Genomic DNA, 125,398 nt, shown 5'->3' with positions numbered 1-125,398 from the left:
CTCCTGGCTTCTGCCTGGCTCAGGCCCAGCCGCAGCCATTGTGGCCATCTGGGGAGTGAACCAGCAGATCTGTGTCTCTCCCTCTCAGTAACTCTGCCTTCCAAATAACTAAAATAGATCTTTTTTAAAAAGAAAACCAAAAACTTTGCCCCAGCCACCAGAAGGGCTGTTCCCAGTGAGGCTGGAATCAGCCAGGGGGCCAGCAACCCACAAATCATGGAGGCCCACCGGGGGGGTGGGAGGGGACAAGGATGCGAAGACAGGGTGCTGTCCCCCATCCTGCTTGCCCCACAGCGAGGCAGAGGCGCAAGGAGCCATTCCTCGCCCAGACGCCCGGCTCACCTGCACGGCTCTTATAGCCCATTCACTCAGAGGCAGGGTTATTCACAGACCTTCCACCCACTGGGTCACTCCCCAAATGGCCTCAACAGCCAGGGCTGGGTCAGGACAAAGTCAGGAGCCAGGACCTCCATCCTGGTCCCCGACGTGGGCGGCAGGGACCCAAGCACTTGAGCCATCACCTGCCGCCTCCCAGGGTGCGCATTCGCAGGAAGCTCGACCTGAAGCAGAAAAACCTGGACTCAAGCCAGGAATTTCAGCGTGGGACAGGGGCATCCCCAGCAGTGTGGCCCGCTGTGCCACAACTGCTGCTCCACAATTCCAACAGTGTCCTCAGGGTTGTTTCCTTTCCTCTCCCCCTCGGGGAGACGCACCCCTGCCCGGGACGCACAGGTGCGGAGGTCAGCCCTCCTTGGATGCCGCCTCTCAGTGCCTTGGCTCCACAGAGAACTCTCCCTTCTGCCATGGCCCTGGCTGCGCTGGTCTCTCCCCCCACCGCAGGTTCTGATGGGCTTCTTCCCCTGGCTACATCTGAGCAGATGACCTCTGGCCATCACACCGGCACAGGTCACTCGACAGTGCCATCGACCCCGGCCACAGGCTGCCTTGGGTGTGCTGCGCCTCCCACAACCCTCTGCCTGGAACATGGGAAGTCTGTCTTTCCTGATGCCACGAAGCCATCAACATCCTGCATCGCTGACTGGAAGGCGAGGCCTGGGTGGTGCCCACCAGGGACCCCCAAGAAAAGCCGCCCTCATCTGCCCCTACCAGTTTAGCAAGGTGTGGCTATGATCTGATGTCCTCACAAATCTGTGAGGACATGGTCTAGACCTATTGGGAGCGACACTGTAAATCTCTGTAGGCATGTGTTAGGTTTCTGTGAAAAGTCTGCTTAAATGTAAACTTCATATCACACTGTCAGTTTTTGTCTTAATAAAACTATAAATCCGTCGGTTGAAACTGAATCAGGGCTGGCACTGTGGCGTAGTGGATAAAGCCACTGCCTGCAGTGCTGGCATCCCATGTGGGTGCTGGTTTGAGTCCCGGCTGCTCCACTTCCAATCCAGCTCTCTGCTGTGGCCTGGGAAAGCAGTAGAAGATGGCCCAAGTGCTTGGGCCCCTGCACCCATGTGAGAGATCTGGAAGAAGCTCCTGGCTTCGGATGGGCGCAGCTCTGGCCGTTGCAGCCATTTGGGGAGTGAACCAGCAGATGGAAGCTCTCTCTCTCTCTGCCTCTCCTCTCTCTCTGTAACTCTTTCAAATAAATAAATCTTAAAAAAAAAAAAAGAAAAAAAGAAAAAAAAGAAACTGAATCTCCAGTGTGACAGTTTTAAGAGGTAGGGTCTTCGAGGCGATTGGGATTAGTGACCTTATAAAAAGGCTGGCGGGGACAGGTTTGCCTCTTCTGTCCCCTCCACACACACACACACACACACACACACACACACACACACACACACAGGGCCCCTGACGCAGCAGCACCAAGGTGCCACCTTGGAAACAGACAGGGCCCTCAGTGGACTTCAGAGCTGCTGGCGCCTTGATCCTGGAGCCCCTGCCCTCTCGAACGGTAAGAAATGCATCTGCCGCTCGTGAATTACCCTGTCTGTGGTGCTGGACTGAGACGCCCACGCAAGGGGCGGACTTAGCTCTCCGGCTTCCGCAACAACCCTCCTGCCCCTGGCTGGCTGTGCCGGCTGTACACGGGTGCAACTCCATCTTTCCTGAGCAGCTCAGGAAATTTTTTTAAATATTTATTTTAAATAGTTACGGAAAGACAGAGAGAAATCTTAAATATCTTTCAGTTGCTGGTTCATTCCCCAAATGGCCACAACAGCAGGGGCCGGGCCAGGCAGAAGCCAGATCCTGTAACTCCATTTGGGTTTCACACACAGGTGGGAGAGGTCCAAACTCTTGGGCCACCTTCAGTGCTTCCCAGGAGCACTGGCAGGGAGCTGGATAGGAACTGGAGTGGCCAGGACTTGAACCGGCTCCTCTGGGATGCCGGCTTGACCTGCTGTGTCACAAGGCAGGCCCCAGGATCTGCCATTCTTGTTTGGCCAACGTGGCACGTCTCTGCTTTGGGATGAGGTGGTGGGCTCCTCCAGGAATGCCCTCCCTGTGTCCCAGTGCCTCGGGGCTCAGCAGATGCACTGGAAGCGATCCCCAGGCCAGTCCCCACTGCCCTGGCTTTGCAGACCCCACTGCCCATGCGCTGCTGTGACTGCCCGCCCCCTTCCTTCCAGGGCTGCCCGGGGGGAGGAGCACTTTGCTAGGACTTTTAGGCATCTACTTAAGACATCAGCTTTGCTTTGTGCACGCTGACAGGGTCTGGGCCCAGAGCCCAGCTTGTGGGGAACGCATTGACTTTCCCACAGCTGGGGGCTGGGGCAGAGAAGGCAGGAGAGCCAGCCTGGGGGGACCGTGCTTGGGAGTCAGAGGCCAGGGAGGGGGCACCACCCAGGTTGCAGAGGGCAGAAGAAACGGGCACACACTCTTCAGTCCTTCCATTGCCTTCTCAAGATCTGAAACGCTGCGGACTCAAAGCCTTCCACAGGGTGCCCCCATGTGGCCTGTGGGGGAATCACACCCATTCAACCGGTGGACAATTCTTGGCTGCTCCTGCTGAACCGCCCATCTTTGAGGCTGGTTCCAACACTGCCGTTTCACTTATAAAATTGAAGTGGGATGACTGAACCAGGTTTTGTTAGTTTTGAAATATTTACTTATTTAATTAAGAGTGACAGAGATCTTCCATCCGCTGGTTCACACCCCAAATGGCCATGACGATGAAGGCTGGGCCAGGCAAGTCAGGAACCAGCAGCTCCATCCAGGTCTCCCATGTGGGTTGCAGGGGCCCAAATACTTCAATCACCTGCTGCCTTCCCAGGCACATAAGCAGGAAGCTGGATCCAAGGCAGAGTAGCCAGGACTCAAAACAGGCACTGTGCTATGGGACATTCAGTCTCACAAGCACCTGCTTATCCACTGTGCCTCGTGGGTCTGCTCTGGGCCAAAGCTTGTGCCCATTTCGCTGACCTGTTACCTCTCTTCCAGACCCTGGCTGAATGCGCAGAACTGCGTCTCATGTGCAGACCAGCGGTCATCTCCCTCCCACATCAGCGATCAGCCTCTGCCTGACCACTCCAGCAGTGGCGAAGTCCCCACCTCACGCAGCCTGTCGCTGGCAGTGCTGTAGGACAAGGGGACAGTAATGGCCTTTGGGAACAGAAGGCAGACCTTGGCTAAGGGAGGAGAAAGGGCACAGAGAAGCAAGGCCCCAGCCACAGGCAGCAGGTCAGCCTCCCATCCAGCCTGGGCCCAAGGGTGCTCAAAGCCCACCTCTTCCCAGGAACTTCCTCAGCTCTCCAGGTGTGATGTCAGGCGAAGCCCTGGGCTGGGGAGCAGGCTCAGGCTCAAGGCAGCATCGGTGCCTCCTGCACCGGCCCCCTTCAGGAGGCCCCTGGCCTTCTGCACCAGACAAGCAGGACCTCTGGCAGGGAACGCTGTGTTCGGCCTGCCTGGGAAGGCCTGCCTGGCGCCTGGGAGCCAGGCACTGCTGGTGCTTATCACACACCACCTCCATCCTCACGATTCCGGCAGGCAGAGCAATGACATCTGTAGGCGAGGAAACCTGCCCGCAAGGTTGAGCAGAAAGCCCCTGGGCCCTGCGTCCTCACTCGGGCTTAGGAGGCCTTGGCCTCTGCTCCGGGATGTCTCCGCTGCAGGGGCCCCGAGACAACGACACGCCGCCAGTCTTCCCAGCAGGACGGAAGCAGCTGCTCCTGAAACCGCACTGTCCCCTGGCCGGGCAACTCCTCCCTTCCCACACTTCTAACTTCAATTTCCAAGCTCAGTTTCTAGCACAGCCATTTTTCTTTTTGTTGTTACTAACAAAAGGGCTAAGACAATTCTGTCCATTTTATTTGTTAAACTGCTAAAAAGTCATTGGGGAAAACATTAACAAAAAATGAAATCGACAGAGATTTAAATATCAATGAAATCCATTTTCATTCCTACACTGTTATGTGCCTAAAATGACTAGCTCAGGGTAAGCCGCCTGGCGGCCCTGAGTTGGATGGGAAACCTCACTCGCAGCACCGGCGTGGCCAGGGCACGATGGCTGTGCACCGGCATGAACCCTGGTTGGTGGGAGGGCAGCAGAGCCAAGAGTCGAAGTCTGCTCCCGCTGACGACAAGGACCGCGGTGGGAGGGGCCGCTAACCGCCACCTGCAGGACGCGCCTTCCGCGGTCCCCAGTCCACAGGCCGCACAGGTCTCCTCCTCCTCGGCCCTGGGTGTGTCCAGCCCCTCCCCACTGACCTGGGCACTGGAAGAGACCACAGATAATGCAAAGCAGAACACACCACCATGCCAGGATCACAAGGACAAGGACAGACAGACCGACCGAGAGAGTTACTTTCAGGGGAGGAACAGAGCGGAGCAGGCCAGGTGAAAGGAGAGGAAGCGTCCTTGACCCTGCTGGCTGGGGCTTTCTGCTCTCCAAAGCCGAGACTTCTGAAGCCGGTTTTGCTTCTTCCTCCTCGTCTTCTGTTCTTTCTTGGAGGGTAGAGAGCGCAGCACAGCTCTTAGGACAGTTCATGGAACACAGACGGAGGCGCCGGGAGAGTGCGCCGGGCAATTCTGAAGACATTGAAGCTCGTTCTGACACCTACACGTGGGCTGGGCGGGGCCGTGGAAGACAGGCGGAAGTGTGAACAAGAACAGGGAAGCCTCTGCAGCGTGACCGTGGGACGGGGGAGCAGGAAGCTCTGTCCAGGAGGGGAGGGCAGGAAGGGATGCGAATCCTCACACGGGGCCAACGAGGAGGTGGCCGGGGACATCGGTAGGACACAGGGGCTCTCAAGGCACACTTGCAGGAATGGAAGGGGTTAAAGCTTCAAGTAGAAACAAAAGGTATCTTAAATACTTAAATACTGATAAACATTTGCTGTAGGTGCTCCTGAGGGTTTAAAAACAACATTTTGTCTCATTCTTCTCAGCGAATTTTAAGACAAAACTGGTATGTCAGAAACAGAGTTGCGGCTGGCTCGGACACGAGGGAGCACCTCGTGGAACTGGAGTCCACTGCACCTGCAGCTTTGCGAAGGCCTGGGGTGACCATCACCAGGACCAAGTCCGGTTGCTTTGCCAAAGGGGGGCACAGCCACAGTGCCTGGGGCCACCAGGACCAACACCACCGGGTGCAGACAAGGCAGGCTTTCTCGGACGGTTTGGTTCTGGGCGGTATGGGTAACACTGGGACGCCAGAGCTCAGAGGAACTGCGGTACTTTCTATAAGGAGCACCTCCACTGCCTGCCCACGCAGGGGACGGAGAAGGGATCAACAGGTTAACAGCTGGCTCGGAAGGCCAGGGGACCAAGGGAAAGGTTACAAGGTTGACATTCTGATACTTTGTTTCTGTAGGAAACCAGCTTGGAGGCACCGTCCATGCACATCCGCCAGGTCAAACACAAGGTTCAGCAATAGCAACAATGCCTAAATTGCTAATCTTCCGGGCTTTTCCTTGTAGATCAGGACCCACATGATTGAACAGTTTTTTTGGCCAAAAACAGACTGGCAGCAGCCCAGAGCAGGGAGTCTGGAAAACCAAGCGCACAGCCGCAAGCAGGGGATGCCAGAGGAGGCAGGCACGTGGTCACTTCACGCACCAGGGCGTGGGGAGCCGCTTCTGGAGCACAGAACCCTCGTGAGCTGCCCTTTCCTGGGCTTTCCCACCAGACCATGTGTGAAAGCCAGTGGTGAGGGGAAGGATCCAGCATGATGTAACAGGCGGAAACACACGGATTGGGGACCAGACAGGCTGCTAAGCGTGGGCTCCAAGCCAGGAGCCTGGGCCAGCTGCAAGCAGGCAAGCCTGGGAAACGTTAGAAAGACAAAGGGGAAAGTGGGGGTGGGAAATGTGATGTTTGGAAATTTAAATCCTAAAGGCAAAACAGAAAATCCTCTCTCCACTGGTAAGAAATCACCAGTAATCCATGTTTAAACAGTGCCACTGGATATAAACTTAGTTGGATATCTCATATGTCTAGGCCACAGTTTTGAGTCTTAAGAACTTACAACCTTCTATATTGACCAAAGACATGGGGCGGGGTGGGGGGAGCCCTTGGTTGCACCTCGACTCAGAAAACAAATAAAGAAAGAACCCAAGCTCTGTTTGGGCGCCACGTGAACGAGACAAGCAGGAAAGGCGGAGCTGCCGCCGCGGTCAGCCCCGTGCAGCACGTGATCCGCAACCCACCCCCTGACATAGGGGAAAAGCATTTCTGGAAGGAAGTGTCAGGAATCCCCCCAGGACCGATCTCCACACCCAGCAGGCATGGGTGGGTGTGCCCAGGGCTCTGCACTGTCACAAGCAGCCCAGAAGGCAAAGCGCTGTCTTTCCATGCTGCAAGGACTGCTCGGACAGGGCAACCTGGGAATTCCCTACCGGCCCCCCAGGCACACGGGAAAGGTTCCAAGAAGATTTCTAAGAAACATCTGAGTTCTCTAGGCACCTGAGTTTGTAAAAGAAACAGAAAGTGAGAAAAGTTTTAGAGCTTTACAAAATCTACATATGCAAGGGAAAAATCAGCTTATAAACAGAACAGGCAGCTTCGGAAGACCAAATTCTAAAGGAAGGAAAACGAAAACAAGTCTAGTTTTTGGCAACTTGCAACCAAAAAAAAAAAAAAAAGGGTCAGAAAAATCCCACAATCAGACACGGAAATGTTTTCTGAGCCATGTAGGAAGCACTCAAAAGACCAATGGGCAGCAGCGGATCGATGCTGGCTGCACGGACATTATTCGTTCACAATGATCCTGGCACACACACACGGAACAAAGCCTCGTCGGGCGGCTGTCCCCAGTCACAAGAGCAGAAGGGGCCTGCGCGGGGCATTCCGCAGAGCCGTCACAGGCTCGGGCTGGAGCCCAGAGCGAAGAACAGTTTTCTCTGAGTCCCTCTTCCCCTGCCAGCACCCGAGGCTGGCGTCTGAAAGCCTCACCTTCGCATCTCACGCCTGCCCAGTCGTCTTCTGAGAAGGCCACGGAAGTCTACAAGGGGCTCTTCAGGTTCTTTTGGGAAGTTACTGCTAGTAGTGAGTTAGTCTGTTCCCGAACTTCTTGGTCTGGTTACCAGCAAAGTAGAAAAAGGCAGCAGAGCCTCTGCTAAAACACAGCAATAATTTTATCTGAATCAGGATGGAGAGCTCTCCCTTTTTGTAAACAGAGTTGGTTATATAATATATATATGTATATATTTATATATAATTTTTTCTTAATGGAGATTTGCTCCCAGCCCAGAGTGGGCTGGGTTGGGAACTGGAGTTTGGCTTATGGGAGTAATTTCATCGTTTTCCCAATTCTCAGTCCAATGCTTGCACGCTGGAAAACTCCACGCTGAAAGCCAGGGCGGGGGGGGGGGGGGGTGAGAGCGCATTATCTCTTTGCTCGCACGAAGTACAAGGCGTTTGTTTTTGGGTAGTACTTCACATTCTGCTTCTTGTCCATGAGTCCTCCAAAGATGATGAGCTCCCCCCTGCCCTGGACCACCGTGTGCAGGCTGGTTTCCGGAGGCCCGACCACGGAGGTGCTGTGGAACACTTTCCACTTCACCCGGCCCTTCTCCTTGGTGTCTTTGATGTCCAGCACGTACATCTGCATGGGCTTGCAGTTCATACTCTGGTACAGCGGTTTGCCGACATTCAGGGACTGGGGAGGGTGGTGGCCCAGACGGCGGGCAATGGGAGGTAGGGAATGTCCGTCTCCTTGCGCAGGCCCTGGGCGGGCAATGGGCACCACTTCACCACTGCTCAGGCTCTGGCTCCCAGGGGAGCCTGGAGAAGACCCCAGAGGAGGGCTTGGTGCCGCGGAGGCCGAGGAGCCTTTGGGTGACATTGCTTTGATGGCTTCCAGGCTCCGACGCAGGGTACCTGGAGAGACGGCCCCTGCGAGGGCGCTGGCCACGTGTGGCGGGGTGTGCACACCATTGGTCTGTTCCGGAGGGTGTCTCAGACCTCCCCCAGCTGTCCTGTTGTCCACACCATCCATGTGATTGCCACCAGAGGCAGGTTTCAGGTCCCAATTCAGATCGACTGATCCTAATCTCAGATCTTTCTGATCTGGTAGCGACCCTCGTCGGGGGGCCACAGAGAGTCCCATCTTTAGGTCATAGCCTTCAGCAGCAGATGGAGTGCTTGGAGACACGGCCTGAGTAGGGCTGTCCAGGGAAGAGCCACCGACAGCAGCTGTTCCTGGAGACAGACTCCCACCGTTGAGCACGGGAGAGCCGTCTCCTCGGGCGGGGGAAAGGCTCCCTTCACGGGAACCTGAGGGAGTCTGCCGTTGAGCCCTGGGCCTCAGGGTTCCCCAGCGGCCATTAACACAAGGTGCTTCGTCCATACTCCTTACTGGAGACTGGGAGCGGTACTCGCGAGTCTCTGGGACCAGGGCCGGAGGAGTGGCACTGATAGGTGAGGGGCGAGAATTCAAACTGGGGCTAAGTGGGGCTCTCCCACTAGGAGCCTGGCTGAAGACCACCACACACTGTCCCACCTGGAAGACAAAGGACCTGTGCTCAGATGCAGCTACCGTTCTGACTACTCATCCGACGATCAAACACTTCAGCACGAGCCTGGCATGTGTGCCAGGCACTTTTAGGTGGCTGAGCTACAAAGGTGAAAGCAGCAGTCTACTCTCTAGGGTAGGAGGGGAGACAACGCGGGAACAACTGCTGCTTTCGTGTGACACGTACCGTTATCACAGTTACGTCTGTGGAACAGGGGAGGAGGAGGAAGGGACCAGTTTTTGTTTGAGAGACTTTGGGCAGTTTCAAGACAAAAAGGCGTTTCAAGCAGGTTCTTAAAGGATGAGAGGAGAGTCCACATCTAGTGGTTTTCCAACTAGTGGCTCACATATGTGAGAAATGTCAGAGGAACTATGGTTCACATCTACCGCTTCTGAAACACCAAGGTGTTTCCTACTTCTGCACAAATTTCCTTTGGAATCTGGCACATTAATTTGGCTTTCCAGCCGAGGACGCCTGCTGCTGGCCTGTCGGCCCCTGCTTACCCGGCAAGCTGGGTGGCACCACAGTTCCGGAGCCCCGTGGTCTTCATTTTCCACCTTGAGTGGCTGCCAGGCCCAGGGACCCGAGTGCATGTGCAGCAACCAAGCATCCTTGAACAGCTGTAAGAGAAGGACCGACAGCGGGACTTGTGTGGGACACGTTACAGAACACAGAGTTGCAAGCTCGAGTTGTGCCTCGCGGGTTGGACAGTGTGTGGGCGTTTCAGAAATAAAACTCCACGATCTATCAGCTGGTCACTCAGCTATGCAGGTGTGCGTGCACTCACTCACGCCCTTGGTCACTCATGTATTACCACTGGCCTGCCTCATGGAGTTGTGCTTGTAACCCAAGAATCTTGTCCATGGTTTTGTGTCTGAGTTGTCCACACTAGGGGGAAGAGGAGAGGACAGATAAGACATATCCACAACCTTGTGAATCTGCTTTCTTATTTATTTGAGAAGCTGAGAGACAAAGAGAGATAAGGAGGGAGAGAGAGAGTGAGGAAAGAGGGAGAAAGAAGGAGAGAGAGAGAGAGGGAGGGAGAGGGAAGGAGGGAGAGACACCCCATCCACTGGTTCATTCCCCAAATGCTGCAATGGCTGAGGCCAAAGCTAGGAGCTGGGAACAAAATCCAGGTCTTCCACATGGGTGACAGGAATGTGACAACTTGAGCTTATCATCGCTGGGTCCATACTAGGGGGAAACTGAAGTTTGGAGTCAGGAATCAAGAACCAGAACCAGGAATTGAGCCCAGGCTCTCTGATGAGGGATGTGGGAAGCTGAACCAAACACCCACCAATGGACCTGCATTCTGTTTTTTTTTTTTTTTTTTTTTTTTTTTTAAGATTTTATTTATTTATTTGAGAGGTAGAGTTACAGAGATAGGGAGAGACAGAGAGAAAGGTCTTCCATTGGCTGGTTCACTCCCCAAATGGCCACAATGGCTGGAGCTGGGCCAATCTAAAGCCAGAAGCTTCTTCCGGGTCTCCCACATAGGTGGAGGGGCCCAAGGCCTTGGGTCATCTACTGCTTTCCCAGGCCATAGCAGAGAGCTGGATCGGAAGAGGAGCAGCTGGAATATGAACTGGCAGCCGTGTGTGACTAGCACTGCAGGCAGAGGTTTAGCTTACTATGCTACAGTGCAAGCCCCATTCTAAAATAAATTAGATGTGGCAATTATCAACTTGTTTTTCTGTCCCACTGCCACCTCTCCTTTGAAAACATGATAGCAGGAAGTCTTGTAGCCTTAAGAAGAAGGAATGGGAAGAATATAAATATTCAAGAGACAAATGTCTCTAATGGAAAGGTCACGGCGGGCGGGTGTTTAGCCTAGCAGTTAAGGCACAGTTGGGGCACCTGCATCCCACACTACAGTACCTGGACTTGAAACCCAGATCTGGCTCCTGACAGCAGCTTCCTGAGCACGCAGACCCTGGGAGGCAGTGGTGATGGGGTTTCTGCAACCCACACAGGAGACCTGGATTGCATTCCCAGCTCCACTGGCCCCAGCCCTGGCTGTTATGGGCTTTTGAGGAGTGGGCCAGTAGATGGAACACTCTTTGTTCTTCATAATAAAGCTTAAAGATGAAAAAAAAAAAAAAAAAAAAAAAAGGTGGGGAGGGGCGGCACTATGGAGCAGTGGGTTGAGCCACTTCTTGGTACACAAGCAGCCCATGTTGGAGTGCTGAACTGAGTTCCAGCTACTTTGCTTCTGATCCAGCTCCTTATGAATGGGCTTGGGAAGCAGCAGATAATGTTTCAAGTACTTGAGTTCTGTCACCCACATGGGAGACATGAATGGAATTTCTGTCTCCTGGCTTCAGCCTGACTCAGCCCTTTGGCCACTTGGGAAGTGAACCAGCAGATGGAAGATCTCTGTCTCTCTCCTCTAAATCTTTAAAGTAATATATATGGGGCCAGCGCTGTGGTGTAGTGGGTAAAGCCTCTGCCTGCAGCGCCATCTTCCCATATGGGTGGCAGTTCAAGTCCCAGCTGCTCCACTTCAGATCCAGCTCTCTGCTATGGTCTGGGAAAGCAGTAGAGGATGGTCCAAGTGCTTGGGCCCCTGCACCCACATGGGAGACCCAGAAGAAGCTCCTGGCTTCAGATCAGCCCAGTTCTAGCTGTTGTGGCCATTTGGGGAGTGAAACAGCAAATGGAAGACCTCTCTGCCTCTGCAACTCTGCCTTTCAAATAAATAAATAAATAAATCTTTAAATAAATAAATAAAAGAAAGAAAAAATGTCATGCAAATAGTCTATACTTTTACAGAATTAGATAGGGAAGCAAGGATTGCTTTTAAGTTTTTTTTTTTTTTAATTATTTATTTGAGAGATAGTTAGGGAGAGACAGAGAGAAAGGTATTTATTCTGCCAGTTCACTCCCCAGATGGCCACATAGGCCGGAGCTGCGCCGATCCAGAGCTGGGAGCCAGGAGCTTCTTCCAGGTCTCCCAGGTGGGTGCCCCAAGGGAAGCAAGTTGTGAACACTTAGCACCTGCTTGGAATGTCACATGTGCGATACTCACAGCATTGGGACCACCACACCCTCCAAGGATTAAGATAGTCGCATCATCTATGACAATCTGGGGAGGGAAGAAATGTAAAATAAACCTACAAGGACACACAAAGTCAGGTTTCTGACTTCACATGCCTCGGTGTTAGGTGCAAACAGCCACCCCCAGCTCCCAACCTAGAGTGTCCTGGGAACACAGGCTCTCCATTTTCCCCAAATGTCAGTTCTGACTGAACAAATGACAGTCATTCACCTGAATGCATATGTGCTTTGCTGATCATATATTAACGTGAGAGTGTCACCCACAGAAAATGCAGAGTTCTTTTGAAAAATGAAACAGCAAAGTAAATGCTTTGGGGAGAGGCATAATGTAAAGCCACTGTAAATAATGACCCATCAGAAGGTGAAAAATAAATAATAGCAGAAAAGAATAAGTTCTTGTTGGCTTGGCGCACACTGGCATCTTACCTGACTCCCTCCTCCCTCTCCCGCTCTAACTGAAAGATGCTACAGTGTCTGTGGAATAGTTATTTAATTCCTGAGCACCTGAGATTGGCCACCTCGAGGATGAGGACTGGGGCCCGAGATGTTCGGCTTGGACCACGCCCACTGTTCGAGGTCAAGGACCCAGACATCGCTGCTCCTGTGAGATAAGGACAGAAGGACAGGAAGTTGGGAGCTCCCAGGAACCGGCTAGGGGTGGAAGAGTTTCATCTGCACCTTCACAGCCCCGGGCAGAGGTTTCAGGGTTGGCCTGGGAGAACAGGGGCTGCAGAACCAGGCAGCCTTGTTGCAGCCAAGTCACTTAATTCTGACTCTGTCTTCCCTATCTGTAGAATGGAAATACTGCTACTCTAAAGGGCTGAAGTGAGCGACGTGTGACATTTATAAAAACACTCAGCAAAGCGCCATGCTGAGTTCACATTTAAGCTATATTCTTCTTCCTTTGTTTTCCCTGAACTCATTTCAAGACCTTGAAACCTGAGCTCTTTCCAAGCACTGACAGACCTCATTTGAGTTCTGTCAGTAGCCACACACTACTACCCAAAGTACAAGTTAACCGGTGACAGCAGGAAACAGCTACTGGTCAAATCTTTCAAAAGCAAAACCACAAGAAAGAGAAAGAGTGATCCAAAAGGCCACTCTAACATCGTCCATGAGTTAAAGGCTTCATTGATTCTGTGATTCCATGATGACTAACGAAAGCCAAGTTTTATCAAGGACAAACTGGCGTCTCCAGCCCTCAAGGTCCAGTTCACCAGGGACAGGCTCCTGGATGGTAGTCTCTATTTTACAGTCACTTCTTGAAGGTCATCACACATAAGCATCCAGGAATAATTGAGCCAATTCCTGAAACCCGAGGCCCTCTCACGTGGATGGCAGCTCCTACGGCCTCTCTCCACAAGTTCCATTTCAGAGCACAGGAGAAGTGCCCACTGCTGCCACTGCTGAGTCACATAAATGACAACACACAAGCACTGCGCTGGCTCTTGTCTCTGGCCTGCACTGGCCAGTTATGGCCAGAGGTAGAGCAAACAGTGGGTGCAGAAAAGAGCCTAAGAGAAGTGCGTAGCAGCTGACACTTTTCTCGCTTCTACCTGCTCCCCAAGCCATCCCATTTGGCGACTCCACAATTCCAAACCTGTCCTAACTGCCTCTCTCCTTCTCCAAAACTCCAAGGGGCACAAGCTGGGTGATAAAGTGGAGCAAGGAAAACCACTCTGCTTCTTGAAGGTGGCTTTCTGGAGGCCGGCTACCACAACAAGGTGGAGGCTCCATCGAAATCTGGTCCTACTATCATCAAACAAAAAGATTCCACACAATCTTAATTTTTTATATCAAGTTTTTCAACTGAATAGCCTGTGACTAGAAGAGCAAATGCTTGGGTAGGTAACTAGTTGGATTCATCAGAACTAAGCTCAGAAATACCGACCCTAAGTTAACTTTCTGATCTCCAAGTTAATATGCAGCAAGTGAAATATACTTACATTTGCCGGGACCCTAAAGAGCCACCAAAGACAATCATTTTATCATCAATCACACAGGAGGAGTGGCCAGCCATGGGAGGTGGTCCGTGGGTGGTCACAATGCAATTCCACCTAATGTAAAAAGAGGAAGCCAGGAAGTCAGCAGCATGCTCCTGATCCTAAAAGTATAGGGATCTGTTAGCAGGATCCTATAAGCACTCTAGAACTGCAGGCAAAATCTGTGTGTAAGCGTTAAAGAACATTTACATGTTAAGTGAAAACAGTAAATAGGTATCCATTTCAAATATCAACCCATCACCTTAAGCAGAGACAGGATAATAAATGCAGGATGGCCTAAGGTATTCATGCCTTTCCTTCAAACTTGTTCAAAGTCAATGAATGCACTTTCAAGTCCTTAGTCCTTGCAGGCAGAGGAAAGAGATAAGAAGACAATGACAAAGGATAAGATCTTTGTTGTCTGTGTCAGCCTGGTTTGTTGAAAGAGCACCACTAGGCTTTTTTTGTTTTTGTTTTTGTTTTTTTTTTTAATTTTTAAAAAAATTTTATGGTTCTGATCAGTAGCATCTGCCAAGAGCCATGTACTAAGCATTCCATTGCAAGGGACAGGATATTGGTGTCATTTTAAAAAATACACGTTTGAAAAGCTACTGGGAGCTGGTTTGGAGGACACAGCAGGGAATAACAAATTATCTGGATCTACAGCAGTCCTAGGGAATTAGCAGCCGGAGCTGAAAAACTCCCTGTTCTTCAACTGGCTTTTATTTATTTTGAAAAGGAATAAATCTCTTATACTTTAACTTTTTTCAATAGTTTTTTTAAAGGATTTATTTATTTATTTGAAAGAAAGAGTTCCAGAGTAGAGGGAGAAAATGAGAAATCTTCCATCTGCTGGTTCACTCCCTACATGGCCGCAACAGTCAGTGCTGCGCCAGGCTGAAGCAAGGAGCTAGGAGCTTCATCCATGGGTGGCAGGGACCCAAACATTTGTGCCATCTTATGTTGCTTTTCTCAGGCCATTAGCAAGGAGCTGGATTGGAAGTGGAGCAGCCAGGACAGGAACTGGCACCTGTGTGGGATGCTGGTATAGCACAAGAAGGCAGCTTACCCACCATATCACAATGCTGCCCTGGAATACAGGTTCTTCTTCTTCTTTTTTTTTTTTTTAAGTATTTTTTAAAGATTTATTTATTTACTTATTTGAAAGTTGGAGTTAGAGAGAGAGAGGAGAGAGAGAGAGAGAGAAAGAGAAGTAGGGAGAGAGAGAGAGAGAGTTAGTTCTTCCAACCTCTGGTTCACTCCCCAATTGGCCACAATGGCTGGAGCTGTGCCTATCCAAAGCCAGGAGCCAGGAGCTTCTTCCAGGTCTCCCACGCGGGTGCAGGGGCCCAAGGATTTGGGCCATCTTCTACTGCTTTCCCAGGCCATAGCAGAGAGCTGGATCGGAAGTAGAGCAGCCAAGATTTGAACTGGCGCCCATATGGGATGCCAGCACTGCAGGCGGAGGCTTTACCCACTACGCCACAGTGCCAGCCCCTGGAATAGGCATTCTTAACTTAGGGTTCTAAGAGAACTGGTCCTTGAGGTTCTAAGCACTCTGAAATTGCAGGCAAAATCTGGGTGTAAGTATGTTTTTTTCCTCCCTGGGAAAATTTTATCAAATTCTTAAAGGGGTTCTTTATCAAAAAAGATAATCAACAGATTTCTTCTAGGCTTAAAGGAGCTTATTTTTGTCACTTACCAGTTTTTAGAGGGAGAGTAAGTATGTATTTCATCAAAGAACCTCTCTGGTTGGTGCAGTGGGTAAGGGCTTGGCCGTGTCCAGCCACCAAACAGCACTAGCAAGTCCTTGTACACGACCAGAGTCGCTCCAGCTTTTGGGGAAGGATAGGACCCTAAAAGAAGTCAAGAACACCATGGTTAAGATTTAGGATCTCACAACAACCCAAAGGTAGGTTATCTACAGATCCTCTTTTTCAAGAAGAACGACAAGATGGGAAACAATAACACAAAGCATGGGGAAAAGGGTGATTCAAAAAAGGGTTCATCGGGCTGGTGTTCTGGTACAGTGGGTTAAGCCACGGCTCGAGACATCAACATTCAACATCTGAGTGCTGCTTCCAATCCAGCATTCCTGCTAACGTGCCTGGGAAGGCAATGGATAACGGCCAAGTGCTTGGGTTCCTGCCATCCATGTGGGAGAGCTGGATGCTGTTCCTGGCTTCTGGCTTCTACCTGGCTCAGCTCTGGCTGCTGCAGACATCTGGGGAGTGAACCAGCATATAAGATTTTTCTCTCTTTCCTTCTCTGTCATTCTTTCAGATAGATCAAGAAATCTTTTTTGGAAAAAAAAAAAAAAACAACTGGGTTTATAGATCTGAGAGAAAATCACTGATTTAAATATCTGTTACAATTAACAAAGAGAAACCTGAGTTAGAAGAAAGTTATTCAGCGTACTTCGGGTTTAATTTGCTCACCCGAAATTAGGAAAAATAGTACCTGTTTCATAAGGCTGTTACGAGTATAAGGCACTTAGGCTCAGGCTGGTTTGACTTTACAATGGTGCCAAAGCAGACAGTAGAAACTGTTACAATGTCTGATATTTTCCTGGGCTAGCAACGTGAGGTACAGTATTGTCTTGAGATGCTGGGCAGTTGCAATGAGCATTAGCTCCTAGTCTGCCACCAGACCCCAACAGTCAACAACCAGGACTCCACAATGTCCTCGGTGCCAGGTGATGCTGTTTGGCCGGTTCTGTGCAATAAATGCCATTTTCTTTTAAATTTTTAAAATTGTTTTTAAACTTTTATGTGACAGGCAGAGAGACAAAGAGAGGCAGAGACAAAGATCTTTCATTTGCTGGTTCACTTCTCATATACCATCAAGAGCCAGGCTGGAGCGAGGAACTTAGAACTCCATCAGAGTCTCCCGTGTGGGTGACAAAAACACTAACACTTAAGCCATCATCTTGCTGTCCCTTAGGGTGCTCATCAGCAGGAAGCTGGATCAGAAGTGGAGCAGCCAGGATTTGAACCAGGCACTCTGATACAGGGTATGGGCAGCCCAAGAGGCAACTTAACTGTTGTGCAAATGCATTTTCAACTTCTAATATGCTCATCAGAAAACCCCCTCACTGTGAGCTAAAGAGCATCTGCGATACAGTCAGAGCATCTAGCACAGTGCCTGGCCCACTGTGGATGCTAATAGATGCTGAAGCTCCTATCCTTTACCAAGCTTTTTATTTGTCTATTTACTTACTTATTTGAAAGGTAGACACACACACACACACACACACACACACACACAGATCGATCTTCCATCCACTGGTTTACTGGTTCACTTCCCAAATGGCCACGACGGCCGGGGCCAGGACTGGGCCAGGCTGAAGCCAGGAGCTTCTTCTGGGTCTCCTATGTGGGTACAGGGGCCCAAGTACTTGGGCCATCTTCCTTTGTTTTTCCCCAAGCACATTAGCAGGGAGATAGAGTAGAAGCAGAGCAGCCGGAACTCAAGGTGCCCATCCGGGACACCAGCACTGTGGACAGAGGCTTAAGCTTCTACGCCACAGCGGCTGCCCCCGCTTTACCAAGCTTAATAGAGGTCACGAAGGAAAGACCATAAGAAGCATGCATAGAGGCTAGACACCTGGATGCAACGGAGAGTTAACTGCCGCTGACAATCACAGGTTAAAAAAAAAAAACAAGGCAGGAACACAGTGCTTATTTGTCCTATGAGTAAACATTAACACAGAGACCTCTAGGCCTGCAGACTCACACAGCCAGACAGTCTCAGACTAACACAAACGGGGCAGACTTCCAGGCTTGCCTGATGCGATGGAGCACCAGTGAGACTGTCAGCCTCACCACAGTGGCTGCCAAGGCTTCCCGAGCCGGGCCCCTGGGCTATGCTGAGCCAATTTAGAAAAAATGGAAATTCAGTTTATGCTAGAAAACTTTAGGGACAAAAAATGTCACCCAACCCCTCATTCCACCTGTCATTTTTAGTTTATTCAAGACCGAAGTAATTTATCTCAATCTCCAGATGTCACTTTTATTATGATCACTATTTTTAATAAAGTGGCAGGCCCCATTTCTCAAGGAAGTCCTGAGTAGAAGGAGCCCCAACACTGTTACCAGTCTGACACTGTTATCGGCACTGAGGAGTTCCCATGTAGGTGGACAGATGGGCTTCCCCTTCAGGAGGGGCCATGGGAGCCTGTTCAGAGAGCCCTGCTCGGACTGCCCCCATGACGTCCCTTACGGAGCTTCAGGTGGAGACAGGACTATGCACCTCACACTCTCACCAGGCAACTTAATGTGACTGAAACAGGCACCAGTCCTCACAAGAGATGACTGAGAACAACATGGCCTCAGCTATTCCAGATAATTTCCTAATACAACACACACAAACCCAGACAGCAATGAGTCTTCTCCATGAACACACTGGTGTCAACTGACGTGACACGTGGGCTAAGGAGACGCTGAGTTACTCCTCTACCTCATATCCCACAGGAATCGTGCCTAAGCCGGCTACAGACCGAACTAACGGCTAAAACGCCACTGGTGGGCAGGTGTGGTGGTGCAGCACGTTAAGCTGCTGTGTGGAGCGCCTGCACCCCATATCAGAATGCCGGTTTGGATCTCAGTTTCTCCATTTCTGATCCAACTTCTTACTAACGCATCCTAAGAGGCACTGGATGATGACTTGGGTCCCTGCCACCCATGTGGGAGACAAGGATGGAGTTTTGGGCATTTGGGGAATGAATCAGTAGATGTAAGATCTGTTTCTGTGTGTCACCCAGTTTTTTAAGTAGATGAAAATAAACACTTTTTTTTTTTTTTTTTTTGGACAGGCAGAGTGGACTGTGAGAGAGAGAGACAGAGAGAAAGGTCTTCCTTTGCCGTTGGTTCACCCTCCAATGGCTGCCGCGGCTGGCGCACTGCGGCCGGCGCACTGCGCTGATCCCGTGGCAGGAGCCAGGTGCTTCTCCTGGTCTCCCATGGGGTGCAGGGCCCAAGCACTTGGGCCATCCTCCACTGCACTCCCAGGCCACAGCAGAGAGCTGGCCTGGAAGAGGGGCAACCGGGACAGAATCCGGCGCCCCGACTGGGACTAGAACCCGGTGTGCCGGCGACACAGACAGAGGATTAGCCTACTGAGCCACAGCGCTGGCCGCAGCACGCCAGCCGTGGTGGCCATTGGAGGGTGAACCAACGGCAAAAGGAAGACCTTTCTCTCTGTCTCTCTCTCTCACTATCCACTCTGCCTGTCCAAAAAAAAAAAAAAAAAAAAAAAAAAAACAAAAAAAAAACACCAAACAAACACCATCGGGGCAGTGCTGTGGCGTAGCAGGTAAAGCCACCGCCTGCAGTGCTGGCATCCCATATGGGTGCCAGTTCAAGTCCAGGCTGCTCTACTTCCAATCCAGCTCCCTGCTATGGCCTGGGAAAGCAGTAGAAGATGGCCCAAGTCCTTGGGCCCCTGCACCCCCATGGGAGACCCAGAAGAAGCTCTTGGCTTCAGATCAGCACAGCGCGCCAGCCGTAGCGGCCATCTGGGGGGTGAACCAATGGAAAGGAAGACCTTTCTTTCTGTCTTTCTCTCTCACTGTCTAACTCTGCCTGTCAAAAGAAAAAAAAAACTTTTAATTTTATTTTTTGCAACTCTTTTTTGAAGTCCCCTTATATGTGTTCTGACACATAAAACAAAGTCTAGAAGGTCAAAAAGTGGTTCCTGTGACTGAAGAAAAGCAAAGCTAGTTCAGTTTTTATTTTCTTACTTAAGAGGCAGAGAGACAGAGAAAGTTCTTATCTGCTGGTTCCAAAATGCCCACAACAGCTGAGGCTGGGCTGGGTTGAAACTAGGAACTCAATTCAGGTCTCCCACATGGGTGGCCAGGACCCAATTACTTGGGCATCATCTGCTGTCTCTCAGGTTCTGCTGCACTAGCAGGAAACTGGAATTGGAAGCTAGGGCCAGGAATTGAACCCAGGCACTCCAACATGGGATACAGGCATGCCAACCACTGTGCCAAACACTCACCTTGGCTAGCACTACATTAGACTAAAGATTTTAACTTTTTAAACAGTGTGCCTGTGTTTGGGGGTACCAGGAACGCAGCACAGACGGACTGGCGATTTGACCAACTTGAAGAGAAATTACAGCTACTGGAACCATAGCTACTACCACTATCACCACCACCACCACCACCACCACCACGATAGCAATTATGATATTCAGGATTTACTACATGCTGGGCAACTAAGTGCTTTGGGTATATTAACTAATATAATTCTTCCAAATATGATTTTGTTCCCATTTTGCAGATGAAAAACCAAGGCACAACTTATTTAAATAACTTGTCCAAGGTCACAGAATTGATAATTGGCAAAGCCAGGATTCCAATCCGTTTAGTCTGGCTTTGAAATCCAGTCTGACTGTTAGACCGTGCTGCTCTTCATGCACACACCCTTCTGAGGAGTTGCCACAAACAAGTCTGACACCTCAAAGGGTCCACGTGTTTCACGGCTGAAGAAGTGCTTTCCTAAGTCCTCATTAGGGAAGGCGAAGACCTAGCGCAGCCAGAGAGAAGGAAATGGAACAGGAGACTCCTCTTGGAACCTTTTTACACAAAGCTCTGGGGGCACAGTCGACCTCCAATATAGGACCTTTTGTTTGTTCTTTGGACTCCCCAAGGGAAAGTAAACTGATGCCAGTGACACAATAAAGCAATAAGAGATCCTTTAGGCTTATATTAAGTAAGGGCTTTCCAAAATGACATCTCAAGTACCTTGAACTTTCAGAAAGCCAAAATCTTTCCCTCTTATTTCTTAGTCCAGGGAATGGGAGAATGCCCCACTCAGCATTTTCAATACCTGTTTTATGTTACAGAGTTGATGCTTTAGTTTCAAATATTTGGAAGATTAAGAAGGGGCACACCAAAAATTGACTGTGCTTTCTCATCTGAAACTGTCGATATTGGGGGAATTACCACATAAGAACAAATTGGGGGGGGGGCACAGAATTCAACACATACCCTTTATACAGTTAGTTTCAGCAAGAAGAGGTCAAAGATACTGATTTGACCAATTTATGTGACCCAATTAAGCATTTAATGTACAGATTATTTGTTGCAAATTGGATATTTAAAAATTCTTGCTTATAATTTAAGAACCAATATTGTAAAGCTTTTGTAAAAGAGCCCTTTACTTTATCATTTCTTTTTTTTTTTTTTTTTTTTTTTTAAAGAAAAAGATTTGGGGCCGGCGCCGTGGCTCACTAGGCTAATCCTCTTCCTGCGGCGCCGGGACACCGGGTTCTATTCCCGGTCGGGGCGCCGGATTCTGTCCCGGTTGCCCCTCTTCCAGGCCAGCTCTCTGCTGTGGCCAGGGAGTGCAGTGGAGGATGGCCCAAGTACTTGGGCCCTGCACCCCATGGGAGACCAGGAGAAGCACCTGGCTCCTGCCTTCGGATCAGCGCGGTGCGCTGGCCGCGGCGGCCATTGGAGGGTGAACCAACGGCAAAGGAAGGAAGACCTTTCTCTCTGTCTCTCTCTCTCACTGTCCACTCTGCCTGTCAAAAAAAAAAAAATTTAAAGAAAAAGATTTGTTTTATTTATTTGAAATGCAAAGTTACAGAGAAAGAGAGAGAGAGAGAGACAGAGAGAGACAGGTCATCCATCTGTTGGTTCATTCCCCAAATGGCTACAGTGGTCAAGGCTGGGCCAGGCCAAAGCCAGGAGCTTGGAGCCTCTTTCCAGTGTCCCAGACGCGTGGCCAAATACTTGGGCCATCCTCCACTGCTTTCCTAGGTGCATTAGCAGGGAGCTGGACTGGAGGTGGGGCAGCAGGGACCTGAACCACTGCTCATATGAGATGCCAGAATAGTAAGTGGCAGCCTTATCCGCTACACCACAGCACCAGCCCCTAACTTTATAATTTCTAAATACCTATATATTTTGAATTTGCTTAAAGTGAGGGTCTTTACTTTCCTCCCAATTATCTTAATGCAAGGCCCACACATCAAATGGATTATTATTATTATTTTTTTGGACAGGCAGATTTAGACAGTGAGAGAGAGCCAGAGAGAAAGGTCTTCCTTTCCGTTGGTTCACCCCCCCCCCCAAATGGCCGCTACAGCTGGTGCGCTGCGGCGGCTGCACCAATCCGAAGCCAGGAGCCAGGAGCCAGGAGCCAGGAGCCAGGAGCCAGGTGCTTCCTCCTGGTCTCCCATGCGAGTGCAGAACCCAAGCACTTGGGCCATCCTGCACTGCCCTCCTGGCCCACAGCAGAGAGCAGGACTAGAAGAGGAGCGACCAGGACAGAATTTGGCTCCCCAACCGGGACTAGAACCTGAGGTGCCGGCACCGGATGTGGAGGATTAGCTAAATGAGCTGTGGCACCGGACTAAATGGATTAAATTTATGGTGAGATCAGAGACTAAAGGAATCTATGAACTATATAGCAATTTGGGATGTGGGACACAATCCTGAAAGATATAATCTTTTTTAAAAGAAAAAAGATTGGGGCCAGCACTGTGGTATAACAGGTAAAGCCACTGCCTGCAGTGCAGGCACCCTATATGGGCATCAGTTCCAGTCCTGGCTGCTCCACTTCCGATCCAGCTCTCTGCTGTGGCATGGGAAAGCAGTGCTTGGGCCCCTGCCCCCATTTGGGAGACCTGGAAGAAGCTCCTGGCTCCTGGCTTTGGACTGGCAGAGCCCCAGCCTCGGTGGCCAGTTGGGGAGTGAACTAGCAGATGGAAGACCTCTCTCTCTCCTTCTCTGTGTATCTCTTTCAAATAAATAAATCAATCTTTAAAAAAAGAGAGAGTGAGGGAGAGAGAGAGAGAGCTTACATTTGCTGGTTCATTCCCTACATGCCTACAACAGGCCAAACTGAAGCAAGAGGCCAAGAACTCCGCCAGATCTCCCACACGGATGGCAGAGACTCAAGTACTTGAACCATCATCGGCTGCCTTCCCAGGCACATTAGCAGAAGGGTAGATTGAAAGCTGAGTAGCTGGGACTCAAACCAAGCACTCTGATATGGTATGCTGAGGTGCCAGGTGGCCACTTAACCAAGCCATAATGCCCACCTGAGAAAAATATAGCTTTGAACGCCAAAATCCAAACTGTTAAAATTCCAACAGATCAGAATCCCTAAAGTTTAAAATCTCAAAAGATCAAAATTCCAAAAATATAATCCTGGAAAAAATAATTTAAAATTCTTTAAAAGACATTTACATTCTTAAAAGAGGATTTATTTGGGGAACATATAAAAACTTGAGAGAATGGTTTATAAGCCTCATTAAATAATAATAAGATAACACACATTATTTTTGCAAGTATAAATACTCAGGTGTAGTAATGACAGCTGCATAGTACAACATCTAGAAGCAGAAGAAACATATTCATAAAGTGATAGGTCAAAAATTAAAATGTTTAAGTGCCTGTCACTCCAGTTGGTAACTAGGTGCACACAGCTTCATAACCGTGGTCACATGAAACCTTGGGATGGATAAAAGTTTTGGGTGACAGCAAACCACATATACGGCTGCGCACAGGGCTGAGAAATGTCACCTCCACAACTGCAGCTGTACAAAAAAGGACCTTTTCACCCAGCTCTACAGTCCACACTGCACGCAGACAGGCGAACTCACCCAGCTCTACAGTCCACACTGCACGCAGACAGGCGAACTCACCCAGCTCTACAGTCCACACTGCACGCAGACAGGCAAACTCTGGGCCTGAGGCAGGGAGGGGCGGGGCGGGGAGCGCATCTGCCTACGTCCGATTCCAAAAGCCAGTGACCTTGGAGATCTCGAGTCAGGCAGCAACAGAAAACTCCATCCCAGCTCTGAGAGAGAGGCCAATTCATCTTCTGTATCTGTTCCCACCAGACTCAGCCAGCTGGGCAGTGCCCGCCCCCACCTAGTCCGCTGAGACTCACATACTAATTTCTTCTGAAACACCCTCACAGATACATGTAAAATAATGCTGTACCAGGGTTCAAGAGTTTTGTTCTGCTTAACATGATGCATTTATCCTGTGTAGTACCCAAAACTCACTAATCCTCTGTTCAGAAATCAGCTTTTTACGTCTCTTATGTAACTTTAAAAAAATATTTGCTTATATTTTATTGTAAAGGTAGGGACACAAAGAGAGATCTTCCATCAGGTGGTTTACTCCCCAAATGCCCATAACAGATAGGCTAAGCCAGAAACCAGGAACTCAGTCCGGATCTCCCATGTGGATGGCAGGAACCGAAGTGTCTGAACCATCATCTGCTGCCTCCAGGATATGCCACTGCAGGAAGCTGGAGTGAAGTAGAGAAGCCAGGACTCAAACCAGGAACTGATATGGGAAGTAGGTGTCCCTGCATCAAACACCTGCCCCACAAACAGCTTTTAAAAATATGAATTGTGGGGGCTGGTGCTGTGGCACAGTGGGTTAAAGCCCTGGCCTGAAGCACCGCCATCTCATATGGGCGCTGGTTCTAGTCCCGGCTGCTCCTCTTCCAATCCAGCTCTCTGCTGTGGCCTGGGACAGCAGCAGAAGATGGCCCATGCACTTAGGTCCTGTACCCCCGTGGGAGACCCAGAAGAAGCTCCTGGCTCCTGGCTTCGGATCGGCGCAGCTCCAGCTGTTGCAGCCATCTAGGGAGTGAACCAGCGGATGGAAGACCTTCCTCTCTGTCTCTACCTTTCTATGTAACTCTATCTTTCAAATAAATAAAATAATATGAATTGCGGTTTTCAGGATTTCAACACTTTGGGACTTAAAAACATACTATTTTATTTTTACGTATTTGAAAGGCAGAGACAAAAATGTCTTCATCTGCTGGTCCACTTTCCAAATGCCTGCAACAGCCAGGGCTGGGCCAGGTGGAAGCCAGTAACCATGAAATCAGTGCAGTCTCCCACGTGGGTGCAGGAATCCAAGTATTTGGCTTATCACCACTGCCTCCCAGGGTGTGCATTAGCAGAATCTGGAATAGAAAACAGAGCTGGGATTTGAACACAGGCATTTCAATACAGGATACATCCAAAGGTTTATTTTCTTTTGTAAAAATATTTATTTATCTGAGAGGCAGAGTTACAGAGAGGCAGAGGCAGAGAGAGAGGTCTTCCATCCACTGGTTCACTCCCCAAATGGCTGCAATGGCTGGAGCCAGGCCAATACTAAGCCAGGAGCCTGGAACGTCTTCCAGTCTCCCATGTGGGTGCAGGGACCATCTTCTACTGCTATCCTAGGCCCTGGCAGAGAGCTGAATTAGAACTGGAGCAGTCGGGACTAGAACTGGCACCCAAATGGGACCACAGCGCCAGCCCATCTTTTTTTTTTTTTTAATATGTATTTATTTGAAAGGGAGAGTCAGAGAAAGAGATACGAACAGAGATTTCTCCCACATGCTGGTTCATTTCCCAAATGGCCACAACAGCCAGGGCTGGACCAGGATGAACCCAGGAGCCAGGAGAATCTTCTGGGTCTCCCACCTGGGTGCAAGGGTCCAAGGACTTGGGACCATCCTGTGTACCAAGTGCCTTTCCCAGGTGCCTTAGCAGGGAGCTGGATCAGAAGTGAAGTAAGCCACCACCGCGGCTCACTAGGCTAATCCTCCGCCTTGCGGTGCTGGCACACCAGGTTCTAGTCCCGGTCGGGGCGCCGGGTTGCCCCTTTTCCAGGCCAGCTCTCTGCTGTGGCCAGGGAGTGCAGTGGAGGATGGCCCAAGTGCTCAGGCCCTGCACCCCATGGGAGACCAGGATAAGTACCTGGCTCCTGCCATCAGATCAGCGTGGTGCGCCGGTCGCGGTGGCCATTGGAGGGTAAACCAATCGCAAAAGAAAGACCTTTCTCTCTGTCTCTCTCACTGTCCACTCTGCCTGTCAAAAAAAAAAAAAAAAAAAAAAGTGAAGTAGCCAGGACTCAAGCTGGCGCCCAAACGGGAGGCCAGCACTGCAGGCCATGGCTTTAACCTGCTGTACCATAGCACCGGTCCTGATCCAAAGGCTTCTTAATTGCTGTGCCAAAATGCCCACTCCAACATTTTGGGTTTTGGTCTTTTGGGATGATGATTAGTACCAAATATAAACACCCTTCCCCTAAGAAAACATAAAATGAAGGTTTTATACTCATTAGGACCTTTCTTGGCCTGTCTTCAAAATACTGAGGCCAGTGGGTTCTACATGTAGTACAAGTGTCACTATTGAGGCAGGAGGGTGTCACTCCCATTGGACAACTCATGAAGCAGCACAGGATCGTAGGCGCCCTGGCTGAAAGGACAGACGTGGAATCCGAGCCTGCTCCCCTGGAACCTACGGCCATTCTCAGAAGGCATCATTTCCCAAACACTCCACAGGTTGCCTCATCAGAGGGCAGATGTGATCAATAGAGCAAATTTCAAAACAAGGCACAAGACCAAAAAACAGCTGTGGGAAACTGGGCAGATGAGCACCCTGTATGACAGAAATAACATTCTCTGACATTGCTAATTGGTTCAGATGTTTCCCAAGGTTCCTATGAAACCAGAAGAAAATTTTATATGTGAAAGACAGTGGTAGAGGGGCCAGCACTGTGGTGCAGTGGGTTAAAGCCCTGGCCTGAAGCGCCAGCACCCCAAATTGGCTCCAGTTCTAGTCCCGGATTCTGCTCTTCCCATCTAGCTCTCTGCTATAGCCTGGGAAAGCAGTAGAAGATGGCCCAAGTCGTTGGGCCCCTGCACCCACGTGGGAGACCCGGAAGAAGCTCCTGGCTCCTGGTTTCGGATCGGAGCAGCTCTAGCTGTTGCAGCCATCTGGGGAGTGAACCAGAGGAGGGAAGACCTATTTCTCTGTCTTTACCTCTCTCTACAACTCTTTCAAATAAAATAAATAGTAAAAAAAAAAAAAAACAAAAAACAAAAAAAACCAGACAGACAGTGGTAGAATTACATGGCATTTTTGTTTAGTTTTGCAAAGAAGCTGGTAAAAAGTGAAGCATTTCAAATTCTAGTTTGGTTTCTATGCCACTTTTCCATAATCACAGTTTCTATTCTCACAGAACCCAGGGCCAGAACAGCTTAACTGATGACAAGGTAAAACATCTGTGTTAAATGGGGAATGCCTGTAAAACTATTTTTACATCTCCACACTATGGTCATTATTTGTTAATACTGTTGATTTATTAAGGAGATATAAATGATACTTCCTATTTGACTACTTATCAAGTACTATTAAGAGTTAAGCATTTTATATGTCTTACTTCATTTAGTCATTATAACCTTACAATGTAGTTTTTTTTTTGGTTTGTTTGTTTTTAATGTTTACTTATTTTAATTTACTTGAAAGGCAGGGCAAGAGCAATTGTCTGCTGGGTTCACTTCCCAAATGCTCCCAATAGCCAGGGCTGGGTTAGGCTGAAGTTAGAACTCCATCCAGGTTTCCCACATGGGTGGCATGGGCTCAAGTACTTGAGCCATCCTCCCATGCTTCCCAGGACACATTAGCAGGAAGCTGGACCAGAAGTGGAGTAGCCAGAACTTGAACCAGCACTCTGATACGGGATGTGGACGTCCCAAGCTGTGGCATAGCCCCCCGCACCACAATGCCAGCCCACGATGTGTGTGTTATTACTTGCCCCACCTAACAGATGCATAACAGCAACAGGAAAAGCTAACGCATAATGCTTACTAGGGACAAGATACTGTTCCACGTGCCTCCAGAAACCAAAAAAGAAAAAATAAAGGGTGTAGTAACCGCAGGATCAATTAGTGCAAGGTTTAGGTCAGAGTCTCCACAAGAAAAGATGTTTCACCTAGCGGCGCCGGCACACCAGGTTCTAGTCCCGGTTGGGGCGCCGGATTCTTTCCCGGTTGCCCCTCTTCCAGGCCAGCTCTCTGCTGTGGCCCGGGAAGGCAGTGGAGGATGGCCCAAGTGCTTGGGCCCTGCACCCCATGGGAGACCAGGAGAAGCACCTGGCTCCTGCCTTCAGATCAGTGCGGTACGCTGGTCGTAGCGTGCCAGCTGTGGTGGCCGTTGGAGGGTGAACCAACGGCAAAAGGAAGACCTTTCTCTCTCTCTCTCACTGTCCACTCTGCCTGTCAAAAAAAAAGAGAAGAGAAGAGAAGAGAGGAGAGGAGAGGAGAGGAGAGGAGAGGAGAGGAGAGGAGAGGAGAGGAGAGGAGAGGAGAGGAGAGGAGAGGGGAGGAGAGGGGAGGAGGGAGGAGGGAGGAGGGAGGAGGGAGGAGGGAGGAGGGAGGAGGGAGGAGGGAGGAGGGAGGAGAGAAGATGTTTCAGGGCCTCCAGGAAGAACTCTGAGGCTCACAGTGCCTCTTCTCCCTCCCATTCTCTGACCCACACGGGTGGCTCTGAGTGCCGGAGGTCAGGGCACCAACAGCCAAACGTCACCCGATGAGAAGCAAATTCACAATGCTATCACTTTCGTGGTAACATGTATGGTCTCAACAAATAGGAGCTGCAAATTCAATCTAGGTCTCCCATAACGTGAGTGGCAGGAACCCAACCACTTGAACCAACCCTGCTGCCTCCCAGGGTGAACATTAGCAGGAAGCTGGAGTCATGAGCTGGAGCTATGCACTGAACCCAGCTACTTTAAAATGGGACACGGTTATTGTAACTGCTAAGCTAAACGCCCTCCCCAGCACCTTCTTTTCTGCAGGCATTACAGGAATTTGCATTTTACAGACAAAAATATACAATTAACATGCAACTTTAGATTGTACATTTGGCACGTGGTTAAGTCACTGCTGCCTGGGGCACTCGCATCTGGTACTGGAGTGCCTGGGTTTGGGTCCTAGCTTGATTTCAGTTTCTTGCTAATGTGTACCCTGGGAGGCAGCAGTTGATGACAAGTATCTGTGTCCCTGCCAACCATGTGGAAGAGCCAGACTGGGTTCCAGGCTCCTGCCTCTGGACCGACCCAGACCTGTGGCAAGTATCTGAGAAGTGGACCAGCAGATGGAAGATTTGTCTTGTCTCTCTCTCTCTGCGTTTCAAAATCTTAACAATGTGCAACGTCATAAAAAGGCTCGGCCCGAAATATTATAAACAGTAAAGCACTCCTCTAGAGTAGTAGTTGTCAAACTTCAGCTGCTTGAGAAACAACTAGGGGATTTATGGAAGCACAGACTCCTGGGCCCACTTGACTTGCCGAGTTAGGAGATCTGGGAGGGACCTGAAAAGCCGCATTTCTGACAGGTTTCGAGGAGACACTGATGGCCTGGGGACTGGACTTTGAGAACCATGCTCTGAGAGTTTAATAAACCTAAAATAAGCCTATTAGACTATGCCCCAGGATCACGTTAAAAGGGCACGTGGTCATCCTTTTACCTCATTTCCAAATGCGGATGTTTTCTCCTAACACTGGCTGTCTCACCATGAACCCCCTCATTTTGGTAGAGTCAAGGACACAAGGGTCAAAATGGATTTTACTTGACAAATGCTATAAAGGGGGCTGAAAGGTACTACTTTAACATTTTCAATATACAAACACTTCCCTTGAGGCATAAGGAACAATAAATGTGAATATCTGTGTACCCATCAGACAGCTTAAGAAACAGACTAACACCTACATTTTACAAGTCCCCTGTGTGCCCTCATATTCTCCAGTAATTATTACTCTGGATTTTGTTGGTCATTCTTTTGCTAGTTGTTATAGTTTCACAATATACATATCCCTAAATGCAACGTTAATTTTTGTATGTTTTTGAATTTTATATAAGTGGCTTAATGTATTTTTAAAAATTCCCCTGGTCATCATCATTTATGGGTCCTTGAACATAGATTGCAAAATAAATAAAAGGAAAAATGGTTCAAACTACTGGTTTTTGGGGCTGGCACTGTGTTGTGGTGTGGTGTGTTAAGGGGCTCTGTGTGATGCCAGCATCCCATAAGAGAATGCTAGTTCAAGTCCTGGCTGCTCTGCTTCCAATCCAGCTCCCTGCTAATGTGCCTGGGAAAGCAGGAGAAGATGGCCCAAGTACTTGGGCTCTGCCAGGCACCTAGCTTTGGCCTGGTCCAGCCCTGACCACTGTGATCATTTGGGGAGTTAATCAGCAGATGGAAGATTTATTTTTTTGTCTCTCTTTCTCTGTCACTATGCCTTACAAATAATTAAAACTTAAAAAAAAAAAAAACTACTGTTTTTCAAGCAAATTGCTTCTAAGACTTAATTCTAAAAGCATAACTAATTTGCTAATAATAGTTCTCTATGACTCTGAAAACAGAAAGATCCACAATCAGGAATTAGGGACTTAAAAGAGATAAAGTTTGAAGACAAAAATTATGAGTATGAAAAATTTAACCTTAGGGTCGGTGCTGTGGCTAAGCAGGTTAAAGCCGTGGTCTGCAGCACCAGCATCCCATATGGGTGCTGGTTGGAGTCCTGGCTGCTCCATTTCTGGTCCAGCTCCCTGCTGGTGTGCCTGGGGAGCAGTGGAGAATGGTCAAAATCCTTGGTGCATTAGCTTTCCCAGGTGCATCAGCAGGCAACTGGACTGGAAGTGGAGCAGCCAGGACTTGAACCAGTGCTCTGATGGGAAGCCAGAATCACCACAATGTCGCCCCATGATTTGCTTTTTAAAGGAGGCATGGTCTAACTTTTGTTTATTTTTATTTGCTTGGGAGAAAACAAGGATTGCTTGATTATTTTCCATCTGCTGGTTCACTCCCCAAATGCCACAACAAGGGCTGAGCCAGGCAGCAGCCAGGAGCCAATAACTCAATCAAGGTCTCCCACATGGGGCCCAGCACTAAGGCCATCATCTGCTGCCTCCCAGGATGCATCTGCAGGAGCTGGACTAGAAGTTGGACAGTCGAGACTTCAAATGGCACTCTGATAAGGGATGTGAGTATTCCAAGCAATTGCTAAACCCTCTGTGCCACAAGGCCCAACCCAAGTCTAAACTGCTTTGAACTGGCAGTCAAAAAAGCTATTCTTGAATGCTTTCAAGTTATTTTATTTTGTAGTTATGATGTAAAAGGGTCAGTAAAGAATGAATAATGAATGGTACTGAGGTTTGGGTCACATTTCCTATCTCATCTTAGAACATTTGCACGGCTGGCGCCGCAGCTCACTAGGCTAATTCTCCACCTGTGGCGCTGGCACACTGGGTTCTAGTCCTGGTTGGGGCGCCGGATTCTGTCCCGGTTGCTCCTCTTCCAGTCTAGCTCTCTGCTGTGGCCCAGGAAGGCAGTGAAGGATGGGCCAGGTCCTTGGGACCTGAACCCGCATGGAAGACCAAGAGGAAGCACCTGGTTCCTGGCTTCGGATCGGCGGCGCAGTGTGCCTGCCATAGCGGCCACTTGTGGGGTAAACAAATGGAAAAAGGAAGACCTTTCTCTCTGTCTCTCTCTAACTCTGCCTGTCAAAACAAACAAACAAACAAAACCTTTGCAAACATACTTTCTCAGGGTAGGACCAATGAAAGACATTTATTTGCAGCTCTGTATGCAGTACTGAGGGCAAATAAAACCAGAGGACCAGATTAACCAACACCCTACCTCAAGAATTCTTTTATGTGGGTACTTGATTGTGGTGAGAGGAGCCTCAAATTGGTGTGTGTATGGGAGTGGGAGAGATGAAGAAAGTCAAAGCTGGGTTTTTTAGAGAACTCTGATGAAGCTTTGGACTTGGTTAGAGATAGAATCACGGCAGCGTGTAAAGTAACTGACAGGGATGGCAAGGGTGCAGAGGCCAGGAGGAGGGCTAACGTGGAGAGGCATTTCCCACAGCAACACGCAAGCATCAGACTCAGAAAACCTAGAGAGCACAGAGCACAGGCTGGCTCTTACAATGTAGGAGGCAACAGACTCCTTTAAAAAAGAAAACTCCTAGAGCTACAATTTAGCTGCTTTTTGCAAACTGCCTTTTTTTTTTATAATGCTGCTCTGAACATCCATGTACAAGTATTTTGTGCAGACAAGTTTGTTTTTTATTTTTTTTTTAAAGATTTTTATTTATTTGAGAGGTAGAGTTATAGACAGAGAGAGAGGTCTTCCATCCCCAGTTCACTCCCAAAATGGCCGCAACAGCCAGAGCTGAGCTGATCTGAAGCCAAGAGCCAGAACCAGCACCTATATGGGATGCCAGAGCCACAGGCGGACAATTAATCTGTGCAACAGCGTTGGCCCAACTGCCTTTTTTTTTTTTTTTTTTTTTGTAAAAACACTGTTTTAATGTTATATGTAATACTTTGTAACAGGAATAAAAAAAAAGCTTTAAAATTTGTGAGTATAAATTCTGTTTCGACAATAAACACCTTAAAGACCAGTAAGTATTCAGAATCATTTCCAAAGTAGACAGCTCAAAGACCACAGGCTTCTGTCTCAAACAGAATCCATTTCTCCTGGTAAAAAAATGTTTCCAAGATGACATCAGCATGGCAAAGAATAATAAATAAACCTTCGCATCTATACAGCTGCTCACAGAAGATACAAAAATATAATGCCTTAATGAAGAAAGAAGACGGCAAATACAAAGTTGCAGAACGCCTAACTAAACTCCTATTTTCCAAGGCTTGGTTATACCCAAGAATGCTCTTTAATTCAATCTGGGATTTAAGTTAGCCACCAAAGGCATGGTGCTGGATACAAAAAAAGTTATAACCCTCTGCATGGCCTTTGGGAACTCTGCCAGTAAACCCCTTCCTGTGCGGTCTAAAGGCTCTTCTGGGAGACAAAAGTAGGTGGCGAGGAAGCATCCTGAATCTATCTTAATCCTAGCATTTGGCAGGTTGTACTGAAATTATCCATTAAGAGTTTCCCAGTAGAAGGCAAGGATTATTTTTTTATGAAAATGTTTGCTGAATTGAACCCAATCATGGAAGTCGAATAGTTTTAGCTCTGTCTGAAGATGAGATCAGAACTGGCTCCAACTAATGAAAACACATCTTGGAGTTGCACGGTTAAATCTAAGCATTTCTTTGGCGGTCCTCCTCTCTTCACCCCAAATTCTTCTTCCTTTTTATCTTTTCATATTTTATTGCTCAGTTGCACGGAACTCCATCTAGGTCTCCCACATGGGTGGCAGGGGCCCAAAGCACCTGGGTCATCTTCTACTACTTTCCCAGGGACATTATGAGGGAGCTGGATCAGAGGTGATGTAGGGCTGGTGCTGTGGCGTAGTGGGTAAAGCCACTGCCTGCAGTGCTGGCATCTCCTATGGGCACCAGTTCAGGTCCTGGATGCTTCACTTCCAATCCAGCTCTCTGCTGTGGCCTGGGAAAGCAGAAGATGCCCCAAGTCCTTGGGCCCCTGCACCCATGTGGGAGACCCAGAGGAAGCTCCTGGCTCCTGGCTTCAGATCTGCCCAGTTGCAGCCACTGCAGCCAGTTGGGGAGCGAACCAGCTGATGGAAGACACCTCTCTCTGTGGAACTCTTTCAAATAAATAAATAAATCTTAAAAAAAAAAAAAAAGTGATGTAGCTGGGATTCGAACTGTTGCTCTATGATATGGGATGCCAACATAAGGCACCAATTTAACCCACTGTACTATAATGCTGGCCACATCAAGTACTTGATTAATATAAAAACTTACTGATAGCCAGCGCTGCGGCTCAATAGGCTAACCCTCCACCTAGCGGCGCTGGCACACCGGGTTCTAGTCCCGGTCGGGGCGCCGGATTCTGTCCTGCTTGCCCCTCTTCCAGGCCAGCTCTCTGCTGTGGCCCGGGAAGGCAGTGGAGGATGGCCCAAGTGCTTCGGCCCTGCACCCCATGGGAGACCAGGATAAGCACCTGGCTCCTGCCTTCGGATCAGCACGGTGCGCCAGCCGCGGCGCGCCGGCCGCGGCGGCCATTGGAGGGTGAACCAACGGCAAAAGGAAGACCTTTCTCTCTCTCTCTATCCACTCTGTCCAAAAAACCAAACCAACAAACAAACAAAAAAAACACCTTACTGATAATATACAGAGCTTATCTGGATCTCAGGCTCTAAGGTATACATTTTTATTATTATAATTATATCCACACACCTTTATAAAATATTACAGGGGTGTAATGTTGTGGTGTAGTGGGTTAAGCTGTTGCCTGCAACACGGGCATCCCATATGGGTGCTGGCTGGAGTCTGATCCAGCTCTCAGCTAATACACCTAGGAAAGCAGTGGAGAATGGTTCAAGTGCTTGGGTCTCTGCATCAACACAAGAGATCTGAATGAAAATTACTGGCTCCTGGCTCCTGGCTCCATCCTGGCCTGGCCCAACCCCAGCAGTTGTGGCCATTTGGGGAATGAGCCAATGGATGGAAGATCAATCTCCAATCTCTCCCTCCCTCCCCCTTTTCCTCCCTCCCTGTTGTTCTGCCTTTCAAACCAATAAATCTTTACATAGTTTTAAAAAAATCACTCCCTGAATCATCTGCTCAAAATATCCAAACAAGAGGAATTTTTGTAATGGGCATGAGAAATGTTTGTATCCTATAAAACTATATATACCACAGGCATGAGCAGTAAGTAATTCTCTCTTGGCATTGCTTTCAGTGGCAATAAACAAACCCACATCAAAAACCACTTGAGGAATAGGGCAGCACTTATCACTAACCCTTCACAGGAAAGCCAGTAATAGTTCCTTGTTGCCATTTCAAGAGGTCTTTTGATGCCACTTCTGAGGAGGAGAGGAGGTCTAGAGCCTCAGTTTAACCTGATAACTTGTTAATTGTGGTCTTAATCAGGGAGGCCTCTTTCAAGTGGCTCCACTTAGAAGTGAAAACAATGTTGCTAGTCACAAAATTCCTGGCTTGGTGTCAAAACAGGAAAATCCCAGTAAGCAGGGGGTGAGAGCCAAACTGGAATATAGTACAGTCTTATTTATTCTCTCCTCTAGAGAACCTAAGGTTACCCAGATCTGGGCTATGCAAACTTTCCCACTCTTCTCTCCAGCAGGAGAGAATGTGTACCCACCTTAGAAAAACACATATTCTGGAAAAATCCCAGGATTTGGACTTTATAAAAAACAGGAAGGATTTCTTCCTTTGCTAGGGGAACCCACTGGCTCTGCTCTCATTCAGTGTCCCAAGACCACCACAGGTCCAGGCAGCTGCAGGACTGCACAGGGCTAGAGGAAACAAGGAAAAATCACTACCTCAGAGAGATCACATAGGAATTGATTCAGCAGAGAGCTCTAAGGAACTTAAATACACCCTACGTCTTTTTTTAAAACAGAGATTACCTCATAAAGGTGGTGTCTAGACTTCGAGTGCTTCCCTTCTATGAAAACAGAAAAACGTAGATGGATATCCAAATATTCTGCAGTCATTTTAATCAAAAGCACATCATCTTAATAAGAACAAATAATAGTTAAATAGGCCTTAAAAACAGTGAACAGAATTTTAACTCAATAGTTTGCTACCTTTTCCCCACATATGTTAGATTTCTTTTAAAAATCTATCCCTCCAGGGTGGGTGTTAGGCAGTTAAGTTACCTCTTGGGATGTCTGCATCCCATACTGGAGTGCCTGGTTTGAACCCCAGCTTTTGTTTCTGGTCCAGCTTCCTGCTAAAGTGCATTCTGGGAGGCAGCAGAGGATGGCCCAGTGCTTGGGTTCCTGCCACTCACAGGGAGACCTGGATACAGTTCCTGGCTCCTGGCTCTAGCCTGGCACAGCCCTGTCTGTCACAGACATTTGGAAAGTGAACCAGCAGATGGAAGATCTCTCTCTGCCTTTCAAATAAAATGAAAAAAAAATTTTAATTACAAATTTAAGTCCTGGCTCTAAAATATTTTTTTTAAAATTTTTTATTATTATTATTTTTTGACAGGCAGAGTGGACAGTGAGAGAGAGAGAGAGAGACAGAGAGAAAGGTCTTCCTTTTTTTTTTTTTTTTTTTGCCGTTGGTTCACCCTCCAATGGCCGCCGCGGCCGGCGCGCTGCGGCCAGCGCGCTGCGGCCAGCGCACCGCACTGATCCGATGGCAGGAACCAGGTGCTTACCCTGGTCTCCCATGGGGTGCAGGGCCCAAGCACTTGGGCCATCCTCCACTGCACTCCTGGCCACAGCAGAGAGCTGGCCTGGAAGAGGGGCAAGCAGGACAGAATCCGGCGCCCCGACCGGGACTAGAACCCAGTGTGCCGGCGCCACAAGGCGGAGGATTAGCCTAGTGAGCCGTGGCGCCGGCCGGCTCTAAAATATTTTACAACTTATTTTAAATATCTCCATCTACTCTCTCAAATCACCTAGTTATTTTCTTCTTATTTATATTTTCTTTGCATTGATCTGTTTATTGTATTTTCTGGGGTAGACTCTGTTTCTTGTTCACACTGTATCTGTAATACCTAAAATAGTTTGGACATATATAAACAATAGCTAAAGGAATGAAAATAAACAAAGGAATTACACAGTTACTTTTCAAACTCTGGGGAACTCAAGGCTCCTCAAGGCTCCTCTCATGAGAAGATTTCATTACTAATACTAATTTCCAATGAATCGAGTTAGCAACACACGTACATGCTGCTGTGAAATTAAGCTGCCTACAGTTGGCAGTGGTAGGCTGAATTTCTCCTCATGCCCACCTTCCCAAAAAGACCAACTTTTTTCCCAGCCTCCTGCCACTCATTTCAGTTAATCTCTGAGAATCCTCTGCAGAGTTCCGGCACCATGAGTGACAGGGAAGCCTGCACATACTGACTCTCCTGGGATCATTAATGCTAAGGCAGCTAGGTAGATATTAGCCTATGTACATAAGAGGGGCCAAAGAAAATTAGAAGTTTTAAAGAAAACAAATTTATGTGCAATAGAACGAGGAAACAAGTCTTGAAAGCAGGACCCAGCTTCTTGTCTGTCTCCCCACGCCTGTCCTTTATCAAAAGGAATTCACTGACTTGAGGGAGTGAGACAGCTGATCCAACAAAGTCAGAATCACTGGCCTGAAGGGCTCATTTGCTTGTCCAATAGATAGAAGCTTGGTGGCCAGTACTGTCCAGAGGGGTTTGTTTGGGGGATTCTACATCTGGAACCCCCCACCCCTACTTTCCCAGAAGAGGGAGGAGAGAAGAACTAGAGGACCCAGACTCACATCCATAAAGAATCCAGTCTGAATGCAGAGTGTGCTCTCAGTCCCTCAATGAGACGCCTGCCTGGTCTACCAGGCCTGGAGGAATTTCTGTCTCTTTACTGTTTTCAATAAAATTCTTTGCTAATCGCCCTCTCCTCTTCTTTGCTCGTTCACGGGCCACACACTAAGTTGTCATCGATGGAACAAGTTGCCGGGCTTCAAATCAGCAGTAATGATTAAGGATTCTGCTGAACTAGGGAAGGAGTTTATCAAAATCATCAGTTCTTGTTATTCATGATCCTTAAATAAGTGAAGGGAAATGAACTTAAAAAACAAAACAAAACAAAACAAAACATGTATTTGAAAGGCAGGGTGACAGAGAGAGAGAAAAGAAAGAAGAGACAGAGATTCTATCTGCTGGTTCACTCCCCAAATGGCTGAAACAGCCAGGGCTGAACCAGGATGAAGCCAGGAGCCAGGAACCCATTTGGGTCTCCCACATGGGGTGCAGAGGCCAAAATACTTAGGGCATCATCTGCTGCTTTTCCAGACACATTAGCAGGGGGGCTGGATCAGAAGCAGGGCAGCCAGGACTTGAACTAGAAGGCTGTACCAGTTAGCTCCTGAATCTTCTTTTTCTATGACATCAAATGTGAGCATAAGAATGGACACATGGGGGCCGACGCTGTTGGTACGGTAGGTTAAGCATCTGTCTGCAGCACTGGCATCCCATATGGGCACTGGTCCGACCCTGGCTGTTTCACTTCCAATCCAGCTCTCTGCTGTTGCCTGGGAAAGCAGTGGAAGATGGCCCAAGTCCTTGGGCCCCTGCACCCACATGGGAGACCGGGAAGAAGCTCCTGGCTCCTGCACAATCCAGCTCCGGCCATTGCAGCTATTTAGGGAGTGAACTAACGGATGGAAGACCTCTCTTTGTAACTCTGCCTATCAAGTAAATAAATAAATTTTAAAAAAGAAAAGAATGGACACGAGCCAAGGGCATTTCAGATACTTGTGAATCAATGTGTTTGAACTATATGCCACCAGCAGCCTGCTGAAATACTAGCCTCACTGGCCTGTTTCAGTCAGAGTATCAAGAAAACCTTTTCTCATAGGTGAAAGGAAAAATAAATGCTAAAATCTTTTTAAATATTTATTTATTTATTTGCCAGATTTACAGAGAGGCAGAAGCAGAGAGAGAGAGGTCTTTCATCTGCTGGTTCACTCCCCAAATGGTCACAAAAGCTGAAGCTGGGCCTATCTGAAGCCAGGAGCCCTCCAGGTCTTCCACACAGGTGCAGGGGTCCAAGGACTTGGGCCATCTTCTACTGCTTTCCGAGGCCATAGCAGAGAGCTGGATCAGAAGTCTTGAATCACTGCCCCTATGGGATGCTGGCACTGCAGGTGGAGGCTTTACCCACTATGTCACAGTGCCAGCCCCAAAATCTTTTGTAAAAAAAAGATTTATTTACTTGAAAGAGAGAGGGAGACAGACTGACAGGCAAAGAGAAGGGGTCTTCCATTTACTGGTTCACTCCCCAAGTGGCTGCAACAGGGCTAAACCCAGGAGCCAGGAACTTCATCTAGGTCTCCCAAATGCGTGGTAAGGGCCTACGTGTTTGGGCCATCCTCTGCTGCCCTTCCCAGGCCACCAGCAAGAAGCTGGATTGGAAGTGGAACAGCTGGGACATGAACCAGTGCCCATATGGGATGCCAGAATTGCAAGTGGTAGGTATACTTGCTGTGCCAAACCCCAGCTCCCAAATGCTAAAATCTTAATGTCATATGACTACAGTGTGCAGTTATGTATGCTGGGGCTGTCTCAAGAGTGATAACATATCCATACATCTACTTAGAATGGATTCCCATTAGTAATGCCACTAAGCTACAACTTCAAAGTAAAAAAATAAATAATCCAGACACTGGCTGATGAAAACTGTGGAGAAGCCTCGTTTTAACTAGATTGAACTTTCCATTGATTACCTGCTCACACTTTCTCTGACTGTCCTGTTCTTGTACACAAACAGAGAGGAAAAAAAATACGAACTTGCTTTCTCCTCACCAAGGGCTCATCCCCCTATCAGTACCAGGAAGGACTGTCAGCAGCCAGCTCACACACAGGTACCTGACGCCAGGCTGGGCACGGACACTTTGTGGTGCCACTCTTTAGGAGACTGCCTGCCTCCCCGTGGGCAGGCTCCTCTGCAACCTGGACTTGGTCCCTGGACTGTAACAAAAGCTAGGTGGACATTCTGTCATGAGCCCCATATCCAGTTCAGGACCTCTGTTGGATGGAGTTGGGCAGCATTAAGTAGAAACAATAATTTGATGAGGCCCAAAATATCTTACTTAGCAAGATATAAAAATGGCACTCCATTTTTGACCACCGACTGTATGCCAGATACTAGGGTCAGCAGTAAATAGAATCAACAGAAATTCCTGATCCCAGGCAGCATACCTGCTGGGAGCAGGAGAGTATGTTAGGTCAAGGTAAGTGTCAAGGGGAAAATGACAGAAGGCAGTCAGGGCAGGCCTCACTGGGGGTGACAGATGAACAACCTGTCTAGCAGGTGCAGGACAGAGACATAATGACAAACAGGAAGATCATGTTTCAGGCAGAAGAAATACCAGGCACCCAGGCCCAGCACTGAGGCTGAAACTGAGAGAGATGGGGGAGGGGCCTGTGGGCCAAACTGAGTGATCCCTAACCACCTTTCCCGGACCACTCTCCCCACTCTCCCTCTGCATTAACGAAATGATCAGTGTGAAACATGCTATGAAGCCTGACTAGATGTCCACAAAGACTTACGAGCTGCAATTTTTCAGAAGTGGAGGGCCTGGCTGAGGGAGCAAGGATGTGAACGAGACCCTAGGTGGCAGCAAGCAATATGCTTCGGATAAAAGGATCTCAGTCATCAAAATCTGAGTGCAGAAAAATTTGTAGCTTTTCCTGATGTGATGGTACAACTTCCAGTTTTTACATGGCAACGTCTGGCATTTGATGAATTTTTATTGTGACAATTTCATCTCTCTCTCTTTTTTTTTTTTTTTTTTTTGACAGGCAGAGTGGACAGTGAGAGAGAGAGACAGGGAGAAAGGTCTTCCTTTACTGTTGGTTCACCCTCCAATGGCCGCTGCGGCCAGCGCACCGCACTGATCTGAAGGCAGGAGCCAGGTGCTTCTCCTGGTCTCCCATGGGGTGCAGGATCCAAGGACCTGGGCCATGGTCCACTGCCTTCCTGGGCCACAGCAGAGAGCTGGACTGGAAGAAGAGCAACTGGGACAGAATCCGGTGCCCTGACTGGGAATAGAACCAGGTGTGCCAGCGCCACAGGCGGAGGATTAGCCTAGTGAGCCACGGCGCCGGCAGACAATTTCATCTCATGAAAATTTCAACCAGCATTCCTAGAATGAACAATGGTAAAAGTATTCCTGCTGCATGGATATAAAGCTCCTAAACTGTTTTTTTTTTTTTTAGATTCCCTGGAGACAAAGTCATTCTGCCTGACCTCTCATCCAAAGAACTCTGGGAATTTATGACCATTTGCTACTCTTCATCTCTAATGCAGTCTAACTTTAGGAGTCTCCACTCCCTCTCTCCAGCTGAGTATTGTATTGTATGTGTTCTAAAGAAAACCTGAAAGGCAGGCATTACTATCTTTACCTTAAAGTTCAGGCAACTCAAATGTTAAATAACCTGCCTAAGGTCACCTGGTTAATGACAACTCAAATGCAGACCTGTGTCTGCATGGCACAAAAACTATGTTCTTCATGGTATTACCAGTAAGCCACCTTAAGAAGGTAAATCAAGCACTGGGTTCTAGTCCCGGTTGCCTCTCTTCCAGTCCAGCTCTCTGCTGTGGCCCGGGAGTGCAGTGGCAGACGGTCCAAGTCCTTGGGCACCTGCACTCGCATGGGAGACCAGGAGGAAACACCAGGCTCCTGGCTTCGGATTGGTGTAACTCCAGCCGTAGCAGCCATTTGGGGGGTGAACCAACGGAAGGAAGACCTTTCTCTCTCTCTCTCTAACTCTGTCAAATAAATTAAAAAAAAGAAAGAAGAAGAAGAAGAAGGCAAATCAAGGGACAGCAGTGTGAAGCTCTCAGACGACCACACCCCAGGATCAGAGTGCCTGGCTCTGGTCCTTGTTCTTCTGCTTTGGGCCCGGCTTCCTGCTGATGTGCACCCTGGGAGGCAGCAGATGACTGAAGAACCTGAGGCCCTGCCACCCACAAAGGAGACCTGAATGGAGTTCTGGGCTTCCTGCTCAGGCCTGGCCCAGCAGGCATTTGAAAACAGAACCAGAGGAAGAAAGATGGTTCCCTCAGTTTCTCTGCCTTTCAAATAAAATGAAAACAAATCAATAAAAATTTAAATTAAAAAATCCTTCAAGCTGTGAAAAAAAAAAATTAAGTGACATGCCACGCCCCCTGCTCACTATCCTCTCCTGACTGAGGATAAGCATAACAGCCAGGCAGCTTGGCCACTCCCCTAAAACTCAATGCAGGGTCAAGGACCAAGGGCAACTACAAACAAAGGACAGGGAAGGACAGGAAGCAGTGCTCTCAACCAGGTAATCCAGGCTCACAGCAGCGGTGGAAACCACACTGCCGGCACAGATACCCGATCTGGTGTGCTGGAATGGCACTTCACCTCCGGGTCTACCTCCCAAAACCTCAGGACTATCGTCCAACGGTAAGAAAGGCTAAACTGAAGGACAGTCTACAAAATACCTGACATGTACTCCTTCAAAATGGTCAAGATCATCACAGAACCGGGGTCTCAGAAACTATCACAGCCAAAAGAAGCCTAAGGAGACAGAAAGCCTAAATGTAACATATCAAAATGTAATACATCAAAGACGAGATTTTAGGCCAGAAAAACAAAATCAGGTTAAAAAAAAGCAGGATATCTGAATTAAGTACAGATGTAACTAAACAACAATGTATCAATATTGGTTTATTAATTGTCAGTGGGTACTACATTAATGAAAGATGTTAACAACAGGAAAAAGTGGGTATGGATGGTATATGAGAACTGTTCTGTTCTGACCAAAAAAAACTCTACTTAGAGGCCAGCGCTGTGGCATAGTGGGCTAAGCCTCTGCCTGCGGCTTTGGCATCCTATATGAATACCAGTTTGCATCTCGGCTACTCCTCTTTCAATCCAGCTCTCTGCTATGGCCTGGGAAAGCAGCAGAAGATGGTTCAAGTGCTTGGGCCCCTTCACCCTCATGAGAGACCGAGAGGAAGCTCCTGGCTCCTGGCTTCAGATCAGTCCAGCTCCAACCACTGTGGCCATTTGAGGAGTGAATCAGCAGATGAAGACCTCTCTCTCTGTCTCCCTCTTTGTCTGTGACTATGCCTCTCAAGTAAATAAATAAATATATATTTTTTTAAATCTATTTAAATGACTGGCGCTGTGGCACAGTAGGTTGAAGCCCCAGCCTGCAGCACCTGCATCCCATATGGGCGCCGTTTCGAGTCCCAGCTGCTCCTTTTACAGTCCAGCTCTCTGCTATGGACTGGGATAACAGCAGAAGATGGCCCAAGTCCTTGGGTCCCTGCACCCACGTGGGAGACCCAGAAGAAGCTCCTGGTTCCAGGCTTCAGGTCAGTTCAGCTCTGACTGTTGTGGTCATTTTGGGAGTGAACCAGTGGAATGGAAGACCTCTCTCTCTGGTTCTACCTTTCTTTGTAATTCTTTCAAATAAATAAAAAATAATTCTTAAAAAAAAGACTATTTAAATAGTTTTTTTTTTTTTTTTTTTTGACAGGCAGAGTGGACAGTGAGAGAGAGAGAGAGACAGAGAGAAAGGTCTTCCTTTTGCCGTTGGTTCACCCTCCAATGGCCGCCACAGCTGGTGTGCTACGACCAGCGTACCATGCTGATCCAAAGGCAGGAGCCAGGTACTTACCCTGGTCTCCCATGGGGTGCAGGGCCCTAGCACTTGGGCCATCCTCCACTGCACTCCGGGCCACAGCAGAGAGCTGGCCTGGAAGAGGGGCAACCAGGACAGAATCCGGCGCCCCGACCGGGACTAGAACCCGGTGTGCCGGCACCACTAGGTGGAGGATTAGCCTAGTGAGCCGCGGCGCCGGCCCTATTTAAATAGTTTTAAAAAATAACGTGAAATAAATTAAAGAAGACAATCTAGCTATTCACAGCATAGCATAGCAGAAAAAACACAGATTTCATAGAGACAATCTTGGATTGCTGTGTGTCCCATCACTTACTGCTGTAGGAGTTTAGGTCAACTTCCAAGTAATTCTGAGCTTCAGTGTCCTCACATGCACAATGGGGATAATTTGGTGCCTTCTAACTGGCTTAGAATGAAGGTTAGGTGGGATGCATGAACGATCTGGGACAGCGAACACGCCATGGTTAAAACCTCTTGAGGTCCACATACATCTCTACTTGCGACCAATTTAGGATAAAAGGCAGCCATTTCTACAAAGCAGCAGCTAAGGAGAGCAGAGTGACTAAGCTTCTTCCTTGATGATGCCAAGGAGACCAGCTTAGTACATTACCTAATGACCTAATCACTGGGTCAACACTGAGTGAGTCCCAGACTATACACAGAAAGCAAGGAGACACCACAGGGTGCCAAGATTTCCAAATCCAGCTATGTTTATAATCAACAGGGACATTTTTTCTCTCTTTCTCTTGCTGAAGATTTATTTATTTATTTGAAAGTCATAATCAGGCCGGTGCCGCAGCTCACTAGGCTAATCCTCCGCCTAGCGGCGCCGGCACACCGGGTTCTAGTCCCGGTTGGGGCGCCGGATTCTGTCCCGGTTGCCCCTCTTCCAGGCCAGCTCTCTGCTGTGGCCAGGGAGTGCAGTGGAGGATGGCCCAAGTGCTTGGGCCCTGCACCCCATGGGAGACCAGGATAAGTACCTGGCTCCTGCCATCGGATCAGCGCAGTGCGCTGGCCGCGGCGGCCATTGGAGGGTGAACCAACAGCAAAGGAAGACCTTTCTCTCTGTCTCTCTCTCTCACTGTCCACTCTGCCTGTCCAAAAAAAAAAAAAAAAAAAAGTCATAATCAGAGAGCGATATCAATCTTCCATCCGCTGGTTCACTCTCCAAATGGCTGCAATGGCTGGGGCTGAGCCAGTTCAAAGGCAAGAGCCAGGAGCTTCATCTGGGTTTCCCACATGGGTGCAGAGGCCCAAGGACTTGGGCCATCTTCCGCTGCTTTCTCAGCCACCTTAGCAGAGAGCTGGATTGCAACTGGAGCAGTTGGAACTTGAATCTATAGTTAAGAGTAAGCCTCCAAGTGATTTGGATAAAAAGGATAAGTTACATTGATTTTTAGGAAGACTGATCTTATCTCTTCCTCATTTTATAAAAAAGAAGGAAATTGAGACCCAGAGGATGATTCAAGTTTAGAGGCAGGTTGCTGAGGGGGCAAGGCCAAGAGTACAACAGGCATTCAAGTTGTATATGTCTGTTCTGAAGTGTGTTCTTTTAAAACAAAGAGCCTGGACACGCAAATTATCACTTAAGATTTTGTGTGGATGAAAAGTGGGAAGACAAAACCCTGGAGAAAGAAGATTCTAAAGGTAGAATGTATACAGCCACTCCAAAGCCAGGCCTGGGCCAAGCCAAAGCCAAGAGTCAGCAACTCTCTCTGGGTCCCCCACATGAGTAGTAGGGCCCAAGTACGTGTGCCATCTTCTGTTGCCTTCTCAAGCATATTAACAGGGAGAAGATCAAAAGCAGAGCAGCCGGGACTCGAACCAGCACTTGGAAATGGGATGCAAATGGCAGTTTAGCCCTCTGTGCCACAGTACTGACACCAAGCTCTAAATCTTGATCTAACATTTATGGACTCTTCTAACTATGGAAGCTTTGTTCTACACACTAACATTTGTTCTTTTGTAAATGAATGTGGGCTGATCTTTAAGAAGTTTTGAAAACCAAAACACCCTAATTTTAAATGTAAAACTGTTACTTGAAAATTGCTATTTTTTTTTTTAATACAAAGAGAGGAGGATAGACAGAGAGAGATCTTCCATCTGCTGGTTCACTCCTCACATGGCTGCAAAAGCCGGAGTTGGGCCAGGCTGAAACCAGTAGCCAGAAGCCTCCTCCAGGTCTCCCACGTGGGTGCAGGGCCATCCTCCACTGCTTTCCCAGGCACACTAGCAGGGAGCTGGATCGCAAGTGGAGCAGCTGGGACTTTAACCGCTGCCCATATGGGATCTCAGCACTGCAGGCAGAGGCCCAATCCTCTATGCCATAGTGCTGGCCCTTCTGTCTTGAATTAAGAGATCAAAAGGGAGCCAGCACCGTGGCATAGTGGGCTAAGCCTCTGTCTGTGATGCTGGCATCCTATGTGGGCGTCAGTTCTAGTCCTGGATGTTCCTCTTCTGATCCAGCTCTCTGTTGATGGCCTGAGAAAACAGTAGAAGATGGCTCAAATGTATGGGCCCCAGCACTCATGTGGGAGACCCGGAGGAAGCTCCTGGCTCCTGACTTCGGATTAGCTCAGCATTGGCTGTTGCAGTAATTTGGGGAGTGAACCAGCAGATGGAAGACCTTTCTCTCTGTATCTCCCTCTCTGTGTCTCTAACTCTACCCCTCAAATAAATAAATAAAATCTTAAAAAAGAAAAAGACCAATAAAAGTATGGTCACTGATTATATCTATTAAACAGATGCCAACATTAGTCTCAGTTTGAGTAAGAAGTAATTTATTTCAGAAACAGTGGTTCAACCATTAGTTTTTGAAAGTGCTTGTCCACAGAACTGCTCCTTTACTTTGGGAACAAACAAATCTAAGAATTAAGGTGTTAACTTCTTAGAATACTAGAAGGTGAAACATTCAACTTCCTGGAACCATTCTGGCAAAGACTACAATGTATCCAGCTGTGCATTCATAGTCACTGGCCAGGCTTCTAATGACCTAGGTTCTGTTCCTCCCTCAATTATTTTATCTGATAAAGCCATTAGGATAGAAGTGCCATGAGCTCCCACTCACCAGCATCTACAATATTATCTTCTTTCTTGTTCCTACATACCCAGCACCCTGTTAATGTGCTTTGGAAAGCACTGGAAGGTGGTCCACATCCCTGGGCCCCTGCACCCACGTGGGAGGCCCAGATGAAGTTCCAGGCTCTTGGCTTCAGCCTGGCCCAGCACCAGACATGTGGCCATTTGGGGAGTGAACCAGAAGAATCAACTCTCTATTTTACATTCTTTCATAATTTCTAACAATTTGCTTACTTGCTTTTTGTTTCTTCCCTATTTCAATATAAGCTCCATGAAGAGAGAAACCACAATAGCAGGTGTAAAAGGGAGGAGATACCTTAACTGGATATGCATAGGAAGTACCAGCTGTAGGTCTCTTTCGGCTGGGACGATGGAGCACTGCTATCATTCTGCAATCTGCAGCACAGGAAGAGACACTTCTTCAGAACCTGACTATCCTGAAGCCTGATTTCGGACTGCTGGCGTCCAGAACTGTGAGAAATACATGTCTGTTGTTTAAGCCACTCAGTCTACCATACTTTGGTATGGCAACCTGAGCTAAGACACCAAGTAAAATGAGAATGCTCCCACCTTGTTTGGAACTTAACCAAAAATGCACGTAAGACATATGAACCAAAAGTGCTCCACTGCTGCCTGATGCAGCTACTTCTCCAAAAGCTACACTTGTGAAGGCTGAACAGTTAAAGCCACCAGCACCAGAGCTGGTGTCGCGGTGTCACAACATCATACACGGGTGCCAGTTTGAATCCTGGCTACTCCACTTCCAGTGTAGCCCCCTGCAAAGCAGTCAAAGACGGCCAGACTCCCTGGGCCCCTGCACCCATGTGTGAGACCAGATGAAGTTCCTGGCTTGGGCCTGGCCAAGGCCGTCCTGGCCATTTGTGGATGAGAGATCTCTGTGTCTCTCCCACTCTCTTGACTCTGCCTTTCAAATAAATAAAACAAATATTAAAAAAAAAAAAAACACCAGCACCACATACACATACTTAAATGCTAGATGAACATCTCATAACTGGCATCAAAAAGAAATAGGTATCGTCCTCCTTCAGACACCCTCCACCCCACCTAGCTCAGTGCACAAGTCTGTGAGTCAGGCATGGCAAGACACAAACAGCGCTGTGTTGTTCAGAAAGACGCACTGCTGGTGCAGTGGAAAGTGATTCTGGTTGGGACTCACGACAGCATACAGAAACATTTCCTCAGGGAGTCTTCCCGTGGGATTTCTGCCTAAATGAGAATCTCACAGGACTCTATTAAATCACTGATTGTTTTTTGTTTTTTTAAAGTAGACAGTTCAGAAAGCTCAGTTTCTCCTCCCTCTAAAACTGGGCTCTAACTGCAGATCAGCAAGAGACAGCAACCAGCCTCCCTGAGACCTCTGTTAGAAATGAGGTCAAACATTTCAGGAGCTGTGTTGTAGAAAAGGGAACATTCTAAACACTGTATTTGAAAACATTAAGACTATAACTTACCAAGTCTGTCTTTCCTCCATTATGTTTGCATTGAGGATTTCCAAGCAGTCTTTAAACTTAGTGATTAAAAATTGCATGCGGGGTTGGGGGTGGGTGGGTGGGTATTAAATCCTGCAATGCCAGCATCCCACATGGGCACTGGTTCCAGTTTCGGCTGCTCTACTTCCAAACCAGCTCCTTGCTAATGGTGTGGGAAAAGCAGTGGAAGATGGCCCAAGTGCTTGGCCCCTGCCACCTATGTGGGAGACCTGGATAAAGCTCCTGGCTCTGACCTGACTCAGCCCTAGCCACTGTTGGCCACTTACGGAGTGAATCAGTGGATGGAAGATTTCTCTGTCTCTCCTCTGTCTTTCAAACAAATAAATAAATCTTAAATTTTTTTTTCTTACCCATCTTACAAGAAATAAGCAAAAAAGTTGGTAGCAGGCTATGGAGATCCCAAAGCCCAGGGCTCCACCTCTAGCAGAAGAGCAGCACCTATGCCGAATCAGCAAAGGCATCAGGTGTGGGGCACAGCAGAGAAAGGCAGCTTCAATACTTTGTGACTGGACTCACAGCTTCTCTGCAACGGGGCTGGGGCCGTCCAGTGGGGCTGGGGGTCTGTGGGCCCCTCAGACGTGGCAGAATGCCCTTCACAAGCAGGCTGCCAGCTGTGGCTGCGAAGCTTGTCTCCAGACCTGCCGGCATCTCCCCAACTAGAGCTTCTTGGGCTGCAGGTGTGACCTTGTGGTTTTAAATCACATCTTCAAGTTAGCTGCAATCTTCCACCCAGAGCTAGCAGAGGCTGTCTCCAAGAGACCCCCACTATCTCCATGAGCCCCAAGCCAATCAACATACAGTATGTGAGGACCCCCCCCCCAAACCAATGGGCACCCCTATAGAACAACCCAATGAAAAGATAGCAATGCCTTAAAAACTCTGCGCACTTCTAGAAAGCAGGTTCTGGTTCAGGCACTCTGCCTGGCCTCCTCTCAGACCAGACGCTTTTCTGTCATTAGCCAATCAAATAAAAGTTTCCACTTCTCAGCAAATTATTTCCTGGCTTTTTATTTCTATACTAAGCTGAGGGAAAGAACCCACAAAACTCACTCTAGCAAACGCTCTCCACTCCACAACAGGTAACAGGGGCCTTGACAAAGCGTCAACCACAGTGGTAATGGGCAATTGGTTTAAGCTAAAATGACTTTTACATTTAGAATCTGTGATGACAATTATTAATCAATAGTACCCTAAGTGCAATAGGGACAAGGGCTATAAAAGCCAACCCTTCAAACTACAAAATCCTGGGACCAGAGCTGTAGCACAGCAGAGGTAAAGGTGTAAAGGTGCCACCTACATATTGGCACTGGTTCCTGTCCCAGCTGATCCGCTTCCAATCCAGATCCCGGCTAATGGCCTGGGAAAAACAGTGGAAGAAGCCCACGTATTTGCACCCCTGCCACTCATGTGGGAGACCCAGATGAAATGCCTGGCTCCTGGCTTAGGCCTGTCCTACTGTGGTCACCTGGGGAGTGAACCAGATGTAAGATTATCTCTGTCCTCCTCTCTAATTCTTTCAAAAACATAAATCTTAAAAAAAAAAAGTATAAAATTCTGCAGGCCCCAAATAACCTTCCAAATTTTTTTATAAGTACCATTTCTTTATCTTTGCAATTATTTCACAGAAAGAATTGTGGCTGTCGCCGCGGCTCACTAGGCTAATCCTCCGCCTGTGGCGCCGGTACCCCGGGTTCTAGTCGCGGTCGGGGCGCTGGATTCTGTCCCAGTTGCCCCTCTTCCAGGCCAGCTCTCTGCTGTGGCCTGGGAGTGCAGTGGAGGATGGCCCAGGTCCTTGGGCCCTATATCCGTGTGGGAGACCAGGAGAAGCACCTGGTTCCTGGCTTCGCATCAGCTCAGTGCGCTGGCTGTGGCAGCCATTGGAGGGTGAACCAATGGCAAAGGAAGACCCTTCTCCCTGTCTCTCTCTCTCTCTCTCTCTCTCTCACTGTCTACTCTGCCAGGGAGGGAGGGAGAGGAGGGAGGGAAGGAGGGAAGGATTTATTTCTTGCAGGGAAAGGAAGAGGGGCCTGTAGCACTGGGGAAGCAGAAGGCAGCTTCTTCTCATGAGTAGATTTAAGTCACTGGCCTGCACATCTCAGCAATGGTTATATAATAAAAGCAAACAAAAGCTAGCCCTCCAGCCCATTCAAAAATAAAATAAAGTAGTCCCACTCCATATGCCTCCCAAAGAGGAATAGTAACTTGTTCATAGTTACGCAGAGAATTGGTGATTGTACCAGGAAATGAAATTCTCATTGCCTCACTCTTATAGTCTAATGCCCTTTCTGAAAGGCCATGTTGCCTCCCACCTAGTGGTCAAAGTGGTAAGGCAAGGCCTAAATAATTAAGGAACCTGTCCAAGGAAAACCCAAGTTTCCTTATTCCTGAGTTCCAGCCTTGAAAAGCCAAACGAAGAATGTTTTGGGAAAAGCTTGCCAACAAATCTAGCAAAATATTTAATACTCAATGCACTCTATTTCTCCCTCACACCAGTCCTTTCAATCTTAAAATTGTGCCTCTTTAGGCCGGCGCCGCTGCTCACTAGGCTAATCCTCCGCCTTGCGGCGCCGGCACACCGGGTTCTAGTCCTGGTCAGGGCGCCGGATTCTGTCCCGGTTGCCCCTCTTCCAGGCCAGCTCTCTGCTGTGGCCAGGGAGTGCAGTGGAGGATGGCCCAGGTGCTTGGGCCCTGCACCCCATGGGAGACCAGGAAAAGCACCTGGCTCCTGGCTCCTGCCATCGGATCAGCGCGGTGCGCTGGCCGCTGCGGCCATTGGAGGGTGAACCAACGGCAAAGGAAGACCTTTCTCTCTGTCTCTCTCCCTCACTGTCCACTCTGCCTGTCAAAAAAAAAAAAAAAAAAAAAAAAAAAAAAAAAAAAATTGTGCCTCTTTAAACTGTCTTGTCTCATGAGTACAGAAACAATTATATTTTTATTCCCCCCCACCCCGGAACGTTTGGGTCAAATAGAAGAAAATCTAGTTTCTTTTTCCCAGAAATCTGTCATAGTAGGACTGTGCATTAATGTACCTACTATGGAATCTTAACCACACCCCTGAGTTGTTGAGTAACTAGCACAGGCATGTTCCATACACTCCCCAAATATCTGAGCTGGAAACAACAAAAGATATTCAGAGACCTTAGTCCTGGGACAATAGCTTCTGTCAGTCAACCACAATTCTCACAAGTCCACGTTTCTGCTCTTCCTTCAACCTCACACCAAACAGCACACTACCCTGCACAAGTGCTTGAGAAGGTCATGTGAATGAATTCGCACATTAGCACAGCAATGTTGGCAGTACACCAATACTAACGGCAAAGTGTAATTAAAGAAAATCAAAGACTTAGAAAAGCATATTATTCTTAGCATTTACACAGCTTTGACAAAGACTTGAGGTTCCAGCAACTTATCCTTGAGACTAACACTAAAATGGGTCTGGCAGAGTTTCTATGCCAAGGGAATTATCTCGTAAGAAGGTAAAGGACGCCACTTCATCCCTTACCTGATGCCAAAGGTCGGATCCACTCTTTGCTATTTAGGTCGAGTCTCCAGAGGTCATTGAAAGCAGCATTGCAGCTACTCTGGGTGCAGCCTCCAAACACATACATAGACTGGTTAGCATCATAATAGCATGCACCTAGAAAGGAAACAGTAAGTGAACACCTGCTGTTTAATCCTCAGGCCCCTCCAACACTTAAACACACTCCATATTTCTCAAACCTCAATTATTTTACACATTTAGCAACTTTTTTTTAAATTTTATTTATTTTATTTGAAATTCAGAGTTACATAGAGAGAGAAGGAGAGGCAAAGAGAGAGAGAGAGGTCTTCCATCCACTGGTTCACTCCCTAGATGGCCACAACGGCTGGAGCTGAGCTGATCTGAAGTCAGGAGCCAGGGGCTTCTTCCAGGTCTCCCATGTGGGTGCAGGGGCCCAAGACTTAGACCATCTTCTGCTTCCCCAGGCCATAGCAGAGAGCTAGATAGAAAGAGGAGCAGCTGGGATTCAAACCAGTGCCCACATGGGATGCCAGCACTGCAGGTGGAGGCTTTACCCACTACACCACAGTATATGCCACAGTGCCAGCTCCCACATTCAGCAACTTTTATAACCAGCCTTTATTCTGGTTCACTCCCTAAATGCCTACAACAGCTGGAGCAGGGCAGGCTAAACCCAAAAGCCAGCAACTTAAATCTAAATTTCCCATTTGGGAGCCGGCGCCGTGGCTCAATAGGCTAATCCTCCACCTTGCGGCGCCAGCACACCGGGTTCTAGTCCCGGTCGGGGCGACGGATTCTGTCCCGGTTGCCCCTCTTCCAGGCCAGCTCTCTGCTATGGCCAGGGAGTGCAGTGGAGGATGGCCCAGGTGCTTGGGCCCTGCACCCCATGGGAGACCAGGAAAAGCACCTGGATCCTGGCTCCTGCCATCGGATCAGCACGGTGCGCCGGCTGCAGCGGCGGCCATTGGAGGATGAACCAACGGCAAAGGAAGACCTTTCTCTCTGTCTCTCTCTCTCACTGTCCACTCTGCCTGTCAAAAAATAAAAAAAATAAAAAAATAAATTTCCCATTTGGGTGGCAAGGACCCAAGAACTTGAGTTATCAACAACTGCCTCCCATCCCAGAGTGCTCATTCCAGAGAACTGGAATCTGAAGCAGAGCTGGGTCTGGAGCCCAGGCACTCCATATGGGATGAGGGTCTTAACCACTGTGCCAAACACCAGCCTCATCTATAATCAGACTCTTGTCTTTAAGTTGGTCAATATCACAGTAAAGCTAGGAAAATTGTATTTCAAAGTATGTGAAGCAAACCAATGATATTATTAAGTAAGATAGTATAATCCTAGCAAGGACACCAAAGAATTCAAATTAAAGGCTCAGTGAGTGGAATTCAGCACAGCCACGTAATTACTCTAGAGCTAGGCAGACAGAGTACCAACAGATGGATTTTGTCCCCTCTTCTCCTCCAGTCCGCCTCTTATTGTTTTTGTTTTCAAAAGAACCTGAAGCACAAATTCATAAACAAATCTTTATATCAAACACGATGGGAAAGAATTTTGTACTTTTTTAATTTTTATTTATTCATTTGTTTATTTGAAAGGGTTATAAAGAGAGAGGAGAGGGAGAGAGTTCTTTCATCTGATGGTTCACTTCCCAGATGGCCGCAACAGCCGGAACTGTGCTGATCTGAAGCCAGGAGCCAGGAGCTTCCTCCAGGTCTTCCACATGGGCACAGGGGCCCAAGGACTTGGGCCATCCTCTACTGCTTTCCCAGGCTACAGCAGAGAGCTGGATCGGAAGAGCGGCAGCCAGGACTAGAACCGGTGCCCATATTGGATGCCAGCGCTTCAGGCCAGGGCATTAACCCGCTGCGCCACAGTGTCGGCCCCTGTACTTTTTTTTAAATAAAAAATATTTATTTATTTGAAAGGCAGAGTTAGAGAGAGCAAGAGAGAGAGAGAGATGTCTTCATCTGCTGGTTCACTCCACAAATGACTGCAACAGCCAGAGCTGGTCCGATCCGAAGCCAGGAGCTGCTTCTGGGTCTCCACATGAGTGCAGGGGCACAAGGACTCCTGCTGCTTTCCCAGGCACATAAGCAGGGAGCGGATCAGAAGAAGAGCAGCTGGCACTCAAACCGGCACCCATATGGGATGCCGGCACTGCAAGTGGGCTTTAACCCACTGCACCACAGCGCCAGCACCAAGCATCTTAACAGGTAGGCCAAGTGGCCGCCTCAGAAGGGTCTTTTTGATTAGATGATTATATACACATCACCAGCACCATTCCCAAGAAAAAGGGCCAAGGTTTGCGAGAAGTGTTGTTCCCCCAAAACCACAGTCTATGTGAGAGACACGAGAGCTAAGGTCTGCTACCTTGCCTCTCACTGGAAGACTCAGTCTTTATCCTTTGAAAAAGGTGACCACACAGTCCTACATTTACCACCTTGGCCTTTTCTTTTATTTCCTTCCTTTTTTTTTTTTTTTTTAAGATTTTTGTTTATGTACTTGAAAGTCAGAAAGTTACACAGGAGAGAGGAGAGGGAGGAGAGAGAGGGAGGAGAGAGGAGGGGAGGGGAGGGGAGGGGAGGGGAGGGGAGGGGAGAGAGGGAGAGAGGGAGAGAGGGAGAGAGGGAGAGAGAGAGAGAGGGAGAGAGAGAGAGGTCTTCCATCCACTGGTTCACTCCCTAAATGACTGCAACGGTCAGAGTTGAGCTGATATGAAGCCAGGAGCCAGGAGCTTCTTCCAGGTCTCCCACACGGGTGCAGGGGCACTTGGGCCATCTTCCACTGCTTTCCCAGGCCATAGCAGTGAGCTGGATCAGAAATGGAGCGACCAGGACTTGAACCGGTGCCCATATGGGATGCCGGCACTGCAGGCGGCGGCTCTACCCACTACACCACCGCGCTGGCCCCTTTCCTTACTTTCTTGAATACGTTTCTTAGAGGTGGGTGTTGGGCAAGTGGTAAAGACACTGCTTTAAGATGCCTGCATCCGGCCAGCGCCGCAGCTCAGTAGGCTAGTCCTCTGCCTGTGGCACCGGCACACCGGGTTCTAGTCCCGGTCAGGGCACCGGATTCTGTCCTGGTTGCCCCTCTTCCAGGCCAGCTCTCTGCTGTGGCCTGGGAAGGCAGTGGAGGATGGCCCAAGTGCTTGGGCCCTGCACCCGCATAGGAGACCAGGAGAAGCACCTGGCTCCTGGCTTCGGATCAGCACAGTGCGCCAGCCGCAGCGCGCTGGCCACGGTGGCCATTGGAGGGTGAACCAACAGCAAAAGGAAGACCTTTCTCTCTGTCTCTCTCTCTCACTGTCCACTCTGCCTGTCAAAAAAAAAAAAAAAGATGCCTGCATCCCACATCAGAGTGTCAGGTCTGAGACCTGCTCCCAACACCAGATTCAAGCTAATGCAGACTGTGGGAGGCAGTAATGACAGCTAGAGTGGCTGAGTCCCTGTCATTCATGTGAGAGACCTACCTAGATTCAGTTATTGGCTCTTGGCTTCAGCTTCGCCCAAACTATATTCTTGCAGACAAGGAGAGCCAGTCAATTGATAGAGATATCTTTCTCTCTGTCTTTGCCTTTCAAATAAAAAATAAGTGAGACAGTTTTCCATTTTCGGACCTGCTTTGTGGCACAGTGGCTTAAGTTGCCACCTCTGACACCTGCAATCCCCTGAGTGCTGGTGAGACTCCCAGCTGCTCCATTTCCAAGTCAGCTCCCTGCTAACATACCTATGAAAGCAGCAGAAGATAGCCTAGTACTTAGGCCCCTGCAAATGGGAGATCTGTGTGTATGTGTCTGTGTTTGTCTCTCCATCACTCTTTCAAATAAATCAATAAATTATGTGAAAGGCAGAGGGATCTTCCATCCCTTGGTTCACTCCCCAAATGGCAGCCAACAGCTGTGGCTGGGTCAGGCCAAACCAAGAGCCTGGAATTCCACCTAGTTTTTCACCAGGATGGCAAGGGCCCAAATTCTAGGGCTGTTTCTGCTACTTTCCCAGGCAAATTAGCTAGACTGGAAGTGGAGCAGCCAGTACATGAGCTACCATGCATATGGGATGCTGGCATTACAGGCGGTACCTTAACCTGTTGCACCATAATGCCAGCCCCCATTTTGGATTTTAGGAAGAGATCTTAGCAAAGCTTTCCTTTCCATCCATTTCATGCATGCCAGAGGGGTAAAAATACCTCTCAATGTTGATGCAGGGAAAGGGGGTAAAAAAAACCCAGAGATTCAAGGCAGTAGTACATACCTTCAGTGATCATCCAGGGTATCTGTTGGCCTAGTTCAGTTTAGCACACCACTGTTTTTAAGATCTCTCCTGGGGCCAGTGTTGTGGCATAGCGGGTAAAGCCACCACCTGAAACACCTACATCCCACATGGGTGCCAGATCAAGACCCCGCTGCTCCACTTCCAGTCCAGCTCCCTGCTAATGTGTCTGGGAAAGCAGTGGAGGATGGTCAAGTACTTGAGCCTGAGAGGAGGCTCCTGCTCCTGCCTTCAGCTTGGTCCAGCCCCAGCCACTGGGGAGTGAACCAGCAGATGGAAGATCTTTCTCTGTCTCTTCTGTCTCTGTATAACTCTTTCAAATAAATAAATAAATATATCTTAGAAGAAAATATCTCCTTAACTCTAACTCCATTTATTTAACGTCAGAGAAAGAGAAATGCTACTACTGACTTATTCAATGCCACTGCTATAATTACCTGTGTGATCTACACCAGCTCTGGGGATAACTCACTTTTTTTCCCCCCAAGATTTTATTTTATTTATTTAAAAGGCAGAGTTACAAAGGTAGAGGCAGATCCAAAGCCAGGAGTCTGGTGTTTCTTCCAGGTCTCCCATGTTGGTGCAGGGGCCCAAGTATTTGGGCCATCTTCTACTACTTTCCCAGGCCATAGCAGAGAGCAGGATCGGAAGTTGAGCAGCCAGAACTTGAACTGGCATTCATATGGGATGCCGGCACTGCAAATGGTGGCTTTATCTACTATGCCACAGTGCCGGCCCCCAACCTACTTTCTTATCTTAATGCAGTCCACCTGTTGGTCTTTTTTTTTTTTTTTTTTAAACACTTATTTATTTGAAAGACAGAGTTACAGAGAGAGGTAGAGACGGAGAGAGAGGCAGAGACAGAGAGAGAGGTCTTCCATCCACTGGTTCACTCCCCAGATAGCCGCAATGGCCGGAGCTGAGCTGATCCAAAGCCAGGAGCCAGGAGTTTCTTCCGGGTCTCCCACATGGGTTGAGGGTCCCAAGCACCTGGGCCATCTTCTACTGTTTCCCAAGCCATAGCAGAGAGCTGAATCAGAAGTGCAGCAGCCGGGACTCATATCTGCTCCCATAAGGAATGCCAGTCCTTCAGCCCAGGGCTTTAAAATCTGGGGCAGAACAGTGCCGGCCAACCTGTTAGGTCCTTTAAGGAATCCATCATGGAGGCCAGCTCAGAAAACTGCATTAGTTAAAGGGCAATAAAATCAATGTGTATAGTCACCCAGTAATCTTTTTCTTCTTCTTCTTCTTCTTCTTCTTTTTTTTTTTTTTTTGCTTTGTAAGATTTATTTATTTATTTGAAAGTCAGAGTTACACAGAGAGAGAGAGAGGGAGGGAGAGGGAGAGGGAGAGAGAGGGAAAGGTCTTCCATCTGCTGGTTCACTTCCCAGATGGCTGCAATGGCTGGAGCTGTGCTGATCCAAAGCCAGGAGCCAGGAGTTCCCTCTGGGTCTCCCACGTGCAGGCAAGGGCCCAAGGACCTGGACCATCTTCCACTACTTTCCCAGGCTATAGCAGAGAGTTGGATTGGAAGTGGAGCAGCTGGGACTCAAACTGGCACCCACATGGGATGCCGGCACTGCAGGAGGCGGCTTTACCAACTCTGCCACACAACACCAGCACCAATAATCTGAATGTAAGGAATAAACCAGATTATCTGACCACTAACACTGTGCAGTAATGGAGCTCAGGCTTTCCAAAATTTCTTTTCAAAAAAAAAATTAGGGAAAACAGAGATGTGAAAAAATAAATGCTATCTAATCACACCTGCAAACCATTTACTATATCACCAGAACTCAAACATGTACAGTGGTATATGAAGATTTATATGGGGCTGGACCTGCGGTGTGGTAGGTTAAGCCTCCCCCTGTGGCACAGGCATCCCATGTGGGCATGAGTTTGAGTCCCAGCTGCTCCACTTCTGATCCAGATTCCTGCTAATGTGCCTGGAAAAGCAGCAGAAGTTGTCTCAAGTGCTTGGGCCCCTGCACCCACGTGGAAAACCTGAAAGAAGCTCCCGTATCCTGGCTTCAGATCAGCCCAACTCCAACCACTGCAGCCATTTGGGGAGTGCACCAGTGGATAGAAGACCTCTCTCTCTTCCTCTCTGTAACTCTGCTTCTGAAATAAATAAATAAATCTTTAAAAAAAATTTTAGATGGCCTTACATTTCCCACTCTCTTTACCTTTAAACTTTTTTTTTTTTTTTAATTTGAAAGGCAGGGTTACAGAGAGAGAAGGAGAAGGAAAGAGAGAGGTATCTTCCATCAGGGCTGGTGTTGTGGCATAGTGGGTAAGGCCGCTACCTGCAGTACCGGCATCCCATGTGGGCTCTGGTTTCAGTCCCAGTCCCAGCTGCTGCACTTCCGATCCAGTTCTCTGCTATGGCCTGGGAAGGCAGTCGAATCGAAGGTGGCCCAAGTCCTTGGGCCCCTGTACTCACGTGGGAGACCCAGAGGAAGTTCCTGGCTCCAGATTGGCACAGCTCCGGCCATTGCAGCTACTTGGGGATTGAACCAGAGGATAGAAGACCTGTCTCCCTCTCTCTGCCTCTCCTTCTCTGTGTAAAATAAATAAATATTTAGGGACTGGTGCTGTGGCTCAGCAAGTAAAGCAGCCACCAGTAGTGCCGGCATCCCATATGGGCACTGGTTTGAGTCCTAGCTGCTCTACTTCCGATCCAGCTCTCTGCTATGGCCTGGGAAAGCAGTGGAAGGTGGTCCAGGTCCTTGGGCCCCTGCCTATTTCTAATCTACATCTAAATCTTTTTTTGTTTGTTTTAAGTTGTATTTATCTGAAAGGCAAAGTTACAGAGAGAGAGGGAGAGACATAGAGATCTTCCATTTACTGCTTCATTTCCCAAATGGCCACAACGGCTAAGGCTAAGCCACGGCAAAGCCAGGAGCTTCTTCCCGGTCTCCCACAAGGGTGCAGGGGTACAAGGACTTGGGCCATCTTCTGCTGCTTTGCCAGGCACAGTAGCTGGCAGCTGGATCAGAAGTGGAACAGCTGGGACTTCAACGTGCACCCATGTGGGAGGCTGGTGTCACAGGTGTGGCTTTGCCTACTATGCCATGCCAGCTCCTAAATCAGTTTTTTTTTTTTTTTTTAGACTTATTTATTTGAAAGACAGAGTTACAGAGAGAGGTAGAGACACAGAGAGAGGTCTTCCATCCGCTGGTTTACTCCCCAGATGGCCGCAATGGCTGGAGCTGAAGCCAGGAGCCAGGACCTTCTTCCAGGCCTCTCACGTGGGTGCAGGGGCCCAAGTACTTGGGCCATCTTCTACTGCTATCCCAGGCCATAGCAGAGAGCTATGTTGGAACTAGAACTGGCGCCCATATGGGATGCCAGCACTTCAGGCCAGGGCTTTAACCTGCTGCGCCACAGCGCCGGCCCCTGGACTTCTCTCTCTGCCTCTCATCTCTCTGTATAACTCTGACTTTCCAATACATAAAAAATCTTTAATAAAAAAAAAGTGAAGTCCAGTGAAATTTCACTATTCATGTTTCATATTTGCTAAGAACTGCAAATAACAAGGCATCAAGTCAAAGGCGATTAGTCAAACAAAAGGATGGTTGGAACATTTCAATTTTCATTAAAGAAGCCCAATATCAGATATCATGGTCCATTTACACCAATCTTGAACTTAAAACGCCAAGAATTAGGGCAATTCTGAACTGAACCACCTGGTGCCAGGCATAAATGAAAATGTTTCTCCTCTTGATAATCTTCCATACCTCCAAAACAGAAATTAGCAATGTCCCATGGCTTCTGAAACCATAATTAAATTAGTGACCATTGGAACAATGTTAAATTAGCAAATCCTTGATTTTCAACTGAAAGTCAAGGGCTCGTTTCTGTCTCCCTGCTCCTCAGAGATAAAGTTGTGGTTTTTTTTTTTTTTTTTATGATTTTATTTATTTATTTGACAGGTAGAGTTACAGACAGTGAGAGGGAGAGACAGAGATAAAGGTCTTCCTTCTGTTGGTTCGCCCCCCAAATGGCCGCAACAGCCGGAGCTGTGCCGACCCGAAGCCAGGAGCCAGGTGCTTCTTTCCTGGTCTCCCTTGTGGGTGCAGGGGCCCAAGCACTTGGGCCATCCTCCACTGCCCTCCCGGGCCACAGCAGAGAGCTGGATTGGAAGTGGAGAAGCTGGGACTCCAACTGGTGTCCATGTGGGATGTTGGTGCCACAGGCAGAGGATTAACCAAGTGAGCCACGGCGCCGGCCCCAGAGATAAACTCTTAGCAGCTAAAGCTTTCTTCATGTAGCAAGAGAACACAGTGCCTTTATTTTTCAAAGAAGCAAACAATCTTCTCTATTTGGACTGAAAACGCAGCCAGCAGCTCAGCCCCTTCAGGTCTTTACCACATGTATTTTAATCCTGCACTAAAACAGGGCGACCAGCATTTTCCTGCTTCACTTTGAGCAAACGAAGGTTTCTGGAAGAGGAAGGCATAGCCCCAAGTATGCAAAGCCAATGGGACTGGAACTGAGTTTCATACACAACTGTACTGTCAATGACCAGGAGTCAGTATCAGCAACGATGGGAGAGGAAGGGAGCCCATGTAGGCAGCTGTATTTAGAACTCAACTATAATGGAATGAGGAAACAAGTACATATATTACACTCAACTGACAAGCATCCTAGTGAACTCTGTTTGTTGCCTATTTTTAAGACACTTATAGGTTGATCTTAGTGGGAACACCCAACATGTTTAAATGGGCCTTTCAGAAAAAATTAAGAACTAATCCTTAGTGTTCAAGTAGTCATTTTCTTTTGCCCAAGTTCTCCAAATAGAATATTTTCCTTTCAAAACATGCAGACCACTGGAATATGCTATGTAAAATAGTTCATAGTACAGTATGAATACTGTGCTAAGTGATAATATTAAGAATGTTTATTCCAACTGTTAAATCTCTTCGAGTTTTCTGCAATGGGCTTGAGTGCTCCATGAACTATTACAAGCATATCTCAAATTAATATCTAATAATCCCTATTCAAATAAAGGTCAAATATCTGCAATTTAATTACACAGCGAGCCAGCAGTTCTTCACAGTTCTGAATGCTTCTCTTCTGTATTACAATCATCTCAAGTGTAAGATCTTCCAGCAGTTTCCTATTTTCCACACACTATGTGGAACATTCAATTAATGCTCGCTGAATGAAGAGCACTCTAATATTTGCATTTTCAGATGTTAAATTCTCTTTTGTTGCTCCACTGTCTCCAGGGAAAAGTCCTGAGGCATTTATCCCATACTTAACGAGACTATGCTGTCATGTGTCTCATACCTACAAGCCAGAACAGATTTGATAAGGTCTGTAATTACATAACTATGGAATAAGCAAGGGTGGTTATCCAGCCTGGGCCTGCAGGCTCCTGCAGGAGCACAATCAGCACGTATATGGAAATACCTGATCGCACGTGCAGCCTAAGCAGTAACACATTTTTGAAAGCATTATGTTGGAGACTCAGCGGACCCCTACATCAATCTGAAAAGAACATCCATTAATCAAGGCGTGTATAATTAGCCATGTACGCACTCACCAAAAAATCCAAGAGTGGCCTTTTATTCCCCCTGCCTTTCCAGTTCCAGACTTCTACACAGGAAAGATGGTGCAGTGCACACATCTCCGCTGTACTTCAGTCCACAAAACATATCAAAATTCATTAACAAAATTATTGCGTGTCAACTAAGAACCAAGTGATATGAAAAGATACAAAGGATGTCAAAAATACACTCTGCTTATCCTCAAGTAGACAACAACCCCGTGGAGAAAATACCCCTTCATTTTACAGCTTAACACACACTCTACAATGCTTCCTCAAATACATTTCTCAGCAACCCTGTGGCATACACAGAATTTGTTACACATTTTACAGATAAAGAAATTGTGGGTCAGAGGGGCTGAGGAACTTGATTCCCAAGTCCAAAGTCCTTTCCTGTTTTGTTTGTAGCCTCCCTTACACAGAGAGTGATCCAAACAGGCATGCATGAACTGCATACAGGGGAGGGCAAGCTGAAGGAGAGAAGAGCTTCATTTCTGGGTGGGGGATTTGAGAGCAGTTTATGAAGAACGTGGATTTTGGCTTTGTCTTGAATATGAATTTTAGAGGACACTTTTGCTAAAAGAAGCAGCAGAAAAAATTCCAGGGATGCAAAGGAAAGGGAGGGGGAAGGAGGCAGGGAGAGTGGTGAAATCACAGTTCCCCAACAGAGCCAAGCAGTTCAAAACACAATGAGAAGGCTCATGTGGCTAAAGACTGGTTGCGCAAGGAGGCGACAGTGAGTCACCCTGGGAAGGTAAACCGGGGCTGAAAGCCAGGTAGACTGGAAACACTTGGTGCAGAAAGGCTGAGGCTTTTTGGTAAAAGAATGGGAAGCTGGCTCTGGTACCAGCCTTGTCATGTTTCCCAACGGGACAGCTGGTCATTCTGGACAGGACAATTCTCTGTGTGTAGGACTGTCCCAATCACTGCAGGACATTAAGCATCGCTGGCCCTTGCCTACCAAAGGACTGTATGCTTTCCAGGTGAGACAACAACGACCTCACACATCCCCAAACATCCCAGCAGGTGGCACTGTCCCTGGTTTTAGAGGCAGCTGCCAACAGGGTCTGATTGAGGTTCAGATGGAGAAAGAAGAAAGGCAAAGACCATTTAGAGGCATACTGTGATAATTCATTAAAGACACAATGATTGGGTCACAAACCAGAGAACCCAGAAAAGGAAGAAAAAGGATGAAGACAATTACAGAGATAGAACAGAAATCAACACAGGATTTGGCTCTTGAATACAGAGGAGAGGAATCAAGGATGAATCCAGGATTTCAAGCCTGTGTAATTGAGAAGATAATAGCGACGATAACTAAGCCAGAGAGGAAAATTGGAAGGACCTATTGAGTTACACTTTTGGGAACAGAATATGAAACGTCCGTGTATCTCTATGGTGAGACAGGCAAAATATTGTGGATCTTAAGCTCAACATGAATTAGCCAAAAGAAAGGAAATCCAGATCAAGAGAGAAATACAGCGTAGGAAGGAATTACTTGTTTCAGTCTATTTTGAACACTGCCCTTTCCCCTGCTTAACAGTTCTCAGTGGGCCAGGAAGCCAGAAGCAGTTCTGCAGCGACAGATGGAAGGAGACAATGAGACAGACGTCAGAGACAATGAGAGAGACATCAGAGACAAGGAGACACCCGGGCTTTCTTTTTAAATTTAAGGCAGCTTTTGTTGAATTCCAAGTAAAGATTGAAAAAAAACACCTTTAAAATGATTTTTTATTTATTTGAAAGGCAGTTACTTAGTGAAAGAGAGAGAGACAGAGACATCTTTGATCCGCTGGTTCACTATTCCAATGGCTGCAACAGCCAGTGCTGGACCAGGCCAAAGCCAGGAACCTGGAACTCCATCCAGATTTCCCATGTGGTTGGCAGGAGTCCAACTACTTAGGCCATTTTCTGCTACCTTCCCAGGTACAATAGCAGGGTCAGAAGTGGAACAGCCAGGACTCCAACTGGTACTCACATGGGATGCCAACCTCTGAGGAGGCAGCCTAACCTGCTACACCACAATGATGGCTCCTGAAAAAAACTCTGAGGTAAAAGCAAGTACCCAAACCCACGAACTTCTGAACTTCTTTGAGCTTACTTACTGTATTATTCCTTTCCACTGCCCCTTCAAATAAGTCATTCTAATTTTTGTATACCATCATTTGTATACCACCAAAAAAAAAAAAAAAAACATCTAGTTAAGTGAAAAATATTTTCCTTTTCCATTAGAAAGCTGAGCTGTTGCTGGCAAGAATTGTTCATCCTTGAATACTTCCTAATCTGATTTCTGTTTTACCCAGATTTCATCAAATTTTCCTCTCTGAAGGTTGTAATACTTATTTGAAAAAACACGTGAGCAAGAATGGTGCTGTGGCGTAGCAGGTAAAGCTGCCGTCTGCAGTGCCAGCATCCCATATGCCAGCATCCCATCGAATCTCGGCTGTTCCACTTCAGATCCAGCTCTCTGCTATGACCTGGAAAAGCAGTGGAAGATGGCCCAAGTCCTTGGGCCCCTGAACCCATGTAGGAGACTCAGAGGCGGCTCCTGGCTCCTGGCTATGGATTGGCACAGTTGCAGCCATTGCAGCCATTTGGGGAGTGAACCATTAGATGGAAGACCTCTCTCTCTACCTCTGCCTCTGCCTCTCTGTAACTCTGCCTTTCGATTAAACAAACAAATCTTTAAAAAAAAAAAGAAAAAAAGAAAAAAGAAAAAATACACGAGAGAGTAGAGGTGGTGGCACGTGTGACGTGATGGGTTAAGCTGCCATCCCATAGAGTGCTGGTTCCAGTCCTGGTTACTATGCTTCTAATCCAGCTCCCTGCTAATGTGTTTGAGAAGGCAGCAGAAGATGGCCCGAGTCCTTGGGCTCCTGTCACCCACTTGGGAGACCTGAATGGAGCTCCAGGCTCCGGGCTTCAGCCTGGCCCAGCCCTGGCTGTTGCAGCCACTGGGGAGAGAACCAGGAATGCGTGAAAGACCTCTCTCACTGCCTCTCCCTCTCATTCTGCCTTTCAGATAGACAAAACACATTTTTTTAAAAGTAAGTAAATAAAAAAAAATATGGAGAAAGTTTATCTCTACCTCTGACTCCAAGTCTCTATAGGTTAAGTGAAGTTAGGCCTCCCTCAACTACAAATACTAGACTTTCCAGTACATCATTAAATATTTTCAGTAAGGATGCATTTACAGTTAATTCCAGCAAGTCTCAAAGTGTGGTCTGAGAACACTTTAGATTTTTTCAAAACTATTTTGAATAATACTACTTGCCTTCCTTATTATGTTGATATTGGCACTGACAGTACAAAAGCAATGATGGGAAAAACAGATGATGGAATTATAGCATGAATCAAAGTGGTGGCAGTAAACTTATAGGAATAACTGTGCTAGTCACTTGCACATATTCACTGCTTAAAACAAATAAACAGGTGGGCATTTGGCATAGTGGTTAAGATGCCACTTGGAATGCCAACATACCATATCACAGGACCTGAGTTGAAGTGCTGGCTCTATTCCAATTCAAGCTTCCTACCAATGCACACCCGGGAGGGCAGCAGTGCACACCTGACCCGGGAGGGCAGCAGTGCACACCTGGGAGGGCAGCAGTGCACACCTGACCTGGGAGGGCAGCAGTGCACACCTGACCTGGGAGGGCAGCAGTGCACACCTGACCTGGGAGGGCAGCAGTGCACACCTGGGAGGGCAGCAGTGCACACCTGACCTGGGAGGGCAGCAGTGCACACCTGACCTGGGAGGGCAGCAGTGCACACCTGACCTGGGAGGGCAGCAGTGCACACCTGGGAGGGCAGCAGTGCACACCTGACCCGGGAGGGCAGCAGTACACACCTGGGAGGGCAGCAGTGCACACCTGGGAGGGCAGCAGTGCACTCCTGACCTGGGAGGGCAGCAGTGCACACCTGACCTGGGAGGGCAGCAGTGCACACCTGACCTGGGAGGGCAGCAGTGCACACCTGACCTGGGAGGGCAGCAGTGCACTCCTGACCTGGGAGGGCAGCAGTGCACACCTGACCTGGGAGGGCAGCAGGTGGCTTAAATACCTGGGTCCCTGCCACTCATGTGGGAAAACCAGACTGAGTCCCCAGCTGCTGGCTGTTGCTGAAATTTGGGGAGTAAACCAGTAAATGGGAGATCTCTGTCTCTCTTTCTGTCTCTGCCTTTTAAATAAAATAAGTAACTACACAAACAAAGCCAGTTCTGACCTCAGAGAGTCCTCGAAATGGTCTCATAGACACCCTCCTCCCCAGAGGCCCAGAGACCACACTGAGATCTACAGCTGCTGGCAGTTCACAACAGCACAAAAATAGCTCTTTGAGAGGACTGAGTTAACAAAGTTTGGCCTATTCCTTTGACCTATTTAGATTCGATTCAGACAATGATGATCTACAACTGTTTAGGGTGGTCCCCAGTAATCCTCACCTCTTGGTAGTCACATCCTTGGTCAATCCCTGTGTGAACAACAGAACAGAGTCGAAGTGGTACAGTGACTTCTGAGACTAGGTGGTACAAGACTGTGGTGTCCATCCTGCAGTGAGTACTCTATGGAGAGATCCATGTAGCCAGGAACTGAGGCCTCTGGTTATGTAGCATGGATAACCAATACACACTCCTTCCCACCAAGAGTTTAAAATGTTTTTTAAATGCATTCATATAAGCTAATAATGAAAGACAATATGAGTTAAGTACCAAATTATTATTCCAGGAAAGAATATCTTTGTAAACTCAGAATAGGAAACATTCTCTGTGGACTAGAGAATGAGAAAGCTTTCATAAAGGAGTCAAACTTCAACTGAGTCTTCCAGGAGGGGGAGAATTCAGCTAAGCGAACAGGAATAATCCAGGAAGAAAGAAACCACGCACGGCAATAGTAAAATGACAACCTGCTGCAAAGGACAGCTCTTAAATTAAGGATGGCTTTGGGGGGCCAGCACTGTGGTGTACCAGATAAAGCCGCTGCCTGCAGTCCCGGCATCCCATTTGAGTGCCAGTTCAAGTCCTGGCTGCTCCACTTCCAATCCAGCTCTCTGCTACGGCCTGGGAAAACAGTGGAGGATGGCCCAAGTCCTTTGGCCCCTGTACCCCTGTGCGAGACCCAGAAGAAGCTCCTGGCTGCTGGCTTCAGATCAGCACAGCTCCAGCCGTTGCGGCCAATTGGGGAGTGAACCAGCAGATGGAAGACAACTCACTCACTCTCTCTCTCTCTCTCTGTATAACTCTTTCAAATAAATAAATCTTTAAAAAAAAAAAAAAAGGATAGCTTTGGGGCCAGCTATGGTGTAGCAGGTAAGGCCATTGTCTGCAGTGCTGGCATCCCATAAGGGCACTGGTTTGAGTCCCAGCTGCTCCACTTCCAATGCAGCTCTCTGCTATGGCCTGGGAAAGCAGTAGAAGATGGCCCAAGTCCTTGGGTCCCCGCAACCACGTGGAAGACCGGGAAGAAGCTCCTGGCTTCGGATCAGCCCAACTCCAGCCATTGCAGCCATTTGGGGAGTGAACCAGCAGATGGAAGACCTCTCTCTCTGCCTCTGCCTCTCTGTAACTCTGCCTTCCAAATACAAAAATAAATCTTTAAAAAAAATCAAGGATAGCTTTGACAGTAAGACTAAGTTTACATTTTAACTTTCAGACAATGTACAGGAACTGAGGGTCTGGGAAGAAGGAAGTAACACAATTAAAGCAGTGACTGAGAGCTTTCTAAGAGGGCCCCTACCCCTTCCCATCTACCCTCACTGAGCTTTCTCTGTGGAGAGCCTCTGGCAAGCACACCTTTACAGGCCTATGATCCACCACACCTCAGTCTCAATTCTGATGGAAGAACAGAATAGAATATGGATAGGAATAGAATAATAATGAGTCCACAAAAAAATTTAAATGGAGAGTAAATCTAGAATAATTTTTAAAAATCTAAATTATGTCTGTTTGTCAGTATTTAAATTTGTATTTTATGGGGCCAGCATTGTGGCACAGTGGATTAGGCCACTGCTCCATGTTCAATCCAGCTTCCTGCTATTGTGCCTAGGAAAGCAACAGAAGATGGCCCAAGTGCTTGGGCCACTACTACCCATGTGGGAGACCTGGATGAAGCTCCTGGCTTTGGCTTGGCCTACCTGTAGCCATTGCAGCATTCTGGGGAGTAAACCAGCAGATGCAAGATCTTTCTCTCCCTCTCCCTCTCTTCCCTATAATTCTGCTTTTCCAATAAATAAATAAATACATCTTTAAAAGGAAAAATAAATTTGTATTTTATAACCAATAGTCCTTTGGAGCTAGAGCTGTGACTCAGCAGGTTAAGTCACTTCCTGCAATGTAGGCATCCCAGACGAGTACTGGTTCGGGTTCCTGCTGTTCCACTTCCCAGTGCAGCTCCCTGCTAAAGCACCTGGGAAAGCAGAAAATGGTCCATGTACCTGAACCCCTGCCACCCACGTGGGAGTCCTGGAAGGAGTTCCAGGCTCCTAGCTTCAGCCTGGCCAGTACTGACCATCGAGGTCACTTGGGGAGTGAACCAGAGGATGGAATATTTTCTCCTTCTCTGTAACTTTGCCTTTCAAATAAACAAATATACCTTTAAAATTTTTTGAATCAATACCCTTCACATTTAAAATTTTCATGTGACTCCAGTCAAGCTCTGTGTTTGCTGAGGATATACTATATTAAAGCAGTCACCGTGAGAGTCGGTGCTAACCTCTGGCGACTCCCTGAGCAAGATGCTCAGAAACACCCCTGACACACGCCCTCCCTTAGTTTTCCCAGTAGATGATGTCAGGTATTTAGAGCTCTAAGCGTAACCTTCTGGTCCCTTTGGAGCACAGAAAAATCCAATGAAATGGAAGAATATAAAATTATCAACAAAGCACTCACATAATACTTGGCTCACATTTTTCCCTAATTCTGATTATAAAATTAACATAAGCTCTCATTTTACATTCTTTTCAATAAAAACTCAGGCAAAATATATGCCTCAAAAGTAGTTTCTGGAAGCATGGTCCTGGGCAGGGTAGGACCTGCTGTCATGGCAAATACTTACTGTGCGAGAACCTCTGCGTGATGGGAGTTCCAGGGTAAGGGTACGTCCGGCTCTCCCACTGAATGCTTCCTTCCTGGACAGCTTTCATGAAGCCATGATAACACTGGTGGGCTACACCTGAAGACAAAAGAACAAAGCCTCAGTCTGGCACCTAATGAGTAAATCATGCTCCTGGCTATTATCTAGTAACTGTTTTATTATTTTTAAAAGACATAAGTTTTTTGAAGGACTCCAGACTCTAATTTTCCAAAAAAGAATCACAGAGGCCGGTGCTGTGGTGTAGTGGGCAAAGCCGCCGCCTGCAGTGCCAGCATCCCGTATGGGCACTGGTTTGAGTCCCGGCTGCTCTGTTTCAGATCCAGCTCTCTGCTGTGGCCTGGGAAAGCAGTAGAAGATGACACAGTGCTTGGGCCCTGCACCCACGTGGAGACCCAGAAGAAGCTCCTTGCTCCTGGCTTCGGACTAGTGCAGCTCCAGCCTTTGTGGTCAATTGGGGACTGAACAGGCAGACAGATGGAAGACCTCTCTCTCTCTCTCTGCCTCACCTTCTCTGTGTAACTCTTTCAAATAAATAAATAAATCTTTAAAAAAAAAAAAAAAAAAGAAAGAACCACAGAATTTCAAACCTGGAAGATCCAATCCTTTCATTTTACCAAGGCTCAAGGAGGTTAAATGACTTACTCAAAGTTACAAAATGAGCCCACGCTTTGTAACTCTGGTCCTCTTATATTTTGAGGTAGTATGTCAGGATAACTGATAGGATAACTGATATTCCAACGCAAAGGGGTAGGGATAACTTAGCTTTGTAACAGAGTATGATAAAACAGTAGCTGCAATATAATAGGTGTTCAGTAAATATCTCTCATTAGATCCTAGCCATCAAGCACTCTCCACTTTAAACAGGAGGTAATAATTAGCCTATAGTGGGCTATAAAATGGTGAACGCATTACTAAAGAAAGCTTCCTTAAAAGCAACAGCATTTGTCCCAATCTACAGACTCACCAAGCGTGAACTTGGACTTTGGGTGATAACAATGTGTCAGTGTAGGTTCATCAACATAACAAACGTGCCACTCAGGCCAGTGATGCTGACAGTGGGGGGCATCCTGGGAGAAGGCAGATGGAAGGGAAATCTCTGTACCTATTGCTCAGCTTTGCTCCAAAACTAAAACTTCTCTAGAGTTCTCTAAAGAGGACTGCTGTCAGAGCTGTCCTGGTGTCAACAGTTGGTCCGCCCTCAGGGGCCCAGTCACTAGGCATCACTGGCTCAGGCCTCAGAGCCCTTAGCATACTCTGCCTGGGCCTGGACTGGTGCCAGCTACTGCGGGAGGGTGGGGACACTTGGAATGCCATTTGTCCGTAGAGGCTGCTATGCCTTCTCCGAACACAGTACTTTCCAGGAGCACACGTAGGGGGAGATACTGAATCATCACACAGCAAAAGCATTCAAGGAACCAGCACCTGGGAAACTGCACTCTAAGTTCCTTATCTGCATGTGGACCTAAGACAAGATCCTGACTCACAGACGATGGCGTAATGGGACAAAATTTGGGGTTTGAGGGGAAGAATATGAGTGAACTTGGCATATGGAAGGGTTGTCAATTTTCAGGGACAAATTATATTTTCCCAAAGTGGAACAACTTCTCCCATCCTACTGGCTTCTCATACAATGTGATTTAAATATATTTCCCATCAAGAGATGAGAGGTTGGTGCTGAACTCAGCAGATTGAGCCACCACATGTGACACCAGCATCCCACATCAGAGGGCCAGCTGGAGTCCTGGATCCTCTGCCTCTGATCCAGCTCTCTGCTGATGTGCACCCTGGGAGAGCAGTGGCCACGGCCCAAGTGCCTGGCCCTACCACCTACATTGGAGACTAGGATCCAGTTCCCGGCTCCTGGTTTTGGGCTGGCCCAGACCTGGCTGTTGTGGCCATTTGGGGAGTCCAGCAGATGCAAGGTTTATCATCTCTCTCTTACTATGCTTTCAAATAACTAACTAAAACTTAAAAAAAAAAAAAAAATAAGAGAGCGAGATGAAGGTCTGTGCTCCTTCCCCTTGGATCTGGAGAGGTTTGTACCTTTGGTGGATGAGGGTCATCAAAGGTGATTTTATCAGGAATTTTGCCCTCGGGATCCAGCTACCATGCTTTGAGGAAAGCCCAAGCAGCCTGTGGAAGTCCATATGAAGAGACTGAGGACTATGGCTGAGCGCCACCCTGACAGCCAGCACTGATTTGCAAGTCACGTGAGTCATCTTAAAAATGAATCAATCATACAGCCCAAAGCTGAGCCACCCCATCAGAGACCACATGGAACAAAACTGAATTATTCCCACTGAGTGCTGCCCATATGAACAGATTTTGTGGGCAAAATAAATTATTGCTGTCATTCTGAGCCACTTTTTTTTTTTAAAGCCCATTTTTTAAAAAGTGAGAGCTCTGTCTCTGGAACACCTTGTTTTTCTAACACATTCATTCTAATGACTCATTGCATCAGAGCAGAATTTTCAATGAAAAGTACAACCACTTATGCCAATTCTGAAAGAAAGTATCGTTCCTGAATTTGTCACCTTAGCTGGTCCTGAAGCAGGAGCACAGAAATACACGTTAATCACTATCCTTATGCTACGACAAATTCACCTGGGTAAACCCGGCTGCTCCACTTCCGATCCTGCTCTCTGCTGTGGTCTGGAAAAGCAGTACAGGATGGCCCAAGCCCTTGCACCCCTGCACCCACATGGGAGACCCGGAAGAAGCTCCTGGCTCCTGGCTTCGGACTGGCCCAGCTCCGGCAGTTGCAGTCAACTGGGAGTGAACCATCGGATAGAAGACCTCTCTTTCTCTCTGCCTCTCCTTCTCTCTGTGTGTAACTCTGACTTTCAAATAAATAAAATAAATCTTAAAAAAAAAATTGGAATACTTTTTAAAAGCACAGTGGTTTTTAGTAACAATATGGTCAGCTATATGCTACCACAGTGAGCTCCACAAATATGCAATGCTGGGGGCTGGCACTGTGGCACACTGGGTTGAAGTCCTGGCCTGCAGTGCCAACATCCCATATGGGATAGGTTCGAGACCCAGCTGCTCCATTTCCAATCCAGCTCTCTGCTGTGGCCTGGGAAAGCCGTGGAAGATGATCCAAGCACTTGGGACCCTGCACCCACATGGGAGACCCAGAGGAAGCTCCTGGATCCTGGCTTCGGATTGGCTCAGCTTCGGCTGTGCTGAATGAAAGACACAGAACACCTGAGAGAAATAAGACCACTATGTTGGTCCTAGAACTAGTCAGCAATTATCTCAAGATTGTAGGATATAAGATTAATATACAGAGGTCAATTACTTTCCTATTCACAAATAATGAGCAAGTGAATTTGAAATGGGAGACTTAATATTATTTGCATTAGTACCAAAAAATGAAATCCTTAAGTAGAAAAATCTAACAAAATATATATAAGATCTATGAGAAACACTATCAAATTCTGACAAAAGAAATAAAAGAATTAAATAAATCGAAAGATACCCCATGTCCACTGATAGGAAGACTCAATACTGCCAAAATCTCCATTCTTCCAACTTTATCTACAGAGGCAATGCACCATAATCAAATTCCCAGCAAGCTACTTGTAGATATTGACAAACTGACTCTAAAGTTTATGTAGGGAGGCTGATGTTGTGGTGTAGCAGGTTAGGTTGCTGTCTGCAACACCAGCATCTCATATGAGCACCAGTTTGAATCCTGGCTGCTCCACTTCCAATCCAGCTCCCCACTAATGCACCTGGGCAAGCAGCAGAAGATGGCCCAACTTCTTAGGCCCTCCACTCATAGGGGAGACATGGATAGAATTCCAGGATCCCGGCTTCCCCAAGCAGTTGCAGCCATTTGGGGAGGAAACCAGCAAGTGGAAGATCTCTCTAACTCTCCCTTTCAAATAAATGAAGTAAATCTTTAAACAAACAAAATACAGTTTATGTGGAGAGACAAAAGACCCAGAACAGCCATAATAACAATGAAAGAGGAAAAAATTAGAGGACCCACACTATGGAACTTCCAGACTTACTATAAGTTACAGTACTTAATACAGTGTGGTACTGGCAAGAGAATACGTAAATTATCAGCAGGACAAAAAAGAGGCCAAAAATGGAGCCACACAAATAAGGTTTACAATGGAGGAAAAAACAGCCTTTTTCGACATATAGTGCTGGGACAACTGGACATCTACATGCAAAAAAGTGAATCTAAACACACTCCACCAAATCTAACTCAAAGTAGATCACAGATCTAAATAAAAAACACAAAACTGGGGCCGGCATTGTGGCACAGTGGGTTAAAGCCTTGGCCTGAAGTGCTGGCACCCCATATGGCCACCAGTTCTAGTCCCGGCTGTTCCTCTTCCCATCCAGCTCTCTGCTGTGGTCTGGGAAAGCAGTACAGGACGGCCCAAGCCCTTGGGCCCCTGCACCCGTGTGGAAGACCTGGAGGAAGTTTCTGGCTACTGGCCCCTGGCTTTTGATCAGCGCAGCTCCGGCTGTTGCGGTCAACTGGGGAGTGAACCAGCGGATGGAAGACCTCTCTCTCTCTCTCTCTCTCTCTGTCTATACCTTTCTTTGTTAACTCTTTCAAATCAATAAAATAAATCTTAAAAAAAAAAAAAGACACATCTAATAAAGGACTATTATCCAAAATATACAAAGAATTCTTCAACTCAACAATAAGAAAGCAACCCAACATAAAAATGGGTCAAAGGCCATAACAGAAACCTCACCAAAGATTTATGGATGACAAATAAGCACATGAAAACATTCTCCAGACCACTTGTCATCATGGAAATGCTAACTGAAATGAGATGACACTCTATGCCTACTTGGAATAATGAAAATCCAAAACACAGACGACTACAAATGCTGAAAAGCACATGGAGCAACAGGAACCCTCTTTCACTGTTGATGGGAATGTAAAACGGCACAGACACTTCAGAGAACAGTTCTGTGTTTTCTCAGAAAATTGAACATACTCTTACCACTTGATCCAGCAATCATGCTCCTTGGAATTTACTCCAAGGAGATGAAAATGATGTCTTCACAAAACCTGCACATGGACATTACAGCAGCTTTACTCAAACCTGCCAAAACTTGGAAACAAGCAAGATATCCTTCAATGGGCAAATACAGAAACAAACTACAGCACATGAACAATGGAATATTATTCGGTGCTAGCAAGAAATGAGCTAACAAAACCAAGAAAAGACATGGAGGACAGTTAAAAAAAGTGAAAGAAGCCAACCTGAAAAGGCTGTGTACTGAATGATTCCAATTACATGACAACCTGGAATAAGGCTATGAAGATAGTAAAAAGGTAAGTAGTTACCAGGGGCTGGGGTACAAGGGAGATTAAAGAGCACAGATTTTTAGAACAGGGGAGTTACTCTGTATGATACTACAATGGTGGATGCTCATCACTTATTCAAACCCTTAGCATGTACAACACCAGAAAAAAATCACAGGCTCTGGCGTGATGACGGTGTCAGTGTAGGCACACCAGCTGTCACACACGCACACTCAGGAAGGTGCTGACAACGAGCACGCTATTCACGTGCAGCTGATGGCGAATCCTTCTATCTTCCATCTTCCTCAATTTTGTAATAAATCTAAAACTCCTTTAAAAAATAAAGTCTGGCCGGCGCCACAGCTCAATAGGCTAATCCTCCACCTAGTGGCGCTGGCAAACCGGGTTCTAGTCCCGGTCGGGGCACCGGATTCTGTCCCGGTTGTCCCTCTTCCAGGCCAGCTCTCTGCTGTGGCCCAGGAAGGCAGTGGAGGATGGCCCAGGTGCTTGGGCCCTGCACCCCATGGGAGACCAGGAGAAGCACCTCGCTTCTGCCTTCAGATCAGCATGGTGCGCTGGCTGCAGCAGCGCACCAGCCGTGGCGGCCATTGGAGGGTGAACCAACGGCAAAAGGAAGACCTTTCTCTCTGTCTCTCTCACTATCCACTCTATCAAATAAATAAATAAATAAATAAAATAAAAATAAAGTCTGTTAAAATTAAAAGCAAACAACGACACTGTCAGCAGGGTCTTCCTCTAAAAGATCTAAGACTGTGAGTACTGAGTAAGGGTTCTTTCCTATGTTATCAAATTTGATCCCAGTCCCTCATCTGGGATTATTCCATCTAAACCCTGCGTTTCCACAGTGGAGGGGGCACTCTCTCCCGGAAAGCCCATTAATGCAGAAAACAATAGCAGGCTAGGCTAGGCCTTCCAGTTTTACCAGCTGTGAACAAATAGGCACAGGGCCTTCCTATAAAGTTTCAACACAACTGGTCCGTAGTCCTCCAGGCAACTTTGGAACTTGACCAGATTCCCCAGCAGAATCACCCTGATGCAAGGAACAGATTTCAAGACTGATTCCTGTCATATCTCTGCCTGCTCTGCTCTTACCAGGAAAGAATATGTTGATACAATCCTTGCTTTGATCAAAGATTATTCAACTGGCCTAGTCATCGTCAGACAAAACACAAAACCTTTTCTCCTAAAATAGAAGAAGCCAAATAACTGTTGTTAACTAAAAACACTCACATAGCATGGCTAGCAACCTCAGCATTTAGCTAAAAGAGGAAAACTTGATTAGGAAACAGATAAAAAAAAAAAGGAGAAACACATTTTAAAAACTAAAACTGTGCTGCGGTACAGTGGGTTCTGCCATCGCTTGCAACAGAAACATCCTATACTAGAACACCAATTTGAGTTCTGGCTGCTCTGTCTCTGATCAGCTTCCTGCTAATGTGCCTGGGAAGGCAGTGCATGATGGCCCAACTACCTGGGAGACCTGGATGGAGTTCCAGGCTCTTGGCTTCAGCCTGGCCACTGCTACCATTCTGGGAGTGAACCAGCAAATGGAGGATCTCTCCCCTCCCCTGTCTCTGTCACTCTGCCTTTCAAATAAATAAATCTTAAAAGAAATGAACAGGGCCTGTGCTACTTACAGATAAAATCAAATGGTAAATGTTTTCACTGACCACACTTTTACTAAAATTAAGTGCTTTGATAAATAACACACTTCCTCATTAGCAGCATGGACTTGAACACCAGATTACCTGAATGGGAATCCTGGATCCCCCTTTACAACACTGTGACCTCGAGTCAGTCAGTTGACTGATCCTCATTCAGTTTCTCCAGCTGTAAAATGGAGTCTATGCTATGCATATAATTTGCTGCAAAACTGTAAAGCAGTTACAAAAGGGCTTGACACATGCTAAAAATGAATCATTCAACAAAAAATTGAAATAAATAAATAACCTTTCTCCTTTCCACAGTACCTTTGATAAGTCGATACCACTGCTTGCACACGAGGGCTGCAGTTTTGTGTTCCTGATAGGGAGAGAGAAAGGACAGGATGTACTCCAACACCTCTTCTGGCAGCTCGGCCATGGACCTGCTGTGTCTGGTCTCCTCCACCTCCAGCACGGGGCGGGGCTCCTCGTCTTGCTCCATTGCCCCCTCCAGCACAGCTTCTTCTTGGTCCACAGCCATGAAGCCGTCATCTTCACTATCCGAGGAGCTGGCCATGACATTCCACTCGACAGCTGGTAGCGGGCAAGAAACAGACATCAGCACACTGCGGTCAGCAGCTCAGAAACATCACAGACGTGTGCATCCAGGCTGCGCATCATCTCTTCTCCACCATCAGCATGAAATCTGCTCTTCAGCACTTTCTCACAGGGGTTGGGATCCACCTTCAGTTGACAGATAAGAGTTCAAAAACCAGGATTTCTGATCACATTTTTTCTTCCCACTGAAAACCAGAATAGCAATTGACTTCTGGTAAAACAAAAACAAAAACACGAAAATCTGTTCTCCAACATCTCCTCTAATTCAAGGATCAACCAACGGACAGTTAGGAGAATAGTAAAAGTCTCCTTTGGCCAGCAATAATGATCCAAGACTTCCAACTTAAAAGGAAAACCATGGGGCCAGCGCTGTGGCTCACTTGGTTAATCCTCCGCCTGCGGCGCCGGCATCCCATATGGGCGCTGGGTTCTAGTCCCAGTTGCTCCTCTTCCAGCCCAGCTCTCTGCTGTGGCCCGGGAGGGCAGTGGAGGATGGCCCAAGTGCTTGGGCGCCTGCATCCGCATGGGAGACCAGGAGGAAGCACCTGGCTCCTGGCTTTGGATCGGCACAGCTCCAGCTTTGGTGGCCATTTTGGGGGTGAACCAATGGAAGAAGACCTTTCTGTCTCTGTCTCTAAGAAGGAAAGGAGGGAAGGAGGGAAGGAGGGAAGGAGAGAAGGAAGGAGGGAGGAAGGGAGGGAGGGAGGGAGGGGGGGAACCATGGAGCCAGCCCTGTGGTGTAGGCAATCCATATGAATTGTGGCTGGTCCACTTCTGATCCAGCTCCCTGCTAATGGCCTGGGAAAGCAGCAGAGGACAGCCCGAGTGCTTGAATACGCACCCATGTGGCTTCGGATCAGCCCAGCTCCAGCCACTGTGGCCATTTGTGGAGTGAACCAGTGCATGGAAGACCTCTCTGTCTCTCCCTCTCTTTCAGTCTGTAACTCTGCCTCTCAATTAAACAAATAAATCTTTAATAAATAAGAGGAAAACCTAACTTTGGATCCTGGAAAAAATAACATTCTGAAGATGTGGGATAAAAACAATATTTTTTTTCTAGCTTTTACATAAGATGATTTACTTAAGAGAACAGTAAATGTTCCAAGAATCAGCTGAACCTACTGGGTGAGAGGGAGGGGCACTAGAAACCGCCCGCTTCACCTTCGCCACTCCTGCAATTCGTATACTGATTACATTCAACATCTTTAAGAACTGGAAGATGATCAAGTAAGGAAAATGGAAACATGAATCACAACGTATGTGATGCTTCTAAAATGATTTATGACACTTCAGCTGGGCCCCGGCAAAGCACTTCTAGATCTCAGTGGTAATTAGCAATTGGTGGCTATTTGCAAGTGGTAGAAAGGCCTAAATTCTCCTAGCAACGTGGAGGACAGGCAGGAACAGCTGTCCTGAGGTAGGAAAGAATATTATGAGTTTGCCGGAAATTTTATTTTATTTTTTTGACAGGCAGATTTAGACAGTGAGAGAGAGACAGAGAGAAAGGTCTTCCTTTTTCCGCTGGTTCACCCCCAAATGGCTGCTACGGCCATGATCCGAAGCCAGGAGCCAGGTGCTTCTCCTGGTCTCCCATGTGGGTGCAGGGCCCAAGGACCTGGGCCATCCTCCACTGCCCTCCCGGGCCACAGCAGAGAGCTAGACTGAAAGAGGAGCAAGAGCAACCGGGACAGAATCCGGCGCCCCGAGTGGGACTAGAACCCGGGGTGCCGGTGCCACAGGCAGAGGATTAGCTAAGTGAGCTGCGGTGCCAGCCCGGAAATTTTACTAAATAAAGGATCCTAGTTAGACCTTTTCTTTTTTTTTTTTTTTGGGACAGGCAGAGTGGACAGTGAGAGAGAGAGACATAGAGAGAAAGGTCTCCCTTTGCCGTTGGTTTTGTTCACCCTACAATGGCTGCTGCAGCCAGCGCACTGCGCTGATCCGAAGGCAGGAGCCAGGTGCTTCTCCTGGTCTCCCACACGGGTGCAGGGCCCAAGGACCTGGGCCATCCTCCACTGCACTCCCGGGCCACAGCAGAGAGCTGGCCTGGAAGAGGGGCAACCGGGACAGAATCCGGCGCCCCGACTGGGACTAGAACCCGGTGTGCCGGCGCCGCAAGGCAGAGGATTAGCCTAGTGAACCGTGGCACCGGCCTAGACCTTTTCCATACTTGCCCGGATGAGCTGTTTCTCGATGTGCTTAACTTACTAATCAATAGATACTTACATTTGCAGCCCTAACTCATATCCCGAAAAGTATATACAGTCATATCAAACGTAAAGTAAAAATCAGAAATGTTTTCCAGCAAAAAGAAAAAAAAATTACTGGGAAAAATATCCCTTTGATGCCCTTTTTTGCTCCCCTGCATATTATCATTTCCCAACTATCTTCCCTAACTTATTGACTTTTTAAAATTTTTAACCCTCCTCCACCTCACTCTAAAATTCACAAGGAAAAGAGTCCAGAGAAATGGGATTCCTTCCAATTGGCTGAATGGCTCACATCTGGATTAAATTTAGCATCTCAACTCCAGTTGTTCCCTTGCACAACAATCCAGCAGTCTGAATCCACACTCTGCTTCAGAAGGAACTCAGTCAGCGGGGGCTGCAAAGTCTGCATCTGGATACGCTGGAGGCGCCCCCATCCAAGGTTTCATGTGTTGAAATTTAACCCCCACTAAGAGGCACTGAGTGGACAGAAACGTAATCCAACTATGGCACTTAGAGGTCGGGTCTTTGGGAAGTGATTAGAACTAAATTCATTAGGGTAGAGCCCCAGTGGCTGAATCCTGGTGACTTTGTGAGAGGGAGGGAGACCGGACAGACACAAGGACATGCACTCCCTTGTCCGTGTGACGCTCTGACTCAGGACTCTGCCAGCAAGAAGGCCATCACCAGAAGAGGCCAGAGACCTTTCACCTCCAGAACTCTGAGTCAGAATAAACTTCTTTTCCTTAAAAGCAGCCTAGCCTCAGGTATTTTGTTATAGTAACAATAAATGGGCTAATACAAAATCAGTTATGTTACTGTTTTTTCCGCAAGCAAAATAAATCAATTTGGTTCAATAAAACATCTTCCTCCCTTTCCAAATCTTCTCAAAGTACAACTAACAAAGCTAAATAAAGGGACTCACACTGTTGCCACACATGGCTTTAAGCAATTTCTCACCATTCAACCATTTCACTGCCCACGAAAACATGAAGCCCCTGGTTGTTTGCTAACCTGGCCCCAAGCCTAGAAGCCGAGGAGCACTAACGGCTCCCTAAGACAGGCTCGGCTCCATCTGCACAACCCTTCTTCTCATTTCCTTGATCAGGTAAGGAAGTCATCACTCATATTCCCTGAGGACATAGGGGCATTTTGAAATTTTTGGCTTTTTCTTGTTTTCACGCTAAACGAAACTCTACTAAGCACTGCACATCACATGGATTAACACAACAAATGTGGTTTTCATGGAACTGAAGAAATTCTCCTCACTTCCATTAGGCCTTCTGGGTTTCTCCAAGTGGTCAGTGGTGAGAGAAACCACAAACTGAAGTGGATTCCTGGACGCTGGCTCCCTGAGGGCAGACACCCTCTGCCTAGGCAGCTTCGCCTCCTGGCACCAGGCACTCAGAGAAGCCAAGGCTTTATAGACATTTCTGCTCAGAACATCCACGTACTGACCTGACATCACTTTTTTTTTTTTTTTTTTAAGATTTATTTATTTGAAAGTCAGAGTTACACCCAGAGAGAAGGAGAAGCGGAGAGAGAGAGAGAGACAAACAGACAGTCTTCCACTTGCTGGCTCACTCTTGACCGTCGAGTTGTAAAGGGCAAAGTGGAACAATTCCTGAAGTGGGACAGTTTCTCAGATGAAGACGGTGCGTGGGAACCAGAAGGGAATCTGGATTGCCCTGACGTCATGCTGAGTTTCTGCAGTCAGAGAACAGCACAAGAGGCAGAGAAGTCAGAGGGAGGCCAGCGCCAAGCTGATTCTGATTCTGAAGATAAGATGGAAGAGAGCAAACCAAAGAAGAAGAAAGAAGTCTGAAAAGCCATGAGGCTTTGCCCAGGGTTGGAGCCGGAACTGATTACTGGAGCTACAGACTCAAGTTCCTGATGAAATGGAAAAACTCTGATGATGAATGAGGCTGACCTGGTCCCTGCCAAGGAAGCCAGTGCCACGTGCCCACAGTTGTCATTTCCCTCTACGAGGAAAGGCTGCCGTGGCACTCCTACCCCTCGGAGGATGACGACAAAAAAGATGACAAGAATTAACTCCCGAGTACCAGCCCATCACATCCGACTGTGGGTTTCAAGCGGGGAGGGAAGAAATTCCCCTTGTCTGGACACCACAGCGGTGGTTTGAGAAGATGTCCTATGAAGAGCCACGACAGTTTCCGTGCCATGCGGCAGCCCAAGTGCTGTAAGCTGCTCCAAGCTATGCAGCCCAGTGGAGGGGGAGGGAGTAAGTGTTTCAAGGCAGCCCTTCTGTGCTTTGCTGAGAGAAGCCATAGGGCCTTCCATGAAGAATGAAACTTGCAGAATTGGGAGAACAAAAAGATACTATCATCTCCACATCCCACAGCCTTCTTCCCAATAGTGTTAACTCTGAATTTTTACAGCATAGCATGTGTGTAGTTTTTGGCTCTTGCTGGTGTATTATTTGGGGGAGGGAGGGAAAGGGAATAGGGCTGGATTATTTTGGGGATCATTCTGGGGCCTGACTGGGGAAACTGTGAAACAGTAGGAAAAAAAAAAACCTGAGGATTCAGTTCTATGTCCAGGATATTTCACCTTTTCAAAAAAATGTTACTGACACCATAAATGGGGACTGCAAGGGACTGTTTAAAGGCTGTGAGTGTAGAGGCCAACCCTGTGGCATAATGGATAAAGCTACCCCCTGCAGTGCCAGCATCCCATATGAGCGCCAGTTTGAGTCCCAGCGGCTCCACTTCTGATCCAGCTCTCTGCTATGGCCTGGGAAAGCAGTAGAAGATAGCCCAATCCTTGGGCCTCTGGACCTGCGTGGGGCACCCGGAAGAAGCTCCTGGTTCCTGGCTTTGGATTGGCGCAGCTCCAGCTGTTACAGTCACCTAGGGAATGAACCAGTGGATGAAGACCTCTCACTCTCTCTCTGTGACTATGACTTTCAAGTAAACAAAAATCTTTAACAGAGAAGAGAGAGAGAGAGAAAAAGCTGTGAATGCCCCAAGCCTGTAAGCCAAGGTGTTCCCCATTCAGAAGTTACCAAAGCTGCCATTTTGGAGATGGAGACTGACTGCGGAGGGAGAGTGCACACAGGCAGAGAGACCGCTCTGTTTTAGAGGTGCTAATTCTTGAAATTAGACAAGAAGACCCTTTCTTTTCCAATTATGAAGTTGCATCAGCTTATCTATCCAAACCACTGGCTGAGATATTGGAAGAGGGGAAGAGAGTGGTGCAGGAGACGAGAGAGTAGGGAAAGACAAGGACCCATGCTCTTAAGGTAGCGAACTCTTGAAGCCTCTGGTTTGTTTTGAATTTCGAACCCTGAAACCATGGGTAGCAGGGTTCAGTCACGGACATCAGAAGCTTCACTGAAAGCATTTAAGGGCGGAATGATTTCGGAAGCCTTGGTCTCAGGAGAAAACTAAACATGCATATTGGAACAGTGATTTACTTTAAAACACCCAAGTTTTTTTTTTTTTTTTAACCTAAGAATTAACTGATACCCAAGATGTTTCATCTTGATTCATCAGATCAATCAGTTCTTGACATGGTCTAGACCTATTGGGAGCGACACTGTAAAATCTCTGTAGGCATGTGCATGTGTTAGGTTTCTGTGAAAAGTCTGCTTAAATGTAAACTTCATATCACACTGTCAGTTTTTGTCTTAATAAAACTATAGATTCATTTAAAAAAAGAAATTCAACAGCTGGCGCTGCGACTCACTAGGCTAATCCTCCGCCTGTGGTGCCGGCACACAGGGTTTTAGTCCCGGTTGCTCCTCTTCCAGTCCAGCTCTCTGCTGTGGCCTGGGAGGGCAGCGGAGGATGGCCCAAGTGCTTGGGCCCCTGCACCCGCATAGGAGACCAGGAGGAAGCACCTGGCTCCTGGCTTCGGATTGGCGCAGCGCGCTGGCTGCAACGAGCCAGCCGTGGTGGCCACTTGGGGGGTGAATCAACGGAAAAAGGAAGACCTTTCTCTCTTTCTTTCTCTCTCTCTCTCACTAACTCTGCCTGTCAAAAAATAAAAATTCAAGAAGGGAATTAAATTTTTTGTTTATTATTTTGAAAGGCAGAGTTATAGAGAGACAGAGGCAGAAAAAAAGAGGGCTTCCATCCACTGGTTCACTTCCCAAATGGCTGCAATGGCTGGAGCTGAGCCGATCCAAAGCCAGGAGCCAGGAGCTTCTTCCGGGTCTCCCACATGGGTGCAGAAGCCCAAACACTTGGTCATCTTCTACTGCTTTCCTAGGCCATAGCAGAGAGCTGGATCAGAAGTGGAACAGTCGGGAATTGAACCAGTGCCCATATGGGATGTCGGCACTGCAGGGGCTTTAACCCACTGCACCACAGCACGCCATAATGACTTTCACATGCATAATAAAGTTCATTCCCAGGGCTGGCACTGTGGTGAAGCAGGTAAAGCCACTGCCTGCAGTGCCAGCATCCCATATGGGTGCCGGTTTGAGTCCCAGCTGCTCCACTTCCAATCTAGCTCCCTGCTAATGTGCCTGGGAAGGCAGTGGAGGATGGCCTAAGTCTTGGGCCCCTGTGCCCACATGGGAGACCAGGAGGAAGCTACAGGCTCCTGGCTTGAGATTGGCCCAGCTTCTGCGGTGGCTGCAGCCATTTGTGGAGTGAACCAGCAGGTGGGAGACCTCTCTCTCTCTCTCTCTCTCTCTCTCTCTCTCTCTGCCTCTGTGTAACTCTGCCTTTCAAATAAATTAAAAAAAAAAAAGTCTTTGAGGGATTTTAGGGCAATATTTGGTTAATTTGTGCCTTTTGTTTCCATTCAGTTTACATCTGACAAGCCCCTTTGAGCAAACACACCTCTATGAAAGTTGGAATACACTTCATCTACCTAAAAAGAAACTGAAGATTTAGAATGTAATCAAGCTATTGCACACAATTTCAAAAGGTTTAAATGTGTAATTAAAACCCACTTCTCGGGGCTGGTGTTGTGGCATAGCAGGTAAAGCTGCCACCTGCAGTGCCAGCATTCCATACAGGCGCTGGTTCAAGTCCCAGCTGCTCCACTTCCGATCCAGCTCTCTGCTATGGCCTGGGAAATGAGTAGAAGATGGCCCAAGTCCTTGGGCCCCTGCACCCACGTGGAGACCTGGAGGAAGCTCCTGGCTCCTGGCTTCAGATCAGCACAGTTCCAGCCATTGTGGCCATTTGAGGAATGAACCAGCGGATGGAAGACCTCTCTCTCTCTCCGCCTCTCCTTCTCTCTGTGTGTAACTCTGACTTTCAAATAAATAAATAAATCTTAAAAACAAACAAACAAACAAAAAAAAACTTCTCATTGACAGTAAAATAAAGCACTGAGACTTAACTAGAATGAGGGACTGAACAGAAGTACCAACAGGCATCTCTAGCCCCAGGGCTATAGGCTTGGGGCACCAACCTTGCAAAGATGTCGTCACAAACTCAACTCGGCAGCACTAACAAGAGCTAAAAGTACTGAATGCTCCTCTATATGTCAAATGAGGGATTTACAGATCATGATTCCATCTAAGATAATGGGCCTTCATGTTCATATACCACCTATCAAGCAAAGCCAAATGAAATTACAGAAAGCAAAAAATGATAAAATACAACATTCTACCTTACTTCATGCATTCAAGAAAGATCAACAAAACATTTACTATACACAAAATACCATGCTTAGATTCCATGGAAGGTGCACAAAAACAATGTCAGCATTTGCATTCAAGAGATTAAGCCAGTAAGAGTTAAAGGCATATGAGGGGGCTGGCGCTGTGGTGTAGCAAGTGGGTAAAGCCTCTGCCTGCAGTGCCGACATCCCACATGGGCACCAGTTCAAGTCCCAGCAGTTCCACTTCTGACCCAGCTCTCTGCTATGGCCTGGGAAAGCAGTGGAAGATGGCCCAAGTCCTAGGGCCTCTGCACTCACGTGGGAGACCCAGAGGAAGCTCCTGGCTCCCAATCAGCACAGCTTCCAGCGTCGTGGCCACCTGGGGAGTGACCCAGCAGATGGAAGTTCTCTCTCTCTGCCTCTCAAATAAACAAATAAATCTTAAAAAAAAAAAAAATGAATAATACCAACACAGGACATCTCTAGCACAAAACAAAAGGCTTCAGCAGTTCAGGGAAGGAAGATAGCTTCCAACTGGCATGATAATGAAGTTACATAGAACTCTGAGCTGAGCTTTGAAGAACAGGCAGGATTTTAGAGAATGAAATGGGGAAAGGCAGAGGGAGGAAAGAGTTTCAAATCACTGTCTCTTAAACCGATATATGCTCTGCCAATTACAGAATGCACAAAAACCATTTTTTTTACTCAATGGGTGTTTTTACCACAAGCACTTTGTTAAGGTTTGGGTAACAGTTTGGATGCCCCCAAAAAGGGTCCTCTATCTACTGGTTAACAGATTAATGCTAATGGTTAATGAATTAAGGGTGGAAACTTGATATACTTATGAAGGTGGGCCCACTGAGAGATCTTTAGGTCACCAGGGCCTTGCCCTCAGAAGGTAGCTCTTGAGAGAGGGTTGACTATTTAAACCAAGTCTAGCTTAGCATCTGTCTTTCCTAGCTCACCACATATGTGATGATCCCTCACTATCCTCTGCCCTCACCAAATACCTGAACCGATGGGGCCAAAATGAACCATCTTCCTTCCCAAGCTCTTCTCAGGTTTTGTTTTGTTTTGATGATTTTTTTATTTATTTGAAAGTTAGCATTACAGAGAGCAAGGGGGAGACAGAGATCTTCTATCCACTGGTTCAACTGCCCAGAAGGCCAAATGGCCAGAGATGGACAGGGCAAACCCAGAAGCCAGGAGCTTCTTCTGGGTCTCCCACATGAGTGACAAGGGCCCAAGCATTTGGGCCATCTTCTGCTGCTTCTCCTAGGCCATCAGCAGGGAACTGGATTGGAAGTGGAGCAGCCAGGACACAAACTGGCACCCATATGGGATGCCAGCATTTTAGGCGGTGGCTTTACCTGCTAAGCCACAATGCCAGGCCCCTCTTCAGGTATTTTGAAGTAACAAAAGGCTGATTAATACACACATACTATTTAATATTTTAGTCACATAAAAAGACATTCATAATCTGGAGACTCTAGTTCCTGATAGTCAATGTTTTGACAAAAAAGTCTACAAATAGAATAATTTGGCAGAACCACTGCTGCTATTAGCAAACTGGGAGCGATTCTGACAGGAACACTCAGAGAGCTGTTTCCATAACCCATTCCAAATTTAATAACAGATGTCAACTGCAGTGAGTTTTCTTAATTGGTTAACTTAATTGTTACCCAATTAAGACTCCTTTTAATGAAACGGAAAAAATCAAGTATTTCCCCAAAGTACCCATCAGTATACGTTTACAATCTTTTTTTTTTTTTTTTTTTTTTTTAATTTTTTGACAGGCAGAGTGGACAGTGAGAGAGAGAGACAGAGAGAAAGGTCTTCTTTTGCCGTTGGTTCACCCTCCAATGGCCGCCGCGGCCAGCACGCTGCGGCCGGCGCACTGCGCTGATCCGATGGCAGGAGCCAGGAGCCAGGTGCTTTTCCTGGTCTCCCATGGGGTACAGGGCCCAAGCACCTGGGCCATCCTCCACTGCACTCCCTGGCCACAGCAGAGAGCTGGCCTGGAAGAGGGGCAACGGGACAGAATCCAGCGCCCCAACCGGGACTAGAACCCGGTGTGCTGGCGCCGCTAGGCGGAGGATTAGCCTAGTGAGCCGCGGCGCCGGCCTACGTTTACAATCTTTACAATGGTTGATATTCAATGAAAACAATTCATGACTTAAAAAAAGCAGAAGTGGAGGGGTCGGTGCTGTGGCGCAGCGGGTTAAAGCCCTGGCCTGAAGTGCCAGCATCCCATATGGGCACCAGTTCTAGTCCCAGCTGCTCCTCTTCCAATCCAGTTCTCTGCTGTAGCCTGGGAAAGCAGTAGAGGATGGCCCAAGTGCTTGGGCCCCTGCACCCATGTGGGAGACCGAAAAAAGCTCCTGGCTTTGGATCGGCGCAGCTCCAGCTGTTGTGGCCAACTGGGGAGTGAACCAGTGGATGGAAGACCTTTCTCTCTGTCTCTACCTCTCTCTGTAACTCTTTCAAATAAATAAATCTTTAAAAAAAAAAAAAAAGTGGAATGGACCAGTTCTTGGACCCTTCTCCATACCCATGCGTAGCAGTCAACGGATTCGTTGTTACAAAATATAAATGATTAAGAGATATGTACTGGTTTCAATCATCATTAGAGATACCCTGGGTTTTGAATTTTTTTTATAGAAAACCATATATTCTAGGTTCAGCAAAACACTTCATCTGGTAAAAACAAAAACAACACAGTTTAATGTTCAAATTTATATTTTGTTTAAGAGCTTGAATTTTTAAATTTTAAGAAAGAGATGGGGCCAGTGTTGTGGCACAGCAGGTTAAGCTGCCACCTGCGATGCCAGCATCTCATATGGATGCAGGTTCGAGTCCCAGCTGCCCCATTTCTGACCCAGCATACCTGCTAATGCCCCTGAGAAAGCAGCAGAAGATGGCCCAAGTACTTGGGACCCTGCCACCCTCATGGGAGACAAAGATGAAGCTCCTAGCTATTGACTTTAGCCTGGCCCAACCCTGGCCACTGCCACCATTTGGGCAGTGAACCAGTGAATGAAAGATCTCTCTTTCTCTGTAACTCTGCCTTTCAAATAAACATTCAAAAAGACAGAGAGGCAGCCGGCACCATGGCATAGTAGGTTAAACCTCTGCTTATGGCGCTGGCATCCCATATGGGTGCCGGTTCATGTCCCGCTGCTCCACTTTCAAACCAGCTCCCTTCTAATGGCCTAGGAAAGCACCGGAAGATGGCCCAAGTGTTTGGGCCCCTGTACCCATGTGGGAGGCCTGGAAGAAGTTTCTGGCTCCTGGCTTCAGATTGGCCCAGCTCCAGATTCGGGGAGTGAACCATTGGATGGAAGACCTCTCTTTCTGTCTCTCCTTCTGTCTAACTCTGCCTCTCAAATAAATAAAAAAAAGAGAAGATGATAATAACAAAGTATAGAATAATTGTGTTGGTAATGACTTAACAAGTAATACTAATTTTTTCAGCATGAAATACAGTATAGATCAGAAGGGGAGTTAGAAAAGGTGTATTTTTCTGGCTTAGAGAAATGACTTCTTTCTTCTCAAAAACAATTATTTAAGAAAGAAAGAAAAGTGAAAAGCCAAGAAAAAAGCAAAAAAAAAAAAAAAAAAGGAAAAGAATCCTGATATAAGAGGAGTAAGCTGTAATAACTCAAAATTGACCTTTGGCAGGGCTGATGTCATGGCACAATGGGTTTAAGCTGCAGCCTGTGAAATCAGCATCCCATATGGGCACCAGTTTGAGTCCCGGCTGCTCCACTTCTAATCCAGTTCCCCACTAATGCACCTGGGGAAGCAGAAGATGGCTCAAGTGCTTGAGCCCCAGGCACTCACATCGAAGACCCAGAGGGAGTTCCCAGCTCCTTGCTTTGGCCTGGTCTAGCCCTGGCTGTTGCAGCCACTTGGCAAGTGAACCAGCAGACAGAAGATCTCTTTCACTCTATTTCCCCCTCTCTGTAATTCTGCCTTTCACAAAATTAAAACAAATCCTTTTTCCCTCCTCAAAAGGGACCTTTGGCTACAGAAAAAAAATCAAAGCATACCTTTCCTCTCCCTCTATGCACCTACAACACTAAGCACCTGACTGTATTCCAGCAATTACAGTTGTTTGCCTCTCCCTTGCCTCCAATTATAGCACAATAGAAAATAATCCTATTTTCGACATCTAAAACCTAATACACAACATATAAGCACTCACTCAGCAAGAATTTGCTGAACACATAATTAAGTACTGCCTTATGAATTCATTTTGATCAACAACAAAGCTCAAATTTTAATTCTTAGATATTCTGGTGAAAGCAACAGAAGCTTCACATAAAAAAAAAATTAAAGGTAGTCAACTATGGTGCAGCAGGTCGACCCGCCTGCATCCCAAACTGCAGTGCCAGCTTGAGTCCCGGCTACTCTGCTTCTCATAGAGCGCTCTGCTAATGCACCTGGAAAGGCAACACAAGATGGCCCAAATGCTTGGGCCTCTGACACCATACGAAAGATCTGGATGGGGTTTCCGGCTTCTGGCCTTGGCCTGCCTCCAAATGGCTACTGCAGCCATCTGAGGAGTGAACCAGTGGACAGAAGACCTCTTTTTCTGCTTTTCAAATAAATCTTTAAAAAGCTCTCTCTCACTCTCACTCTGTTACTCTGCCCTTTAAGTAAATGAAAATAATGCACTTTATTTTTATTATTTGTTTATTTGAAAGGAAGAGTGAAAGAAAGAGTATCCACCCACTGGTTCACTCCCCAAATGGCCATGGCAGTCAGGGCTGGGCCAGGCAAAGTCAGGAACCCAGAGCTCTATCTTGCTCTCCCATGTGGTCCCAGGGGTTCAAGAACTTGGGCTGCCTTCCATTGATTTCCCAAGTGCTTTAGCAGGGAGCTGGATCAGAAATTGAGCAGCCAGGACTGGAACCGGCACTCCAATATGGGATGCTGGCATCGCAGACAGTAATTAGCCCACTTTGCCACAACCCCGGCCCTGAGTGTGACTTCTTTAGCAGCTTCGTCGTGTTTCTTCCTTACATTCTGGCTCTGAGGTCTGATCTGGATTCCTGACAAGCACCTCATCGCAGGCACCTGCTTGAGATTCTCCAGCAGAAGAATTGTTAAGAAGAGTTCTTCAGGCAGCCAGGTACACAAATGCGCTCATGCAGGAAGCGTCTATTTGCTGTGGGTCAGAATCTTCATTGAAAAGCCAGCGTGTGGCTCAGTGGGTTGGGCCACTGCCAGTGGCCCAGATGCCAGTCACATGACAGCAAGTTACTGTATTCATCAGTGTACTGATTTCAATTGGATAGTTTTAAAGTTCAAAAAAAATTAATCTAGCTATTTGCCAAATCATACCTCTTCTTTCTTGTTTTATTCTTATTACCAATAATGGACAAAATGGTTATCAGATTTCATCTCCAGCTATACACACCACCCTGATTTGAAGGTGAGCACACAGGGAGTGGTACTGAGGATCGGTTGCTCAGGTTCCTGTCATTGCACAAGACAACAGAGAATTCAGAAGTGAGACAGAGTAGCAAGCATGCTAGCAAAGTTTAACAAAGAGAAATAATGACAAGAGTACACCTGACAGATCAGCCAGGCATCTCAATAAGTAGCAGCCAAAATAATAAACATTTTTAAAAATAAAATTAAGGATGGGCATCAGCAGAGTGATCGAGATGCCACTTGGGAAGTCTGCTGCTCATCTTGGAATGCCAGGGTTCAAGTCCCAGCTCTTCTTCAATTCCAGTTTTCTGCTAAAGTGCACCCTTGGGAGGCAGAGGTGATGCTGAGGTGGTTGGGTCCCTGCAATCCATGTAGAAGATCTGGACTGAGTTCCCAGCCCTCAGCTTCAGCCTGGCCCCGTCCTCGCTGTTACAGACATTTGTGTGGTGAGCCAGCAAATGGAAGACCTGTGCCCGCCTGTCTGTCCTCTCAGTCTCTTTCAAATACATAAATAACTTAGATAATAAAAGTGAAGCTGTAATAAAATCAGAGTTCACAAAGCCAAAAGCTTACTAGAAGAGTAAAAACAGAACTAGTGTAGGAATTACATATATTTATTTAGGGGCCAGCACCATGGTGCAATGGTTATGCCATGGCTTATGACACCCACATCCCATATCAGAGAGCAGGTTCAAGTCCTGGCTGCTCTGCTTCTGCTCTAGCTTCAGACTAACGCTCCTGGAACAGGAAAAGATGATGGTCCAAGTGCCTGGCGCTCCTGCTATCCATGTGGGAAACCTGTGATACTGGTCTGGCCTGCCCCAGACCCAGATGTTGCAGCCATCTGGGGAGTGAACCAGCAGATGGAAGATCTCTCTCCATCTTTGTCTCTCCCTTTTCTCTGCTACTCAGCCTTTCAAGTAAAAATAAATATATTCTTAAAAACCTATTAATAATTCCAAAGCTCACTGAAGACCTAACTAATTAAACAGTCTAGTAAAAACACCACTGGTGGGGAAGGCATTGTGGTGCAGTGGGTGAGGCTGCCGTGTGGCATGCTTGCATCTCATACTGGAGTGCTGCACTGGGTCCATTTCTCCATTTCCAATCCGGCTTCCTGCTAACGCATCCTGGAAGGCACTGGAGAATCTCGAGTGCTTGTCCTCTGCCACTCATGCTGGAGCCCGATGCTGCTTGGGATGACTGCATCCCTCCCACTGATGGGTTATGTCAAAGGGGCACAGGAGACAAATGAAACACCATTCAGTGGTGGAAGCTGAAATAATCTGAGCACAAAGCGTAGTATTAGATTAAAACCAAAAATAAGTATCCATGAATTCATGCTGGTATGTAATTTTTTTTTAAGCTAGAGGAATCTCTCTTGCGTATTTCCAAATTAGGGAAATGTAGGTTCTCTACCTTCTAGCAGGTGGATCCTGATTTCTACCACCTTCCTAATTCCTTTCCACCTTGCTAGCTAGATACCACGCCAGTATTACAAGGACAGAAAATAGGGGCTGTGGCACAGCAGGTAAAGCCACCACCCGCACCGCCAGCAACCCATATGGGTGCCAGCTTGAGACCCAACTGCTCCACTTCTGATCCAGCTCTCTGCTATGGGCTGGGAAAGCAGCAGAATTTGGCCCAAGTCCTTGGGCCCCTGTACCTGCATGGGAGACCCAGAAAAAGCTCCTGGCTTGGGAAAGGCCCCACCCTAGCCACTGCGGCCATCTGGGGGAGTGAACCAGCGGATGGAAGACCTCTCTCTCTGCCTCTGCCTTTCTGTAGCTCTGCCTTTGAAATAAAAAGAAAAACACACACACACACACACACACACACAGAAAATAATTTTAACCATGTTACTGCCTAAGGTTCATTCCTCATACCTTGGGTAAATAAAATTTTAAGTATATCCATGCTAGGAAATTCATAATGGGCTAATGAGGTTAAAAATAAAGAAATGATGAGTTGGGTACTTGGAACAGCGTTCTATATCAAGTGCCTGGGTTCTTGTCTCACCTCTGATTCTAATCTACTCTCCTGCTTTCACATCCTGGGAGCAGCAAGTGATGACTCAAGTACTTGGGTCTCGGCCACCCCGGGAGGAGGCCTAGACTGCTGAATTCCAGGCTCCTAGGTTTGGTCTGGCCCGGCCCAGCCCTGGCTTATTACAGGCATTTGGAAACTGAATCAGCAAATGAAGATCTCTGTATCCTCCTCCTTTGTCTTTCAAACAAATAAAATAAAAACTTAAAAATATTAAGAAATGAGAACTGACACTCCCCTCCCCCTCCCCTTTAAGATTTATTTATTTTTATTTGAAAGGCAGAGTTACAGAGGGAGGGACAGACAGTAAGTGAGCTTCCATCCAATGGTTCACTCCCCAAATGGCCACAATGGTCAGAGTTGAGCCGATCCGAAGCCAGGAGCTTCTTTCTTCCAGGTCTCCTACTTGAGTGCAGGGGCCCAAGCACTTTGGGCCATCTTTCACTGCTTTCCCAGGCAGTGGGAAATTAGCAGGGAGTTGGATCAGAAGTGGAGCAGCCAGGACTTGAACTGGCACCCATATAGGATGCTGGCACTGCAGACAGTGGATTAACCTGCTACGCCACAGTGCCAGCCCAAGAAATGAGAATTGGCACTTGCCTATAGAAAGCATCCAAGACTTCATTTCCAAATGTCAAATGACTTCCAAAGTGTGTGTGTTTTGGGGCGGGTGCTGTGGTACAGTGGGCAGATCCCCCACCACAGGTACCGGCATCCCATGTGGGTGCTGGTTCAAGTCCCAGCTGCTCCACTTCTGATCCAGCTCTCTGCTATGGCCTGGGAAAGCAGTGGAAGATGGCCCAACTCCCTGGGCCCCTGCACCTGCGTGGGAGACCTGGAAGAAGCTCCTGGCTCCTGGCTTTGGATCAGCACACTCCGGCTACTGTAGCCATCTGGGGAGTGAACCTGCAGATGGAAGACCTCTCTCTCTCTGCCTCTGCCTCTCTGTAACTCTGACTTTCAAATAAATAAATCGTTGGGGGAAAAAAACACAAAGTGTGTTTGTTTCTTCAAAGCACTTCTTCACTTTTGTACACCCAGAAATAGATTCTGACAGTTTAATTAGAGGCTGCCTTAATGATTAAATAAATCACAAAACCCTTTCTCTATAAACTGTTCTTTTTAACTGAAGTGAATTATCAATGTTTAGTAATACATATTTAGCTTCTGTGCAAATGGAAAGTAGAGATGGTGAAAGAGCTGCATGACAGTAGCACATCAGTATTAGCCCCCACAAATTTCTCAAAATCCTGAATTTTCATTTTTATTTTATTTGAGAGACAGAGAGGAGAGGGGAGGGGAGGGGAGGGGAAGGGAGGGGAGGGGAGGGAAGAGACAGACCAATCTCATCCACTGGTTACAGAACCAAATGTCCATTCTCCAACAGCCTAAACTGAGCCAGGCTAAAGATGGGTCTCTCAATGGGTGGCAGCAACCCAACTACCTAAGCCATCACTGCTGCCTTCCCATGGCCCACAACAGCAGGGAGCTGGAGTCAGGAGCTGCAGGCAAGAATTGAACTCAAGCACCATGACAAGGGATGCGGGCTAAACCACTAGATGAAATACCTCCCCTAAAGCCCAGTTTTCATCATATTAATAAGCTAACTCCTAAGATCTTATATTGATTTCCTCTGGGAATCTTCTTAAAATGATAAAAAAAAATAAATACTGACAAGAAACTTACTACTCTGCTACGGAATGAGTATTTACATCCTCCTCAAGGATTCGTGTTATGTCCCCTAAATTCCAATGTGGAGGCGGGGCCCTTTGGAGGGCATGAGGGTGAGAACAGGTCAGGAGGGTGCCCCCCTCCCCCGCCGTGATGTGATCAATGCCCTTATAAAAGAGGCACTGGAGAATTCATGGCCCCATGCTCTTCCTCCCACCCACTCACCCTCCCACAGTGTGCACAAGATGGTCAAGTGAACATATAGAGAGATGGCAGCTGACTGCAAGTCAAGAAAACAAACATCAACATGAAATCTACTTTGCTGACACCTTGATCTTGGATTTCTTTCCCAGGCTCCAAAAAGCTGAGAAGCAATACTCTTGTTAAGCCACCCAACTGATGGTACTTTGTTATGACAGCCTGAGCTAAGACACCCTGCTCCACCCCATAAAGAAAGCATCAACATAAGTAATAGGAGTGAGCTACAATGGATTTATGCTATAATATTCAATTAACATTTTAAAGGACTTAGAAAAAGTACATAGTATCCATTACAGGTTATATCTCATTATTTTAAATATTTAATCACTTCTGATGCAGTATATTTTCCTTTTGAAAGATATGAGGGGTAGGCATTGTGCTGTAGTGAGTAAAGCTACTGTCTGCGGCACCGGCATCCCATATGTTGACAAGTCCATGTCCCGGCTGCTCCACTTTAAATCCAGCTCCTGCTAATGGCCTGGGAAAAGCAGTGGAAAACCACACCAAGTGTTCAGGCCCCTGTCACCCACTTGGGAGACCCTGGATGACGTTCCTGGCTCCTGGCTTCAGCCTGGCCCAGCACTGGCCATTGTAGCCACTGGGGAAGCCAACCAGCAGGTGAAAGATCTCTGCCTCTCCCTCTCTCTTCCAAAATAAATAAATCAATCTTTTTAAAAAAATTAAAAAGATAAATTGGATTAGCATGAAAGAGCAGGGAGGGAGCTTACTGCTCTACTCTAGGAAAAGAGAGTTTAAAAAAATGTGGAGAGTGCAGTCTCAGGGCAGAGTTAGGGAGAAATCGGGAGAGGAAACCACACAAATTAGAGGGATATGGGGGGAGGCAGACCTGTGACATAGAGGGTGAAGCCTCCACCTGCAGTGCCAGCATCCCATATGGGCGCCAGTTCGAGTCCCAGCTGCTCCACTTACTATCCAGCTCTCTGCTATGGCCTGGGATAGCAGTGGAGGATGGCCCAAGTCCTTGAGCCCCTGAACCCATGTGGGAGACCCGGAAGAAGCTCCTGGCTTCAGACTGGTGCAGCTCTGGCTGTTGGGGCCAATTGGGGAGTGAACCAGTGAAAGGAAGACCTCTCTCTCTCTCTCTGCCTCTCCTCTCTGTGTAACTCTGACTTTCAAACAAATAAAATCTTTAAAAACCCGGGGTGGGGGGAGTGCAGTATAGGGGACCTACGTGGAGGGTGTGGACGTCTACAACTCAGGACCTCAGCAGCCAAGAGCCTAAACACCAGCATTGGAGAGTGATGTTAAATTGGGGGGGAGAAAAAGAAAACATATGCTGCCAGAAGCTATTTTTACAACATAGTGTTAAACAGAACATGACGGAAGACTCATGTAGCCGAGTTATCCCCTTTCTCAGTGGTTTCCCTTTTCATGGTTTTAGTTTCCTATAGTCAAGTGTGGTCCAACAATATTAAACAGAAATTTTCAGAAGTAAAAGGTTCTGGGTCATCAAAAGAGGAGGTACCTTTCTCTGAAGGGAGGAGAGAACTTCCACTTTGACCATGGCCTTGTCTAAATATGATCAGAGTCAGTGAACTCAGGGGGCTTCCATAGCCTTGGAGCTCATGACAAGAGCCTCGGGTGATTACTGATGCCATAAACAAGAGTGTCAATTTGTTAAGTCAACAACAGGAGTCACTGTGCACTTACTCCTCATGTAGGATCTTTGTCCTTAGTGTGCTGTACATTGAGATTTAATGCTATAACTAGTACTCAAACAGTATTTTTCACTTTATGTTTCTGTGTGGGAGCAAACTGTTGAAATCTTTACTTAATGTATGATAAACTGATCTTCTGTATATAAAGAGAATCGAAAATGAATCTTGATGTGAATGGAAGGGGAGAGGGAGTGGGAAAGGGGAGGGTTGTGGGTGGGAGGGACGTTATGGGGGGGGGGAGCCATTGTAATCCATAAGCTGTACTTCGGAAATTTACATTCATTAAATAAAAGTTAAAAAAAAAAAAAGTAAAAGGTTCTGGGGCCAGTGTTGTAGTATAGTGGGCTAAGCCTCCACCTGTGGCACCAGCATCCCATATGGGCACCAGTTCATGTACTGGCTGCTCCTCTTCTGATCCAGCTCTCTGCTTATAGCCTGGGAAAGCAGTGGAAGACGGCCCAAGTGCTTGGGCCCCTGCATCCGCATGGGAGACCCAGAAGAAGCTCCTGGCTCCTGGCTTCAGATCAGCCTAGCACTGGTCATTGTGGCCATTTGGGGAATGAGCCAGTGGATGGAAGACCTTTCTTTCTGTCTCTCCCTCTTTGTCCATAGCTCTACCCCTCAAATAATTTAAAAAAAAAAAAAATGGGCCAGCACCACGGCTCAATAGGCTAATCCTCCACCTGCAGCGTTGGCACACCGGGTTCTAGTCCTGGTCGGGGCGCCAGATTCTGTCCCAGTTGCCCCTCTTCCAGGCCAGCTCTCTGCTATGGCCCGGGAGTGCAGTGGAGGATGGCCCAGGTGCTTGGGCCCTGCACCCCATGGGAGACCAGGAGAAGCACCTGGCTCCTGGCTTCGGATCAGCGCGGTGCACCGGCCGCAGTGGCCATTGGAGGGTGAACCAACGAACGGTAAGGAAGACCTTTCTATCTGTCTCTCTCTCTTTCACTATCCACTCTGCCTGTAAAAAAAAAATTAATTAATTAAAAAAAATAAAGGACATATAGAGATTCCCTTTTATATGAGTAGGTGTTCCTTTGTTTTCCCAAAAATAGTAGTGATAAATTAATTTTGAGAGGGAAAATCAGTGAATTTTTTAAAGTAACAATTGCCTCACCCCCAAAATGGCCGTTACGGCCAGCACTGCCAAGAGCCAGGTGCTTCTTCCTGGTCTCCCATGTGGGTGCAGGGCCCAAGCACTTGGGCCATCCTCCACTGCCCTCCCAGGCCACAGCAGAAAGCTGGACTGGAAGAGGAGCAACCGGGATTAGAACCCAGCGCCCATATGGGATGTCAGTGCTGCAGGATTAACCAAGTGAGCCACGGCACCGGCCCAAGATTTATTTAATTATTTTAAAGTCAGAGTTACACAAAGAGAGAAGGAGAGGCAGAGAGAGAGAGGTCTTTCATCCACTGGTTCACTCCCCAGATGGCTGCAATAGCCGGACCTGCACCAATCCGAAGCCAGGAGCTTCTTCCAGGTCTCCCACGCAGGTGCAGGTACCCAAGGACTTGGGCCATAGCAGAGAGCTGGATCAGAAGTGAAGCAGCCGGGACCTGAACCAGTGCCCATATGGGATGCTGGCACTGCAGGTGGCAGCTTTACCTGCTATGCCACAGCGCTGAACCCAATAACAATTGCTTTTTAAGGCTAAAGATTTATTTATTTGAAAGGCAGAGTTACAAAAAGAAAGGGGGAAGGGGGAAAGGGGGAGGGAGAGAGAGCAAGCGAGTTTCTATCCAATGGTTCACTCTCCAAATGGCCCCAATGGCTGAAGCTGGGCTGACCTGAAGCTAGGAGCTTCTTCCTGGTCTCCCACATGGGTGGCAGGGGCCCAAACATTTGGGCCATTTTCCGCTGCTTTTCCCAGGCCATTAGCAGGAGCTCAATTGGAAGTGGAGCAGCCAAGATTTAAACCAGCACCCATATGGGATGCTGGCATCACAGGTAGCAGTTTTACTGGCTACATCACAACACAGGCCCCAACAACTGCTTTTAGATTTATTTATGTATTTGAAAGAGTAACAGAGAGAAGGGAAGATAGCGAGCGAGAGCGTGAGAGAGTGAGAGAGCGAGAGAGAGAATATGAGCCTTCCATCCACTGGCTTACTCCTCAAATAGCCACAATGGAGCCAGGAATTCCATCCAGGTCTCCTATGTGGATGCAGGCCCATTAGGAGGGAGGTGGACTGGAAGTGGAGCAGCCAGGACTCAAACTGATGCTCATATGGAATGCCAGCATCACAGGCAGGGCTTACCCTGCAGCACCACAATGCCAGCCTCCAAATTAGTGAAATTAAAATGTCATTGCCCCATTATCATTTTCAGTAAGTTTAACTTCATTCACCAGACCCCTGTTCGTATGTACAAACACACGACATCACATTTACAGATGAAAAATTTTCAATTTTTCCAACCCAGCAGGAAGGCAGACTTGTTATTTTTTTTTTTTGCGGTTGTTTTTTTTTTTTTTTTTTTTTTTTTTTTTGACAGGCAGAGTGGACAGTGAGAGAGAGAGACAGAGAGAAAGGTCCTCCTTTTACCGTTGGTTCACCCTCCAATGGCCGCCGCGGCTGGCGCGCTGCGGCCGGCGCACCGCGCTGATCCGATGGCAGGAGCCAGGTGCTTCTCCTGGTCTCCCATGGGGTGCAGGGCCCAAGCACCTGGGCCATCCTCCACTGCACTCCCGGGCCACAGCAGAGAGCTGGCCTGGAAGAGGGGCAACCGGGACAGAATCTGGCGCCCCAACCGGGACTAGAACCCGGTGTGCCGGCGCCGCTAGGCGGAGGATTAGCCTAGTGAGCCGCGGCGCCGGCCCAAGACTTGTTATTACTACCACAAATACTACTATATTACTACTGAATAAAGAAAAATCTAATTTATCTATTTCTCTTCAAAATATATATATATATAAAATAAAGGATTACTGCAGTACAGCAGCTTAAAGCATCTCATACGAACACTGGTTCAAGTCCTGGCTGCTTCACTTCTTGTTTTTGGCTTTGTTTGATTTTGTTTTTTGTTTTTTAATTTTTTTAAGATCTACTTATTTGAAAGGCAGTTACAGAGAGCGAAGGAAAGTCAGAGAGAGAGATCACGATCTCCCATTTTGCTGGTTCACTCCCCAAATGGCTGCAATGGAAAAGGGCTGCTCAGGCCGAAGGCAGGAGTCAAGATCTCTACCTAGGTCTTCCATGTGGGTGGCAGGGACCCAAGCACTTGGACCATCTTCTGCTACTTTCCCAGGCACATTACCAGGGAGCTGGATGGGAAGTGGAGCAGCTAGAATATAAACCAGCACCCATATAGGATGCTGGCATCACAGGTGGCAGCTTAACCTGCTGTGCCCCAACACTGGCCCTGGCTGCTTCACTTCTGATCCAGCTTCTGGTAATGCACCTGAGCAAGCTGAAGATGACCAAAGTCCTGGGTCCCGGCCGCTCATGTGGGAGACCTGGATGGAGCTCCAGACTCTTGGCTTTGGCCTGGCTCAGCCACAGCTATCACAGCCAACTGGGAATGAACTAGCAGACGCAAGAGCTGTCTCCCAGTATCTCTGTAACTCTGCTTTTCAAGTAAATAAATAAATAACTTGGTTTAACTCTTCTTACCAACAATATGAATGTTTTTGATAAAATGAATAAAAATTAGCAAGCAATTGCTACCACAGCATGCTAAAGTTTTTATATATACTCTTTTTAAAATGTTATTTATTTATCTGTGAGGCAGAGTTACAGAGAGAGGGAGAGACAGAGAGGTCTTCCATCTGCTGGTTCACTCCCCAAATGGCTGCAGTGGCTGGAGCTGGGCTGGTCTGAAGCCAGGAGCTTCTTCTGGGTCTCCCACATGGGTGCAGGGGCCCAGGCATTTGGGCCATCTTCTGCTGCTTTCTCAGGCCATAGCAGAGAGCTGGATCAGAGGAGGAGCAGCTGGAATATGAACTGGCACCCATATGGGACACAGGCGCCACAGGCGGAGGTCTTCTGCACCACAGTGCCAGCCCCTATATATACATTTTTAAGACTTACTCATTCAGTGCTACGATGTCAGCCCCATGCCAAGGATTTAACAATGAGAAATTCCATGGCTTTTTCCAACACACTTCAAGTCAGTCAGCTGTGCAACTTGTGCCTGAAACACCCTAGGACCTCTTCCCGTCCCTGGTCTTGGTGCTGAAGTACTCTCCCTCCCTCTCAGTGAGATGAATTCCCACTCATTATGTAAGTCACCTCTTCTGTGAGCTTCTCCGGCACCCTAGCCAAGTAAGTTCCCTCTGGCTTCCTATTCACTGTGTACAGTGCCTTCATTATCTCAGAGATGTATAAATATTTGTCGAGTGAGGTGGCCTACAAGATGTAAGTCAACAGCAGACACATAATACCAGCAGTTTCTACTTTTCACTACTTCACACATTACAATTCTGCTCATTAATCACTTGTCTAATTAAAGCCCAACCTTCCCTCCTCATTACCAGAGTTTCCAATAAAGTCGAGACAAAGGCAACAGCACAAAGGCAATCAAGAAGTGAATGCATGGTCAGAACTTTGCTTTAAGGCAACAAAATATGCCTTAATACATATTATCTAGAAACATGAAAATTGCCAATGTCAACTGTTCTTTTTAAAAAAAAAATTCTTATTTATATATTTGAGAGACAGAAAGAGAAAGAAATAGTTCCCATCCAGTGGCTCAGTCCCAAAATGCCTGCAGCAGCCAAGGCTAAGGCAGACCAAAGCCAGGAGCCCAGAACTCAATGCAGGTCTTCCACATGAGTGCCAAGGACCCAACCACTTGAACCATCGTCCGCTGCCTCCCAGTGTGTGCATTAGCGGGAAGCTGGAATCAGGAACAGGGCTGGGACTCAAACCTAGGCACCCTGAAAAGGGATGCAAGTGTCCCAAGTGATGGCTCGACTGTTACCCAAACATCTTCTCTACAACTGTCCTCGTATGTGTGTTGTACATGGCACTTCAGATGGCTACTGTGAAGGCTGAAATCGTTAACACTCTTATTCATACTTAAGAATCAGAGCTTAAAATGATGGAATCTGGAAAACTAACATTCATCTTTGACCTTCATTAAATTTGCCATGATCCCAGGGAAACTGATTGTGAACATTTTTATCAACCATCTGTTAATAATAATCAGAAATTTTAAATGCCAGTATTTGTACCACTGCTATAAAAATAATTGAAGATTGTACAGTATAGAAATGTATTCAAAGAAAATTGACTGGCTGGCGCTGTGGCTCACTAGGCTAATCCTCCGCCTGCAGCGCCAGCACCCCAGGTTCTAGTCCCAGTCAGGGTGCCAGATTCTGTCCCAGTTGCCCCTCTTCCAGGCCAGCTCTCTGCTATGGCCCGGAAGTGCAGTGGAGGATGGCCCAAGTGCTTGGGTCCTGCACTCGCATGGGAGACCAGGAGAAGCATCTGGCTCCTGGCTTCGGATCAGCGTGGTGCGCAGGCCGCAGTGGCCATTAGTGGGTGAACCAATGGTAAATGGAAGACCTTTCTCTCTGTCTCTCTCTCACTGTACACTCTGCCTGTCAAAAAAAAAAAAAAAAAAAAAGTTAAATAAAATTATCTAAATTTGGAGACGGTGCGTGCTGTGGCACAGCAGGTTAAAGCCCTGGTCTGAAGAGTCTGTATCCCATATAGGTGACGGTTCTAGTCCCAGCTGCTCCTCTTCCGATCCAGCTCTCTGCTATGGTCTGGGAAAGCAATAGAAGATGGCCCAAGTCCTGGGCCCCTGCACCCACGTGGGAGACCTGGAAGAAGCTCCTGGCTCCTGGCTTCAGATTGGTGCAGCTCCCGCCGTTGTGGCCATCTGGGGAATGAACCATTGAATGGAAGACCTCTCTCTCTGTTTCTACCTCTCTGTGTAATTCTGTCTTTCAAATAAAAATAAATCTTTAAAACAAATTATCTAAGTTTATACCAAACTGGTAGCATAACAACACATTGAGAGGAATTAGTTCAAGAACCCTTGTAACATGGTATTTTTTAGTATCTTTTGTGAATTATATTTTAACTACAAAAAAAAATCAAGCTGTATTTAATAGTGTTATGTATTATAACAATATGGCCATCATTGTTTTGGAACTGTTATAGGTATTCTATAGGGGAAAACAAGTGATTATATGCTGACATTATTATAAGGCAATAAAGTCTAGCATCGAGGGCGGGCATTGTGGTGCAGCAGGCTAAACTGCTGCTTGGGATGCCTGCATCCCATATCGAATGCCTAGAACAGTCCCACCTCTGTTTCCAATCCAACTTCCTGCTAGTACACCCCTTGGGAGAAGCAGGTGATGACGCAACCATTTAGGTCTATTTAACCCAAATGGGAGACCCAGATTGTATTCTGGGCTCCTGGCTTTGGCTCACCCCAGTCCTGGCTGTTACAGGCAGGCATCTGTGAAGTGAACCAGTGAACAGAAGATTTCACTCTATTTCCCTCTGTGACTCTGCATTTCAAGTAAAGTAAAAATAAATAATAAAAATTCATATTTAAATAAATCAGCTTAACCATAAATTGTTTTATTACTTTAACAAAATTCAGGCAGTACCAGGAGAGCCTAGAGTTATATTTCTAAGTGTTTATTTAATTTTATGAAGTAGAGGCCTACTGAATTAAGACAGATTATCATAATTAATTTCCTTTATCATATATGTAGTCCTATGACCAGAACGACGATTCATTCACAAAGCTAAAGATTAGAAGAAAATTATTAAATTTCACAATTCATATAACACATTTGAGGCAATTTCTGTAAATGTTTGCTACATAGCAAATTCTTATAGAAAAGAAATGTAGGGGCCGGTGCGGTGGTACAGCAGGTTAAGCCACCGCCTTCTACTCTGGCATCCCATGTGAATATTGGTTTGAGTCTTGGCTGCTCCACTTCTGATCCTGCTCCCTGCTAATGTTTCTGGGATGGCAGCAGAATAGGCCCAGGTGCTTGAGCCCCTGCCACCCACGTGGGAGACCTCGATGGAATTCCAGGCTCCTGGCTTCGGCCTGGCCTAGTCCCGACTGTCTTAGCCATTTGAGGAGTCAACCAGCATAACAAGAAAAAGGGACTGTCTCTCTGTAACTCTGACTTTCAGATATTAAACAAAGCCGGTGCTGTGGCACGGCGGGTAAATGCCTGCAATACTGGCATCCCATATGGGTGCCTATTTGTGTCCTGGCTGCTCCACTGCCAATCCAGGTTCCTGCTAATGGCCTGAGAAAAGCAGTGCAAGATGGCTCAAATGTATGGGCCCCCTGCCACACACACGGGAGACCTGGATGGAGCTCTTGGCTTCAGCCTATCCCAGCATTGGCCACCACTGCAGCCATCTGGGGAGTGAACCAGCAGATGGAAAATTTCTGTCTTTGTCACTCTTTCAAGAAAATAAATAAATCCTTAAAAAATTATTTATTTGAAAGGCAGAGTGGCAGAGAGAAGGAGAGGGAGACAGAGAGAAAGATCTTCTATCCACTGATTCACTCCCCAAATGGGTACAATGGCTAAGGTCGGGCCAGGCCAAAGTCATGAACCCGGAGCTTCATTCAGTTTTCCACATGGGTGGCAGCAGTCCAAGACTTGGGGCCATCCTCTGCTGCCTTCCCAGCAGAGAGCTGGATCAGAAGCAGAGCAGCCGGGACTCAAACTGGCACTTCGATATGGGATGCCGTGTTGTAGGCAGCAGTTTAACTCACTGTCCCACAATGCTGACCCTAAAAGCTATTTTTTAAATAAATAAATATGAATTTATTTCAGAGGCGGAGAGAGAAAGAGCTCCCACCTGTTGGTTCACAACCCAAATACCTGCCAATAGCCAGGGTGGTCTGGGCTGACGCTGGACGCTAGGAACTCAATCCATGTCTCCCACATAAGTGGCTGAAACACAATCATTGGAGCCATCCCCACTAATTCTGGAGGTCCACACAGGCAGGAAGCTGGAGCCAGGAGCTAGCTACTGCACCCAGGTACTCCAATACAAGGTGCAGGCATTTTAACCAGTGTCTCAACCACTATGCCAGATGCCTGCTTCCCAAAAGGCCATTTTTTTTTGCCTAAAAATATAAGGGTGAATTTTTCTATAACCTCACAAAAACTTTCCATTTCCTATAGTACTTTGTATAAGGTAACACTTACAGGGCCGACACTGTGGCATAGCGCTGTGGCATAGCAAGTCCAAGCTGCTCCACTTCCAATCCAGCTCTCTGCTATGGCCTGGGAAAGCACTGGAAGATGGCGCAGGTCCTTGGGCCCCGGCACCTCTGTGTGAGACCTGGAAGAAGCTCCTGGCTCCTGGTTTCAGACTGGCGAAGCTCCAGCCGTTGCGGCCATTTGGGGAGTGAACCAGCAGATGGAAGACTTCTGTCTCTCTGCCTCTCTCTAGAACTCTTTTTCAAATAAATAAATAAATAAATCCTTAAAAAAAAAAAAAGGTACCACTTACACTTTTTTGGTATTATATAAATGCGCCATAACAAACATCTTCTGAGATTTTTAAAAATGTCTCACCTCTGGCCGGCGCCGCGGCTCACTAGGCTAATCCTCCACCTAGCGGCACCGGCACACCGAGTTCTAGTCCCGGTTGAGGCGCCAGATTCTGTCCCAGTTGCCCCTCTTCCAGGCCAGCTCTCTGCTGTGGCCAGGGAGTGCAGTGGAGGATGGCCCAGGTGCTTGGGCTCTGCACCCCATGGGAGACCAGGAAAAGCACCTGGCTCCTGGCTCCTGCCATCGGATCAGCACGGTGTGCTGGCCGCAGCGCACCAGCCGCGGCGGCCATTGGAGGGTGAACCAACGGCAAAAGGAAGACCTTTCTCTCTGTCTCTCTCACTGTCCACTCTGTCAAAAAAAAAAAAAAAAAAAGTCTCACCTCTCTGGGATCCTGTCAAGATGACAAACAAAAAGAACAATGGTCATGCCAAAAAGGGCCATGGCCACATGCGCACAAACTGCAATCCACGCCCGGCAAGGCACAAACCAATCAAGAAACCTGTCATTCAAAACACCACCGAGGCCTCGCAGTCCCAGACGCTGTCGAGGAGCACACCTTAGACGCCTGTGACTTCCCTTGCAGCGAGTGAAGCTGCATCTCTGTGCGCAGGTCCGTCCCTCACAGCAAAGCTGTCAGCAATCTCGGGAAGCCCTGAGGCACGGAACACTGGCACACTGATTTAGACTTGCCAGTGCTGTCCATGCCTCCACCAAAGCCCACGTAAGGAGAAGCTGAGTCCCTTAGGACTGAAGAAAAACTATCCTCTGGGGGGTGGGGGTATTGGAAATTATACTTAAAAAAAAAAAAAAACTAATTTTTTCGTAAATATGATTCTGTTCTGATTTTTAAATTTCTATTAAAGTATAATTTAAGCGTATACTTTAAATATACAGATTATAGAACAGTCTACTTTTAAAACAAAAGTCACTCAGGATGGTTTATAATATTATAGTAAAAAAAAAAAAAGTAATTAGGGGCCGGTGTTGTTGCATAGTAGGTTAAGCCTCTGCCTGCAGTTTATGTCCTGGCTGTCCCTCTTCTGATCCAGCTCTCTGCTGTAGCCTAAGAAAGCACTGGAAGATGGTCCAAGTGCTTGGGCCCCTGCACCTGAATGGGAGACCCAAAGAAGCACCTTGCTTATGGCTTAGAATTGGCCCAGCTCCGGCCATTGCAGCCATTTGGGGAGCAAATCAGCAGTGGGAAGATCTTTCTCTCTGTCTCTCCCTCTGTCTGTAACTCTACCTCTCAAATAAACAAACAAATAATCTTGGTCAGCGCCGGGGCTCACTAGGCTAATCCTCTGCCTGCGGCGCCGGCACCCCGGGTCCTAGTCCCGGTCAGGGCGCGCCAGATTCTGTCCCAGTTGCTCTTCTTTCAGTCCAGCTCTCTGCTGTGGCCCGGGAGTGCAGTGGAGGATGGCCCAAGTGCTTGGGCCCTGCACCCCATGGGAGACCAGGAGAAGCACCTGGCTCCTGGCTTCGGATTGGCGCGGCACGCCAGCCGTAGCAGCCACTTGTGGGGTGAACCAACGGAAAAAGGAATACCTTTCTCTCTTTTCTCTCTCACTATCTAACTCTGCCTGTCAAAAAAAAAAAAATAATCTTTAAAAAAAAAGTAACTATAAAAATAGCAATCTTGTAATATTTATAATCAAGGTGCTGAATGGTTTACAAATGGATACAATTTTGCAATTTTCGTTTTTAAGATTTATTTATTTGAAAGGTAGAGTTAGAAAGAGGCAGAGGCAGAGAGAGAGCGAGGTTTTCCATCTGCTGGTTTACTCCCCAGATGGCCACAATGACCAGAGCTGTGCCCTTCCAAAGCCAGGAACTAGGAGCTTCTTCCCTGTTTCCCACATGTATGCTAGGGGTCCAAGGATTTGGGCCATCTTCTGCTGCTTTCCCAGACCACAGCAGAGAGCTGGATCAGAAGTAGAGCAGCCAGGACTCGAACCAGCACCCATATGGGGTGCTGCAAGCGATAGCTTTACCTGCTACACCACAGCACAAGCCCCCAATTTTGCATCTTTAAAAAAAAAAAGATTTATTTATTTTATTTGAAAGAATTACACAGAGAGAGGAGAGGTAGAGAAAGAGAGGGAGGGGGTCTTTCATCCGATGGTTCACTCTCCAATTTGCCGCAACAGCCTGAGCTGCACAGATACGAAGCCAGGAGCTTCTTTTGGGTCTCCCACATAGGGGCAGGGGCCCAAGGACTTGGGCCATCTTCTGTTTTCCCAGGCCACAGCAGAGAGCTGGATTGGAAGTGGAGCAGCTGAGTCTCGAACCCGCAGCCATATGGGATGCCGGTGCTTCAGGCCAGGCCACAGCACCAGACCCCCAATTTTGCATCTTTAAAGAGGGAGTAGAGACCTGTAGGACACCCCTGGCTCCTGGCTTCAGATCAGCTCAGCTCTGGCCATTGCTGTCATTTGGGGAGTGAACCAGTAGATGGAAGACTCCTCTCTCTCTGGCTCTACATCTCTCTGTAACTCTTTCAAATAAATAAAATTTTTTAAATTAAAAAAAAAAAAAAAAAAAAAAAAGAGGGAGTGAAGCAGGACAAGCACCACATAAATAGGTATTTTCCAAAAAGAACTAAACATCAAGTTTTGATTTAATAGCTAAAGGGTGTGGCGGCACGGTGTAGCGGGGTAAAGCTGCTGCCTATAGTGCCGGCATCCCAAATCCCAGCTGCTCCACTTCCCATCCAGCTGTCTGCTGTGGCCTGGGAAAGCAGAAGATGGCCCAAGTGCTTGGGCCCCTGCAACCATGTGGGAAGATCTAGAGGAAGCTCCTGGCTCCTGGCTTCGGATCAGCCCAGCTCCAGCTGTTGTGACCATTTAGAGAATGAAGCAGCAGATGGAAGACCTCTCTCTCTCTCTGCCTCTGCCTCTCTGTAACTCTGCCTTTCAAATAAATAAATATATTAATAGCTAAAGTTGTTGAAAACTTTATTCTGGCTTCACTACTTGAAAAAGAAACCTACATAACAAAAGGATACATGTCTAATATTTAGCAAAAGAAGGCAACAAAAGAATATCTAAAGTATGGTTCCATTTATGTAAAGTTGACAAGCAAAATCAAACTACTATTTGAGGATACATTCATCACTGGTAAAACTATTATTTACCACAAAAGTTAGGACACGGTTACTTCTGCGAGAGAGGCAAATGGCTGTAATCAGAGATGGGTACAACGGAAGAACCTCTGGGACATCAGCCACATTCTGCTTCTTGACTGGATGATGGTTACTCAGGTATTTGCTTATAATTATTCTTTTTTATTACTTTATTTTTGACAGGAAGAGTTAGACAGTGAGAGAGAGACACAAAAAAAGGTCTTCCTTCTGTTGGTTCACCCCCCCAAATGGCTGCTACAGCCGGCATGCTGCACTGATTTGAAGCCAAGAGCCAGGTGCTTCTTCCTGGTCTCCCATGCGGGTGCAGGGGCCCAAGCACTTGGGCCATCCTCCACTGCCTTCCCAGGCCACAGCAGAGAGCCAGACTGGAAGAAGAGCAACCAGGACAGAATCCGGTGCCCCGACCGGGACTAGAACCTGGGATGCCAGCGCTGCAGACGGAGGATTAGGCAAGTGAGCTGTGGCGCTGGCCTACAATTATACTGTTTTTTTTTGTTTTTGTTTTTGTTTTTTTGTTTTTTTTGTTTTTTTTGTTTTTTTTTTTTTTTGGACAGGCAGAGTTAGACAGTGAGAGAGAGAGAGAGAGAGAAAGGTCTTCCTTTTTCTGTTGGTTCACCCCCCCCAAATGGCCGCTACAGCTGGCACGCTGCGCCGATCCGAAGCCAGGAGTCAGGTGTTTCCTCCTGGTCTCCCATGCAGGTGCAGGGGCCCAAGCATCTGGCCATCCTCCACTGCCTTCCCGGGCCACAGCAGAGAGCTGGACTGGAAGAGGGGCAACCGGGACAGAATCCAGTGCCCCAACCGGGACTAGAACCCGGGGTGCCGGCGCCACAGGCAGAGGATTAGCCAAGTGAACCGCGGCACTGGCCTATAATTATTCTTTAAATTGCATATGCACTCTTCTGCATTATTCATGCTATAAAGAATAACGTTCACACATTTCACCTACATTAGGTCCAGAGTGCACAGCAGGGAAGGAACTGTGGCACAGCAGCTTCGGCTGCTTGCAACACTCTACCCCACATCAGAGTGCTGGTCTGAGTCCCAGTTTCCCGCTTCCTGCTGATGCATCCTGGGAGGCAGCGAGTGCTTGGGTCTCTGCCACCCGTGCAAGAGACCCAGACAGAGTTCTGGGCTCCTGGCTTTGGGCCTAGACCAACGCTGGCTACTGTGGGCATCTGGAGTGTGAACTAACAGACAGAAGCTCTCTGTCTCTGTCTCTCCTTTTCCCTCTCGCTGTTGCTTTGCCCCTCAAGTGGAAGAAAACACATTACAGGGAGGGGAGAGCATAGCAAAACCAACCTGTCAGAGGTAAAAGAACAACCAAATCATAAGAAACTCGGGTGAAAAGGACACCTCACTGAAACTTCTCAAGGTTTCTGTGCTTCTCAAATGTTAATGTGAATCTAGCTTAAACTATAGATTTGGATTCAGTAAGCCTGGGGTGGCACCTGACATTCTGCGCTCTAATTTTGATGTTGCTAGTCCTGGCACTCTGAGCCAGCAGTCTTACATGAGTGTTAAAATGCAGCATGTGGCCGGCGCCGCGCTCACTAGGCTAATCCTCCGCCTTGCGGCACCGGCACACCGGGTTCTAGTCCCAGTCGGGGCGCCGGATTCTGTCCCGGTAGCCCCTCTTCCAGGCCAGCTCTCTGCTGTGGCCAGGGAGTGCACTGGAGGATGGCCCAAGTACTTGGGCCCTGCACCCGCATGGGAGACCAGGAGGAAGCACCTGGCTCCTGCCATCGGATCAGCACGGCGTGCCGGCCGCAGCGCGCCAGCCATGGCGGCCATTGGAGGGTGAACCAACGGCAAAGGAAGACCTTTCTCTCTGTCTCTCTCTGTCCACTCTGTTTAAAAAAAAAAAAAAAAAAAAAAAAAAAAAAAGCAGCATGTGTCAAAACTAGATAAGGGGCATGCCATGTCGGGGTAGGCCACCACCTGCAGCTAACGCGCCTGGGAAGGCAGTAGAGGACAGCCCAACTGCTTCAGCCCCTTTACCCATAAGGGACTCCCGGACTCTAGCTTCAGACTGGCCCAGTTCTGGCTGTAGCAGCAATTTGGAAAGCAAACCAGTGGATGTAAGATCTCTCTATTTCTCCCTCCCTCTCTGTAACCCCACCTTTCAAATAAATAAATCTTTTTTAAAAAATATCATATCATGTTGTAGTTTCCAGGCATTCTCTACCTGTAAGCAGACAAGCAGCATGGTAAAATGTTATTTCAGGAAGAACCCAAGGTACTCCACAGTCCCCCAGTGTTCCCATCAGATCTCAGCCTGCAAGCAAAGCCAGCTTCCCCACTGACACACAAAAATACTCTGCAAAGAGCAGAACACATTTTCACAAGAAACAGCAAGGGGATGGAAACTGTCATTTCCATTTCTTTTTTCTCGCAATGCTCTGAGCAAAGGAATAATGTCCTCCTGTCCCTGCCTAACTAAAACACCCATTTCTCTAGGCCAGAGGAAAGTCCCTCCTTCCATCATCAGTCACAGTTACAAGTTTTGTGTTTTTTGTTTGTTTGTTTTGACAGGCAGAGTTACACAGTCAGAGAGAGACAGAGAGAAAGGTCTTCCTTTTTCCACTGGTTCACCCCCCAAATGGCCGCTACAGTTGGCGCTGAGCCAATCCGAAGCCAGGAGCCAGGTGCTTCTCCTGGTCTCCCATGCGGGTGCAGGGCCCAAGGACCTGGGCCATTCTCCACTGTTCTCCCCGGCCCCAGCAGAGAGCTGGACTGGAAAAGGAGCAACCGGGACAGAATCCGGTGCCCTGACTGGGGGTAGAACCCGGGGTGCTGGCGCCACAGGTGGAGGATTAGCCTAGTGAGCCGCGGCGCCAGCCAAGTTACAAGTTTTTATGTGTGACTTTTTCTCCATAACCAGATTTTAAATTCATGGAAGGCAGATAAAGTCTTGACTGTTCCTTATCCTTGAAAATTTTAAATAACAGCAGTGTATGCACACAAAGTAAATCTTTTGTTTGACCAGCTTACTTGATTATAAAAATCACCTACTAGTAGTGGCGGCGCCGCAGCTCACTTGGCTAATCCTCCGCCTGGGCGCCAGCACCCCAGGTTCTAGTCCCGGTCGGGGCGCCGGATTCTGTCCCGGTTGCTTCTCTTCCAGTCCAGCTCTCTGCTGTGGCCCGGGAAGGCAGTGGAGGATGGCCCAAGTGCTTGGGCCCTGAACCTGCATGGGAGACCAGGAGGAAACACCTGGCTCCTGGCTTTGGATTGGCGCAACGCGCCTGCCATAGCGGTCATTTGGCGGGGGTGAACCAAGGGAAAAGGAAGACCTTTCTCTCTGTCTCTCTCTCACTGCAATTCTGCCTGTCAAAAAAAGGAAAGGGGGGGGGGGGAGGGCACCTACCAAGTAGATTTCCTGGGTATTATTTTCGAAAACAGGGATGGGCCCAGGAATCTTACCAACAAGCACTGCATACACAAATTAAGAAAGTACTTTTACACTCCAGGTTAAGGCGTGGGTGTTTAATAAAGCAGTTAAGACTCTCTTTGGGATGCCTGCATCGGTGTCAGAGTGCCTGGGTCTGAGTCTGACTGCTCCCAACGCCGCCTCGCTGTTAAGCTTGTCATGGAGGGCAGCAGGTGGCGGCTCCAGTACCTCTGTCCATCCCACATGATAACTGGCACCTCCTACTCGCGTTCCCAGCTCTGAAAGTGAGGCTGAGGTGCTGATCCCTCCTTCACAGTCATAAAAGACCTGAGAACACCTTCTTGGACCTTTGTTTTCCCCTTGGGTAAGAGTTTCACCCTACAGTTAGTAAACTCAGGTTACTACCCTACTTTTTTTTGCTCTTCCAGTCTTGCAACAGACTTGTTCCAATCCCCTGTAATACATCCCCTCTGTCTGAAATATCTGGTACTTTTTTCTCTTTGGGGTTAGTTCCTTTTGGATGAAATATTTTAAGGATAAAAATAACCATAAAATAAATAAATAACTGTAAAGAAATATTAAATTTACCTTAATAATTCTGTTAGTAGTAATATGGGGGCCGGTGCCGTGGTTCACTTGGTTAATCCTCTGCCTGCGGCGCCGACACCCCATATGGGCGCCGGGTTCTAGTTCCAGTTGCTCCTCTTCCAGGCCAGCTCTCTGCTGTGGCCCAGGAGGGCAGTGGAGGATGGCCCAAGTGCTTGGGCCGCTGCACCCGCATGGAGACCAGGAGGAAGCACCTGGCTCCTGGCTTCGGATTGGCGCAGCACCGGCCATAGCGGCCATTTGGGGAGTGAACCAACAGAAGGAAGACCTTTTGGTCTGTCTCTCTCTCTCTCTCTCACTGTCTATAACTCTGTCAAATAAATAAATAAATAAAATAAAAAAGTAGTAATATGGGTACTGTATTTTTAAACTTCAAAGCAGTAAATGTTAATATTATTAACACCAAGATTTTCAGTGTAAGAGAAGACAAACAAAATCTAAACATAAAAATGTAATATGTTAAAATTCAACTGTAAATATCAATACAAAATCTCGATTTCTAATAAGCATTATTTTTCTAGTTCTGCCTCAGAGAAGGACCTGCAAACAACGAAGACCCTGAAGCAGAGCCTCCCGAGCACTTAGATCTTGGTTTCCCTAAAGCAGACACTAGGTCCTCCTGGAAAAATGACTGATTTCAGGTCAAAGACAGGGAGAGTACAAGGTGACCCTGGGATAACTTGTGACAAAAACAAGGGAAGCACCCAAAGACCTATAGGGAATGTCAAAAGTATATAACACCTACTTTTCAAAGAGGATCCTACTGGCCAGATTTCAATGTCAAAAATTGCAAGGGTGGGGACCAGCGTTATGGCACAGCAGGTTGAGTGGGGCCAGCATCCATACTAGAGTGCCAGTTCAAGTCTACATTTTTTTCTTAAAAGATTTTTTTTTACTTATTTGAAAGAGAGAGTTAGAGAGAGGCACAGGCAGAGAAAGAGAAGTCTTGCACCCACTGATTCACACCCAAATGGCCACAACAGTCGGAGTGGGGCCGATCCGAAGCCAAGAGTTTCTTCTGGGTCTCCCACACGCGTGCAGGGGCTCAAGGACTTGGGCCATCTTCTACTGCTTTTTCAGACCACAGCGAAGAGCTGGATTGGAACTGGAGCAGTTGGGACTTGAACCAGTGCCCATATGAGATGCCAACACTGTAGGCAGCGGCTTTATGTGCTACACCACAGCACCTAGCTGGCTGTTCCACTTTCTGACCCAGTTTCCTGCTAACTCAGCCTGGAAATGCAGCCAAAGATGGCCCAAGTGCTTGGGACACTGGCACCCATGTGAGGGATCCAGATGAAGTTCCTGGTTCCTGGCTTCAGCCTGGCCCAGATCCAGCTGTTGCAGTCATTTGGAGATGAACCAGCAGATGGAAGAGCTCATGTTCTCTCTCACTCTGTCTCTCCCTCTCCCTCTGATACTCTGCCTCTGAAATAAATAAATCTTTTTTTGTAAAGTGTGATGGCTGTAACCAAGTATAAATTAATTAATACATTTAAACATTTACAGTAATACAGAAAACAGCAAACAATCTTATTTGCCACTTGAGAGGTAACTATTGCATCAATTCTTTACTAAGAAAGTTTTCAACAAAGTGGCCAGCATTGTGGACAGGAGATACAGCTGCTGCCTGGTACACTGGCATTCCATATAGGTACCAGTTCAAGTCCCGGCTGCTCCACTTCCGATCCAGCCCCTACTGATGCACCTGGGAAGGCAGCAGAGGATAGTCCAACTGCTTGGGCCCCTGCACCCACATGGGAGACCCAGAAGCAGCTCCTGGCTTCCATCTGACCCAGCCCTAGCCATTGTAGCCACTGGGAGTGAACCAGCTGATGGAAGACCCCTCTGTCTCTTCCTCTTTGTCTAAAGCGCTGCCTTTCAAATAAAATAAAATAAAACACTTTGTCTTCTCAAAGAACAATAAAGAAAACATGAATTTGCAAGATCACATCATACCAGTAAATTCCTTAAAATAGCTGAAGTAAAATTACCCTTGGGTGGGCATTTGGTGCAGTGGTTAAGACACTCCTCTGGACACCCGCATTCCACATCAGAGTGGCTGAACTCCCACATCCAGCCTCCTGTCCACGCACACCCTAGGAAGCAGCAAGTGATGGCCAGGCCCTGGATGTTGCAGGCGTTCAGGGAATGAATCAGCATGGGACATCTTTGTCTCTCTTTCAGACAAAATAAATTTTAATTACTCTAAATATTAAATATACTCAAGCAATACTAAAACTAAAACCTGCTTGCATTAACAGAAATTAAACTATTTCAAATTCATAGATTTTGGCATGGCCTCTTGCACTTAAATAAATTTTTTTTTTTTTTTTTTTTTTTTTGACAGGCAGAGTGGACAGTGAGAGAGAGACAGAGAGAGAAAGGTCTTCCTTTGCCGTTGGTTCACCCTCCAATGGCCGCCGCTGCAGCCGGCGCACCGCGCTGATCCGATGGCAGGAGCCAGGATCCAGGTGCTTTTTCCTGGTCTCCCATGGGGTGCAGGGCCCAAGCACCTGGGCCATCCTCCACTGCACTCCCTGGCCATAGCAGAGAGCTGGCCTGGAAGAGGGGCAACCGGGACAGAATCCGGCGCCCCGACCGGGACTAGAACCCGGTGTGCCGGCGCCGCAAGGTGGAGGATTAGCCTATTGAGCCACGGCGCCGGCTCTGCACTTAAATAATTTTAAAAAGTTAGTTGCACTAGGGCTGGCGTTGTGGCACACCAGGTTAAGCTGCATCCCACACAGGTACCGGTTTGAGTCCCAGCTGCTGCATCTCCCATCCAGCTCCCTGCGAATGCACCTAGGGAAAGCAGCAGCAGATGACCTAAGTACTTAGGCCCCTGCACCCACATGGGAAACCTGGATGAAGCTCCTGGCGTCAGCCTGGCCCAGTCCCCACTATTGTGGCCATTTGGGGAGTGAACCAACAGGTGAAAGACCTCTCTCTCTGTCTCTCCCTCTCTGTAACTCTTCCTTTCAAATAAATAAAATTCTTATTTTTTTTCTTATTGGAGAGTCAGAAAGAAAAAGAGAATGGGAGAGTTCTCGTCCCCTAGTTCACATGCCCAAACGCCTGAAAAGACTAGGCCTGCGTTGTGCTGCATCTAGCAGCCAGGAACACAATCCATGTCTTCATCGTGGGCGGCAGGAACTCAACTACTTGAGCCATCACCTGCTGTCTCCAGGGTCCACACTGGCAGGAAGTTAAAATCAGGAGCCAGAGCTAGTCATTAAACTCAGGCCCTCTGATACAGAATGCACACATCTTAAGTATGAGGCCAAATGCCCAACCTTCGGAATTCTAAAATGATTTGTTGGGGCCGCCAATTGCAGTGACTGCATCCACAGGGGTGCTGGTTAGAGTTCTGGCTGCTCCACTTCCGATCCAGCTCTCTGCTATGGCCTGAGAAAGCAGTAGAAGATGGCCCAAGTTCTTGGGCCCCTGCACCTGCATGTGGGAACCGGAAGAAGCTCCTGGCTCCTGGCTTCGGATCGGCCCAGCTCTGGACATTGTGACCATTTGGGCAGTGAACCAGTGGATGGAAGACCTTTCTCTCTTTCTCTGCCTTTGCCTCTATTTAAAAAAAAAAAAAAAAAAAAAAAGACTTGTCTATCTGTCACATCCCTCTACATGTAACAAACTGACGATACAGAAAAATGAAAACAGCACTTTTCTATCACAAACTTAAAGCACAATTAAGATAGAGATGCTTCATGTTCAAATAACAGTGCCGCATACTCTATTCACTCCAAAAGTTCATAAAAATGTTGCAAGATAGGGGGCAACATGCTAAATTAATTATAAAACAATAGCACCAAGGTGTAAACTTGTATTGGCATACAGAAGTTCAATATCACAAAAGCTAACCAACCTCCATCCACATTCACAGACTCAACGATGGTTTTCTGGGTTAAGCTGTTAGCTTCATGCAAAAAAGTAGTTTCTTCTCATGCTGACTACAGTCAACACACTAAGAATGTCAACTAAACATTTAGTAAGTAAATGTGATCAAATTGAAAACATGTACAGCCTCTTGTGGGAGTTTACAAAACAAAAACTGAAACACGGCATCACTCTCCAGTTGTCACCGCTCAGTAACCCAAGCTCTCTAACTAAAGCTGCAACGGTCGTTTGTCGCCTGTGCCTGTGACTCACTCGGGTTCTCAAGACTGCCGGATTTCTGAAAATGCAGAAAGCGAAACTGGGGCATGCTGTGTGGGAAGCATCCTGGGAGTGAATGAATAAAAGAGGAAAGGAATTGGATAGAATGCTCAAACGTTCATAAAACGCAAGGCTTTCACAAAAGGTAGACTTCTGCAGAATGGAAGCCTGGGGAAAGCCCTCGGGGCTCTGAGAAGCTTTCCCGGCTCCACTCAGAGGACAAGCAGCTCAGGTGGTGTCCTAGCCCGGCTCCCCAGACAAACCCTCCGCAGCTGTGCATAACCCCCGCCTGCCTCAGAAGCAGTGCTACCTACCTCCCAAAATGCCTAGCACACGGGAGGGCCCTCAATAGGCTTCATAAAACAGGAACATTCACTCTTGTATCTGCCTTTCAGTCTACACTGTACAATGCACTCTAACAAACATTATGGCTTCTGATCCACGTACAGTCTTGTGAAGCAGGAAGGGCACTATTTGACCGATGAGTTTCTGGTTTACAAAGAGTTGCTAATTCACTAAGCCCACCCTGTATCTGTCCATCTCTGAGACAGCTTGTCCTCAGGACCTCCACACTCTCGTAACTCAGGGCTTCTGCCAGCATTTCCCTGCTTCTGCGCACAGTAAGCAGAATCGCTTCTGAGTCTTACCGGAGGGCTTCACCTACACGGAACAGTATCAAAGGCCCTTCCAGAAGTCAGTCGTTAAACACAAGAATCCTCATCTATTTTTCTGATTTTGCTCTTTCTGTACCAGGCAAGAAACTGCAAAACTCAAAATGCAGGCGTGCATGATGTCATAGGCATCATGAAGTTGCATCAATACCTGATGATGATTTAGCACAACAACGCAACACATTATGCCAAGAAGCAGAATGTCAAGCCACCGGGCGGTGGTACTGCATTAATTTCACAGGTCTTCATTAGGAAATTAATATGCAGAGTGGCTCTCCAGCTTCCTGTTGGCTCAGGTTTACATCTGTAGCAAAGGCACTAAGAAAACCTACAAACGTCTATGGAAAATGCTTTAAGAATAGAAAAACGAAAAAACGGTCAAAGAATTAGCAAATATCAAAAAAAGAGATGTCAATTTAACAAAAGCTTTGTGAAGTGCACACCACACCCATGGGTCACTACAGACCGAATGACCTATCTGTGTTGGTCTTACCAAAACCAGGAGGAGCAGGCACACAACAGCTGAGGCCCGTCAGGCTCCGCAGAGCAAAGCGCTCAGGGCTCCAGCGTGCCACAGCGCAAACCCGCTGAGGAGCCACAGGCTCGCTCCCCCTCCCCGTGTTAACCCATGATGTCATCATTCTCCCGCACAGGCAACACCAATGTGTTACAAACGGTAGCTGGTGTAGCCAAGCAAAGCTACGGCCTGCACAACTGCACACAGCACCATTCTAAGGGACGCCACCATTCCTCAGGGAACAGCCCCACGATTCCGACCGGCTTCCCCGCGTGGAAGACACCAAAGTCTTCCAGTTCACGCAGAACAACAACAACAGAAAGTTGTTCTCATCGAGGACAGCACAGCACAGCATCGCTGCCAGCAGGTGCGAGCTGGGAACCGACGTGCCCGGCCCGCCCTCCGAGGCATCCGAGCCCCGCCGCCGCAGAGTCCAAAGACCGACACGTCCCCTCCTTTTCCCAGCCCAAGTCTCGCAACGCGATGGGTTCTCCCGACCCTCAACAGCCCCCAGGTTTCCCACGAGCCGCGCGAGCGCTGAAGTTACTGTGCAAACCACCCAGACCTCACGGCCGATCTGCCTTCGCTTACACATTCGTTCCCCCCTCCACGGCTCCCTCGGCACTAACAGCCCTCGCCGGCCACAACGTGCACCTGCTGGCCTCCAGCAAGGGCATCAGCAGTCCCCACTTCTCTAGGGAAACACTCAGAAAGCCAGGAGAGGCCGCCCGCGTTTCTGCGTTACAGGCCAATTCCAATCGCCGCAGCCCCAGGTCTGCAGGGCACTCGACTCCGGCTCCTCTCGCAAGGAGCCAAAGGGCCGGGGGCCGGGGAGAAAGGCTACCCAGAGCCATCCTGGCCCGGGCCACACGCCCCTTCGCGGCCCCGGTGGCGGGATGCCTTCGCTCCCATTCCAATGGCTGGCTTGGAAAGGGGCTCGCCTCCCCGCCTCCCCCAGGGGGCCCGAGGATGACGACAGCAAGGTGCCCAGGCCAGGCAGGACCGAGCCTCCCACAGGCTGCGAAGGCAGCGCCGGACCCGAGGCGCCCGCTGCCCGCCGCGGGTCTGGGGAATAAAGGGGCAGCGGGCGCCGGCTCCCAGCCGCGGCCCCGGGAGGGGGAGAGGCCTCACCTGGCCCAGCCCGCTCCTCGCTCTCGGGTCCGCTCCGCCGGCGACGGTGGTGAGGGAGCCGGGGACAGGGCCAGAGCAGAGGCGCTCGGCCTCGGGCTGCGCTGGCAGCGCTCGGGGTTCCTCACAGCTGGCAGGACCCCGAGCCGCCCGGAGCCGCCATCTTCCCCCACTCAAACACCGCCGCCGCCGCCGCAGCTGCTGTGGCTGAGAAGACAGCGCGGAGCGCGCATGCGCAGGGGGCCGGGCGCGGCGAACACATGCGCGTGCGCGCGCGCGCACTCACGTCAGCGCGGCGGGACGGCGCGGGGCGGCCGGGGCGTGGCGCCATGTTGAGAAGGGCCGTGGTCGCCACCCGGGGTTCGTGGCAGGTGGGAGTGGCGGCGCTGGAGGGGAGCGGAACTTGAGCGCCGGCCTCCCCAGCGCCCTGAGAGCTGCCTTCAGACCTGCAGCCGCCCTCCCGCACTGTGGGCCTTGGCCAGTGGGTTGAGTCTGAGACGTAGAACCGGGCAGTGAGCACACAGGTTCCCCAAGGGCCTGGTGAGCCTGGGGAGGGAAGCCTCCCTTAGGGAAAGGAGTCACTGAGGGCAGAGCCCCCCAGCAGACGTGGAGGGAGTGGGGTTAGACAGGCGTTAACTTGCCCTTTGATTCCCAAGCTCCTGACTTAGCCCATCACCACGGGCTGGGTTCAGAAAATGCCTTTTAAGGGAGCTGTGGGGAGCAATCCGGACTAGACTAAGTTGCTCGAATTAGGACTTATTCTATGCATCTGCTCTCCCACAATATGGCGCTGGGAGAGAAGTAAACAGCTTCCGCACAGCTGCCTCCAGTTCAACCAATTAACTGTAGGACTTGCTCCTGATTGGAGAGCAGCGTACTCGGCGTGTGGGCAGCCGAGTTGGGATTGGCAGAGAAGGACTATAAAGGAGGAGAGAGACGGCATGCACCGGGAACATCTATGGGGAACATCTAAGGGAACCCGTGCAGCCCCCGAGAAAGCCGGCCGGCGGTGTGCCGCTCCCCTGCGGAAGTGGGGAATGCGGCCAGGGGGAACTGCCCTTCCACGGAGGTGGAAGGGATAGTAGCCAACCCGGGAAGAACCAGCAGCAAACCCGGGGAGGGCCGAGCAGACGAAAGAACAGCGCAGGGTCCTGTGTCGTTCCTCCACGAAGAGGGGGAGCGACATAATGGTGCCGTGACTCGGATAGGAAACCTAGCTCGGATAGGAAACGTGACTCGGATAGGAAACCTAGTTCGGATAGGAAACCTAGGACGGATATGAAACTTAGGGAGGAAGAAACGGGAAGAACTAGGGAAAATATCGGAGAGAGAAACTAGCAAACAGCCTAGGGAAAAGCCGGACGAAAAAGGAGCCGGAAGAAGCTATTGAAAGCCTAGGCATAGACTAGCAAACAGCCTAGGGAAAAGCCGGACGAAAAGGGTGCCGGAAGAAGCTATTGAAAGCCTAGGCATAGACTCGGATTCGGACTACGGGGGGAAGCTGGGAGAAATCTCTAAGGTCGAAAGCGAAAGTGAAAGCTAGAACAAACAGACTCGGACGCGGACTGTGGGGAGAGGCCAGGAGAAATGAGGGAGGAATATCGTTGGAGGAAAGTTTGGGGAAACATACCGGGTAGAGAAAAATGTTAGGGAAATTGAAGCCGCGGGGGGCAGGCCGAGGCGGAAACGAAAGCCACTTTGGGGTTCTCAAGTTAGCCCGGGAATAGGGGGCGAAAAGCTGAAACCAGAAGCTGAGACGTAAGCCAGATTGGGATCCGTCTGATTAGCCCGGGGAGCAAAGGACGGGAAGCCAAATCGTGGGGCGGAGACGTACGCTGGGTTGAATTCGCCAGGCTAGCCCGGGGAACTTAGATTGAATCCTAGTGGCGGAGACGCAAGCTACGCTGTGTTACTCGCGGAAGCCGCCGCGTGCAGAGAGAGCACGGGGCGTGAATAGATAGGGAACGGGGCTGGCGTAGGCCGTGGTTCAGACGCGAAAGGGTTAAGCGTGGAGACCGCGGAGCGCGCAAAGCCGAGCCGCGCAAAGCCGGGAAGCTGCGCAGATGAGAGAGGCGCGCGGGCTGAAGCGGCGCAGAGCCGGGAACCCGCCGGCGGGGCGAGGTGCCGGGAAGCCGCGGGGATAAGAGAAAACAGAAGTTTAGAAATGGAATGAGAGCGGGAAGCTGCGGGGATAAGAGAAACAGAAGTTTGGAAGTGGAGTGAGAGAAATGGGAATGCTGGAAGATAGAAGTGAAATGGGAGAGGTAGGAATGCCCGGAGATAGAGAAATAGAGAAAAATAAGGCCTCCCCTCAACATGCCAATTCAGAGTATGAGCCGCAGGTCACCGAAGACAGGCACGAATTAACATCAGTAAGGCCTCCCCACAAAAAGGCAATGAGAAGGCTTGGATTCGGTTTGCCTGATAGGTTTTGTAAACACCTGCAGGCAGTTCTAGCAGAGCAGAGCATGCGCTGCAGGGCACCGAACACAGGCACGCATCAGCGCCTAAAAACCTCCTCACAACATGGCGAAGAGAGGACCCGGATTCGGTTTGCCTGATGGATAGGACTTGTAAGAGCCTGTGGCAACTCTAGTGTGTGCCGCGGGACACCGAAGACAGGCGCGTATCAACGCCAAAAATAAAAAGAAAGGGGGATCTGTGGGGAGCAATCCGGACTAGACTAAGTTGCTCGAATTAGGACTTATTCTATGCATCTGCTCTCCCACAATATGGCGCTGGGAGAGAAGTAAACAGCTTCCGCACAGCTGCCTCCAGTTCAACCAATTAACTGTAGGACTTGCTCCTGATTGGAGAGCAGCGTACTCGGCGTGTGGGCAGCCGAGTTGGGATTGGCAGAGAAGGACTATAAAGGAGGAGAGAGACGGCATGCACCGGGAACATCTATGGGGAACATCTAAGGGAACCCGTGCAGCCCCCGAGAAAGCCGGCCGGCGGTGTGCCGCTCCCCTGCGGAAGTGGGGAATGCGGCCAGGGGGAACTGCCCTTCCACGGAGGTGGAAGGGATAGTAGCCAACCCGGGAAGAACCAGCAGCAAACCCGGGGAGGGCCGAGCAGACGAAAGAACAGCGCAGGGTCCTGTGTTGCTCCTCCACGAAGAGGGGGAGCGACAGGGAGCAACCTGGTGTGTAGGGGAGACCCTTACCAAGCCTGGCCGTCCTCACAGCTTGTGGCCAGGCGGGAGGGCTTCAGCTTTCACCGCCTGTGTCAACACTGGAAGCGCAGGAACCATCTGCAGACTCCTGGGGCGAACCCTGACATCTCTCGGGGCACAGGCGTGGACCAGAGCCCAGTTCCTCTCAAGCGGGGGGGGGGGGGGGGGGCGAGGCTCTGTTGAGCAGACGTGGTCGGTCCAGGAAGCACCGGGGTCCTCACATTTGAATGATGCAGAGACCCTGAAAAGTATATACCTGGAATCCCGCTGTGACACACACGGATTCAAGCAACGGAGAAAAAGTCACAGCAAAAGGGAAGTTTGACAAATACAACTGGTACAAGAAGTGTTTAAGTCACTGGCATTAAAAACTCCAAGCTTAGGGCCTGCACTGTGGCTTAGCAAGTGACGCTGGCATCCCGTATGGGTGCCGGTCTGAGTCCAGGTTGCTGGAGTTCCCATCCAGCTCCTTGCTAATGGGTGGCGGAAGGCAGCGGAAGATGGGCCACGTGCTTAGACCCCTGCACCCACGTCGGAGACTCGGAAGAAGTTCCTGGCTCCTGGCTTTGGTCTGGTCCAGCCCTGGCAGTTGCGACCATTTGGAGAGTGAACTAATGGATGGAAGACCTCTCTCTCTCTCTCTCTCTCTCTCTCTCTAACTCTGACTTCCAAATAAATATTTAAAAAAAAAACTTGTCATAGAACTTGTGCGCCCCCCACCCGTGTTAGTGCTTCCTCTCAAAAGTGCAGGTTTCGGGGCGGCGCTGTGGTGCAGTGGGTTGAACCGCTGCCTACAGTGCCAACATCCCATATGGGCATTGGTTAGAGTCCTGGCTGCCCCACTGCCAGTCGAGCTCCCTGCTAACACACCTGGTGTGGGGAGCAACTCGGACTAGACTAAGTTACTGGAATTAAGACTTATTCTATGCATCTGCTCTCCCACAATATGGCGCTGAGAAGGGAGTAACAACTTCTACGCAGCTGCCTCTCGCCAATTTGATTGACTGAGCTGCAGGAGCTGATCTTGCTCCTGATTGGAGGAGAGCAGCGTACTCGGCGTGTGGGTAGCAGAGTTGGGATTGGTGGAAGAGGACTATAAAGGAGGAGAGAGACAACATGCACCAGGAACATCTATCTGAAGGAACACCTGTGCAGCCCCCGAGAGAGCCGGCCAGCGGCGGTGTGCCGCTCCCCTGCGGAAGTGGGGAAAGCGGCCAGGGGGAACCGCCCTTCCACGGAGGTGGAAGGGTCGGTAGCCAACCCAGGAAGAACCAGCAGCAAACCCGGGGAGGGCCGAGCAGATGAAAGAACAGCGCAGGGTCCTGTGTCGTTCCTCCACGAAGAGGGGGAGCGACACCTGGGAAAGCAGTGGAAGATGGCCTAAATCCTTGGGCCCCTGCCATCCATGTGGGAGACCCAGAAGAAGCTCCTAGCTCCTGGCTTTGCCCTGGCCCAGCCCCAGCTGCTGCAGCCATCTGGGGAGTGAACCAGCAGATGGACGATTTCTCTGCCTCTCCTCTCTCTCTCTCTCTCTCTCTCTGTAACTCTGCCTTTCACATACATATAATAAATCTAAAAATGCAGGTTCCAGGGCCCTCCTGTGATCATTGCCTCAGATTCTTACTTAAGCTCCTGGAGGAATCTGATGGCTGGTAAGGATTGGAACTCTGGTCAGAGAAAGGTCAGATACCCGGCCGCTGTGCACTGAGTCTCTTAGCTCAAAGATGGCAGGCATTTTTGTCTCTGTGTGTGTGTGTGTGTGTGTGTTTAAGGTTTATTTATTTTTTTGAAAAGCAAATGACTGCAGGGCCGGCGCCGTGGCTCAATAGGCTAATCCTCCACCTTGCGGCGCCGGCACCCCGGGTTCTAGTCCCGGTCGGGGCGCCGGATTCTGTCCCGGTTGCCCCTCTTCCAGGCCAGCTCTCTGCTGTGGCCAGGGGGTGCAGTGGAGGATGGCCCAGGTGCTTGGGCCCTGCACCCCATGGGAGACCAGGAGGAGCACCTGGATCCTGGCTCCTGCCATCGGATCAGCGCGGTGCGCCGGCTGCAGCGGCGGCCGTTGGAGGGTGAACCAACGGCAGAAGGAAGACCTTTCTCTCTCTGTCTCTCTCTCTCACTGTCCACTCTGCCTGTCAAAAAAAAAAAAAAAAAGAAAAAAAGAAAAAAAAGAAAAGCAAATGACTGCAAAAGCCAAGGCTGGACCAGACTGAAGCCAGGAGCCATCTGGGTCTCCCACATGGGTAGCAGGGACCTAAGGATTTGGGCCATCTTCCACGGCTTTCCCAGGCCTGTTAGCAGGGAGCTGGACCAGCAGAAGAGACGGGACTAGGACTTGAATCGGCACTATTGTCTGGGATGCAGCATTGCAAGCGGAGTGGTACCCCTGTGCCACACACTAGCCTTCATTTGTGTCTGTTTTGTTCATTGCTTCATCCCCAGCTCCTCACGCAGAGCCTGGCACACAGGACAGACTCACTCAAAAATTGTTGAATTTAGGCCAGCGCCGCGGCTCAATAGGCTAATCCTCCGCCTTGTGGCACCGGTACACCAGGTTCTAGTCCCGGTCAGGGTGCCAGATTCTGTCCTGGTTGCCCCTCTTCCAGGCCAGCTCTCTGCTGTGGCCTGGGAGTGCAGTGGAGGATGGCCCACGTGCTTGGGCCCTGCACCCGTGTGGGAGACCAGGAGAAGCACCTGGCTCCTGCCATCGGATCAGCACGGTGCACCGGCCGCAGCGCCCCAGCCATGGCAGCCATTGGAGGGTGAACTAACGGCAAAAGGAAGACCTTTCTTTTCTCTCTGCCTCTCTCTCTCACTGTCCATTCTGCCTGTCCAAAAAAAAAAAAAATTGTTGAATTTAAAGAATGAACTGGGAATTGGCAACCAAGGGGACATTCAGTAAACAAATATGTAATGAATATATACTACATGCCAGAGCATGTGTTATGTATGGTAATGTATTTTAAAATAAAACTACAGGGGCTAGCGCTGAGGTATAGTGGGTAAAGCCGCCGCCTGCAGTGCCAGCATCCCATATGGGTACTGATTCTAGTCCTGGCTGCTCCACTTCTGATCCAGTTCTCTGCTATGACCTGGGAAAGCAGTGGAAGATGACCCAAGTCCTTTGGGCCCCTGCACCTGCGTGGGAGACCCAGAAGAAGCTCCTGGCTCCTGGCTTCAGATCAGTGCATCCTCAGCTGTTGTGCCCAACTGGGGGAGTGAACCAGTGGATGGAAGATCTCTCCCTCTCCCTCTCCGTCTTTCCTTTCTCTATGTAACTCTGACTTTCAAATAAATAAATAAATAAATCTTTAAAAAAAAAAGAGAGAGAGAGAGAGAAAGAAATGGGACAATGATCAGGCACACTCAAGTTCAGGGCAGGAGCCAAAATCGGAACCTTTCATCCGGTTAAGCATTATAAACTGGCTGAAAAATAAAAATGTGCTCACTTCGGCAGCACATATACTAAAATACAGAGAAGATTAGCATGGCCCCTACACAAGGATGACACGCAAATTCGTGAAGCGTTCCATAGTTCAAAAATAAATAAATAACAAATAAAATAAAACTACCAAGTTCTATGACTCCCTGGAGTCATAGTCCCAGTGCCCACTAGGAGAGAGGTGTGGGGAGCAATCCGGACTAGACTAAGTTACTCGAATTAGGACTTATTCTATGCATCTGCTCTCCCACAATATGGCGCTGGGAGAGAAGTAAACAGCTTCCGCACAGCTGCCTCCAGTTCAACCAATTAACTGTAGGACTTGCTCCTGATTGGAGAGCAGCGTACTCAGCCGAGTTGGGATTGGCGGAGGAGGACTATAAAGGAGGAGAGAGACGGCATGCACCGGGAACATCTATGGGGAACATCTAAGGGAACCCGTGCAGCCCCCGAGAAAGCCGGCCGGCGGTGTGCCGCTCCCCTGCGGAAGTGGGGAATGCGGCCAGGGGGAACTGCCCTTCCACGGAGGTGGAAGGGATAGTAGCCAACCCGGGAAGAACCAGCAGCAAACCCGGGGAGGGCCGAGCAGACGAAAGAACAGCGCAGGGTCCTGTGTCGTTCCTCCACGAAGAGGGGGAGCGACATAATGGTGCCGTGACTCGGATAGGAAACCTAGCTCGGATAGGGAACCTAGGACGGAGAGCAAACTTAGGAGGGAAGAAACGTGACTCGGATAGGAAACCTAGGACGGATAGAAAACTTAGGAGGGAAGAAACGGGAAGAAGCAGGAAATTACCGGAGAGAGAGACTAGCAAACAGCCTAGGGAAAAGCCGGACGAAAAAGGAGCCGGAAGAAGCTATTGAAAGCCTAGGCATAGACTCGGATACGGACTACGGGGGGAAGCTGGGAGAAATCTCTAAGGTCGAAAGCGAAAGTGAAAGCTAGAACAAACAGACTCGGACGCGGACTGTGGGGAGAGGCCAGGAGAAATGAGGGAGGAATATCGTTGGAGGAAAGTTTGGGGAAACATACCGGGTAGAGAAAAATGTTAGGGAAATTGAAGCCGCAGGGGGCAGGCCGAGGCGGAGACGAAAGCCACTTTGGGGTTCTCAAGTTAGCCCGGGAATAGGAGGCGAAAAGTTGAAGCCAGAAGCTGAGACGTAAGCCAGATTGGGATCCGTCTGATTAGCCCGGGGAGCAAAGGACGGGAAGCCAAATCGTGGGGCGGAGACGTACGCTGGGTTGAATTCGCCAGGCTAGCCCGGGGAACTTAGATTGAATCCTAGTGGCGGAGACGCAAGCTACGCTGTGTTACTCGCGGAAGCCGCCGCGTGCAGAGAGAGCACGGGGTGTGAATAGATAGGGAACGCTGGCGTAGGCCGTGGTTCAGACGCGAAAGGGTTAAGCGTGGAGACCGCGGAGCGCGCGAACCCGAGCCGCGCAAAGCCGGGAAGCTGCGCAGATGAGAGAGGCGCGCGGGCTGAAGCGGCGCAGAGCCGGGAACCCGCCGGCGGGGCGAGGTGCCGGAAAGCCGCAGGGATAAGAGAAACAGAAGTTTGGAAGTGAAGTAAAAGAGAAATGGGAATGCTGGAAGATAGAAGTGAAATGGGAGAGGTAGGAATGCCCGGAGATAGAGAAATAGAGAAAAATAAGGCCTCCCCTCAACATGCCAATTAGAAGGCTTGGATTCGGTCTGCCTAATCAAGTGAGGCGATGAGCACATGCGGGCAGCTAGCAGCTTATGCGCCGCAGGTCACCGAAGACAGGCACGAATTAACATCAGTAAGGCTTCCCCACAATACAACAATATTAAGCTTGGATTCGGTCTGCCTGATTTAAGGCGGTAAGCGCCAGCAAAGCTCGACCAGAGTATGAGCTGCAGGTCACCGAAGATAGGCACGAACCAACACTAATAAGTCTCCCCCACAATAAGGCAATGAGAAGGCTTGGATTCGGTTTGCCTGATAGGTTTTGTAAGCCCCTGCGGGCAGAGCAGAGCATGCGCTGCAGGGCACCGAACACAGGCATGCATCAGCGCCTAAAAACCTCCTCACAATGGCGAAGAGAGGACCCGGATTCGGTTTTCCTGATTGATAGGACTTGTAAGAGCCTGTGGCAACTCTAGCAAGTAGAGCAGAGTGTGTTCCGCGGGACACCGAAGACAGGCGCGTATCAACGCTAAAAAATAAAAAGAAAGGGGGATCTGTGGGGAGCAATCCGGACTAGACTAAGTTACTCGAATTAGGACTTATTCTATGCATCTGCTCTCCCACAATATGGCGCTGGGAGAGAAGTAAACAGCTTCCGCACAGCTGCCTCCAGTTCAACCAATTAACTGTAGGACTTGCTCCTGATTGGAGAGCAGCGTACTCAGCCGAGTT

At 48.2% G+C, this 125,398-nt stretch overlaps 1 protein-coding gene and 2 pseudogenes across 5 annotated transcripts; 2 read left to right on the top strand and 1 right to left on the bottom strand.

Annotated features, from left to right (window-relative positions):
* Nucleotides 1-4,242: 4,242 nt before the first annotated feature.
* On the bottom strand, nt 4,243-116,640 carry FBXO42 (F-box protein 42). 5 transcript variants are annotated; one of them, XM_070079234.1, is made up of 10 exons: nt 116,406-116,639; nt 75,100-75,575; nt 67,783-67,899; nt 50,906-51,040; nt 15,651-15,804; nt 13,913-14,023; nt 12,471-12,567; nt 11,938-11,994; nt 9,413-9,529; nt 4,243-8,896 (listed from the first exon to the last, which is right to left on the bottom strand). In XM_070079234.1, exons 2-10 carry the CDS (start codon nt 75,389-75,391, stop codon nt 7,781-7,783), a joined length of 2,196 nt encoding a protein of 731 aa, XP_069935335.1. In that variant the 5' UTR covers nt 75,392-75,575; nt 116,406-116,639; the 3' UTR covers nt 4,243-7,780. The 5 variants fall into 5 exon arrangements, with proteins under 5 accessions (XP_069935335.1, XP_069935336.1, XP_002722369.1 ...); XM_070079235.1 differs by having other exon boundaries at nt 75,100-75,516; XM_002722323.5 differs by having other exon boundaries at nt 75,100-75,366; nt 116,406-116,638.
* On the top strand, nt 79,183-79,751 carry LOC103345459 (chromobox protein homolog 1 pseudogene; annotated as a pseudogene).
* A 6,375-nt stretch (nt 116,641-123,015) lies between the features above and the next one.
* On the top strand, nt 123,016-123,113 carry LOC127488245 (U6 spliceosomal RNA; annotated as a pseudogene).
* The last annotated feature ends 2,285 nt before the right edge of the window (nt 123,114-125,398 follow it).

This window comes from Oryctolagus cuniculus, chromosome 7 (genome assembly GCF_964237555.1).
Source record: "Oryctolagus cuniculus chromosome 7, mOryCun1.1, whole genome shotgun sequence".
NCBI classification, from domain to species: Eukaryota; Metazoa; Chordata; class Mammalia; order Lagomorpha; family Leporidae; genus Oryctolagus; species Oryctolagus cuniculus.
The sequence above is the reverse complement of the archived record's forward strand: the minus strand, read 5'-3'. Positions and strand labels throughout refer to the sequence as shown.

Bases quoted from the DNA above. Each gene is read 5' to 3' on its own strand.
- FBXO42 (XM_070079234.1), bottom strand. From the start codon at position 75,391: ATGTCTGTTTCTTGCCCGCTACCAGCTGTCGAGTGGAATGTCATGGCC. The intron at 15,805-50,905 runs GTAAGGGATGAA...GACTTCTTTTAG, and splicing joins GATCCGACCTTTGGCATCAG to GGTCCTATCCTTCCCCAAAA. The intron at 11,995-12,470 runs GTGCTCAGGAAT...TTCCCTCCCCAG, and splicing joins CTCGAGGTGGCCAATCTCAG to ATTGTCATAGATGATGCGAC.